Below are 144,179 nucleotides of genomic sequence, written 5' to 3'. Positions count from 1 at the left end.
AGAAAAAGGGGATGTGAGAGGGATTCTTTTTACACAGAGAGTGGTGAATGCCAGGAATGTGCTGCCAGGGTTGGTGGTGGAGGCAGATACCGGAGAGGAATTTAAGAAGTTCTTAGATAGGCACATGAATGTTCAAGGAATGGAAGGACATGGACATTATGTAGGAAGAAGGAATTAGTTTAGTTGGACATTTATTTACTATTTTAATTGGTTTGGCCTAACGCTGTGGGCCAAAGGACCATTTCCTTTGCTGTATTGTTCAATGTTCAATGTCTTATGAATGACGAGGCAAGATAGATGTTCCAAATAGCCTACTTCTCTTTCTTTTCAAATGTTTTTATTATTATTATCCAAAATTAACAAGAGTATATCGAAGTAGGTAACACTTACAACGTCTCAAGAAATAAAATGTTTTAAAGATTGAAAATATTTTGATGACAAAAAAACTTCTCATATGTTATTGTGGTTCTTTGTTGTAGTTTCATCATTGTTGTTACTGCCCTATGTTCTGTGATGTCAAGCAAGTCTTCCTTTCATTAAACAGCGTTGTAAGCATCGTGTTGCCTACCAGTACCGAGCGCTTCGAAGCAACAATGATCATGTACCGCGATGCGCGGTACAGCCAGGCCTACACCGAGACGCCCATTTTCCTCGATGTCGGGAGTCAGGTTTACATCGGGATTCACGTCCAGGACCTTGATGCTAACCAGTTCGTAGCGACACTGGAGAACTGCTGGGCCACTCCCATAAGCGACCCGTCATCACAGGTTAAATGGGGACTTATAACCAATCAGTAAGTACGTCTCGGAGGAAGGGAGTCTTGTACTGGTTGGGAGAATTGGGAAAGAATTGGCAGGTGGAATACAGTGGAGGGAAATGTGGTGTTTTGCACTATTCTTTCCTTCTTAAGCCCGTCACCACCACTGGGGCATAGTATGCCAACAACAGCTCGCCAGGTCCCTCTGCCCTGGGCCTGTAGAAGTTTGATCAGCCCTGTGGCTTCCACTTTCACCACGTGATTTCATACATCTTCTGGGCAAACATCCTTCTTCTCCCAGGGATGAGGTCTTTGGAGCATCTGTTGGCGTTTCTTTTGCCCTGGGTTTTTACAGGGTGGGATTACTAGCCCTGCGTCCAACCCTCCTCCTTTCGCAGCCGGGCTTGGGATCACCCATGGCAGTGTTGTGATGGACTTTGGTTCGAAGAATAAAGTGTGGACTATCTTCACTCCGAGGGTTGTGAAAATGTGGATTGAGCTACCAAACAGAAGTGGTGGATGGGGGTTCTAAGATAAGTTTGGATAGGTATGTGGTTGAGTGCGATATAGACTGGGCACGGGGACATGGGACAAGGCAGAAGATGGTCACTACGGACTAGATGGGTCAAAGGGCCTTTGTCTGTGCCGTAGTGCTCTATGGCTCCAGAGATCATTCAGAAATTAGAGTGCATAGGAGGTGGGGAGTTCGAGTTCAGCATTCATTTAAGTTTAACATTCAAGTTGAGTTGGTGGTTAATTGGAAAATTAGATTATTATGGTCACATGTGCTGAGCTACTGTGAAAAGCTTCGTTTTGCACGCCATCCGGACAGATCATTTCATCACATCAGTGCATCAGGGTAGAGGGGGAAAAAATAACAGAATGCAGAATAAAGTGTTACAGTTACAGAGAAAGTGCAGTGCAGTCAGACAACTAAGTGCAAGGGTGATGACAAGCTGGATTGTGAGGTCAAGAGTCCATCTTATCATAATAGGGACCATTCAGTAGTCTTGTAACAGCCCGATAGATTCTCTCCCTGTGCCTGGTGGTCCGTGGTTTCAGGCTTTTGCACCCTCTTCCTGATGGGAGTGGGAAGAAGAGAGAATGTCCCGGGTGGGTGGGGTCTTTGATTATGCTGGCTGCTTCACCGAGGCAGTGGGAAGTGCAGACACAATCCATAGAGGGGAGGTTGGTTTCCGTGAAGTGCTGAGCCGTATTCACAACACCCGGCAGCATCTTCTGGCCACGAGCCGAGCTGTTGCTGCACAAAGCCGCGATACAGACCACGCATTCCAGACCACCCTCTGTCACACCATAACGCCTCTCAGTAAAGCTAGGTTCTGCAAACCGTTTCGCTTTTTCACTACCTCGATGCACTTGCATATTAAGTTATCGGGGTGGATGACAGGCAGGCCAAAGCCTCTCACTGTATCTCGGTACACGATACAAAGATACACCTATACCAATTAATGCATACACTTTCAAAAGATACGTACATTCCGAAACAGTAACAAAGCAAAACAGATTGGAAGAACGCAGCAGGTCGGAAATAGGGAAACAGTTATAAACATAAGGGATTCTGCAGATGCTGGAAATGAAGAGTAACACACACACAACACGCTGGAGAAACTCAGCAGGTCAGGCAGCATCCATGCAAGGGGATGATTAGTTGAAGTTTCAGGCTGAGCCTCTTTATCAGGCCTGGAAAGGAGGGGGGCAGAAGCCAGAATAAGGTGTTTAGGGGAAGGGGAGGAGCATGTACCACCGTCTAGCTTGTCCTCCTACTCCTTCTGCTCCCTTGCCGCCTTCTTCTGGCTTCTTCCCTCTTCCTTCCCAGTACTGATGAGGGGTTTTGGGCTGAAACGTCGACTGTCTACTGCTTTCCATGGATGCTGAGTTCCTACACATTCTGTATGAGAAACAGTGTTAGCTTTGCCAACCCGAGCGGTTCCAGCACTCCAGTGTCTTATGTGTTTTCTTATTGATTTTTTACGCAGGTGCCCGAATTCTCTCAGTGAGGTGGTGATTGAAGAAAGTGGCGTCTCCCCCATTTGCCGATTCAAATTTTCAGCTTTTAAGTTTCAGGGCGAGGTGAATGATGTCTATGTGCATTGTCAAATTCAGCTGTGCAATTTCCAAACGACCCAGTGCTCACTGGTAAGCCCACATCCCATCTTTGTGGCTACGCTGATACATTAAGACCATAAGAGACAGGAGCAGAAATAGGCTGTTACGCCCATCAAATCTGCTTACTTACTTACTTCTCACTACGCTGCTGATGCTTAGGGGAGCAATAAAGGGCTTCCGTCTCTGTCTACCCTTGACCATTTTTTGGTCTTGGTCTTGGTGGTGTTCAGGTGGTGTTATGCCAGTAGCTACTTCTCGGTGTTCTCTGCTTTCAGTCATGCAAGTCCCTGGTAGAGACCCAGCAATACCATCACACTCAGATGTAGGATGCTTCTTTGCTGTTTCGGTAACAATTTTGTTTGACCAGTCAAGTTTGTTAGCCCTGATCTGATCTCCTGAACTTGGAGGACTGGTAGACCACACAGTCTGACCTCTACCCTTTGACCTGTTTGGCATGGGTGACCCTACGAACAGACAAAGCATAATAACCTGGCTCCAGCCAGCAGACCTCTCCAGATCAATGAGACACACAAGCCTCCAAACCCAGTGTCAAGGTTATTGACTGCAAATGCTGGAAATGCAGAGTAACACATACAAAACGCTGGGGAAACTCTTTGATGCCCTGACTGATTATGAGTCTATCAACCTCCAGCTTAAATATATCCAGTGAATTGGTCTCCCCAGCGGTCTGTGGCAATGAATTCCATAGATTCACCACCCTCTGGCTGAAGAAATTGGACTTTGTCTCTGTTCCAGATGCACATCAGTTTAGTCTGAATCTGTGCCCTCAGATCCTAGACTCTCCTATTGAGGGAAATATTCTCTCCATGTCCATTCTACCCAGGCCTTTCAGTATCCTTCAGTAACCTAATCCCACCTGCCCACGTTTCAGAATCAGAATCATGTTCATTAACACTGTCTTACAGAGAATATAGAACCAGTACAACACAGTACAGGCCCTTCAGCCAACAATGTTGTGCTGACCTTCTAACCTACTCCAAGATCAATCTAACCATTCCCTCCCACAGAGCCATCCATTTCTCTTCCATCCATATACTTCAGAGTCTCTTATGTATCATTAATACGTGGTGCCTCTACCACCACATCTGGCTGTGCGTGCCACACACATACCACTCCGACCCTTCACCCTAAAGAGAAAATCCCTAACTTGATTAATCGTTCCTCATAAAGCAGGATCTCTAGTCCAGGTAGCATCCGAGTAAATCTCCCCTGCAACCTCTCTAAAGCTTCCACATCCTTTCTATAATGAAGCTACCAAACTCCAACACAATACCTCAAGTGTGGTCTAACCAGAGTTTGAAGAGCTGCAACATTTCTTTATTGATCTTGAACTCAATCCCCTGCCTAATAAAGGAATCGCACCATAAGTCTCTTTAACCACTTTATCAAGTTGCTTGGTGACTGCGACAGATCTGTGGACATGGACCCACATTACTAAGAATCCCGCCTTTGTGTTTGATATGAAATTCGTTCTTTTGTGGCAGCAGTACAATACATGCCATAACATATGTCTATAAGTTGCAATTAAAAAAAAATAATGCAACTTGCCCAGTCATTAATCTGATGGTAGAGAGGATAAAGCTGCTGGTGAAATACGGAATGTGGGTCTTCTGGCTCCTGTACGACCTCTGTAATCCTGTAAACCTTCATAAGGTCACCCCTTAGCTTCTTTTGCTCCAGAGAAACCAGTCCCAGCCTGCCCAGCCTCTCATAACTCAAGCTCTCCTGTCCTGGTCACATCCTCCTGAAGCTTTGCTGCATCCTCTTCAGCTTAATGACACCCTTCCTACCGCTGGGTGACGAAGTACTCCGTGCAGTCTCACTGATGTCTTGTACACCAATAATACGATATCCTGCCATCTTCACCACCTTGTCCGTCTGTGTCACACTTTCAGGAAAGACTGAATCTGTTCCTCTAGATCCCCCTGTTCTGCATGATAACAACCAGTGATACCTCTTGTGTATATTTCAGAATTGTCCACTCCAGAGAATCGCTAGGAATGCTGGAGGCACTAAGCAAACAGGAACTTTCAGCATTGGCCCACTCAAAAGGAGAGGTACTGCAGGTACGTCAAAAACAGAACAAAACTACTGGGGCCTTTAAATCTGCTGTATTCGTTGTATGCGCAACTCTTGTTCTACCTTAAACACTCTGTTCAAAGGTACATCCATAGGTGTCTTGTTTGAAGTCCTAGGTGTGAACATCACCAATAGCTCCCCCTCCCACTCCCTTCCTCCCCCTCCCTCCCGTGTCTCTCTCTCTCTCTCTCACACACACACACACACTGATTCTCAGTGGGGATGGGTGTGTCACACACACACACACACACACACACACACACACGACCACCAGAGTTAAGGATTAAACCTGGGACCGTGGAGTCTGTGAGACAGTGTCTCTACCACTGCTCCCCATTCCATGAAATGTTTCCCTTCCCTATATGAAGACTAACACTGTGTCACTTTTCTTTGACAGGAATTATGCTCGATGGCAACCATGCAATCTCAAGCTCTCCGCTGACGCCTGGCTTCCTTTTCCTCACCTGCCTGTTCCTTCAACATATTCTACAAATTTGAGGGCCCATTTTCAGTTTTGTAATCTAATGTTAAGTCAATCTCGATCGATAAAACAATCATACCCTTTTGCATTCTCTCCCGTATTGATAGAATCTTCTGTGTGGTTTCGGTGTCATGACCTTTTCAGTCTCTGATGCTCCTTTCTGAATAAACTATACTCATCAAAGCAAATTATTTTGTTGAATGCTCGTATTCAGTACTTCGATATTTCAATATCAAAGACTCATACAGCATGGAAACAGGCCGGTGCAATTAGCTGGCGTATGGTGACTTTCACTCAGTGGCCACTTTAAGAGTAGAACCCAGTGTGATCTTCTCCTACTGTAGCACATCTACTTCAGGTTCAACAAGTTGTGCATTCAGAGATGCTCTTCTGCACACCACTGTTGTAATGTGTGATTCTTTACTGACACCCTGAACCATTCTGGACATTCTCCTCTGACCTCTCTCATTAACAAGGCATTTGCACCCACAGAAGTTCCGCTCACTGGATGTTTGATTTTACACCATTCTCCGTAAACTCTGGAGACTGTTGTGTGTGAAAATCCCGGGAGGCCAGCAGTTTCTGAGATTCTCAAACCAACTCATCTGGCACCAACAATTGTTCCATAGTCAAAGTCACTTAAATCACATCTCTTCCCCATTCTGAGGTTTGGTCTGAACAACAAATGAACCTCTTGGTCTTGTCTGCATGCTTTTATGCATTAAATTGCTGTCACGCCATTAGCTGATTAGATATTTGCATTAACCAGTAGGTGCATCTAATAAAGTGGTCACTGAGTGTAGATCCCCATCTAATTTAGTCCCATTTGCCATGCCTGACCTATATTCAGCTTCAGGTTCCCAATCCATGTCCCTGGCCAACTGTCCTTTAAACGTTGTTAATGTACCTGTCTCACCCTCTCCCTCTGGCAGCTCATCCCATAGACCCACCTCTTGGTGAAAATGTTGCCCCTCAGGTTCCTATTTAAGTCAACAGCAACAGAGACAATGAGGAAGATTTTACAGGGTTGTTTTCATGCGTGTGTAAGGGGTTTCTTCTTTTATATTATTGCTAAGGCTAATAAAATGATTTCCTTGTTATGTTAAAATTAGAATGGCTTCTCTGTGATGTTAACTGCTGAAACAATGGTTCTCTATAGCAGCTTGTTTGGGTTATAATTACTGATAACGAGAATTGCATTCATTTGCTAACCGATTGGGAGAGATGTTATTCTTTCTCGTATGTCTGTAAGCTATTGTTTGCGCGGGCTTTGGGCAGAAAGCAAATGGGGTTAGAGAGAGGGGACGTGATGCTGTAAACTGGGCGACGGAACGGACCCCGAGCGGAAGTCCGAGGCTCAGGGCCTTCGGCGAGGAGAGGAGACACGGACAGACTCGAGTAGAGCATTTGGTCATTCACCGAAGGTGGTCCCATTCGTGGGTCAGCAGAGTTCGGAGGACATCGACTGGAGGAAGGGGAACCCTGTTCAGTAAGAGCTCCAACGCTGTGTGCACGAACTGGTTCATAATAATGGTGCATTTTTCTTTTTTTAAAAACAGTTCTTATTTTGTTCCTTTACTATCTGCATAGTCAAAGTAAGAGTTATAAAATGTAATCATTTAATCGCATATGGTGTACTGTCTGTTATTTGGCGTGGTGGGGTACATCACACAGCATCTACACAAACTTGATTACTCAGTTTGGCGGGGCTGAAGGCTGCTCCCCCTAGACTAAAGCGAGCTGAGCGACCCTGAGGTTTACCAGGGGGCTACACGTGATTTCAGCTTCCTTAATACTGACTTGCACTCCTTAGTGCAAAAGATTTAGGTAGAACAGAATTTGTTAGGTGTGTCCAGGAATGATTCTTGAATCAATATGTGGACAGGCCAACTAGCAGGGAGAGACCAGACTGGATCTGGTGCTAGGCAATGTACCAGGTCACGAATCAGATTGCTCATTCGGTGAGCATTTTGGGGATGGTGATCACAACCTTTACCATACATAGCCTGAGACAAGGATAGGAGCAGACGGTATGTGACAGTACTTAATTGAAGGAGGGGAATTCTGAAGCTATTAGGCAGGAACTGGGGTGCATAAACTGGGAATAGATGTACTTAGGGAAATGTACGATCGAAGTGTGGACTTCAGGATAGGTTTGTTCCATTGAGGAAGGGAAGGGACAATACAGTGAAAGAACTATGATTGAAAAGAGATTAGGAACAACTTGTAAAAAGGAAGAAATAAACTTATTTACGCCCACAGAAGGAGCTGAAGAATGGACTTAAGAGAGCTAGTAGGGGGCGTGAGAAGGCCTTGGCCAGTAGGATTAAGGAAAACCCCAATATGTTCTACATGTATGTGAAGAACAGGTGGATAACTGGTGTGAAGGTAAGAGATATCAAGTACAGAAGAGGAAATGTGCTTGGAGTGAGAGGAGTTCGGGGAGGTCCTGAATAAATAGTTTCCTTCAGTTTTCACCAGTGACTGTGACCTTGACAAATGTGACAACAGCATATTCGTTCAGAGAGAGGATGTGCTGGAACTTTTGCAAAACCTTGGGATATATTGTCGATTTTCACAAATAAAACGGCATGAGGTGTTTCACATTTAAGAGAAACTGTAACAACTCAATTATTGCACCTCAAACACTGTATACAAAGCACGGCAACAGAAACTCATGCAATTACGTCATCACGTCAGACCAGCCTCTTAAAGTGAACTCCAACTTAATATCGGAGGCTGTCTATCACCCGTCACCTGTCTATCTAATAGGCTCTTTAACATCTCTATCATTTTAGCCTCCACCACCGCCCCGGTAGCACATTGAAGAATTCACAACTTTGTATGGACAAAACTCACCCCATACATCTCCTTTGACCTTATCACCCCAACCCCCCACCCCCGCAACAAATTTAAATGTAGAGCCTCTAATGTTAGATATTTCAACATGAGGGTAAAGAGATACTAACCGTATAGTCTATCCATGTCTTTCATAATGTTATAAACATATGTCTCTCCTCAGCCTCCACCGCTCCAGAGAAAAGAACCCAGGTCTGTCCAACCTCTCCTCATAGCTCACGTCCTCTAATCCAGACAGCATCCTGGAAACCCTCTTCTGTAACCTCTCCAAAGCCTCGACACCCTTATTTGTAATGGGGCAAATAGAACTGATTATAATAATCCTGATGCAGCCCAGCCACAGTTTTATAACTTCATGACCCTTGAACTCAGCACCTTGAGTAATCAACGCAAGCCCTCAGCATTGCTTCTGTACCACCCTGTCACTTTTGTGGCCACTTTCAGTGAGGTACCCTGAACTGCTGGATTCCGGCTCACTGGATAATCAGTTCCGTTGGAAGTAGTTTCTGCTCTCCCTTTACATAGATTCACCGGAAGATTAATTAAGCTACCCTTAATTGCTAAGAGAGGGAATTAAAAATTATGAGTACTTATAAATTACATAGAACACTATAGCACAGGAACAGGCCCTTCAGCCCACAATTTCTGTGAGAAACACAAAACCAATTAAACAACATTTCTTCTCTCTACACAGGGTCCACGTTACCCGCACATTCATGTGTCTATCCAAACACCTCTACTGTATCTGCCTCCACCACCAGCCTTCACGGCACATTGCAGGCACGAACAACTGTGTGGAAAAAACCCAACTTGTCCTGCATATCCCCTTTACGCTTTCCCCCTCTGCCCTTACAATTAGAACCAGGCTTATCAGAATCAGGCTTATTATCTCTGACATGTCGTGAAGTGTATTGTTTTGCAGCAGTAGTACATCGCAAGACAAATTACTGTAAGCTACAAAATATTAAATAGCGCAAAAGACGAATTGTAAGGCAGCGTTCATGGCTTCATGGACCATTCAGAAATCCAATATCCAAGGGGGAAAATGTGTTTCTGAATTGTTCAATGCTGGGCTTTAGGCTCCTGTACCTCCTCCCTGACGAAAGTGATGTGTAGATGGTGAGGGTCCTCTGCAGGACGATGCCTTTTTGATGCACTGCCTGTTGAAGATACCCTCGATGGTGGAGAGGGACATGAACATTATGGATCTGACTAAATCGATAACCCTCTGCAGCCTCATGCAATCCTGCACTTTGGAGCCCCCGTACCAGGCAGTGATGCAACCAGTCAGAATGCTCTTCATGGCACACCTGTAGAAACGTGAAAGAACCTTTGGTAACGTGCCAAATCTCCTCAAACTCCTAATGAAGTAGAGCCACTGATGCACCTTCTTTGTGATTGCATCAATGTGTTGGGACAGAATAGAGGCCTCAAGAAGACGACACCTGGCACCAAGGACCCTCAGCTCGTTAATACATGACCTCTTACAGGAAGAGATTCAGGAGCTTGAAGACCTATACTTGATTCAGGAACAGCATCTTCCCCTTCCATCAACACTGCCTCATAGAACATATGAGCTCCTGAATCTCTTCCCGTAAGAGGTCATGTATTTACGAGCTGAGCCTTCAACCCATAATGTTGCACCGATCTTTTAATCTACTCTGATCAATCTAACCATCCCCTCCCACATAATCCTCCATTCTTCTATCATCCATCTGCCTAACAGTTTCTTAGGTGTTCCTAATATATCTGCTTCTACCACCACACCTAGCAGGATGTTCCAAGCACCCAAAACTCTGTACAAAAAACTTAACTCTGACATCCCCCTTCCAATTTCCTTCAATTACATCCTCATAATTCATGTTTTGCAATATTCAGTAATTTATAGTTATTCCGTGTCTTTGTTATCGCAAAATATAGAATTTTACATCAACTAAGTAAATACAACCATGATTCTGATTTTGAAACTCATCAGTGCAAATTACAGCCATACCAAGCAAAGAAAAATTTATAACAACTGTTTTTTAAAAACTCGCATTTATTTACAAAATATATGACCGCACATATTTTCAGCATTACGAGGGACATGGTATTATTGAGGAAAAATGACTGGTAATAAATTTGTTGCAGAAAAATATAAATGGCAGTGCTGTTTTTAGCTTAAACTTTACTTCAATAAATCATTTCAATGTAAAAAACATCTATGGGTGGAACAGTGGCGCAGTCGGTAGAGAAGCCGCCGGGAAGCTCCAAATTCCGATCTCAGATGCTGAGCGTGTGCGTGCGTCCGTATGTGTATTTGTGCGTGGGTACGTACGTCAGTGAAAGAGGGAGCGGAAAGGAGATGATCTGAGACGCTGGGGTACGATACGTCGAAGAGACAAAGGGCTGGAGAAAATGGAATAAAGTGGAGTAGGTGGGAAACAGGAAAGAAGGAAGGTGTGGACAATGGGCAGGTGGTGAGGACGGGAGGAATGTAAAGAGGGGTAAAAGGATCACAGAGATAAGGATAAGGGACAAAGGGGAGTGATCGAAAGTTAGAGAATATTCTGACTTGCACAGCCTCTCCGTTAATTAGTTCGACTTCTAACTACTACATGAAATGTACAAAGATACAAAATGGCCGACCTGATAACGACAGCTAATTGCCTAACAACGCGCCAATCAGCAATCAACAGCAGCTGTGGATCCACAGGTAAGCAGTGAGATCTAGAAATTAGAAATAAAATAACAATCCAAATCAGGACAGACATAACATTCCCTGCCTGGTAACTGTAAAAGATGACACCAACTGAAATCATGGCTGTCACAAAAAGAAACAACAACATTAAACATATTAGAGTTAATGTTCCCGATCAATTGAATAGCACAGTCAAATACTAAAGAATAACATGACCTTCAACTGGATTCGAACTACAGAAGTAAAATTCAGTCTTTCAAGAGGGATCACCATCCAAACTTCCAAATAAGCCAATTAGATAGTATGAAAAATACAAGAGTCCAAAACAAATCTGGAATCTGTAAAAAAAAATTGTCTTCGTTTTAACAGATTTGTAACCCATGTTCATGCTTCAACCATTTTCCAGATTTCTAGTTTTGCAATTATACTGTTCGTTTTCTTCACCAGTAATTTTAGGACGTTTGTTGGGCATACGTGAAAGTGGCAGCTTGCTCACGCCTGTTTGGGAGGCGTTGTCGTGTGCTAGAGATGGGGAAATGTGCCACCTGTCCATATGAGCTGTCTTGATGGAACCAGTTATCCATCAATCTCAGGAAAGTAAGGTCATCCATGGAAGGTGCTGGATTGTTGTCATCCTCGATATGGGCAAAGCAGCTTCACCCATGTATTCCTTATCAAAAATCTGTTGTGAGGTCAAGGCGGGAGAGACGGGAGGCTGGCAGAACTGGTCGAAGCTGGATGGTGCAAAGGCAGGGAGCCATCAGACTGGGGCGCCGGTTTTCTGGAATGCTAGCTCTGAACAAGTACACAGATGAAGGGCTGTGTGCACCTCCTAGGCAGACGGCTCCTACTATGACCCACCCAAGTGCTAACCTTTGAGCAAAGGGAGCATTTGGAGGCCAATTACGTAGTTCCAGTACGTTGTGTATGATGTCTGTTCCCAGCAGGAGCAGGATCCCAGGTCGAGTGATGGTATTTTGGTGGCTAGGGACCTCGGCCAAGTGTGGTAAGTCGCTGCTTCTGGAGTGAGGATTTCCTTCGTGTTGTCCGGAAATTCCTCACACTCCAGGAGCGTGGGAAGAGCTAAAGGAGTCTTTTCCATCAACAGATTCGACAATGAAACTTCTTGCTCTTCGCCTAACCATCTGTGACACTCTTACATATGTCTCAAGTGTATAAGGTGAGGCTCCATCGGTTATGTTGAAGACGTTGAGGAAATGATTCAGCTGGAGACTTATTGCACTGATCGTTCAAGACAACATACATCCTCATCCTCTTCTCACAGTGGCCTTCTGGATAATCACTGACGAGGCAGATCCTTCAACACGACTTACTGGCAGAGTTTTCCCCACAGACCTCAGAACAGGAAGAGGTGGCAACCAGAGAGGAAGGGGATTCCCTCCCCGCCATGCTACAAGAAGGTATTTATGATGTTCTACACAGACCAGGGAGGCAGATCAAAAAGAAGAGCTGCAATGTGTTTGTCTCTGTCGCATTCAGAGCACGAGATAACAACATTACAGTCTCTCGCCCGGCGGCTGGTTGAGGAACAGCAGCGGACACATACGGAGTATTTTTTAAGGAAATCCCTTCGTTCCTCTGGCGGGTTCTCTCTGACACCTCTGCACTTCCGGAGAGGGTGTGGTTTCCGATGTAGAGGACGCTCTTTGTTAAGATCTTCTGAAATTTTAGAATTATCCTTTTTGGATAGCGTTGTCCATCTAAGTCCTGTGCACCTTGACAGGGCCTCAAACAGGTTTCTGATTTAACTGGCGCTGAGCTAGAGGTGGTCACAATGAAGATTAGATTATATTAGATTAGATTATGAGGACACGCAGTCCTCTTTAATTGTCATTTAGTAATGCATGCATTGAGAAATGATACAATGTTCCTCCAGTATGATATCACAGAAACTCAAGACAAACCAAGACTAAAAAAAACTGACAAAAAACACATAATTATAACATATAGTTACAACAGTGCAAATCAATACCGTAATTTGATAAAGAACAGACAAAGTGTCAAATTCTCTCGAAAGCCCCGTCATCTCACGCAGACGGTAGAAGGGAGAAACTCTCCCTACCATGAACCTCCAGCGCCGCAAACTTGCCGATGCAGCACCCTGGAAGCACCCGACCACAGTCGACTCTTGAGTCCGTCCGAAAACTTCGAGCCTCCGACCAGCCTTCCGACACCGAGCACCGAGCACCATCTCTGCCAAGCGCTTCGACCTCGGCCCCGGCAGCAGCGAAAAGGGAAAGTCGAGGACTTGTGGCCTTCCCCTCCGGAGATTCTCTATCGCACAGTAGCAGTGGCAGCGATGCAGGCATTTCAGAAGTTTCTCCAGATGTTCCTCCGTGCTGAAGTCAATCCTCGTTTTTGTTTCAGTCCGGAAGAAATAAGAAAAGAAGGAGAAAGTGAGAACGTGACTTTCTTGTCCAGTTAGCATCTCAGAAGTCCATTTCTCCTGCAGACTAAAGGGGAGTTTCTCCAAGATAGTATGAGTTCGTTGTGTAGAGTCGAGGCAGACGAGCCACGTAAGTATCTTTCAGCTTTGGCTGCTCCAACTCTAAAAGCAAGTCTCCTAGCTCCCGCAGGCGTTGGCTCCCTGCTAGAAGTCTCGGGCCAGGACGAGTTTGTTGGAGTGAGCAGTCTGCAATGCCTCGGCGGGATACCACTCTTTCAGTGTTTGCCAGACTAAAGTGAAAGTAGCACTGGGGTGTTTGATGTGAACTGCTTGCATGCTCAACATGGTCCAAGCCATATCACCAGCAGGTCGAATTCTTCCCTCGGCTCGAGCTTGAGTTTTTCAGTGACACTGGAGAACATGGACTTCCAAGTCCAGGCTTATCATGGAATTTTGCGAGTCCCGACTTTCAGCAGGTCACGACGGGCTCGGAATCTCGTAAGATCTGACAGATCATGATCAGGTTGAGGTTCATGGGGTGTGGTGTCTCTTACCAGGAGGCTGAACTGCCTACTATGCTATATCACCATAAGTAGGATCCTTCAGCACGTCAGGGAGGCCGTCTCCGTTCTGTCCCGTTGGAGTAAAAGGTGTGGTTGCGGGGTGTTATCCAGAGAAAGAGGAGCCCTGCCTTTCAGTGTTGGTTGGGAGGCCTAAGTCTTCAGTGCCAGTTGATGGGTGGGTATAAGCATAAGCCGACTGGTCTTGAATATATTTCGTAGTCCTCTCTGCTGAATGATATGCTGAGTTTAAACTAACGTCGTCATTGTCATCTCGCTGCTCCGGGCCCTCCTCAAAGACTATAGCCTCGGATAAAGCGGCCTCCGCCTCTTTTCATGCCGCACTGCTTCTGAAGTGGCTTCCAGGCGGGTTTCTCGACGTCTAATTCAGCCCGTCTCACTTTATCATCAAGTTCTTTGTGCAAACGACGCCTAGGCTAGCGCTGCTTCGGCCCTCGCTCGGGCTTCCAGCCCCGCTATGCTTGCCACAGATCTGCAGCTAGACTGTCTCGATAATCGATCTGAACGTACTGACCTGGTTTCAAGGCTTCTTTTCTCCGTGGTGGATATTCCAACTTCTGACGCGCAGGAGCTCGCAGATTCAATATCTATTCACCGCGGATGGATTCACTGTTAAGAGTTGTCGTTCTGCTGTTCTGCCCTCACTCGAGTTTTCCCCGTTTCTCAAGCTGATCAGGCCTATAACTCCAGTTCCGGCGTAGCTGTATTTGGAAGCGGTTTTGTTATTCACCAATGCGTTACAGTACTCAAGACAGTACTTCCCGGTGTTCTAATGAAAGGAAATTCAAACATTGATTGAAATTCCTTCGACTTCGAACTACCAATGAAACATACAAAGATATAAAATGGCCGACCTGATGACGAAACCTAATTGCTTAACACGTGATAATGAGCAATCACATCTGTGAGGTGAGATCTATTAATCAGAAATAAAATAACCATCCAAATCAGGTAAGACATAACAGGAACACACACAAAATGCTGGTGGAACGCAGCAGGCCAGGCAGCATCTGCAGGAAGAACTACAGTCGAAGTTTAGGGCCAAGGCCCTTCATCAGGACTAATTGAAAGAAGAGATAGTAAGACATTTGAAAGTGGGAGGGGGTGGGGGAGATCCGAAATGATAGGAGAAGACAGGAGGGGGAGGTATGAAGCTAAGAACTGGAAAGTTGATTGACAAAAGCGAAACAGGGTTGGAGAAGGGAGAGGATCATGGGACAGGAGGCCTAGGGAGAAAGAAAGCGGGAGGGGAGCCCAGAGGAAGATGGAGAGGAAGCAAGGAGTGATTGTGAGAGGGATGGAGAGAAAAAAAGGGGGGGGGAATCAACATAAGTAACGGATGGGTTAAGAAGGGGAGGAGGGGAATTAAACAAGTTAGAGAAATCAATGTTCATGCCATCAGTTTGGAGGCTACCCAGACGGAATATAAGGTGTTGTTCCTCCAACCTGAGTGTGGCTTCATCTTTACAGTAGAGGAGGCCATGGATTGACATATCATAATGGGAATGGGACGTGGAATTAAAATGTGTGGCCACTGGGAGATCCTGCTTTCTCTGGCGGACAGAGCATAGGTGTTCAGCGAAACGGTCTCCCAGTCTGCGTCGGGTCTCACCAATATATAGAAGGCCACACCGGGAGCACCGGATTCAGTATATCTCACCAGCCGACTCACAGGTGAAGCAACACACACAAAATGCTGGTGGAATGCAGCAGGTCAGGCAGCGTCTATAGGAAGAGGTATAGTCGACGTTTCGGGCCGAGACCCTTTGTCCTGACAAACGGTCTCGGCCGAAAACTTCGACTGTAGCGCTTCCTGTAGATGCTGCCTGACCTGCTGCGTTCCACCAGCATTTTGTGTGTGCTGCTTGAATTTCCAGCATCTGCAGATTTCCTCGTGTTTGCGTTTTTAAATTCACAGGTGAAGTGTCGCCTCACCTGGAAGGACTGTCTGGGGCCCTGAATGGTGGTGAGGGAGGAAGTGTAAGGGCAGGTATAGCACTTGTTCCGCTTACAAGGATAAGTGCCGGGAGGAAGATCGGTGGGAAGGGCTGGGGGGTGGGGGGAATGAATGGACAAGGGAGTCGCGTAGGGAGCGATCCCTGCGGAAAACAGAAAGGTGGGGGGAGGGCACAGACTCACAATAGAAGGACGCCTCTTTAGAACAGAGGTGAGGAGGAATTTCTTTAACCAGAGACCGATGAATCTGTGAAATTCATTGCCGGTTCTGGAGGCTAAGCCATTGAGTATATTTAAAACGGTGGTTGATTGGTGCCTAATTAGAAGGCGGAAGAATGGGGTTGAGAGGGGTAATAAAACAGCGATGATGGAACTGTGAAGCAGACTCGATGGGCCAAATGGCCTCATTCTAATCCGTTTTGTAGTCTAAATCATAATCTATATCCATAATCAGTTTTAATATCACTCTACATGACTAACTTTTCTCGCTGGCTGAGTGGTGTCATAACAACAACTTCTGACTCAATTTGCAAGACCAAGAACAAGGAAGTTATTATAGCCCAAGACAAGAAGCCCATGAGCCAGTCCTCAGCGGAGGATTTGAGGTAGAGAGTGTTAGCAGCTTAAAATTCCTGGCCCCAGCACGTAAATGCAAATGTGAAGAAAGCACGGCAGCGCCTTTACTTCTTTGGGAGTTTGCAGAAATTCAACACGACATCCAAAACTTGGACAAACACCCACATATGTGTAGTGGAGAATATATTTACTAGTACGGAAACACCAATGTCTTTGAACGGAAAATCCTGCAAACTGTAGTGGATTCGGCCCGGTACATAACGGGTAAAGCCCTCCCAACCATTTCGCACATGAAACGCTGACGTAGGAGAGCAGCTTTGATCATCAGAGATCCCCACCCCACAGATCATGCTCTCTTCTCGCAGCTGCCGTCAGGAAGAAGGTACAAGGGTCATGGGACTCTCACCACCAGGTCCAGGAACAGTTACTACCCCTCAACCATCAGGCTCTTGAACAAAAGAGGTAAATACACTCGTCTTCACTTGCCCCATCATTGAAATGTTCCCACAATCAATGATCTCACTTTCAAATACGCTTTATCTCATTATCTCATGTTCTCATTACTTATTGTTATTTGTTTATATTTGCAGTTGCACCTTTTCTTGTCTTCTGCACTCTGGTTGATCCTGTTATAGTTACTATTCTATAGATTTGCTGAGAATGCCCACAAGAAAATGAATCTCGGGGTTGTATATAATGACACATATGTACTTTGAACTTTTGAACTTTGTCTTCGTCCCTCTCCACTGATCTCTCTCCTTGCTCTTACCCCTGTAAGCGGGACAAGTGATACACCTGTCCCTTCACTTTCTCGCTCACCACCATTCAGGTGCCTAAACAGATCTTCCAGGTAAGATAACACTTCACTTGCAAGTCTCATGGGGCCATCTACTATACCCAGTATTCCTCGTGTGGCCTCCTCTACATCAGTGAGACCCGATGCAGATTTGGGGGCTGCTTTGACAGGACATCCAGGTGGCCGTCCATTCCAATTCCATTATGTTTGCCCATGGCCTCCTCAACTGCTATGAGGAGGCCAAACTCAGGTTGGAGAGCATCACCACATATACAGTCTGAGTGGCCTCCGACCTGATAGCATGAAGGTCGATTTCTCTAACCTTCAGTAAAATTCCACCTCCTCCTTACTTACTCCTTCCCCTCCCACACCTTCTTATTTGGCTGCAGCCCCTTTCTTTCTAGTCCTAATGAAGGATCTTGACCCAAAATGTCAACGGTTTATTGCCCCGCTTAGCTTCGACCTGACTTGCCGAGTTTCTCCAGCAATCTGTGTGGCCCCTGTATTCTATCTTGGTAGTTTCCAGCTTGTTGGCATGAACATTGATTTCTCTAACCTCTAGTATCCACTCCCCTCTGTTTCTATCTTCGACACTCATCCCCTTTTTTCTCTCATTCTGTTTGCCCTCTCACCCACTCTCCCCTCCCCACCATCATAACCAGCCCACGCTTTCTTCAGTCTGGTTCCCAGCCCCTCCCCTTCATTCTATATCCACCGTCCTTTCCTGTCAGACCCTCTCTTCTTCCACCTATCACCTCCTCGTTTCACACATCAATCACTTTGTCACCACTCCCCCACCCTCCTACCTTCCCCGTCTCAGCTCGATTGAACTATCACCTGCCAGATTTACTCCTTGCTGTCCCCCCACCCCAACCTTCTTCTTCTGGCTTGTGCCACTTTTCCTTCCAGTCCTGATGAAGAGCCTCAACCCAAAATGTTTATTCCCTTTCATTGATGCGTCTGGCACTGTTTTCCCTGGAGTGAAGGAGGCTGAGAGGTGACCTTTTAGATGTTTATAAAACTATGAGGGGCGTAGATAAAGCGGACGGACACAGTGCTTTACACTAAGGCAGAGCAGTCTAAAGCTCGAGGGCACAGGTTTAAGGTGTGAGGAGAAAGAATTACAGTTGACGTGAGGAGTAACTGCTTCACACAGAGTGCAGTCTATATATGGAACGAATTGCCAGAGGAAGTGGTTGATGCAGGTACAATAACAGCATTTATAAACACTTGGATAGGTACAGGAATAGGAACGGTTTTGAGGGCCAAGTGCAGGAAAATTGGACGAGCTTGGATGGACAGCATAAACGAGTTGGGCCGAAGGGCCTGTTTGAGTGCTGAGTGACTCTAAAATTAGACCTTCTACCAGTTCCAATTTTCAAGTGAATCCAATGTGTCACTCTCTGTCTTCAAACCTTATGTTAAGTAACACGAAAAAAATGGCTTTAATTCCTCAAGGTCCCGGCCCTGGCTTGACATTCAGATGAGCGTGGATTTCCTGGGGTGTCTTTCCCAGAAGGCCTTGGACGTCACAGGCAAATTGATAGACGTAGCGTTTGCCTGACGTCTTCTGAATGATGTCCCGGTGGTAATAGTACCTGAGACAACGACTCAGCTTCTCATAGTTCATCTTAGGTTTGTTCTTCCGATTGCCCCAACGTTTGGCCACCTGAGAGGGGAGGGGCGAGGAGGGGCCGATGGAGAGAGAGAGCGGGGAGGGGAGAGGGAGGGGGAAAGAGAGGGAGGGAGAGAGGGATGCTAGAGAGAGCTACGAGGAGAGTGGAGTGAGAAGAGCAGCGAGGAGAAGAGGAGAAAGAGAGAGAAGAATTCCTGTTAGTACTGGTGCTTGGTTCAGATCAAATCAGATACGGACCGCCAGGCTCAAGGACAGCTTCTATCTTGCAGTTAAAAATTTGATTCCACTTATACGATAAGATCGACTCTTGGCCTCACAAATTACCTCGTTATCGCCCTTTCACATTATTGTCTGGCTGCACTGCACTGCACTTTAACCTTCACACTTTTTTCTTCATTCTGTTTTTTTCCCTTGTACAATCTCGATGAACTGATGTAATTAAATGATAGGCGTGGATGACATGCAAAACAAAAGTTTTTCACTCTATCGCGGTACATGTCACAATAATAGTCCAAGACTATTTCATCTCTTTCCGTCTGCAAATCTGCGCATTTTCAAAGCCTGTCTGCTGACTTTTCATCACACTCCCTCTCAGGCAAGTGCATCCGTTGATAAGGGGAACAGAACTGTGAACAGTGATCAGATATGGAATCAGTGGCACAGAGGCTACTGACAATTAACCTACTCAATACGCTTCAGCTGAATCTGCACTGCGCTCCCTCTGTGATACATTCCTCTTTTCTTGAGTACGGAGGTTGGACATTCTCTCTTCTCCCCTGTCACATCGGGCAAAAGAAACATACAAACCTGAAAAGCACATACCACCAGGCTCAAAGTGAGTTTCTACCTCACTGTTATCAGGCTCTTGAAAATATGGACTCTTGACCTCACAATCTACCTCGTTATAACTTTGCGCAGTGCACCGCACTGCACTTTTCGTGTCTTTATTTACACTTTATTCCGAATTGTTTCTGTTTTAGCTTGTTCTACCTCAATTCACTTTGTACTTGTTATCTGTATAAACAAGATTGCATCTCGGTACCTGTGTCAACAATAAACCAATTCCAACCCCAATTCCAGTTCCATCTGGCTGACGGAAAGCATCTCACCTCATCAGGATCGGAGAGTTTAAACTCCCAGCCGTTTCCAGTCCAGCTGATGAAGGACTGACAGGATTTGTCCAGGAGCAACTCCAGCAGGAATTGCCAGAGTTGGATGGGTCCGTTTCCTGCGGGGGAGGGGGGTGTCGAGGGAGGAGTGCAGTGAGAGGAGGGGGGAGGGAGGAAGATGGAGGGACAGAGAGATCGAGAGTGAGATCTAGTAAGAGAGGGTAAGGGAGAGGAGTGATTGTCGAGAGGGAGAGTGGGCTGAGTCGCCTGACGGATGACAGGAGAGAGAGAAAATGAGAGAGGGTAGAAATTGAAGAGAGAGATTGGGGAGTGGAGAGAGGGACAGCGAAAGTGAAAGGAGAAATAGGAAACGAATGAAAAGGGGAAAGATAAAATATGAAGACTGAGAATGAAAGAACGAATGAAGAAGAGGAAGGTGAGCGAGAGATGAGAGGGAGGAGAGAGGAAGAAAAAAGAGGAGGAGAAAGGAGCAGAGAAGAAAGTGTGAAAGAAGAGAGGGAGGAGCAAGAGTGATAGGCGAATATGGAGAATAGGAGAGGGAAAGGGAAAGGAAAAGGTGAGAGAAAGAGGTAAGAAGAAAAAATAAAACAGAAAAAAGAAATAAATAAGAAAAGTGGAAAGAGAAGGTGCAATAGAAGGAAGAAGAACAGAGAGAGGGAGAGAGAGATAGAGAGATAGATCAAATGTCAGTCACTGTCGCTGGTAAACAGGACAGCACTCGGCTCTAATCTCCCTCAGCCCTGATCGACCCATTACAATGTACAAATATTCTTGTCCATACCGGACTTCGAGACGATTAATCTCTGTATTACTGCGACTTGCGCTCCCCATGTCCCCATCAAGCACCTCCCAGACTACCTCTCACCTGCAGATCGGGGGAGGGGGCAATATTTTATCAACAGAGGTCACCACTGAGAAAGGTATCACCTAAGTGAAAAGGGTCACAGAGATAGAAAGGGGAGCAGGGGCCAGAGGGGATCACAGATACAGAGAGGGGTAAAGGGGCTGGTGATGATCACAGGGTTGGGGAGGGTCTAGGGCCCAGAGCGGTGAGTTAAAGACATGGACTCAAGGTGGACACAGAGGCAGGGAAGGGTTTAGAGGCCAGATCGGGTCACAGAGAAGGGGACGTGGGTAGGTGTTGGAAGGTGTTACAGAGATTGGAGGAATGTAGGTGCCGGACGGGTCACAGATATGGGAAGGAGTGTAGGAGCTGGAGCAGATTACAGAGATGAAGAATAGTGTAGGAACCATAGCGATTCCAAAAGATGGGGAAGTGTGTAGTAACTAGACTGGCTCACAGAGGTGGTGTAGGGGCTGGAGGGGCTAACAGAGACACGAACAAGAAGATTGGTAAGGGTGTAGAGGCCGGTGGGAATTCAGGGACAGAGAGGGCTGTAGTGGGTCACAGAGAGAGGGAGGTGGTAGCTGGGAAGTGGGAGGGAGCAGCGAGAAGAAGGTATGGCTCAGACGGTGGGAATCTTTGCTTGTTGAGGCAGCGCCTCCTGTAGATTCTACCGAGAGTGGGGAGGGATGTGCAATGTACGTCTTTTCTTCTCGTTCCAAAACGCGGAACGGACCATCATAAGGGGGCCTAAGGGGATATTGGTGTGCATAATGGTGGACGAAAACAAGCGAGGCGAAATGTCTGTCAACAGGAACCCACATGTGCTGTACACCATGATGGGAAGCAGGAATAGGAGAAAAGGAATTGAATATACTGAGGTCGCTGGAATTCTATTGAGTGGTCAACTAGGTGGCGGTGGCATCAGGAATTAGAAGCCAGAGCAGCCTTTAAGGAGCGATGAAACCGCTCGCATAGGCCATTGGTCTACGGGTGATACGCCGTGGTGTGAGTAACCTAACGCCGAGGTTCTAGGCCATCGCAGCTCAGAGGTCTGATATGAATTGGGCTCAGAGGAAGTATCAGATGGGGTGCCAAATAGAACGACCCAGGTGCTGATGAATGGCCGAGCCACGTCTGCAGCTGTCGTTCATGCTGGAGGGATGACCCTCTACCATGGTAATGAGCTGCGTGAAACTGTGGGTGGGGGGTGGGAGGACCAACAAGGTTCACATTGACGTGGTCAAAACGTCACTCAGGGGCCTCAAAAAGTGTTAATGGCGCCTGGGTGTGATGGTTAATATTTGAACACTGGCACCCCACACAGGCTGCAGCCCAGTCATACATGTCCTTCCAGAGGCCATGCCACGCAAACTTTCTGAGGTCCCTGAGTGATGTTTTGACCGAGAAGTGCACGGTGATGGGAGAGGACAGAAGGCCATGGAGGAAAGAAAATGGGAGGAAGCACCAGAGGAGGAGTTGATGGGCAGGTAAGGTGATAAGGTGAGAGACGGAAACGTGAATGGGGAATAGTAAGGGGGGGGAGGGGCACTTTACCGGAAGTTCAAGAAGTGCCATGAGGTTGGGGCTATCCAGGTGGATTGTAAGGTGTTGTTCCTCCAACCTGATTGTGGCCTCATCACAACAGTAGAGGAGACCATGGACTGACATATCTGAATTGGAAAGGGAAGTGGAATTAAAATGGGTGGCCTCTGGGAGATCCCTCTTTTTTGGCGACAAACCTTAGGTGATTGGTGGTCTGCCAATGTACGTCATGTCTCACCGATATGCAGGAGGCCTCACTGGAAGCACCGGATACAATCGATGACCCCAACAGACTCACAGGTGAAGTGTCATCTCACTTGGAAGGACTGTTTGGGGCCCTGAATGGTAGTGAGGGACAAGGTGCAGGGGCAGTTGTCGCACTTGTTCTGCTTGCAAGGATGTGTCGGGGGTTGGGGGGATGAAACGACAAAGGAGTCACGTAGGAAGATATCCCTATAGAAAACAGATAGTGGTGCGGGGGGGGGGGGGTTGGAAATGAAAGATGTGCTTGGTGGTGGGATCCCAATGGAGGTGGCGGGAGTTAAGGGGAATTATGTGCTGGATGCAGAGGCAATTGGGTGGTGGCTGAGGACAAGAGATTCCTATACCTGGTGGGGTGGTGGGAGGATGGCATGAAGGCAGACGTGTGTGAAATGGAAGTGATGTGGTTACGGGCAGCATTGATGGTGGAAGAAGGGAAGCCCCATTCTTTGAAGAAGGAGGACAGTTCTGCAATGAAAAGTCTCATTGAGAGCAGATGCGGTGGAGATGGAGGAATTAAGAGAAGGGAATGGCATTTTTACAAGTAACGGGGTGGGAAGAGGTACAGTTCAGGTAGCTGTGACAGTCAGTGAGTTTATGATAGACATCAGTGGATAAGCTGTCTCCAGAGACAGAGACAGAGAGATCAAGAAAGGGGAAGGAGGTTTCAGCAATGAACCGGGTAAATCTGAGGGCATGGTGGAAAATGGAGGCAAATTTGATGAAGTCAATGAGCTCTGCATGGGTGTAGGAAGCAGCAAAGCAGCACCAATGCAGACATCAATGCAGCATAGGAAAAGTTGGGAAGTTATACCAGTGTAGGCTTGGAACATAGACTGTTCAACGTGGCCGACAAAAATGCAGGGATAGGTGTGACCCATGCAAGTCCTGCCTTTTTGTCGACTTTCACATGGGTCCCAGCTATGCCTGCCTTTTTCTCAGCCATGGCCTCATCTGCTGCTGCGATGAGGCCACAATTAGGTTGGAGGAGCAACGCCCTATATTCCACCTGGGTAGCCTCCAACCTGATGGCATGAACATCGACTGCTTGAACTTCTGGTAATGGGCCATCCCTTCCACCTTCACCATTCCCCATTCTAATTTCCCTCTCTCACCTTAACACCTTACCAATCCATCACCTCCCTCTGGTGCTCCTCCCCCTTCCTTTTCTTCCATGACATCCTGTCCTCCTGTCCTCTCCTATCAGATTCCCCCTTCTGCATCCCTTTGTCACCAATCGACTTCCCAGCTCTTTACTTCACCCCCTTTCAGTTTCACCTATCACCTACGATCTTGTATTCTTCCTTTCCCGCCCCCACAGCTTCTTACTCTGACTTCTCACCTCTTTTCTCCAGTGCTGTTGAAGTATCTCAGCCTGCAACCTCAACTGTTTACTCTTTTCTGTAGATGTGGACTAGCTTGCTGAGTTCCTCCAGCATTTTGTGTGTGTGGCTTGGATTTCTAGCATCTGTAAATGTTCCCCTGTTTGTGACTGACAACCTAAACAGGCAATGAACAGCATTAATAATCATCCCGCTGAGTCTGATTCAGAAGGGTAGGGTGGAGGAGAGGCACGCTGTGGTGACAGGATATTGATTAATTAGGGGAATGGGCAGGAAGTTCTTTGGGCGAGAACAGGATTCCCAGATGGTATGTTGCTTCCCGGGTGCCAGGATCCGTGATATCTTGAATCGAGTCCTCACCATTCTTAAGTGGGAAGGTGAATAGCCAGAAGTTGTGATCCACATAGGTACTAATGTCGTGTGTGGGATGAACAACAAAGTTCTGCATAGGAAGTTCAGGGAGTTAGGTGCTATGTTAAAGGGCAAGAACTTCAGGGCTGTGATCTCAGGATTGCTACCTGTGCCATGCGCTGATGATGCCTAACTAGAAGGATTATACAGTTTAACATGTGGCTAAGGAGTTGGTGTGGTGGGGGAGGGAAGACATACGATATTTAGATCATTGGCTCTCTTTTAGGGAAGGTAGTGCCTATACAGACGGTACGGTTTACACCTGACCATAACAGGAAGGTTTGTTAATGCTGCATGCTGGGGTTTAAACTAGAGTTGCAGGGGGATGGGAACCACAGTGCTAGAACAGTTAGTGGAGAGGTTGTGGAGGCGAAGGTTGGTAAGACCTCAGACAAAGTTAGGGATCAAAAGGTTGATCAAGGTGTGGTGTCCTGAGCTGCCTGTATTGCAACGCAAGAAGTATCGTAGGAAAGGTAGATGATAGTGCTGAAGATGAGGCAGCTGGTTTACAAACAGAGGCAATATGTAGCAAGGATAGGGAGAAATTGTAGTCAACAAGTTGAGTTGCATTGTAAAAGATGGGCAAAATCAAAAAGGGTGAATACAGGACTGAAGGTGTTCTATTTGAATACGCACAGTATGCGGTAAAAGGTAGATGAATTTGCAGCATAGTTTCAGTATGGCAGTTCTGATGCTGTAGGCAGCACTGACTCATGCCTGAAAGATTATAAGTGTGAGCTTAATGTCCAATGGACACACATTGTATCGAAAGGACAGGCAGGAAGTCAGAGGGAGCAGCGCTGCTCTGTTGGTATAAAATGAAATGAAATCATTTTGGTGATTTCACCAAAACCTATATTGGTGACCCCGGTTCCCTCGGACAATCCCAGAGTTATTGCACATGTCAGCATACTGAGACCCGACTCAGTATGGTTTCCTCAAGCAGAAATCTTGCCTGACAAACCTATTGGAATTCTTTGGAGAAATAACAAGCAGGATAGCCAAAGGAGAATCTGTTGATGTTGTGTACTTGGATTTTCAGAATGCGTTTGACAAGTTGTCACACACGAGGCTGCTTACCAAGCTATGAGCCCATGGTGTTACAGGAAAGATTCTGGCATGGATAAAGCAGTGGCCGATTGGCAGTAGGCAAAGGGTGGGAGTGAAAGGAGCATTATCTGAACGGATGCCCCTGATAAGTGGTGTTCCACAGGGGCCTGTGCGGGGACTGATTCTTCTTACATTATAATTCAGTGATTTGGATGATGCAATTGATGGTTTTGTTGCAAAGTCTGAAGATAAATTGAGTGGCAGGTAGTAGGGAGGCTGCAGAAGGACTTACTAGACAGATCAGGATAGTGGGCAAAGAAATGGCAGATGGAATACAGAGCCATAAAGTGTATGCACTTTGGTAGAAGAAATGAAAGGGTTGAATATTTTCTAAATGGAAAGAAATACAAACAAAAACTGAGGTGCAAAGAGACTTGGGAGTCCTTGTGCAGGATTCCCTTAAGGTTAATTTTCAGGTTGAGTCTGTGGTGAGGAAGGCAAATTCAATGTTGGCATTCATTTCAAAGAGGAATAGGTAAAAGCAAGGATGTAATGTCGAAGCGTTATAAAGCGCTGCTGAGGCCTCAAATGGAATATTGTGAGCATGTTTGGACCCCTTGTCTGAGAAAGGATGTGTTGAAACTGGAGAGGGTCCAAAGGAGGTTCACAAAAATTATTCTAGGATTGAATAACTTGTCGTATGAAGAGCGTTTGATGGCTATTGGCCTGTATTCACTAGAATTCATAAATATGAGTGGTCACCTAATTGAGATCTATCTAATGGTGAAAGGCCTTGATAGAGTGGATGTGGAAGAGTCCAGACCAGAGGGCATAGTTTCAGAATAGAGGGGCATCTTTTTAGAATGGAGATGAGGGGGAATTTCTTTAGGCAGAGAGTAGGGATTCTGTGGAATTCTTTGGTAGCTGTGGAGGCCAAGTCTTTATGTACATTTAAGGCAGAGGTTGAGAGATTCTTGATTGGTCAGGGCATGATGGATTACGGGGAGAAGGCAGGAGATTGGGTCTGAGAGGAAAATTGGATCAGCCATGATGAAAAAGTATAGCAGACTCAATGGGCCAAATGGCCTATTTCTGTGCCTATATCAATGGCCTATGTATATCATCCAGGTAAACAAAAAGAAAAGCTAAGAGTTTCTATAGATAGTCCATCATTCGTTGGAAAGTCTGTGCTGCATTTTTAGCCCCAACAGCATTTGCAGAAAAAGAGGGCAAAACGGGGTTATCACAGCCGTTTTTTGGAAGGTCCCCCAAGCACACAGACACCTGATGGCAGCTCCCAACTAGATCGACTTTGACAAAAATAAATTTCCGGCTGACCGTGCCGAAATTCTAGGATTTGAAACAGCTCGTAACAATCGGAGTGCTGGTCTTGTTAGGGCGTTGGTAATCGCCTCATAGGCAGCAACCACCATCGGATTTAAGAACTATAAGGAGGGGCGATTCGACCAACGTACGATGTTGGCAAACTCAGCCCCTTGCGACCGTTTCTGGGCCCATTCTACGCGTGCGGCACGGACTGGCGGGCCAGTTATGGGAATGTGGCGCTCAACACCCTGCTTAGACACTGTAGTGAAGCATGTGGCCTTAGTGAGGTTTGCGTTGGCCGACATGCGTAATAACTCTGGAATCGGGGTCACCAATATAGGTTTTGCCAAATAAAACGACATAAGTTATTTCATGTTTAATTTTAAAAAACCGTACAGCTCCATATTGCACTCCAAAATAACTGAACACAAAGCGCGGCAAAAGCTACGCCTTCAGGTGACCAGCCTCTTAAAGTGAAACACCAGCACTGATGTCGGTGGTTGCAAATGATGTACACTTACGCTAATTACATCACCCTACAATATAACCTCCCTTGGGTTAGATCCTAGCCTGTAACCCGCCCTTGGGGATTTGCTAATCTATAAATAAACCCCTGAACGACTGGATTAGATCCTAGCCCATAACTGAATCCTGGCTACCCTGCAGATAAACCTTTCAATCAATGGATTAGATCTCAGACTGTAACCTACTCCAAGGAATCTGTTATTTTATATATAACCCCCTTGAAATCCATAGAGTTGACCCTAGACTGTAACCCATTCAGGGGTCTGTCAAAGGGATTGTTTCGATCGTGGGTGCTTTGTTTTGGACGTGCAAATGTGGAAGGGACTATCTTAAAACCGGGTCAGAAATCAGCGCTTTTTTGTCGTTTCACAACACGTGCAGTATGATGTTCCCGCCTCTAGTTCTGCCCCAGGATGTCATCGAACCGTACGCTCTGTTTCCATTGTTGAGGTACAAGACCATTGTCCGTCTCTCGGAGATGTAACGTCGGCGATTTGGGGGAATGGGGGAGGGAACCAGATCTTTAGGACTTCTCTCTTTAGGGCTCTGGGCAGATGGAAAGACGGCTGAGTTGGGTCACACTAGTGGTGTCCCCAATTCTTCCAATCACGCTGCTTTTGACCAGCGCTCTCTCGGCGTCCGCTGGCTCATCGATCTCCTGCGACCCAAACCGGTCGTGCCTCATCCCGCTTCTGAGCCGCAACCCGGCCACTCTGATCTGTCCCAACGACCCGTCCCAGCCCGGAGAGGTGACCTGGGCGTACTCCAACAGCTCGGAGCCCGGCTCCGTGGCGGTGGTGCTGGTGGGAGCGGGGTCCGCCCCGATCAGGGGAGGACGCTTGGGCGATCTGCAGTCCCGTTGCCGGTTCTCCCTGCCGCACATCTCCATACGACCCGCCACTGTGCGGGACTCCGGCGTCTACCTGTGTCAGATGGACGGCAAGAACTTGGCTTACTACGAGGCGGACGTCCAGGACGTAGGGAAAACGCACCTCTCGGACAAGTCCGTCGGAGTCCCGGCGCTACGCAGCACCTTCCGAGAAGTAAAGGGGCAGCAGTGGAAATTTTACAGTGTCTGGAACGTCTGGCAAGATTGCGACTGGTGCAGCGTCCCGGGGAAATGAGGCTCGTCGGTTTCTGCTACGCCTGGCCCGTCGTTGGGCAGGAGCAAGACGTGCCCTGCGAAATCTCGGTTTCAGCCGGGCGTCCTGAACTGGCCAGTCGGGGTCCCGAGATAGCGCTGGAACCCTGCCAGGTTCCGTGCCTCACAGAATCGCCTTACGAAGCGCACGTCAAGCGCTTGGAGCTGCCGGGTCGGAGATTTGTCCCGCTCGACCTACCCCGCACCGTCCTTATCGAGACTTATCTGGTCTACGTCAACGGAAACGCGAGCCTCAGGTGTCCCGGCGCCTCCGCCTTCACTCCGGTCTCCTGGCGGAGGGACTCCGTCTACATCACGCGGGACAAGCTCTCTGGACGGCGAGGGAGCGCCCATTCCTTAGACGAGCTCACCGGGCGCAGCACCTACACCATTGCCGGAGCGCAGAAGGACGACGAGGGGGTGTACAGGTGCTACGTGTCCGGTGAACTGGCCGCTTCTTTCCACCGGAAAGTGCTAGATCCTTACGGGAGAGGAACGGCGGCAGAGGGCAACGCCATGATCGCTGTCTGGTATTTCTTGGCTGCCGTCTCGATTACCTTCGTGCTCCTCGGATTCCTGAGCTTTCTGTACATCTACTACAGCCAAGTGCGGCGGCACCAGGTCGTGCACTGGTAGCAGTGCACCCGTAACGAGTTGTCCGGTTGTAATTCAGAAGGGCATTCAGCCCGTTTTAGTTCCTGCCAGCCCTCAAAGCGGTAGCATCGATTCCCTCCCTCCCTGTAGCCTATTGTCTCTCTCATCTTGCCCCGCTCTCTACCATTCACGCAATACTCTCAAGTGTAATAAACACACTTTTTGTTGGAGCGTGAGAAGTGATCCCAGAGAGAGAATGAGTAAATTACCAACTCAGAGAGTAGTAATTGCATGGAACACACTGCTGGAAGTGGCGGTAGAAGCACCTTTGGGTTATCCTGCAATCTTCCATGCTTCATTGAATAAGAAACCTAGACTGCTCAACTTCTCAACTCAGTCCCCTACTCAGGTCAATATTCTCGTAAATCTCCGCACTCTTTCCAGCTTAATGACATTGTTCTTATCGCATACAGAGCCGGGCTGAGAATTGGCTGATGGAGTTCAGTTCAAAAAAATGAGAAGTGATGCACTTTAGAAGGTCAGATCTATCTAATTATCTATATATCTCTCTATCTGTCTATCTCGCTATCTATTTATTTATTTATTATTTGGGAGACAGTGTGAAGAAGGCCCTGCCGTCCCTTCGAGCCACACTGCTCAGCAATACCCCAATTTAATCCTAGCCTATCACGGGACAATTTACAATGACCAATTAACCTACCAACCGGTAGGTTTTAGACTGTGGGAGGAAATCCATGTGGTTATCAGGAGAACGTACAAACTCCTTACAGGCAATAGCGAGAACTGAACCCAGGTCAGCTGTACTGCTAAGCATTGTGCTAACCACGGCGTTACCGTACTGCCGAACGCAGATTACAAGTCTAATCACAGGATTCTTGGCTGTGTCAAGGAACGGAAGGATCTTGGGGTCAAAGTCCATAGATCCCTCAAAATTGCCATGCCAAGCTGATCGGGTGGTTAAGAAGGCATGTGGTGTGTTGGTCTTCACTAGTTGGAGGATTGAGTTCAAGAGCCACGTGGTGATGTTACAGCTCGATATAACTCTGGTTAGACCACACGTGGAGCATTGTGTTCAGTTCTGGTCACCTCATTATAGGAGTGATGTGGTGGCCTCAGAGAGGGTGCAGAGGGGTTTTACCCCGATGCTGCCTGGATTGCAAAATCCTGCCTTATAAGGAAAGACTGAGCAAGCTAAAGCTTTTCTTTTTGGAATGAAGAAAGATGAGAGCCAACTTGATAGAGGTGTGGTGATTGAGTTCAATCTGCACAGAGGAATGATGCAGCTCAGTAAAACTATGGTGAGACCACACTGAGTATTGTATTCATTTTTGGTCACATCATTATGGGAAGAATGTGAAAGCTTTGGAGTTTACCAGGATGCTGCTTCCATAAGAGAACATGTCTCATGGGGAAAGATTGAGCGAGTGAGTGTCATGGTCCGGTCCGTGAAGTCCGTGTTCCGGTTCACGGTTCCTTGTTCCGGGGTTTCTGGTTTTCCCCAGTTTCTGTTTGGCACATGTTTCTCGTTTTCGGGCTGAGACATAAATACCTCTGCAAACCAGGGATTTCCGGCTGGACTGTTCTGTTCCCTTCCTTGTCTTTCACCCCTTGCCTGACTCTTTGCCTGGATACCTCTCCTGACTCTCTGCCTGCTCACCTAGCCTGGATACCCCGCCTGTATCGCTGAAGTGTTCCCGCTGGAGTCAGACCGGAGCCTTGCTCGGTCAAGATAAGAAACTGTCTTTCGTTGTGTGGAATTGTCCCTCTGTGTCCTCGCCTTCGCTAGGTGGGTCCGGCCGTTTGCCGCCACCTGGAGTTAGGATCCGTCTCTTCATATTCAGTGTTCTGTGTATGTGCCCCGGCCCTACATCCTGTTCCTAAGGAGGGGTCCCGGCTTTGTGTTATGTGTGTGAGTCCCGGTCCCATGTCCCGTTCCCAAGGAGGGATCCCGGCTCTGTGGTAGGTGTGAGTCCCGGCGCTACGTCCTGTTCCCGAGGGGTCCCGACTCTGTGTTATGTGTGTGAGTCCCGGCCCTACGTCCTGTTCCCAAGGAAGGGTCCCGGCTCTGTGTTCCGTGCTCCTGTCTCTTCTCGTTCAAGGGTCCGTGCTCCTGAAGGCCCTCGTCCTGTCTGTGCCTAATCCAGTCCTATTCGAGTCCTGTCCATGTGCCTTTACTGTGTCTCGCCCTACGCAGGAGTTTGTCACCCAAGCCATGTCCAGTCCTGTAGCCTCGTCTTGTCCTCGCCTAGTTTTGGAGTCCGAGCCCGAGTCAAGTCCCAGGTTCTGGGTCCTTGCTCAGTCTCTGGCTCGGATTCCATACCGAAGCCTCTGCATTTCAAGACCGAAGACACCATCCTGCAGGCCTCAAGGCCAAGACCCCAGCCTCAAACTTCAAGAGCCAAGTCCCCAAGCTCAAGCCTCAAGACCCCAAGCCTGTCTCCAAGCTCAAGTCTCAAGAGCCCAAGCCTGTCTCCAAGCTCAAGCCTCAAGACCCCAGCCTCCAGTCCTGCAGTCATGTCATGTGCTTGCCTAGTTCTGGGGCCCGAGCCCGAGGCAAGACCCAGGTTCTGGATCCTTGTCCAGTCTCTGGCTCGGGGTCCAAGCCCAAGTCTGCGTTCTTGTCCCTGCTCCTTGTTTGTATCCGGTCACGTCCCTACTCTGGTCAAGTCTTGTTCCTTGTACTTCACTGTCTGTGTCTTGCATTTGGGTCCGCTACCATTGTGAGAGTGAGGGCTTTTCTCTTTGGAGTGAAGGAGGATGAGAGGTGACTTGATAGAGGTGTATATGATTATATGAGGTACAGATAGAGTGGTCAGCCAGAGCCTTTTTCCCCAAGCTGGCAGTGGGTAATACCAGAGGACAATGGGAAGAAGTGAGTGGAGAAAAGTTTAGGCGAGATGTCAGAGATAGATTGTTTTTACAGGGAGTGTTGAGTGCATGGCACACACTGCCGGACGTGGTGATAGAGGCATACAGATACATTCAGGACATTTAGGAGATTCGTAGATAGGCACATGGATGAAAGAAAAACAAGAGAGTTCATGGTTGAGTAAGAGAGAAGCTTTAGGTTGATTGTGGAGCTGCTTTATATAAGTTGAAAGGCCCGGTGTGCTGTACAGTTCTATCCTCTACATTCTGTAACAGGCTGAACAAAACTCCATATAGTGCTCCATTTGCAGCCTCGCCAATGTCTTGTTCAAATGCAACATAATCATATTTTTTTTTCCTGTAACGTTCCCGCTAATAGCATTTACATTCCCGCAGAAAACGGCCAGTCCGTGAGTGGGCCAGTGAAGGAGTGGAGCTTTGAGGCTTTGACTCGAGAGATTCTGGCAGTTTTGGCAGTTGGTCTGTGCAATCAAGTCAATCAAGATTTGAATAGATGAGCAGAAAGCCGTTGATTAGAGAATCAAGATTTGAATAGCTCAGACTGAACAGAAAGCAGCTGATTGGGCAGTCGAGGTCAGGTGACCAAACATTTTGAAAAGCTCAAACAGATAAATAGAGGGATAGCTGAAGCGAAGCGGCCAGTGCATGAGTGGGCGAGTGAAGGAGTGGAGGTTTGAGGCTTTGAATTGAGAGGCTTCGACAAGAAGAGGCGGAGGACAAGCTAGCTCGCAATTAGTTTTTACAATGTCTCCTGAGACGGTGATGTGCCTCTCAGGTGAAATGTGGCAGTCTTGGGGGAACACCCCTCTCCCGCAGAGTCACATCTGCCAGAAGTGCATACGGCTAGGTGATCTGGAAGACCGTGTAAGGAATCTGGAGCAGCAGCTGGATGACCTTCGACTCATAAGGGAGAATGAGGCAGTCATAGATGAGAGCTACAGGGAGGTAGTCACACCTAGGCTGTCGGAAGCAAGTCGTTGGGTAACAGTCAGAGGGGGGAAAGCGAAGGTGAGCAGACAGGTAGTGCAGAGCATCCCTGTAGCCATTCCCCTGAATAATAAGTTTACCGTCCTGGATACTGTTGTCGGGGATGACCGACCAGGTGTGAGCCACGGTGGCAGGGCCACCGGCACTGAGTCTGACCCTGTGGTGCAGAAGGGTGGGACGGAGAAGAGGAGAGCAGTCGTCATTGGAGACTCTATAGTCAGGGGAGCAGACAGGAGATTTTGTGGATGTGAGAAGGACACCCGCATGGTTTGTTGCCTCCTGGGTGCCAGGGTCCGGGATGTCTCTGACCGGGTGCACGACGTCCTGGTACGAGAGGGAAAGCAACCAGAAGTCGTGATACATGTTGGGATCAACGATATAGGCAGGAAGAGGGATGAGGTCCTGAAGTGTGAGTTTCGGGAATCAGGCAGAAGGCTGAAGAACAGGACCTCAAGGGTGACGTTCTCAGGATTGCTGCCAGTGCTACGTGACAGTGATGGTAAGAATTGGAGGAGATGGCAGTTGAATGCGTGGCTGAGGAGCTGGTGCAGCGAACAGGGTTTTAGATTTTTAGATCATTGGGATCTCTTCTGGGAAAGGTGGGACCTGTACAGATTGGATGGGTTGCACCTGAACTCGAGGGAGAGCAATATCTTTGCAGGTGGGTTTGCTAGCATGGTTTGGGAGGGCTTAAGCTAATTTGCGAGGGGGATGGGACCCAGAGCGATAGAGCAGTGAAAGAAGTGCATGGAGTAAAGCCAGATCTAACATACAGAGAAGCTTTGAGGAAAGAGAAGCAGAATAAACGGTGTGAAGACAGTAAGGTAGAAGGGCTGAAATGTGTGTACCTCATTGCAAGAAGCATCAGGAACAAAGGTGATGAACTGAGAGCTTGGATACATACATGGAATTATGATGTAGTGGCCATCACAGAGACTTAGTTGGCACCAGAGCAGGAATGGATTCTCAATATTCCTGGATTTCAGTGCTTTAAAAGGGATAGAGAGGGCGGAAAAAGGGGAAGAGGGGTGGCATTACTGGTCAGGGATACTACTACAGCTACAGAAAGGGTGGGTAATGTAGCAGGATCCTCTTTTGAGTCAATATGGTTGGAAGTCAGGAACAGGAAGGGAGCAGTTACTCTATTGGGGGTATTCTATAGGCCCCCCGGTAGCAGCAGAGATACAGAGGAGCAGATTGGGAGGCAGATTTTGGAAAGGTGCAAAAATAACAGGATTGTTATCATGGGTGACTTTAACTTCCCTAATATTGATTGGCACCTGATTAGTGTTACGTACCCCGTAACTGGGTTGCCAAACCAGCAGAAATGGATCACTCAGTTGGAGTCTGGATTACTAGAACTAAGAAAGTTTTATTAAAGAAACAAGCAACACAGTAATCGAAAGGATAATAAATGCAACAGTTCAGCGATGATAAACACACATGTGCACAGAATTAAGATAACAGCATCAATCAAGCTCTACCATTGTCGAGGGGTAAATGACCAAATTTCAAAGTGACTCAAAGTTCAGTCCAGTTTAGTAGTTCAGTTCGCAGTAATCGTTGCCATGGCGATGGACAACGTGGGGGGAGAGAGAGAGAGAACAGGAACAACTGATCATTCAGACACGGCTTCACTCACAGACTGGCGATATGGCTCACAAGCAGTTTTTGTGCAGGTCCTTGGTGATGTCACCTGAGGTCACCGACTGTGACCCTCCTCCAGATGCGGTCGATCCTCTGCAGTGAACCCGGCACCCAGGCAAGGGCGGACACACACCGGGTTCCCGCTGATCGTACCTTTCCACCCTGGCCGTTGTCTGGTACTTCCCACCGACTCGTGAGAGGCGTACCGCTTCCAGGGTCTCGTTACCTCGGGTGGCGTGTGTCCTGCCTTAGCGAACCGGTCCCTTTTTATCCCCCTGCTGGGGAATCGCCTGTCCATCACTTCAAACAGTTCAGGGTTCAAAGGGGGAGCCGCTCCAGACAGCTCTCTCTCCCACGTCCCTTCATTACACATCTCCAGACGCTGCTCCATTGTTCCTTATCTCTCCTTCCCCTGAGGCAGGAGGCAGACCACTTGCTGATGTCACTGATGCTAACCTAGGCCAGCAAACATCTTAATTTTATGTGTATTCTCGTCACATTAGTTCCAAAGGTTTAGATGGGGCAGAGTTTGTTAAATGTGTCCAGGATGGATTCCTGTCATAGTATGTGGACAGGCCGACCAGGCGGAATGCCATACTAGATCTAGTACTAGGTAATGAACCGGGTCAGGTCACAGATCTCTCAGTGGGTGAGCATCTGGGGGATAGTGACCACCGCTCCCTGGCCTTTATAATTATCATGGAAAAGGATAGAATCAAAGAGGACAGGAAAAATTTTAATTGGGGAGAGGCAATTTATGAGGCTATAAGGCTAGAACTTGCGGGTGTGAATTGGGATGATGTTTTTGCAGGGAAATGTACTATGGACATGTGGTCGATGTTTAGAGATCTCTTGCGGGATGTAAGGGATAAATTTGTCCCGGTGAGGAAGATAAAGAATGGTAGGGTGAAGGAACCATGGGTGACAAGTGAGGTGGAAAATCTAGTCAGGTGGAAGAAGGCAGCATACATGAGGTTTAGGAAGCGGGGTTAAGATGGGTCTATTGAGGAATATAGGGAAGCAAGAAAGGAGCTTAAGAAGGGGCTGAGAAGAGCAAGAAGGGGGGCATGAGAAACCCTTGGCAAGCAGGGTAAAGGAAAACCCCAAGGCATTCATCAATTATGTGTAGAAAAAAAGGATGACAGGAGTGAAGGTAGGACCGATTAGAGATAAAGGTGGGAAGATGTGCCTGGAGGCTGTGGAAGTGAGCGAGGGCCTCAGTGAACACTTCTCTTCGGTATTCACCAATGAGAGGGAACTTGATGATGGTGAAGACAATATGAGTGAGGTTGATGTTCTGGAGCATGTTGATATTAAGGGAGAGGAGGTGTTGGAGTTGTTAAAATACATTAGGACAGATAAGTCCCCGGAGCCTGACGGAATATTCTCCAGGCTGCTCCATGAGGCGAGAGAAGAGATTGCTGAGCCTCTAGCTAGGATCTTCATGTCCTCGTTGTCCACATTATTGGTACCGGAGGATTGGAGGGAGGCGAATGTTGTTCCCTTGTTCAAAAAAGGTAGTAGGGATAGTCCGGGTAATTATAGACCAGTGAGCCTTACGTCTGTGGTGGGAAAGCTGTTGGAAAAGATTCTTAGAGGTAAGATCTATAGGCATTCAGAGAATCATGGTCTGATCAGGGACAGTCAGCATGGCTTTGTGAAGGGCAGATCGTGTCTAACAAGCCTGATAGAGTTCTTTGAGGAGGTGACCAGGCATATAGATGAGGGTAGTGCAGTGGATGTGACCTATATGGATTTTGGTAAGGCATTTGACAAGGTTCCACATGGTAGGCTTATTCAGAAAGTTAGAAGGCATGGGATCCAGGGAAGTTTGGCCAGGTGGATTCAGAATTGGCTTGCCTGCAGAAGGCAGAGGGTGATGGTGCAGGGAGTACATTTAGATTGGAGGATTCTGACTAGTGGTGTCCCACAAGTATCTGTTCTGGGACCTCCACTTTTCGTGATTTTTATTAACGACCTGGATGTGGGGGTAGAAGGGTGGGTTGGCAAGTTTGCAGACGACACAAAGGTTGGTGGTGTTGTAGATAGTGTAGAGGATTGTCAAAGATTGCAGAGAGACATTGATAGGATGCAGAAGTGGGCTGAGAAGTGGCAGATGGAGTTCAACCCGGAGAAGTGTGAGGTGGTACACTTTGGAAGGACAAACTCCAAGGCAGAGTACAAAGTAAATGGCAGGATACTTGGTAGTGTGTAGGAGCAGAGGGATCTCGGGGTACCTGTCCACAGATCCCTAAAAGTTGCCTCACAGGTGGTTAGGGTAGTTAAGAAAGCTTATGGGGTGTTAGCTTTCATAAGTCGAGGGATAGAGTTTAAGAGTCGCGATGTAATGATGCAGCTATATAAAACTCTGGTTAGGCCACACTTGGAGTACTGTGTCTAGTTCCGGTCACCTCACTATAGGAAGGATGTGGAAGCATTGGAAAGGGTACAGAGGAGATTTACCAGGATGCGGCCTAGTTCAGAAAGTATGCATTATGATCAGAGATTAAGGGAGCTAGGGCTTTACTCTTTGGAGAGAAGGAGGATGAGAGGAGACATGATAGAGGTGTACAAGATAATAAGAGGAATAGATAGAGTGGATAGCCAGCGCCTCTTCCCCAGGGCACCACTGCTCAATACAAGAGGACATAGCTTTAAGGTAAGGGGTGGGAAGTTCAAGGGGGATATTAGAGGAAGGCGTTTTACTCAGAGAGTGGTTGGCACGTGGAATGCACTGCCTGAGTCAGTGGTGGAGGCAGAGACACTAGTGAAGTTTAAGAGACTACTAGGCAGGTATATGGAGGAATTTAAGGTGGGGGGTTATATGGGAGGCAGGGTTTGAGGGTCGGCACAACATTGTGGGCCGAAGAGCCTTTACTGGGCTGTACTATTCTATGTTCTATGTTCTATTCTGGGTGACCCAGTATGTAGAATAACAGTCTGGAATCTAATCCGAGGGTTCAGGGGGTTTATATATAGAGTAACAAATCCCTGGAAGTAGGGTACAGTCTGGAATATAATATAGGGTTTCGAGGATCGGGGGTTATATATAGTAAAACAGATTTCTGCAGTGGGTTACAGGCTGGGACCTAATTCAGGGCTGGGTCGGTGTGTTTTATATAGAATTACAGATCGCAGAAAGTGGGGTAAACAGCACGATCTAATCCAAGGCTTGGGTGGGGTTATTATATATAGAATAACATAGACCCCAGGAGATGGTTACAGGCTTAGATCTAATCCATGGGATCGAAGGGAGGTGTGGGATGGGAGTTTATATACAGAGTTACAGTTCCACGGCAGGGGGTTACAGGATGGGATCTTATCGAGCGGCTTGTGGGTTTATATTGAGAAATGGAGTAACAGACAGCCCAGTTCTGAGGGGTTTATGTATGGGGTTTTGGATGCTGGCACACACTCCTGGATTGGAATCTAATTCTAGGGAACCTGGGAGGTGTGAGGCTGCTACTGTCACACAGGAACACTCTTCCGGAATTTGGACAATGAACACACTGAGGTGTTCTGTTCAATCCAAATATAATGTTGTGGAAGCAAGAATGTTCCTACCATTGGTCTATTGATCGGTGGTATGTTGTCCTGCATTGAATCATATCCAAACCATCTACATCACCTACCATTGGTAATTGTGTCAGGCAACTGCTGATTGGTGGAGTGACATCTGTAATTTTCCAGTTTTCCGGAACCATTCGAGAATCTAGAGATTCTTGAAAGATAATTACTAACGCTTACTTCACCCAGCTCTTCCAGAACACTGATCCAGGTGACTTATCTTCCTTCAGACCTTTCAGCTTGAAGGTATCGTCAGACATGGAATGGCACAGCAGACTCCATTGGCCAAATGCCTAATTCTGTTTCTGTGTTATTAAACTGGAGAGAGTGCAGGAAAGACTCAGGGGGATGTTACTCGGACTGGGGGGGCTTGAGTTATAAGGAGAGACTGGACAGGCTGGGACAGTTTTCCCTGGAGTGAAGGAGGCTGAGGGGTGACCTTGGAGGTTTATAAAATCATGAGAGGTGTTGATAAGGTGAATGTTCACAGTCCTTTCTGCAGGGTAGTGGAGTCTAAAACATGAGGGCGGAGGTTAAAGGTGCGAGAGGTAAGAATTAAAGGGGAAGAATTTTCACACAGAGGGCGTTGGTGTATGAAATAAGCTGTCAGAGGAAGTGATAGATGTGGGTGGAATTACAATGTTTAAGATATACTTGATCCGATCAATGGATGGGAAAGATTTAGAGGGATATGGGCCAAACTGAGAAAATGGGAAAAGCTCAAGTAGACAACTTGGTCAGCATAGAGGATGTGGACTGAAGGGCCTCACCCTGCGCTGTATAATTCTCCAGCTCTACATTGGTCAGGGTTTCGTAAACTGAATGTTGACCTTACTGACACATCTCAGTCCCTAAAGAGATGGGATAGGGGAGATGAAGATCTGTTTTCCCCAGTGGGAGCATCTCAATCAAGTGGACAGTTACAAGATCAGGGAGTGGTCATTTGTAATTGGGACACATCAGATCTTTACAGCTATGTTGGGGATCTCGGCAATTTTCTGCCTTGGCATGTGGTGTAGGTCGGATGACTGGCAGAGGGAGCAGGATAAATGGAACAGAAGAGGAGTTGAAGCAACGGGAAGTTCAGCTGTAATCTCATAGATTGAGATCAAGAGAGTCGAGAAGTTACGTCACAGCTTTATAAAGCCCTGGTCAAACCACATCTAGAGTATTGCATTTAGTTCTGGTCATGCCATTACAGGAAGTTTTTGGAGAGAGTGCAGAAGAAGCAGAGCCCTCCTCACCATCGAGGAGATCTTCAAAATATGATGACTCAAGAAGGCAGCATCCATCACTATGGACTCTCACCATCTGGTACATGCCCTCTTTTCATTACAGTACTATCATCAGCAAGGAGGTACAGAAGCCTGTCGACCCAAACTCAACAATTCAGGAACAGCCTCTTGCCCTCTGCCATCAGACTTTTGAATGGACCATGAACCCATGAGCCCTGCTTCATTATTCATATTTTTCATAAGTGAATTATTTTGTAACTTGTACACTTTTTTGTCTTGAAGAGTACTGCTGCCACAAAACAACAAATCTCATGCAAGTGTCAGTGCTAATAAACCTGATTCTGATTGTGAAAAGCAAGGTTATATTAATACACCCAGGAAGTGGAAAATTGGAGAGAGGAGCCGCAATCTACACTGCCACCAGAGGGAAATGTCGATCCACCTCACTCCTCAGACACTGACAGAGTCACAAAGCAGAGAAAAAAGCCCTTTGGCTCAACTGGTCTATGCTGACTAAGATTCCGATCCTAACTAACCGCATCTATCTGCTTTTGTCCTATATTTGTCTTAATATTTCCTATCTATGTACCTCTCTAAGTCATTCTACCTGCTTCAACTAGTTTCTCTGGCGCTTTTTCCATACAAAGTTCACTCTTTGAGTCCCTTTCCACGGGACTGTGACCATCCACCTTATCTACATCCTTTATGATTTCATAAATCTCAATAAGGTCAACCCTCAGCTGCCTTCACTCCAGGAAAATAATCTCAGTCTATTCAGGGACTATTATAACTCAAGCCCTCCAGTCCTAGTAACATCCTCATGCATCTTTCCTGCACCCTCTCCAGCTTAATGACATCCTTCCTAAAGCTGGCGACCAGAACTGCACACAGTACACCAAGTGCTGTGGCACTAATGTCTTGTCCAACGCTTCACACAGAGGATGGTGGGTATATGGAACAAGCTTCCAGAGAGAAAACGTTCTGACACTTACACGGAAACACAGAAATCCTACAGCACCATACAGGCCTTTCAGCCCACAAAGCTGTGCTGAAAATGTCCTTACCTTAGAAATTACCCAGGGTTACCCATAGCCCTCCATTTTTCTAAGCTCCATGTACCTATCCAAGCCTCCACCACCGCCGCTGGCAGCTCATTCCATGCACTCACCACTCTCTGCGTAAAACTCTTATCCCTGACATCTCCCCTCTACCTTGTTCCAAGCACCGTAAAACTATGCCCTCTCGCGCTAGCCATTTCAGCCCTGAGAAAAAGCCTCTGACTACCTGCCTTTGACAAGGCCATGCTGGCTATTCCTAATCATATTATTCCTCTTCTAATGTTCATAAATGTTCTAGATCTTCATCATTACCTAGTTTTTTGAACCTTTTGTAAGCTCTTCTTTTCTTTTTGACTAGATTTACAACAGCCTCTGTATACCATGGTTCCTGTACCCTACCATCCTTTCCCTGTCTCATTGGAACGTACCTATGCAGAACCCCACGCAAATATCCCCTGAACATTTGCCACATTTCTTCCCGACGTTTCTCTGAGAATATCTGTTTCCAATTTATGCTTCCAAGTTCCTGCCTGATAGCCTTATATTTCCCCTTACTCCAATTAAACGTTTCCCTAATTTGTCTGTTCCTATCCCTCTCCAATGCTATGGTAAAGGAGACAGAATTATGATCAGTATCTCCAAAATGATTTCCCACTGAGAGACCTGACACCTGACCAGGTTCATTTCTCAATACCAGATCAAGTACAGCCTCTCCTCTTGTAGACGTATCCACATATTGTGTCAAGAAACCTTTCTGAACACACCTAACAAACTCCACCCTATCTAAACTCCTCACTCTATGGAGATGCCAATGAATATTTGGGAAATTAAAATCTCCCATCACAACAACCTTGTTATTATTACTCCTTTCCAGAATCTGTCTCTCTATCTGCTCCTCGATGTCCCTGTTACTATTGGGTAGTCTATAAAAACACCCACTAGAGCTATTGACCCCTTCCTATTCCTAACTTTCACCCACAGAGACTCCGTAGACAACCCCTCTATGACTTTCACCTTTTCTGCAGCCATGATACTGTCTCTGATCAACAGTGCCAAGCTCCCACCTCTTTTGTCTCCCTTCCTGTCCTTTCCGAAACATCTAAAGCCTAGCAGTGTCATAAGGGGGAGCTGGTGGCGGACCCAAATGCAAGACACAGACACTGAAGTACTAGGAACAGGACTGGGGGTGACAAGAAGGCAAGGGAAGTCGGGAGGAAACGATGCTGGACATGGACACAGGTCCTGGACGAGACAAGGACACAGGGCCTGGGCTAAGACTTGGACTGGGAGCGTAAGACCTGAACGAGGAACTTGAAACAAGGCGCCTGGACTCGGACTCCGAGCCATAGACTAGACAGGGACCCGGAAGATGGGTCTTGACTCGGGCTCGGAATCCGGATCCAGACTAGGAACAGACCAGACACAAAAATAGTACAGGGAATACGAAGCCTTGACATGGACTGGACGAGGTTCTAGGATGAGGCTTGGACAAGGAGAGGTTCTTGGGCGTGACGAGAGATTCCAGGACGGGACAAGGAATTCCCGGCACAGGACGAGGTACTCTAGCACTGGGCTGGGCGTGGAACTCCATATTCAGCTCGGCTCGGCTCTTGACTCTTGGACTGGACGAGGTACTCCTGGACGGGACGCTGCTCCAGGACGGGACGTGGCTCGGCTCTTGGGTACTAGGCTGGGCACGGCCATTGGACTGGGATTTTCTGTTCCCTCTCATTCACCAGTCAACTTCGCAGATCTTTATTTCAGCCACTGCCCCCTCCCAGTTTCACCTATCACTGCCACCTTGCATTTCTTCCTGCACTCCCCCCAACCTTCTTACTCTGATTTCTCTTCTCTTCTTGCTTTCCTGTCCTGATGAAGGTATCAGTCCAAAACAACGATAGTTTACTCTATTCCATAGATACTGTCTGACCTGCTGAGTTCCTCCAGCATTTTGGTGTGATGCTTAAGTTTCAATATAAATCCGACGGGCAACATTTTTACAAAGGGTGTTATTTTTGTTGAAAGAAGTGTTTGAGGCAGCAACAATAGCAACATTTAAAAGGCACTTTGATAGGTGAAAGGATGGGAAAGGTTTAAAAGGATATAGGTCAATTGTGGCCAAGTAGAGCTAGCTTCGATGGGAATTTTGGTTTGCAGTGCACCATGTGCCTCCTCTGTCTGGGAGTCTACAAGTGGCCTGAGAGGGCAACCTGTCCACAAACCCAGCAGGATCAGGAGGCAGGAGCCCCCACCCATGCAGGATACTGTTTTGGAATGCTCCAAATATTCATTGCCTGCTTATTCATGTTATTTTTTTTCTTTTCATATTTGCACAGTATTTTTGCCTTCTATAATTTAGTTGAACGTCCCCTTGGGCCGTCTTTCGTTGCTGCTGTTATAGTTACTATTCTATAGATTTGTTGAGAACATGAATTTCACGGTTAATATGGTGACACATATGTATTTGGATTCAAATTTACTTTGAACTTTGATCTTTGAATATGTTACTACTGGAGTAGATCACTGATGATAAGCCATCTATTGATCTCCATGCTATTGTATTGATCAGTCACTACAGGTCACAGTGCTCGCCTTTGTAGTGATACTACACCACCACGAGCAGGCTATCCCCAAACTCTATCAGCTCCACCGGAATCCCTTTCCTACACGGACTGTGGTGGTGTGAGGATCGAGGCAGCTGACTCCACCATCTCCAGTGGGTCAATGGATTCTTGCAAAACGCCAGAAGTGAATATATAAAAGAGATATTATGGAAGAGTAGTTTCAGATGTCTGTGATTTAAACAGGGTAGTTAGAACTTCGAACATCTCGAACATAAATGAACGTAGCACAAGAACAGGCTTTTCAGCCCACAACGTCTGTGCTGGACACAGTACTAAATGAAGCCATTTTTTAAATGCCTACATTTGATCCGTATCCCTCACATTCCCCACACATTCACGTGTCTGTCTGAATGCGTGTTAAACACCTCTCTCATGTCTGCCTCCACCACCACCCCTGGCAGCCCATTACAGGCACTGAACACATTCTGTGTTAAAAAAAAACCTAAACCCCACATTTTTAAGTTAACATTCTCACATTAAAATTATGCCCAGCCTGTCAGCTTGACATTTCCAGCCTTAGGAAAGAAGAGTTTCTGACGGTCTATGCCTCTCTGATAATAAAACTTACCTTGTACTTTGAACGTTGAATGTGTTGCTACTGGGGAGGAGCACTGGTGATAAACAAACTGTTGACCTCCATGCTATTGTATCAATCAGTTACTACAGTTCTTCCTGCTTGCCTTTATTGCAATAAGGTTTTAGTTGCTATTTAGATTGTACTTTACTTGTCATTTTAAGCTGGAATTGGAGTTGATGCGTTACTGTCACAAGTACCGAGGTACAGTGAAAAAATTGTCAGGATCGGAATCATGTCTACTATCACTGATAAATGTTGTGAAATTTGGTGTTCTGCAGCAGCTGTACAGTGCAAAACATTAAACAAAACTATAAACTACAAAAATAAATAGTGCAAAAGTGAATAGTGAGGCAGTATTCATGGTTTCATGTACCATTCAGAAATCTGATGGTGCAGGGGAAGAAGCTGTCAGCCTCCAACTGACCGAGAAATGAGTACGAATGCTGGGAGATCATGTTGTGGTTCTACAGAACGCTATGTGGGTCAACACTTGGAGTATGCTGTTTAGATTTTGGCAACCTGCTGAGGAATGATGTTGAAGGGAAGGGTTAGAATAATCTTAGATAGATTAAAATGTCAACACACAAAGGTGTATATACCGTAGTGTATTATTACTGTCATAAAGGGGGCGCTGGGAGCGGACCCAAATGCAAGACACAGACACTGAGGTACCAGGAACAGAATAGGACTAGAGACTAGAGTCAGGTGCGTGACTGGATGCAGACTAGAAGCTGGGACAAAAACACAGACTTGGGGTAGGACGTTGGCGAGGCAAGCGGGACCACAATTAGGAACTGGGAACTAGGAACCTGGGCTTGGACTCCGAGCCAGAGACTGGACAAGGACCCAGAACCTGGGTATTGACTCGGACTCGAACACCGGAACTAGGCGAGCACATGACGTGGCTACAGGACTGGACGAGGCACATGGACAGGATGGGAACACAACGCCTTGACTTCGACGGGACTTGGACTAGACGAGGTTCTTGGACGTGGCTTGGACTAGACGAGAGACTCCAGCACTGGATGAGGGAACTCCAGCACCGGGCTGGGCGAGGTACTCCTCAGCTGGGCGAGACACATGGACAGGACGAGAACATAAAGCCTTGATTTGTTCAAGGGAGAGACAGGAACGCAGAGCCTTGGTCGGTGGAGAGACAAGGACGCAGGGACATAGAACACAGAGCCGGGACCCCTCCTTGGGAACCGGACGAAGGGCAGGGACTCATACACAGAATGCTGAACACGTCGAGACAGTTTACAACACTGGGTAGCGGCAAACGGCCGGACCTACCTAGCGAGGGCGAGGACACAAAGACAGATCTCAACACTAGGTAGCGGCAAACGCCCAGACCTACCTAGTGAAGGCGTAGACACAGAGACAGTTCAAAACAACGATAGACAGTTCCTTATGTTACATGCCTCAAGGAGATCGGTGATTTTTTTTTGTGAGAATGAAGTAATGGTCTTTTGGAGGTCACCTGATGTAATTTTCCCTCCGATGTGACGTCACGTGATGACATGTGCACCACGGGTATATAAGGGAAGACCCCAGATGATGCAGTTAGTTTTTAGTTTTTCGATTTCCAGCTAGAATGTACTGTGTCTCAGTTTCTGTTGCGTATTTGTTTTTATGACGCAGTTTCATTTTTAAAACGGTTGTCACGTTCTGTTGCAAGGTACAATAGTGCTGGATTGGCAATTTTTGCTAGATGTGTTGATTTACCTTATTCCAGCAGTAGTACGGGAGATGGAAGACTTTATCAAAGTACGGGACCCGAAGGATTGAGAGGAGTCGGCATCGTTCAGCAGTTTAACAAAGTATCGACCTTATTGAGTCTCCGTTGAAGGAGCAGTGACCTGCATCAAAGATCACTCTTGCCAAAAGAGTAAGGAGTTCATGCGGGATTTGCTCTCTAGAAGAATTTAAGGTCAGTTGTTTTAAACTGTTTATTTCCGGCATCGTGAATCCTGTGGACAGAACCAGCAGGAAAGTCGCGTCTATGAAGAAATCCTTCTCCAGAGAAGTCCCTCCCAATTGAACGTATAAATCTGTTAGACTGTCGAATTTACCATTTTAAGAACTATATCTGACTTTACCGCTTTAAGAACTGCTTTCACATTTAACACTTTAAGAACCAGTGCCGAGTGACGATTTGTTGAACGGCTGCATAGCGGTTAACTTCCGGTTAAGGTTTTCGTTTGTTTTTTTTTATCGTTTATCCGTGTTTAATAAATGTTTGGTTGTTTTTATCTCACCTGTCTCGATTGATATTCATTGTTGCCGGTTACGTAACATAATCTGTGGGGGCTCATCCGGGATGTTCCGATTTTGAGTTTAAGTGCTGATAATTGCCATTTTGATTTGGAAAAGGGAAATACCCGATTTTTTTTAGGTTGATTGGTGTGTGAGTGGTATTCGGCAACAATGAATATTGATGGATTTATGGACACGCCTGACCCGGTGTCTTTAGTGAATGCGAGAAAACCTGAGGTATTGGACATTGCTAGGAGGTTAGATATTAAAGGAATTACGAAGAATACCACCAAGGCGTTGATACAAAGGCAAATCGCTGAGCATTATATTACTTTGAAACTGTCTGAAGATGAGGTGTTAGATAAGTTTCCAATGAGTAATCTGGAAATGCAGTTACATCATGAACAGTTAAGGTTTGAAAAATTTAAAGCGGAAATGGCCGAAAGAGAGGCTAATAAATAAAGGAATTTGAAGAAAGAGAGCAAAATAAAATAAGGGAATTTAAAGAAAGAGAAGCTGAAAACCAGAGGAAATTTGAGCTAGAGATGCAGAAATTAAAGTCCGGGAATCAGCCTTCTGGTTCTACGAAACAGTTTATTGCTAGTCGTGAGGTTATTTTGGTTCCTCCATTTATGAAGCTGAAGTGGACAAATATTTCCAGCATCTCGAAACTGTTGCTCTGACTTTAAAGTGGCCGAGAGAGCAATGGCTAGTAATGTTACAAAGTGTAATTAAAGGCAAGGCACAACAAGTTTATACAGCTTTAAATGTGAGCAAGCACTGAACTATGATATTGTTAAACAGCATATTTTAAAGGCATATGAGTTGGTTCCGGAAGCATATACAGAAAGATTCAGAAATTTGAAGAAATCGGTGGAAAAAACTTATGTGGAATTTGCCTATGAGAAATCTGTATGTTTTGAGAGATGGGTTTCCTCTAAAAATGTGAATGGGGAGTATGATAAATTAAAAGATCTGATTTTGCAGGAGGAATTTAAAAGAAGCATTCCTGTTGAACTGAGAACATACTTAAATGAACGGGACACTGCTACATTGCAGGACATTGCTAAATTAGCTGATGAGTATGTTTTAATTCACAAGAATAAATTTTCTCCAGGTAAAAATTTTAAAAGGAAAAATAGCACAGAGAGTCAAGGTAACCCAGAAAGTAAACCTGGAGTTAGTGAGAAAAGTAAGGATGAAGGGAGACATGTGAAGGAAAGACATTTTGGTAGTATTTGTAATTATTGTAAGAAACCTGGACATGTAGTAGCTAATTGCTTTCGATTGAAAAAGAAAGAGAAAGAAGTAGTTCCAGATGCTTGTTTGCAGCAAATTGAAACACCTGTAAATTCACAGGGTTTAGGAAATACTAAGGAAGATGTGTCAGAGTCTGACCAAGTTAAGAAGGGATATGAAAATTTTATAACAGAAGGATTTGTATCCTTGAAAGAAGGATCCAGTTCAGTACCAATAAGAATACTTGGAGATACTGGAGCTTCTCAATCACTAATATTAGACAGTGTGCTAAAGTTTAGTGTTGAGTCCGACATTGCTGAGGTAAATTATATAAGAGGAGTTGGGAGTGCCCTTATGCCAGTACATTTACATAGAGTAAATTTAAGGTCAGGATTAGTTACAGGGGTTGTTAAAGTAGGACCACAATCCAGTTTACCTGTGAAAGATAGTTCTCTTTTGTTAGGAAATGATTTAGCAGGTGGACAAGTTTTTCCTGAAGTGCCTTTGACAATAAATTCAAATTCTGAGGAACCACAGAGGGATTCTAACACTGATTCTTCCTGTGTTGTAACAAGAGCTATGGCTAAAAAGACTGATGTACAGGATAAGGTTGTTACCCATGATGGTTCAAATCAGGATTCGAATTTTGAGGATGTATCAGAAACTTTCTTACCTACATTATTTGATCAGGATTTTGGTGGTAAGTCTGACCAGAAAGATTTGTCTTTATCTCGGAATGAGATGATAACAGAGCAGGGTAGAGATCCTGAGATAGTTAAATTAAAAGAACAAGCTTGAAATTGAAAAAGTACTAGTAGGATATTATTTTGAAAAGGGGGTATTAATGAGAAAGTGGAGATCGCCTACTATTCCTGCTAGTGAGGAATGAGAAGTTAATAATCAGGTAGTAATTCCTAAAATTTACTGAAATGAGATTTTAACTATGGCTCATAGTATTCCTTTGGGTGGTCATTTATGTGTAAAGGAAACTATGAACACAGTTTCTAAACATTCTTCTTGGCCTAGTTTAAGACAAGATGTAGTGACATTTTGTAGAACGTGCCATATGTGTCAAATTGTAGGTAAACCTAATCAAGTTACTCCAGTGGTCCCACTGCAACCAGTTCCAGTATTCGGTGAGCTGTTCTTAAAATCATTCTAGACTGTGTAGGTTCTTTGCCAAAGACTAAAACTGGACATCAATATTTGTTAACTCTTATGTGCACAGCGTCTAGGTTTCTAGAGGCAGTACCTCTTAGGAATATAACAGCCAAGACTGTGACAAAGGCTCTTATAAAATTATTTACTTATTTTGGTTTGCCTAAGGAAATACAATCGGATCAAGGTAGTAATTTTACGTCGGGGTTGTTTCAGCAGATGGCTTATAAATTGGGAGAAAAACAGATTATTTCATCAGCCTATCATCCAGAATCACAAGGAGCCTTGGAGAGATTTCATTCTACATTAAAAACTATGATTAGGACATATTGTGTGGAAAATGAAAAGGACTGGGATGAAGGTATACATTTACTACTTTTTGCAGTAAGGGAAGCAGTACAGGAATCATTAGGTTTTAGTCCTTTTGAACTTGTGTTTGGGCATAGAGTTCGAGGACCTTTGGCCTTCTTGAAGGAACAGTGGATTAATAAAGAGGTACACACTAATTTGCTAGATTATGTTTTAAAATTTAAAGGAAGATTGTATAAAGCTTGTAGCTTGGCCAAGGATAATTTAAAATTATCTCAAGAGAAGATGAAGACTTGGTATGATAAGGAAGCTAGGATGAGATCATTTAAGCCTGGGGATAAGATGCTGGTTCTGTTCCCAGTGCAAACGAACCCATTACAAGCTAAATTTCATGGTCCTTATGAGATTAAATCTAAGGTAAATTAATGTAGATTACATGGTAAAAAACTCAGATCGGAGAAAGACAACACAGTTGTGTCATATAAATATGATGAAACCGTATTATGAGAGAGAAGTTGCTACTGTGACTGTTGTGATCAATAATGAGACTGATCTTGATAAAAACTTAATGGAGGATTCATCTGAAACTCATTTTAAACCCAACATTATTTCAGTGAGGTTACCAAATTCAAAAGTTCTAGAAAATACTGATGAAAAATTAGTTCATTTACAGCCAGATCAGAGAGAACAGATGAAGCAGTTAATTTTTAAATATAGAGATTTATTTCCAGATGTCCCTAGAAGAACCACCGTAGCTACACATGATGTAAATGTTGGAGATGCAAAACCCATAAAACAACAGCCATATCGAATGAACTGGGAAAAATGTGAACTTGCTGAACAAGAAATTAATTATATGTTAGAGAATGATAGTATTAGACATTCTAATTCGAATTGGAGTTCACCGTTTGTTATGGTGCCTAAGCCAGACAATAGTATTAGGTTTTGTACAGATTACAGGAAGGTGAATGCTGTGACAAAAACTGATGCATATCCAATTCCTAGGGTAGATGATTGTGTTGATAAAGTTGGACAAGCCAAATTCCTTACAAAAATTGATTTGTTAAAAGGTTATTGGTGTGTTCCATTGACGGATAGAGGTAGAGAGATTTCAGCATTTGTAACCCCAACTGGGTTATATGAATATAATGTTCTTCCATTTGGGATGAAGAATGCACCAGGTACTTTTCAAAGGATGATTAATAGCGTCATTCGGGGATTTAAAGATACAGATGCCTAAATTGATGATTTAGTTACAGGAAATAATACATGGAAAGCACATATCACTGCGGTGGAGGAACTATCTGAGAGCCTATCAAAAGCTAACTTAAGTATTAACTTAGCTAAAAGTGAATTTGATCATGCCACAGTGACTTACCTTGGCTATGTTGGGGATCAGGGAAAATAAGCACCTGTTCAAGCGAAAGTTTAGGCAATTGTAGAAGCACCCACTCCAACTGGTAGAAGATTCTTGGGTATGGTAGGATATTACAGAAAAATTTTTAAGGATTTTCTGAACATTGCTCTTCCATTAACTAATCTCTTGAAGAAAAATGATAAGTTTGTTTGGATAGAGTCTTGTCAGGAAGCATTTGATAAATCGAAAATTATAATATGTAGTCAACCTGTACTTAAATCTCCTGACTTTGAAAAACCATTTTCGTCAGCTGTAGATGCTAGTGATGAAGCTGCAGGAGCAGTGTTACTTCAAAGAGATGATGGTGATGAAGTTGATCATCCGGTAGCTTATTTTTCTAAGAAGTTTAATGCCCATCAAAGAAATTATTCAACAATAGAAAAAGAATTGTTATCTCTTGTTTTGGCTTTACAACATTTTGAAGTGTATGTTGGTACTACTCATAAACCACTTAAAGTTTATACTGATCACAATCCATTAGTGTTGGTGAGTAAGATGAAAAACAAAAATAGAAGACTATTAAATTGGAGTTTAATGTTACAGGAGTCCAATATTTTGATCACTCATATTAAGGTTAAAGATAATGTGATCGCTGATTGTCTATCTAGATGTTAAATGTACAATAAAAATTTGTTTTTATGGAATGGTATTTTAAGATTTGTAACACTCCTACTATATATTAGTTTGTAAAGTGCTGAAAGATAAGACTGCATATATTGTGTATGTTGTAAATTTTATACCTTTGTATTTTGTTTGTATAAATTGTTAATTGTTAAATTTTATTCTTTAAGAGACCAAAATTTATTTTGGAGGAAGGTGTTACATGCCTCAAGGAGAGCTGTGATTTTTTTTTGTGTGAAAATGATGTAAGAGCAAGAGAGCAAGGAGTTCATGTGGGATTTGCCCTCTAGCAGAATTTATGGTCAGTTGTTTTAAACAGTTTATTTCCAGCATCGTGAATCCTGTGGACAGAACCAACAGGAAAGTCGCTTCTATGAAGATGTCCTTCTCCAGAAAAATCTCTCCCAATTGAACGTATAAATCTGTTGGACTGTCGAATTTACCATTTTAAGAACTATATCTGACTTTACCGCTTTAAGAACTGTTTTCACATTTAACGCTTTAAGAACCAGTGCCGAGTGACGATTTGCTGAACGGCTGCACAGCGGTTAACTTGCGGTTAAGTTTTTCGTTTGTTTTTTTTTATCGTTTATCGTATTTAATAAATGTTTGGTTGTTTTTATATAACCTGTCTCGATTGATATTCATTGTTGCCGGCTACGTAACACTTATCTTGCTCCGGCGATTGAATTCGACAGCGGTGCAGGGGAAGGTTGCAGGCGAGGGTTACAGGCGCGGCAAGGCTTCAAGCGAGGCAAGGCGAGGCAAGGCTTCAAGCGAGGCAAGGCGAGGCAAGGCTTCAAGCGAGGCAAGGCGAGGCAAGGCGAGGCAAGGCGAGGCAAGGCGAGGCAAGGCTTCAAGCGAGGCAAGGCTTCAAGCGAGGCAAGGCGTCAAGCGAGGCAAGGCTTCAAGCGAGGCAAGGCTTCAGACGAGGTAGGCGAGGCAAATCGAGGCAAGGCTTCAGACGAGGTAGGCGAGGCAAATCGAGGCAAGGCTTCAGCGAGGCAAGGCGAGGCAAGGCTAGGCAAGGCTTCAGGCGAGGTAAGCGAGGCAAGGCTTCAGGCGAGGTAAGCGAGGCAAATCGAGGCGAGGCTTCAAGCGAGGCAAATCGAGGCGAGGCTTCAAGCGAGGCAAATCGAGGCGAGGCTTCAGGCGAGGCAAGGTGAAGCAAGGCTTCAGCGAGGCAAGGCGAGGCAAGGCTTCAGGCGGGGTAAGCGAGGCAAATCGAGGCGAGGCTTCAAGCGAGGCAAATCGAGGCGAGGCTTCAAGCGAGGCAAATCGAGGCAAGGCGAGGCAAGGGTTCAGCGAGGTAGGCGAGGCAAATTGAGGCAAGGCTTCAGGCGAGGGGAGGCGAGGCGAGTCTTCAGGCTGGGCTCCGGGAGCAAGGTGAAGGGAAGGGAACAGTCCGGCGAATAAAGCTGAACCCAGGAGTTGTTTATGTAGCAACCCAAAATCAGATCCAGGTGCTTCAATTAAGGCACACAACAGGACAAGGGAAAACTGGAAAACCTGGAATATGGATCGATGGACCAGACCGTGAACCCGAATGCGGATTTCACGGACCGGACCATAACAGTTACATTCCGGGATTCAACATTGATTACTGGCATTTCCAGGACACAGGTGTAAAGGAGAATGAAAGAATGTTGCTCCGGAACTGCAGCGTGAAAACAAAAATCAGATAACAAACACAATAATGAAAGAACAATAAATATGAATACATAAGATAGTTTATCTACATAGATACATAATGCTCGGCACTGGATTGTCTGTACATTGAGTGGCTCTTTCAGTAAATGACAAAGTAGTAGTGGTGGGGTGGGGGTGTTGATCAGCCTTACTGCTTGGGGAATTTAACTATGTTATTAAACTAGAAAGAATTGCAGAAATGGTTCACAGGGATGTCGCCAGGACAATAGGAGCCGAGTTATAGGGAAAGTGTGGAAAGGCCAGGACTTTATCCTTTAGCGCATAGGACATTGAGAGGTGATTGGATAGAGATGCAGAAAATTATGCAGGGCTGACACAGGGTGAATGTACACAGGCCTTTCCCAGTGTTGGGGAATCAAAAACCAGAGGGCACAGTTCAAGATGAGAAGGGAAAGATTTAGTAGGACCCACTAAGGAGCACCTGGCCGTGGTCTCCTCTACTATCACTGACCTGAATGACTTTGGGGATCTCCAATCTGTTGCCACCAACAGCATAGTTTCCTTAACCTGCAGCTCCCATTTCTACCTCCTACCCAAGATGCCTAAAACCTATTTGTTTCAGTAAACCCATTGTTTCTGCCTGCTCCTGCTCCATGGAACTTGTGTATGCATACGTGATACCACGACTCTGTTTCATCAACCCTGGTTCAGTCCCTTCCTACCTATATGCGAGACACTTCACACACTCTTGATCCTTACAATGACTTTAGGTCCCCTGGCCCTGATCATCTCATTTTCACTATTCATGTCCAGTACTTATACACCTCCATCACCCATCAGAGGTCCTAAATGTGCTCCGCTTATTTTTGGACAACAGACCAAAACCAGATCCCCTCATCCACCACTCTCCTCCCCCTGGTGGAATTAGTCCTCACCATACATAATTTCTCCTTTGGCTCACCTCACTTCTTCAGCGGTGTACGCATGGGCACTCACATGGGCCCTTGCATTACAGGCCTTTTCATCGGATACGTGGAAAAGCCCAAATTCCAGGCCTACACCAGCATCACTCCCCAACTCTTTCTGCGCTACATTGATAACTGCATTGGTGCTGTGTCATTTACCCACGCTGAACTTTGAGTCGAACATCCACCCTGTCCTCAGATTCACTTGGTCCATTTCAACACCTCCCTCCTTTATCTTGATCTCTCTAACTCTATCTCAGGAGACAGCTTATCTACTAATAAACTTTATAAACCCACTGACTCTTACAGCTACCTGGACTATACCTCTTCCCACACTGTCACATGTACAAATGCCAGTTCCTTCACTCAGTTCCTCCGTTTCTGACGGATCTGCCCTCAGAATGAGGCTTTTCAATTCAGAACTACTAAGATGTCTTACTTCTTTAAAGAAAGGGGCTTGGTTTTCTCCTCCATCAATGCTGCCCTCACCTTCACACGTCTTCCAGTTTTTGCACATCTTCCCAACCTCCTGCCGCTACAACAGGAAGAGGATTCCCCTTGTCCTCACCTGCCAACCCACTAGACTCTGCATCCAGCAGATAATTCACCTTAAATCCATTTATCTCCAACAGGATCCCACCACCAAACACAGCATTCCACGCACCTTCACTTTCTGCTCTCCGCACTTATTGCCCCCCTACACATCACCTTGGTCCACTTGTCCCTCCCAGTGATCTCCCTCCTGGAACATATGCTAGAAAGCAGAACAAGTGCCTTACCTGCCCTTACACCTCCTCCCTCACTATGATTTGGAGCCTAAACAATCCTTCCAGTGAGGCAACACTTCACCTGCACGTCTGTTGGGGTCACCTACAAAGTGCTCCTGGCGTGGCCTCCTGTATATCGTTGAGACCTGATGTAAGTTCGGAGGCCGCTTTTCTGAGGACCTTTGCTCCGACCACATCAAAAAGCAGAGTTTCCCTGTGGCCACCTCTTTCAATTCAACTTCCCATCCCCATACCAATACATCAGTCCATGGACTCTTCTACTGTAGTGATGAGGCCACACTCAGGTTGAATGAGCAACACCTTGTATTCCGTCTGGGTAGCTTCCAACCAGATGACATGAACATCGATATCTTCAACTTCTGGTAATTATCCCCCCTCCTTCCTCATTCCTTATCCCTATTTCCCTGTCTCACCTTATTGACATACCTGGCCATTACCTCTTTAAGGAGCCTCTCTCCCTTTCCTTTCTTCCATGATATGGTGTGCTCTCCTATCAGATTTCCACTTCTCTAGCCTTTTGTCTTATTCACCAATCAATTTCTCAGCTCCTTACTTCACTCACTTCTCCTCTCCCAATTTCACCTATCACCTCTCACCTTGTACTCCCCCCTTCCTTCTTATTCTGACCTCTCTCCTTCCTTTCCAGCCTTAGAGGTATTATGGAAGAGTAGTTTGAGATGTCTGTGATTTAAACAGGGTAGCTAGAACTTCGAACATCTCGAACATAAATAAACGTAGCACAAGAACAGGCTTTTCAGCCCACAACGTCTGTGCTGTACACAGTACTAAATGAAGCCATTTTTAAATGCCTACATTTGATCCTCACATTCCCCACACATTCACGCGTCTGTCTAAATGCGTGTTAAACACCTCTCTCATGTCTGCCTCCACCACCACCCCTGGCAGCCATTACATGCACTGAACACATTCTGTGTTAAAAAAAATGTAACCCCGACATTTTTAAGTTAACACTCTCACATTAAAGTTATGCCCAGCCTGTCAGCTTGACATTTCCAGCCTTGGGAAAGAAGAGTTTCTGACAGTCTATGCCTCTCTGATAAAAAAAACTTACCTTGTACTTTGAACGTTGAATGTGTTGCTACTGGGGAAGAGCACTGGTGATAAACAAACTGTTGACCTTCATGTTATTGTATCAATCAGTTACTACAGTTCTTCCTGCTTGCCTTTATTGAAATAAGGTTTTAGTTGCTATTTAAATTGTACTTTACTTGTCATTTTAAACTGGAATTGGAATTGGTGTGTTATTGTCACAAGTACCGAGGTACAGTGAAAAAATTGTCAGGATCGGAATCAGGTCTACTATCACTGATAAATGTTGTGAAATTGGTGTTCTGCAGCAGCAGTACAGTGCAAGACATTAAAAAAAAAACTATAAGCTACAAAAATAAATAGTGCAAAAGTGAATAGTGAGGCAGTGTTCATGGTTTCATGCACCATTCAGAAATCTGATGGTGTAGGGGAAGAAGCTGTCGCGGAATCGTCGAGTGTTGGTCTTCAGGCTCCTGTACCTCCTCCCTGATGTTACTGAGGTGAACTGGGCATGTCTCAGATGTTGAGGGTTCTTACTGAGGTACTGCCTCTTGGAGATGTTCTCAAATGTGGGAAGGGTTGTGCCTGGTTCAGACGTCAACTTCCACAGTCATTTGTGATCCTATAAACTGGAGCCTCCATACTATGTGGAGCTGCAACCCGTGAGAATTCTTTGTGCCATACTTCTGTAGAAATTGCTGCTCTTTGGAGACATTCCAAATCTCTGCAAGCTCCTAATGAAATAGACTGTGGGTGTGGCTGCATCAGTAAAATAATAGCAGAATAAATTTCAATAGCTACAGAGAAACAGGGAAAGTGAGGTTTCATCTTCTTTATGCTTGATTATCTGGCAATAGAACTACCTGACTGGCTGTCGTTATTCCGTAGATTTTAATATTTCTTTATCTGCAAGCTTGACATGTCAAGGCAGTATTCACCAAGACTATTGCTCACAGACTATTCCTATGAGAGAAGGCTCCCTTATCTAACCTGCTGAAACTAGTTTGCAATAGATTGGTACTGGTTTGTTATTGTCATATGTACCAAGTTTCAAGTAGACAGGGTGGTAAAGAGGCATATAGCAGACTTCTCTACATGTAGATAATTAGATAAAAGGCTTCTCATTGGTTGGGGCACAGTGTATAGAAGAGTCAGGAAGCCACATTGCAGCTGTAGAAAACCTTGGTTAAGGCCACACCTGGAGTACGTTGTGCAGATTTCGTCACCCCGTTACTGGAAGGGTGTGGCAGCTTTGGACAGGGTGCAGAAGATGTTCACCAGGATGCTGCTTGGATTAGAAGGTATGAGCTATAAGGAGAGGGTGGACAAAAATGGGTTGTTCTCTCTGGAGCAGAGGAGGCTGAGAGGAGACCTGGCCTGTCTATCAATTGGAATTGGAATTGGTTTATTACCAAAGGTACCTTTATGTACCAAAGCTACAATGAAAAGCTTGTCTAATCGTTGCACATTGCATCGAAGTAGAACAAGGTTAAACAATAAAAGGATGCAGAATAAAGTGTACCATTTACAGAGAAAGTGTAGTGTAAGTAAACAGTAATATGAAAGATCATAACAGGGTAAGTTGTGAGGTCAACAGTCTAATTTTATCATTCAAGAGGTTGATTCAAATGTCTGATAACAGCAGGATAGAATCTGTCATTGAACCTGGTAGTATGGACTTTCAAACTTTGGTGTCCTCTGCCTGATGGGAAAGGAAAGAAGAGAAAATCTCCAGGGTGGGTTGTGTATTTGATTATGCTGTCTGCTTCACTGAGGCAGTGGGAAGAGTAGATAGCTGATTTAGGTGAGTCTGATTTCCACGAAGTGCTGAGCTGTGCCCTCAACTCTCTGCAACTACTTGCGGTCACAGGCAGAGCAGTTACCGGACCAAGCCGTGATGCATCTGGACAGAATGGTGTATTGATAAAAGTGGTAGGCTTGAAAGAGGACCCGGCCAATTTCTTTAACCTCCTGAGGAAGTAAAGGTATTGGTGAACCTTCATGACACATAGTCTCCATCTGTGGGGGATGTGCCCTTTTAGCCTCCTGAGGAAGTAGAGGCGTTGATGAGCTTCCTGGCACAATCACCAGTTTCTTTGTTACTGGCCTTACTTTTCATTCCTGCTTGCCTGCTTTCCCTTTGCACTACTCACTGTTCAAAGTGGCACTGGTTAACCACTACTTCGATGAACATTGAATAAAATAGCCACAACAATGAGATTTGTGCTCTATTCTTGAATTTCAAAAATTTTCCTATACAACATTATCTCCAACATTACCAAGATTCAAAAAGAAGCTGGTGGATTGTTTTGCTGTCAAGAGATGGGATGGAGTTCTCACTGATATACAGTAAGACAGTGAGAGATTCGGATCCAGGTCCACAGCTCCCTGAAAGTGGCCGCACAATTAGAAATGTTGATAAAGAAGCTTGCTTTCATGGGTTGGAGCATTGGGTACAACACTCAGGAAGTCACATCGCAGCTGTATAAAACTCTGTTTGTGCCGCCCATGGAGTATTAGAACAGAGTACGGTATGGCAGAGTACAGGCCCTTTGGCCCATAATGTTGTGCCAATCATTAGATCAATCTAACGTTTCTCTCCCTCATAACCCTCCATTTTTTCTTTCTTTCTTGTCTATCTAAGAATTTCTTAAATGTTTCCAAAGTGTCTGCCTTTACCACCAGGCCCGGAGATGTGTTCCATGACTCACCACTCTCTGTGTAAAAAGAAAAGACACCTCTGACTTTCCCCCCTGTACTTTCCTCCCGTTACTTTAAACTAACATCATCTAGTATTAGCCATTTTTGCTTTGAGTTTAAGGTGAGGGGAAGGGGGTTGTTTGAGATGAGATACATGGGACAAGTTTTTTTTACAAAGAGAGTGCTGGCTGTCCACTCTATCCATGCCTCTTATCATCTTATCACATCATTCCCCCATCCTCCTTCACTCCAAAGAGAAAAGCCCTAGCTCACTCAATCATTCTTCATTAGGCAATGTCTCAAATTCAGGCAGCATCCTGGTAAATCTCCTCTGGAACCTCTCTGAAGCATTCTAATCCTTCCTAAAATATGGCAACTCGAAGTGAACACAATACTCCAAGTGTTCTCTAACAGCATAATAAAGCTGCAACATTACTTCATGGACGATGAATTCAATCCCCTAACTGATGAAGGCCAACACTTCATACATTATATTGTCTGCAGTTCTGGTCACCCCATTACAGGAAGTATATGGAGACTTTGGAGAAGGTCCGGGAGAGGTTCACCAGTATGATGTCTGGTTTAAAGGACATGCAGTTAAGAGAGGTTGGACAAACAGGGCTGTCATCCTTGAGTAGCAGAGGCTGAGGGGGGATGTGATAGAGCTTCAGAATCAGAATCAGGTTCATTATCACCGGCATCTGACGTGAAACTTGTTAACTTAGCAGCAGTTCAATGTAATACATAATATAGCAGAGAGAGAGAGAGAGAGAGAGAGAGAGAGAGAGACAGAGAGAGACAGAGAGAGAGAAATAATAAAATAAAACATAATAATAAATAAACAAGTAAATCAATTACAAATATTGAATAGATTATTAAAAATGTGCAAAAACAGAAATACTGTATACTAAAAAAGTGAGGTAGTGTCCAAAGCTTCAAAGCTGTGTAAGATAATGAGAAGTAGAGATAGAGTAGTCAGTCGTATCTGTTTTCCCGAGGTCAGAATGTTTAATACTAGAGAGCATGCATCCAAGGTGATGGGGGTAAATTCAAAAGGTATGTGTGGGGCATGTTTTTGCAAAGAGAGTGGTGGGTGCCTGGAATGCTTTGGCAGAGATGATGGTAGAAGAAATTTAACAAATAATAAACCAATTTACCAATTCAACTAAATCAGAGGCATTTAGGAGGCTGTTCGGCAGACACAGGAATGTGTAGGGAATGGAAGGAAGTGGATCACATGTGGGCAGAAGGAATTTAATTCAATTCAGCCTCATGATCAGCACAGACATTGGGCTGAAGGGCATTTTCCTGTTCTGTACTGTTCTGTGTTCTACCAAGTAATATAATTTAGGTATGATTATATATAAGCATCTGTAATTTAGCAATGGATTACACCATGTAATCCCAAAATACCATTGTTATAATTGGATCTCAGTCTTGCCCCAGTTTAAGATCGGGCTAACAGTCTCTTTTATGAATTGTTCTCTTCTACTATTCCTTCTTTTTTCCCAGGAAATCACCATGGCAATATTATAGCTATGTAGCATTTAGTAAGGTCCCATCTGGGGCATAGTACTATTACTCTTATTTAACAAATGATATGATGTTGACTGCAGTCTAGGAAAGCATTGCGGAACTAATTTCTTGATTAAAAGGGTAGTCCTAGCTCCAGGGGCAGATGAAATTCAATCTACTTGTTTTGGAGTTTAGAAGTTCAGGGAGTGACCATACTGAAACATTGCAGATCTTCAAGGGACAGGGCAGGGTGTATCACACAGCACAGAAACAGGCCCTTCAGCCCTACTGATAGAGTGAAGTGGGCAGTATCAGCTCCCGAGCCCTGTGTCAATCCCCAAACTAATCCCAGTGGCCAGCTCCTCCCACAACCCTGTATCAGAGCCAAACCAACCCCACTCAATGTCATGACAAAAGCTCATCCCATGGAATATCTCATTGGCCTTCACTTGTGACGTTTAAACAATGTTACTATTTCCTCCTTAGGTTAAAGACCTGCACTCTATTGATTTCTGTAGAAGATTTATGCATTGTTGTGGAGTTTTAGTGATAGTAATAGATCTATGATCTATTTCCTTCTTTAGCTTTACCATGGTAATCCAACCAGGAAGCCTGTTTCTAATATGTTACCGTGAGTATTTGGAACAAGACGATTTGACAAATATGATATCACTGTGCAGGCAACTGTTACTTAACAGAAAGTGAACGCGGATAACTTTTCTATTAGCTCCAACATCTGGAGACGCGGTTTGGATCCCAACCTTCACGTGTGTGCGTGTGTGTGTGTGTGTGTGTGTGTGTGTGTGTGTGAGAGAGAGAGAGAGGATGGAAGAGGGGGAAGAAGGAGAAGGAGGGAGGGGAGGGCGAGAGGGAGAGGGAGGGAGTGAGAGAGGAAGAGGGGAAATGGGGCGAGGAGAGCGTTCGCCTCGGGGGCTGCTGTTTCCGCACACATAATCTAAAAGAGACGAATAGGTTTAATCTGCTACTGTGAATTGCCCGCATCCACCACCCCCTTCAACGTGTCGGTGGGAATTCGAGGTGAATGAAATGGGATTGACTTCAATGTGAGTCTGATGGATGTCGATAGTCTGAGGGATTTGTTATCGTTCTATGCAACTCTATGACTTACAAACTACTTAGAAACAATTCCATTGGATCTGAGGTAAAGTTCCAGCAACTGTCTAATGCGCGTTTCCATCTCCACCACAGTTTTCATGTCGGAGGTAGCTTTAACAGTGTGCTCTTTGGGTAAGTCGTTGCAAATTATTATCGTGTCTTCCTTTGCGAGGTTTGTTGTGCGCCTACGCTCTGAGCGCAGCGGTTATCCGGAGCTCTCCGTTACACCCCTTTTCAACTCCGTGCCCCGATCCTACATCGACCTGTCCATCCTCCGACATCTTCACCAGCTGCGTCAGGCCCACCCGCGTATTGTGTATAGGTTGGAGGGATGAATGTTGGCATTTTAAAGCATCACGGAACTGTTCCCACAACCTATGGACTCACTTTCAAGGACTCTTCACAGCATATACTCGATATTTATTGCTTATTTATTTATTATTAATATCATTTGTTTTTATTTCCTTTTGTATTTGCGCATTTTGATATCTTTTGCGTATTGATTGTCCGCTCTGTTGGGTGCGATCCTTCATTGATTCAGTTATGGTTATTAGATTTATTGAATCTCAGGGTTATACAGTATATCGTAAAGCAAATGCACTTTGATGGTAAAATTTTTTTGAACTTTTAAAGTTGAATTGGAGTTGATTGTCAGATGAACAAGTCCACGTGTGCGCAGGTGCAATTTATTAATATGATGGATATTAATAAAACATAGCAGCAGAAGTAGCCCATTCAGCCCATTGAATTTGCTTCAATATATGATCGCTGATTCATCTTGTTGCTTTCTTAATGCAGTAACGGTTGGATATAACTGATGGTGCAGTGGGATGTGCGGCTGATATACTGAGCTGAGTCCTCCTTTCTCCGCAGGTACATGAGCTTGAAGCCCATGCACCGCCAGGTCCAGGAACAGCTACTTCCCGTCAACCTTTTGCTTCTTGAACCAACCAGAACAACCCTAATCACTACCTCAGTACAGCAACAGGAGTAACATTTTGTACTACAATTAAACTATTATTTTCGTTTTCTGTTCTTCTTTTTTGTAAAATTATGTTTATGTATAAATTCATGTTTTCCTTGTGAATGTTGTCCATCTGATGCTCTGCGCGTGTGACGCTGTTGCAAGCAAGTTTTATTTTGCAGCAGTGCACACGTGTACTTGTGCACCTGACAATAAACTTGACCGTGACCTTGACCCCGGCACTGCTGAGGGTTTGAATTGCCATGCTAGGCCATTTCCCTTTCATGCTTGGCTGCAGGTGACAGAAACTAATTTCCCCACATCGAACCCAAGAAGAATTGATTCTAGTTAACTCCCTGATCTCACCTTTGTGAATCCCATCTCAAAACACGCTATCCAGACAAACCGGCAACAACAATTATAACCATATTTGCAGTGAACATGCTAATCGTGTTTGCCCATATTATACTTTGTATTCCTCTACAAGATGTTACAAACAGTTGTACAGGTGTCCATGAGTCAATAATATTATTTATTTATTTATTTACTTAGCGATAAAGTGTGGCAGAGGCCCTTCAGCCCTACAAGCCAAACATCAAACCTAGTCTAAAAATCGGACTCTTTACTGGTTAGTAGGTTAATGACTAATTAACCTATTAACCAGTACTCATTTTTGGACTGTGGTAGAAAACTGGAGCGCCTGGAGGAATCCCACACTTAGACAGGGAGAACGTACAAACTGCTTATAAAGGATGCCGTAGAATTCTGAACTACGACACCCTGAGCTGTAATAGCATCGGGATAACCATGGACTACCATGGCAAGAGTTAAAAGCACACAAAATCACTCCACATAATAACTGTACATAAAGCATAAAACATTACAGCCCTTCAGCCCACAATGTTCTGCCAAACTAACTAAAGTAACTAACTTTCTCTGTCCGCCAGAGAAAGCAGGATCTCCCACTGGCCACGCATTTTATTTCCACGTCCCATTCCGATTCTGATACGCCAATCCATGGCCTCCTCTACTATTAAGATGAAGTCACACTGAGGTTGGAGGAACAACACCTTATATTCCATCTGAGTAGCCTCCAAGCTGATAGCTGGAATATCGATTTCTCTAACTTCCGTTAATGCCCCACCTCCCCTTATTACCCCATTCTTTCTTTCTTTGTTTATGTATTTATCTATTTATTTATTTATTTATCCACCTATTTATTTATTTGTTTGTTTATTTATTGTGTGTTTATTAATTTATTTGTTTTTTGTTTGCTTATTTGTTTGTTTATTATTTTTTTCCTTTTTATCTCTCTCTCTTTTGTCTCTTTCTGTACCTCTCACAATAACTCCTTGCCTGCTCTCCATCTTCCTCTGGGCTCCCCTCCCCCTTTCTTTCTCCCCAGCCCTCTCATCCCATGATCCTCTTCCTTCTCCAGCCTTGTATTCCTTTTGCCAATCAACTTTCCAGCACTTAGCTTCATCGCTACCCCTCATGTCTTCTCCTATCATTTCGGCCGGAAACGTCGACTGTACTTCTTCCTACAGATGTTGTCTGGCCTGCTGCGTTTCACCAGCATTTTGTGTGTGTTGCTTGAATTTGCAGCATCTGCAGATTTCCTCATGTAAACTAATCCCTTCTGTCTACACAATGTCGATATCCCTCCATTCCCTGCACATTCATGTGCTTAGCTAAGAGTCTCTTAAACACCTCTATCATATCTGCCTCCACCATCACCTCAGGCAGCACATTACAGGTATCCACCACTCTCTGTGTAAGAAAACTTGCCCTGCACATCTCCGTTGAACTCCCCAACCGCACATCCTCTGGTATTAGATACCATCTCTCTAATCTATGCTTCTCATAATCTTATAAACCTCTTTCAGATCTCCCCTCAGCCTTTGCCACTCCAGAGGAAACCACACAAGTTTGTCCAACCTCTCTAAACCAGGCAGCATCCTGGTGAACCTCTTCTGCACTCTCTCCAAAACCTCTACATCCTTCCAGTTTATGGGTGACCATAACTAAATGCAATACCCCAAATGCGACCTAACTAGAGTTTTATAAGGCTGTAACATAACTTCCTGAATCTTGAACTGAATGCATTGACTGAAATGGTCAGCACAGATTCGATGGGCCAAAGAGCCTCTCCCTATGCAGGAAAAGAATGCCAACACTTCTAGGCAGACATGTATTTAACTCATGATAGAATCAAAGAAAGAGAAACAGATGAAGATTCCCTAAAAGTAGTGACACAGGTGGACAGAGCGGTGAAAAGGGCGTTTGGTATTCCGGTCCGAGCGATAAGAACAAGAGCTGAGACGTTATTTTGCAGATGTACAAGACATCAGCAAGACTGCACGAAGTATTGTGTTAGGTTCTGGTCGCCCAGCTACAGGGAGGATGTTAGCGGTACTGGAGGGCTTGAGTTATAAGGAGAGGATAGATAGGCTGGGACTGTTCTCCCTGGAGGAAAGGAAGATGAAGAGTGCCAATCTCACTGCCTCAGTGAAGAGACATTGAACAAGATGGGTGGAACCGTCCAGGTTCCGAGCCTACACTAGTATCACTCCCGAACTCTTCCTACACTACATCGACAACTGCATTGATGTTGCTTCCTTCATCCATGCTCAGCCCGTCGACTTCATCAACTTCCATCCTGCCCTCAAATCTACCTGGTCCATTTTCGACATCTCCCTCCCCTTTCTCGATCTGTCTATCTCTATCTCTGGAGACTGTCTATCTATTGCTATCTTTTATACACCCCTAACTCTCACAGCTACCTGGCCTATGCCTCTTCCCACCCTGTCACTTGTCTTCCTCTGTCTCCGCCGTATCTGCTCTCAGGAAGAGATTTTTCATTTCAGAAGTAATGAGATGTCCTCCTTCTTTAAATAAAGAGTCTTTCTTTCCTCCACCACCAAGGCTGCCCTCACCCACATCTCTTCCATTTCGCGCACGTCTGCCCTCACCCCATTCTCCCACCGCCACACCAGTGAAAGGGATCTTGTCCTCACCTACCACCCCACCAGCCTCCGCATGCGGCACATAATTCTCTGTAACTTCCACCATCTCCAACGGGGTCCCACCACCAGCACACCTTTCCCTTCCCTGCACTTTCTGCTTTCCTACATGACTCCATTGTCCACTTGTCCCTCCCCATCGATCTCCCTCCTGGAGCTTACCCTTGAAAACTTACAAGTGCCACACCTAGCCCAGCACCACCTCCCTCACTAACATTCAGAGCCCCAAACAGTCCTTTCAGGTGAGGCGAGACTTCACCCGTGAGTGTGCTGGGGTGATCCGCAGTATCCGGTGCTCCCAGCGTGGCCTCTTGAGTATTGATGAGACCTGACACAGATTGGTAGATCACTTCACTGAGTACCTACACTTCATCCATCAGAATAAGCAGGATCACCCGGTAGCCACACATTTCAATTCTACTTCCCAATCCCATTCCAACATGTCAGTCCATGGCCTCCTCTTGTATAGCAGTGAGGCCACAGTCGGATTGGAGGAGCAAGACTTTATATTTCATCATGGTAGCCTCCAACTTGATGGCACGAACATCGATTTCTCGAACTTACCCCCCATCCTTCACCATTTCCCCTTCTTGTCTCCCTCATTCATCCTATCTGCTTACCTGCCCATCGCCTCCCTCTGGAGCTTCCCCCCGTTCCCCTTCTGGCATGGTCTTTTACCCTCTCTTATCAGATTCCACCGCCTCCAGTCCTTTATCTCTTTCACCAGACAACTTCTCAGCTCTTAACTTCAGCCCCTCTCCATCTCCTGGTTTCACCTATCACCTACCACCTCGTATTTTCCATTCCCACCTCCCTCCCCGCCCCTTCCCAGCCTTCTTATTCTGACTTCCCGCCTCTTTTTCCAGTCCTGTTGAAGGGTCTCGGCCCAAAACGTCGACTGGTTACTGTTTTCCACAGATGTTGCCTGACCTGTTGAGTTCCTCCACATTTTGTATGCATTGCATTGAAGAAAATAGCACTTTATGGAGTGACAATGGTCAAGGGGCAACTTGAAAGATGTGTATAAAATTATGAGAGGCAAAAATCGAACGTAGAGCCAATGTGTTTTCCCCCAGGTCAGCAGTGACCAATACCTAAGTGGGGATGTACGGGGTAAGGTTTCTTATACATGTTCAAGGACAGTGTTGGAAAGTTTGGCGGGATATCGGTGGTAGGTATTTTACACAAAGTAGTGGGTGTGTGGAATGCAGTACCTGGGGTGGTGGTAGAGGTAGGTACATTGGGGACATTTAAGAAAATCTTAGATAGGCACATTAATGATAGAAAACTGCCGGGTTTTGGACTGTATAGGAGGGAAAGGATCGATTGAATGTGGAGTGGGTTTATACAGGTCACACAACATCATGGGATGAAGGGCCTTTGCTGTGATGTACTGTTCTGTGTTCTACAATCAAAGATACCAGCGATCCTCGACATTCTTTCTTCTCCCCTCTCCCATTAGGCCAAAGGCGCAAAAGCCTGAAAGCATGTATCACCAGGCTCAAGGACAGCTTCTACCCCATGGTGATAAGTCTATCAAATGGTTCCCTAGTGCAATAAGATGGACTCTGAACCTCACAGTCTCCCACATTATGATATTGTCTAACAGTACTGCAGTTTCTTCGTAAATGTAACACTTTATTCTTTCTTCATGCACCAGTGCAATGAAATGATCTGTGTGGATGGCATGCAAAACAAAGTTTTTCATTTTATCAGGGCACACGTGACATTAATTAACCAATACGCATTACAGGGTTTATAGATAGGACTCACAGTTGTTTACCTCTGGGCAGAGGAATACAAAACTAGAGGGCAGAGGTTGAGATTTAAAGGGGATGTTTTTCACAGAGAGGGTGCGAGTATATGGAATTAGCTGCCAAATGAACTGGAATTGGAATATTATTGTCACATGTATCGAGATGTATCTTGCGTAAAGTCCACACAGTCCACACAGATCAGATCATGAAATAGTGCCTTGAGGTAGAACGAAGGAAAGTGGTCACTCAATGCAGAACCAACTGCAACAGCCACAGAGAAGCACAGTGCAGACAATAAGGTGCGAGGGCCATGAGGAGAAGAGATTGTGAGGCTAAGAGTCCCATTTATTGTGCTAAGGAACCATTTAATGGTTTCATAACAGTGGAGTAGAAGCTGTCGTTGAGCTAGGTCGTACATGTTTTCAGGTACTCGTGTCTTCTTCCCAATGGGAGTGGGGAGAAGAGAGAACATCTTGGGTGGCTGGGGTCTTTGATTACACTGGCTGCTTCTTATGTTATATTCAAGAATAATTTTAATGCTGCCTATTTCTGTAATGGTGAACTCAGCGTTGCTGTGGTTTTACAGGCGATTTGTTCTACCCATTTGGTAAAAGTAGTGGCGATATTACGACTCCAGTCAGCGATGATGGAAGCTCCCCAAACATATCCATCTCAACATCGTTCCCATTCTTTGAAAGATCCTACAACTCCTTGTATGTAAGTGCATTGGTGGGTTTTGGGATGAGGAGGTTTCTCCCTGGTGAGGCGTATATGGAGTCGACCAGCCAGCGTCTATACCCCAGCGTAGAGGGCCTGTTTCTCAAGTGACAAGGGATAGTTTCATGGGAGATGTGGGGGTAATTGTTTAACACACAGAGTAGTGGGTGGATGGAATGTGTTGCCAGGAATGGTGGTGGAGGCAAATATGTAGAGGCATTTAAGTGGCTCCTCGATAGGTCGATAATTGTGCAGGGAATGGAAAGATATGGGTATTGTCTTGGCAGGTAGGTTTAGTTCAGTTAGGCATTAAGTTACCAATTTAATTAGTTCAGCACAGCCACAGGGTTGGTGTAGCGATTGCTTCTTTTCATATCTGTCAATGATTAAGATAATGGAATTGACGGCTTTTTAGCCAAAACTGAGGATGATACAAGGATAGGTGGAGGAGTCGGTGGTGTTGAGAAAGCATGGAGTCTGCAGAAGGATTTAAATAATATCTGAGAATGGGCAAAGAAAAGACAGTTGCTATATCGTATTGGGAAGTGCATGGTCATGCATTTTGGTAGACGGAATAAAAACATAGACCATTTTCTAAATTGGGAGAAAAATCAGAAATCAGAACTGCGAAGACACCTGGGAGTCCTTGTGCAGCATTCCCTAAAAGTTAACTTGTAAATTGAGTCAGTTGCGAGGAAGGCAAATGCAATATTAGCATTCATTTCGAGAGGACTAGAATATAATAAGAGCAAGTGTTTAATACTGAGGCTTTATAAGACATTTTTCAGACTGCACTTGGAGCATTGTGAGCAGTTTTTGACCCCTTATCTAAGAAAAGATACGCTGGTATTGGAGAGGGCCCGAGGAAGTTCACGGGAATGATGCTGGGTGTGAAAGAGTTGACGTATGAGGAACGTTTGATGGCTCTGGGCCTGTACTCGCTGGAGTTTAGAAAAATGAGAGGGGTCTCATTGAAACCTATCGAATAGTGGAAGGCCTAAATAGAGTGGAATGTAGAGAGGCTGTTTCCTGTAATGGGGGAGTCTAACAACAGAGGACACAGCATCAGAATTGAAGCACGTCCATTTAAAACACAGATTAAGGTTTTTTAAGCCAGAGGGCTGTGAATCGGTGGAAAGCGCGCCACAGACAGCTGAGGAGGCTAAGTCATTTGGGTATTTTTAAAGAGGAAGCTGATAGGTTCTTGATCAGTCAGTGGGGTTGACAGGGATAATAAATCAGCCACGATGGAACGGCAGAGGAGGCTTGATGGTGCGAATAGCTCAATTCTGTTATAAAGTGACTCTGAAAGGAGACAAGAGAGAGAATATGGGGGTAGAATCTGGAGCAACAAACAATCCGGAGGACCTCAGCGGGTGGAGGAATGTCAGTGTTTGCGGGGAATTGAATGAACTGTCGGCCCTGGAGCCTTTCTTACCCTCTGTGGTAAGGCGTGGGATCTGCTGCACCGATTAACGCTACTAATGCTAAACCCCACAGGTCAACAACAACGGTGTCATCTCCTTTGTCGTGCCCGTGAGCCAGTACACACCTACCACATTCCCACTACCGGATGGGCGCGCCTTTATTGCCCCGTTCTGGGTAGATGTAGACAATACCCTGCGAGGTAACATCTACTATCGCGAGAGTACCGAAGAAGCGTTACTGCAACGGGCCACGGCGGACGTCCGCAAGTACTCACCCGGACTCGAATTTCAAGCCCGCTGGGTGTTTGTGGCTACTTGGGATAACGTTACTTATTATGGCTCCCGATCCTCCAAGGTATTCATTCAGTGCATTCGAATACACAGTATGGCTTCTGAGATCCATTTCCGGTCCCGTGCCATTTGAGAACTCAATTATTCGTCAATCAGTTTATTACTTGATGTTCCTCGCCCCCCTAAACCAGCTGAGACCTCGTTTCTCGCTCCCTTTGAACACACGGAGACTCCGATTCCTGCTCCCTTGAAACCCACCCGACCCCGTTTCCCGCCCTCACTGATTTAACCTCGGTGTTATACTACCGCATTAGATTAAAAAGCTGTGAATTAAAACTGTTACTGAGTGCAATATGTCTATGTAATATCGAAGGAACTCAGCAGGCCAGACAGCATCGATGGAAAAGGTTTTCGGGACGTTTCGTACCGAAACCCTTTATCAGGACATCAGTAAACGTCGACTGGTTACTCTTTTCCATAGATCGTGCCTGGCCTGCTGAATTCCACCAGCATTTTGAGTGTAAACAAGAGGAATTCTGCAGATGCTGAAAATTCAAGTAACACACATCAAAGTTGCTGGTGAACGCAGCAGACCAGGCAACATCTCTAGGAAGTGGTACAGTCGACGTTTCGGGCCGAGACCCTTCGTCAGGACTAACTGAAGGAAGAGCTAGTAAGGGATTTGAAAGTGGGAGGGGGAGGGGAGATCCAAAATGACAGGAGAAGACGGGGGGGGGGGGGAGGGATGGAGCCAAGAGCTGGACAGGTGATTGGCAAAAGGGATATGAAAGGGTCATGGGACAGGAGGCCCAGGGAGAAGGAAAGGTTGGGGGGAACCCAGAGAATCGGCAGGGGGTATAGTCAGAGGGACAGAGGGAGAAAAAGGAGAGAGAGAAAGAGAAAGAATGTGTGTATATAAATAAATAACGGATGGGGTACGAGGGAGGGGGGGGGCCCAACCTGATGGCATGAACATTGACTTCTCTAACTTCCGCTAATGCCCCACCTCCCCCTCGTACCCCATCCGTTATTTATTTATATACACCCATTCTTTCTCTCTCTCTCCTTTTTCTCCCTCTGTCCCTCTGACTATACCCCTTGCCCATCCTCTGGGTTTTCCCCGCTCCCCCTTTTCCTTCTCCTTGGGCCTCCTGTTCCATGATCCTCTCATATCCCTTTTGCCAATCACCTGCCCAGGTCTTGGCTCCGTCCCTCCCCCTCCTGTCTTCTCCTATCATTTTGGATCTCCCCCTCCCCCTCCCACTTTCAAATCTCTTATTAGCTCTTCCTTCAGTTAGTCCTGACGAAGGGTCTCGGCCCAAAACGTCGACTGTACCTCTTCCTAGAGATGCTGCCTGGCCTGCTGCGTTCACCAGCAACTTTGGTGTGTGTTGTTAGCATTTTGAGTGTGTTGCTTAGATTTCCAGCGTCTGCAGATATTCTCTCGTATGTAATACCGAATCTTCGCCGCCCTTTCACACTTGGCGTCACAGTGTGACTATTTTTTTACGTTGTAAGTGAACAGTTTCCAGGCGGTCCTGATTACCGATGGGTTACAATCATTTATCATCTTTAACTACGGGAATATTGAATGGACTACCGGGACAGCGAGTGGTGGCAACCCGTTGACCGGACTTGGCGGGACCCCAGCACAGGTATATGTGATCAGAATAGGAAAGCGGGACAGTAAGACATTGGAGCAGAATTGGGCCATGAGGCTCATGGAGTAAGCTCCGCCATTCCATCGTCGCTGCTCTATTGTCCCTCACAACTCATTCTCCTCTGTTCTGCCCTTTACCATTGACACTCTTACTACTCAAGAACCTATCAACTTCGCTTTAAATACTGTTTACCCAATGACTTAGCCTCCACAGCCGCCCGTGCCAATGAATTCCACAGATTCACCGTCCAATAGCTAAAGAAATTCCTCCTTACAACTGTTCTGAAGAGACGACCTTCTATTTTGAGGCTGTGCCCGCTAGTGCTAGACTCCCGCACTATAAGAAACAAATTATCCCGTCCACTCCATCGCGTCAAACGGGTTCCCGTTGGGTTAAATGCGAGCAGGAAATGGGGTCCCGGTGAGTTTAAAGCGAGCGGGAAGTGGGGTTCCGGCAGGTTTCAAGATAAAAGGAATCGTGATCCTGCCGAGTTAGGTGCCGGATCCACGATAACGGATTGTCGGAGTTAATGTCTACCACCAACCCCCCACCCCCCGCACCCCACCCCATCCCCAAACAGGCTGGCTTCAACAGTGGGGACTCCACGAGATTCTTCACGATTCCTGGGTCCCAGACGTCAGAGATCATCGGTATCGAGACAACCAGCAACGTGGACGAACCTGGTCGGTGGGTCTTCAGGACGGATACATTCGAAGCACTCGGGGGTTGTATATATAATGGTGAGGAATATTCAATTAAATTAGTGTGAATTGAACCAGTGCTTTTAAATAGAATAGCTCTCTTCCTCTTCCACAATTTTCCACTTTCTCCTATCTCTCTCTTCCCCTCCACCACCCTCCACCGCCCGATTTCTAGTTTGCGGAGAACATAATCTGCAATTAAGTCCCATTTCTTGCTCTTGTGATCATGGTTAGACTCTGAACTGATTCTATCAATTTAAATATGCTTTATTGGGCTTTGAAGTTGATATTAATCTGATAGCGATTGAGCCTAAGGGGCTAATACTAATTTTAAACTCGCGACGAGCATAGATCGTATGAACACTTACTAAACTGGAAAGAGCGCAGAAAAGATTTACACGGATGTTGTCAGCACCCGGGGAACTGAGATATAGGAACAGGTTTGACAACCTCGGACTTTATTCCTTGGAGTGTAGGACACTGGGAAGTGATTTTATGAAGGCCTACAAAACCATGAGGTTATAGATATGGTGAATAAACAGTCTTTTCCCCAGAGCTGGGGAAACAAGAACAGAGAGCACAGATTTACCGTGAGAGGGGAGAAAAAATAACAGGAATTTGAGGGCATTTTTCACTTAGGGGGTGGTCCATATGTGGAACTAGCTGCCAGAGGAAGTTGCTGAGGCAGGTACATTGACAACAGTTCAAAAGACACTCGGACAGGTACACGGATAGGAAAGGTGTTGAGGAATGTGGGCCAAACGCTGGCATGTGGGGCTAGCTTGAATGGGGGTCTTGGTCTGCAAGAAAATTGAAATAAGCGTGATAGAATGTAGAGAAAATTTACAAGGATATTGCCGGGACTTGAGGATTGGAGTTACACAGACAGCTGAGCAGGTTAGGACTTTATTCGCTGGAGTGCGGGAGAATGGCGGGGTGAGGGGGTAGAGCTTGAATAGACGTGTATAAAGTTTGAGGGGTATAGATAGGGTGAGTGCGTGCAGAACTAGATGTTATCCGTTAAAGTAAAATACTTAAGATTAAGGGGAATCTAAAGGAGAACTTCTTCACTAAGAGGGAGGTGTGAGTGTGTAATAAGCTGCCAGTGGAAGTCGTAGGTGCGTGTTCAATTACAACATTTAAGAGAAGCTTAGACAGCTTAGATCGTTGAAAGTGGCATCACAGACAGATAGGATCGTTAAGAGGCAAATTTGCTTTCATAAATCAATGTAGTGCATACAGGAGATGTGATGTTATGGTGAATTTGCATGAGACAATTGTGAGGCCTAATTTGGAGTATTGTGTGTATTTTTGGCCACCTACCTACAGAAATGGTGTTAATAAGGCTGAAAGAGTACAGAGAACATTTACAAGGGTGTTACTGGGTCTGGTGGACCTGAATTGCAAGGAAAGGTTGTATAGGTTTGGACTTTATACCTTGGAACGTATAAGATTGAGGGGAGATTTGATAGAGGGGTGAATTATAAGGGGTGAAAATACGGTGAATGCAAGCAGGCTTTTTTCACTGAGGTTGTGGCACTGCAACCAGAGGTCGTGGGTTAAGGGAGAAAGGTGAAAAGTTTAAGGGGAACATGGGAGGAAACTTCTTCACCCAGAAGGTAACGAGTTGCCAGCGCAAACGGTGCATGTCAATTTGAGAAGTCTGGATGTAGGGGTATGGAGGGCTCTGGTGTCGGTCCAGGTTGATGCGAGTGGACAGATTAAATGGTTCGGCATGGTTAAGATAAGTCGATGGGCCTGTTTCTGTGCTGTGTTTTTCTATGGTCCTATAACTCTAGGTACATGAATGAAGGGAAGGTGTAGAATTGGACCTAAAATCAATCAGTGGTAGGGATCAAAAGGCTGCAGGCTGGAGGGTAAAGTACGGAACGCAAAACAGCAGTAGAAGCGTTTCGCTGTTCTGATGTTCAATATTGCCCTCAATCCTGAAAGGGAGGAGATTGTAAAGTACCCCTCCTGCAAAAAATTAGAATCAAAATCTTTTTTTTTTAAATCACTGACATACGTTGTGAAAGTTCCTGTTCTTTGCAGCCGTACAGTGCAGTAAACAACTAAATTAGAGAATGAATAAATAAATATGGACAAATACATACTGTACACCAAATAAATAAATTAGATATATAGAGGGATGGATAGATAGTTGGATAGATAAAGAGATCGACAGAAAAGTTGGATAGTGCAAAAGAGAAATATCTCGGCAGTGTTCATGGGTGCACGAAACATTCATAAATCAAAGCAACAAATTTCGTGTCATATGTCAATGACAATAAACCGGATTCTGATTCCTGTTAACCTGAGGGGTTGCTCCGGAGTAAGTGTGCAACGCATTAAATATTTCCACAGGAAGGTACATTCGGGAAAATCAGACCGTGTGGGTCAATGAAAGCTGCCAAACCAAATGTAAATGTTCCTCGGAGGGGTCGCTAACGTGTGTTTCTGAACCGTGCGGCGCAGTCGAAATCTGCGTCCCTGCTCCACCATTCCACGCCTGCCGCCCAGTCTCGATGAAGACCTGCAACGTTTACGGAGACCCCCACTACTACACCTTCGACCAGAGGGTCATCCACTTCCAGGGGACGTGCACCTATATCCTGTCCGAGCTGTGTGATGGTCTGTCCAACCTGACCTACTACAGGGTGGAGGGAGAGAACGAGAACCGCGGGAGCGAGGCCGTATCGTGGGTGAGACTCGTCCGTCTCCTGGTCTACGGAACTGAAGTTATCATGCTCAAGGGGACTGCCGACTACGTCCTGGTAAATCGGTGGGAGAATAATTGTTTCATTGAATTAACTTTGGCTCGAAATAGGTGGAATTCGTCCTGATGCCGGACGCTCTCTGGGCGGAGAGCGATTCTGATTAGATTGGGATTGAATGTTTGGGGTTTGAAATGGGACAGTGGGATCAGGTTCAGGCCTGACTGTGGGGAGAGCGTGGGCAATCGGCATGGTTTAGGAACTGGCAGTTCTGTGTGAGAGAAGGAAACAGTGGGATGAGTTGGGGGACTGATGCGGAGCTGTGGGATTTGTCTTCGGACTGATACAGCCCTGACGATTCTCTTGCAGGTGAACGGGACCCGCAGTTCCGTCCCGGTCTTCCTCGAGGACGGCCGACTCCAAGTCCGGACCGCCGGATTCACTATGAGGGCGACCGCGGACTCGGACTGACCGTGACCGACGATGGCTCCCACCGCGCATCGATCACCCTGCCCGGATCCTATCACGGAGCAGTCTGTGGGATGTGCGGGAACATGAACGGGGACCCCTCCGACGACATGCGCACCCGCAGCGGGAACCTTACGACCTCGCTGGGGATATTCGGGGCCAGTTGGAGGGCGGACGGCGGTAGCGGAGGGGACGTATGCCGGGACTCCTGCACCGGCAGGTGCGGAGTCTGCCCCGAGGCGGAGCGCTACTCCTTGCCGTCCTCCTGCGGTCTCCTCCGAGACCAGGCCGGCCCCTTCCGACTCTGCCATGCCGCTATCAACCCTCAGGATTTCGAGCAGAGCTGCGTCTATGACCTATGCGCCACCGGCGGCCTGGAGGCCTCCCTCTGCCAGGCTCTCTCCAGCTATGCCGAGGCTTGCCGCTCAGTCGGGATGAGGCCAGAGCCCTGGAGGACCGAGACATTCTGCGGTAGGGTCCGCCTGTCGGAAATACCACGGTCTCAAGCGCGAAGCCCTCTAGTTCTTGATTCCCCAGCCCTGGGTGTGGGGAACTTTATGCGTGTACCCTATCAATGCCCCGTTTATAAGAATATTCCTCAGTTTCTACGATCCAATGAATAAAGTCCTCACCTGCCCAACCTCTCCCCATATCTCAGGTCTTCTAGTCCCGCAACATCCTCTTAAATCTTATCTGCTCCCTTTTCATATTAATGACAACTTTACTACAGTAGGGTGATTACAACATTTCTAATATGGCTGCAGCAAAATGTACAGAGTCTTGTAGAGAACGTTTGAGAGCATTGCGCAGAGCGTTGGCGAGGATTATTCTGTCGTTCTCTCTTCCAGGCATCCGGTGTCCGGCCAACAGTCACTATGAGGCGTGTGGGAATGAGTGCGGCCGGGATTGTGTCTTCAGTTCCCTCGCTTTGCACTGCAACGAGTCGTGCTCGGTAGGGTGTTTCTGTGATCCGGGCTACTTCCGCGACGGGAGCGAATGCGTCCTCCCGGATCACTGCGGCTGTTTACATCACGGTGTCTACATGAAGGCAAGAGAGGGAGTGAAGCAGAACTCGGTCTCGTCGCGGTCTTACCCACAACTGGGCCCGTGATCCACTGTGGCCCGATGCTGCGAGCTTTTCCGCACATATTTACATATTCATTCGTGCTCTCTCGCTTACAGTGGCTCTGTGTCTCGCTCTCTCCCTCTCTCGCTCGCTCTGGCTTTGAGCCCCGATCTCTCTCTCGGCCTCGCGCGCTCGCTCTCGCTCCCTGTCTCTCTATACGTCTCGCGCGCTCTCTATCTCTTTCTCTCTCTACGTCTCGCGCGCTCTCTCTCTCTCATTCGCTCCGTGTCGCATCCCCTCCGCCTCTCGCTGTCTCCGTGTCGCGACCCCTCCCCCTTTCGCTCGCGCGTTGTCTCTCGCTCTCCTGTCCCGCTCTGGCTCCGTGTCGCGCGCTCTCGCGCTGAATCTGCTCTGTCGCGATCTGTCCGTGTCTCTCATGCACTGTATCTAACGTACACACACATGACCTATTTCACTTACAAATACACGTATAAAAACCCGAGAAAATCTGCCGATGCTGGCAATCCAAAACGATACACAAAATGCTGGAGGAAATCAGCAGGCCAAGCAACACCTATGGAAAACAGTGAACAGTTGACGACGGTCTCGGCCCGAAACACCAACTCTTTTACTCTCTTCCATAGATGCTGCCTGGCCTGCGGAGTTTCTCCTGTATTTTGCGTGAGTTGCTATACACGTATGCAGTTTCCTCTTTCTCACGTACATCCACACATTGTGTTTCGCACACACTGTCTCTAACATGCACAAACACGTGCATTATCTCTATGCGTCTTTCTTAGTGACTCTCTCTCCCTCTCTCTCTCTCTCTCACACACACACACACATCTGCACTGTCTCTAATGCACACACATTTTCTACTTCGCACACAAATACTCTGCCACGCATACAGCGCTGGAGGTTGGAATCGAACCCGTATTCCGCAGATTCGAGCCAGGGTCTTTACACACTGTTACAGTGGCTGTCCCTCAGCCAGGAACTAATGTCTCTCTGTTATTTGCAGTTGGGAGAGCGAAGCGTGTCTCCAGAGTGTGCGGAGGTGTGCCAGTGCTCGCAGGGAAGAAGGGTCCAGTGCGTCCCCTTGGGCTGCGGGGCCGGGGAGGTGTGCACCATCCGCGGGGGCAGGAGGGGCTGCTTCACCGCCCAGGCCCTCTGCACTGTCACAGGCGGAGGGGCTCACCTCCTCACCTTCGACGGCCGACCGGACCGCCTCCGGGGTTACTGCACATACACGCTGGCCGAGGTCTGCTGCAATTCCTCCGCCCCCTGGTTTCGAGTGACGGCGGAGAAGTGGCAGGAGGGCGAGATGGCAGAGGGTGTCACCCGTGTCAGGTTCCAGCTGGTGGGCGCCGACTTTGTACTTGAGAGGGGAAGGCCGCCGACGGTGAGTGGCGATGGATGAACCACGAAGAGCCAAGCAGCGCGGCGAGTAGCGTAGTCAGTTCAGTGAGTAGCGTACAGTAGGAGGTGGAGAGGAGGGGAGTCAGCAGCATAGACCAGAATAGTGACTGTCATAGACTGTAGTAGTGATTGCATAGAGTATTGTGCAGCGGAATGCAGCCCGCAAGTGTTGCAAACTTCTGGTGTCAACATAGGATGGCCACAAATTACCAACCCTTTGGTTACTGTGGGAGGAACCGGAGCACCACGTGAAAACCCATGTGGTCATGGGGAAAAGTGAAAACTCCTCACAGACAGCGGCGTGAATTGGACCACGATCTGTGAGGCTGGAACTGTAAAGTGCTGCGCTGACCTTTACACCACGGTGGTTGTGAATGTTGTGTCTCCGACGCTCAGTGCCTGTGATGCTGCGGCAAGCAAGTTTTTCTTTCCACCTGTGCACACATGGGCTTGAGCATCAGACAATAAACTCAGAATTGATGCGACGGTGTGGAGGGAGCTTCACTCTGTATCTGATGCCAGGAGTGTGCGATGGGACAATGTGGAGGGAGCTTCACTCTGTGTCTGACCCCAGGATTGTGTGTTGGGGGACGGTGTGGAGGAAGTTTCACTCTGTGTCTGTCCTCGGGAATGACTGATGGGACAGTATAGAGAGAGCTTCACTCTGTGTCTCACTCCAGGAGTGTATGAAGGGATGGTGTAGATAGAGCTTCACTCTGTGTCTGACCTCGAGCGTGAGTGAAGGATGGTGTGGAGTGAGTTTTACTCTATGTCTGACCTCAGGCGTGAGTGATGGGACAGTGTGGAGGAAGATTTATTCTGTGTCTGACCTCGGGTCTGAGTGATGGGACGGTATGGAGGAAACAGAATAGTATCAAGTGGACAACCAAACTAACTTATCACCTTGCTTTTCCTCTCAGATGAACGGGGCACTCATCTCTCTCCCCTTCACCAGCCCCTCTGTCGCCAACGTATCCTTTGTGGCTCGTGATGTCATATCAGTCACAGCGTCCCAGCTGGAAGTGCGTTTCGACGGGGAGGGGACCATCTTTGTGAAGGTGGGGCCGTCCTACGCCGGCCTCCTGCGTGGGATGTGTGGCAATTGGAATGACGATCCTTCTGACGACGATCTGGAGCCTTCCAGAAATGGCAGCGAACCCAGCTATCTCTGGGGAATCACCAACAGCTCTCAGAGGTGGAACGGCTTGCAGAACACTTCCCCATACAGTCCCATTCGCTGAGGGAAAGCATCTTAGAACATGGAGCAGAACAGCCAGGATAGGCCATTCAGCCCACAGTGTTGCGTCAACCTACTAACCTACTCCACGATCAATCTAACCCTACCCTTCCACGTAGCCCTCAATTTTTCTTTCATTCATGTGAGTCTGTGAAATGTACCTAACACCACCCCTGACAACACGCTCCAGGCAGCTGCCCCTCCGCCCCCTTCACTCCAGGAAAAACAGTCCCAGCCTGTCCAGCCTCTCCATCACTGGTAACATCCCTGTGAGTCGTTCCTGCACCCTCTCAAGTTTCATAGCATTCTTCCCATAGCTGGGTGGCAAGAACTGCACACTGTACAGTACTCCAAGTGCGGTGTCACCAACATCTTGTATAGGTTGTAGCAAGATGTCCCATCTCCTGTACTCAGTGCCTGGAGTGATGAAGGACTAGTGCCAAACACTCTCTTCCCCACCCTATTGTCTTCTCTAAAGCGGCAGAGGCCTGATGGTAGTCTATAAGATGATGAGAGGCATAGAAAGAGTAGACTGGCGATTTCTTTCTCCCCAGTGTTGGAGTATCTAAGACTAGACGGTATACATTTAAGGTGAGCAGGGACAAGTTCAAAGGAGATGTGTGGGGCAATGCTTAGTGGTGGGAGTCTAGAATGCGCTGCTAGGGGAAGAGGGTTAGTGAAGCCTGATACGATAGGTGCATTTAGGAGGCTCTTAGAGAGAGACTCGTGAATATACAGGGATATGGACATTGTGTAAGGAGAAGGGCTGAGTGTAGTTTAATTTGCCCCGCACACCTCCTTTGAACGTTTGTCCTCTCACCTTAACTGCATGCCCTCTGATATTAGATATTTCTAGATTGCAAGAAACCATTCTACTTGTCTACTCTTTCGACCTCTCTGGTAATCTCATAAACTTCCATCCGCTCTCCCCCAGCCTCGGACACGACAGAGAAAACAACCGAGGTTAGTCCAAATTATCCTTATAGTTCATGCCCCCTGATACAAATAGCATCCTGGGGAACCTCTTCTGCACCCTCTTCGAATCCTCAACATCCTTCCTGTACTATGGTAACCAGAACTGAATGCGATACTCTAGGCCAGAGTTTTATACCTACATTCGCTGACTCATAAAGACAAGCATGTTCTCTACATTCTTTACCATCCCCGCAACTTGTGTAACTGCTTCCAGGGAGAAGGCGGTTCTGCCACACAACCCAGAGATCCGTGCTCAGTGGGTCAACCAATCACTGTGAATTTCCACCTGGAGTCTGGGCGAGGGGAGACTCTTGGAGGTGCGGGGGTGGGGGTGGGGGGGGTGTTGGTGGTGAGAGCGGATGAGAATGTGAATGAGAAGGAAATGTGATTAGCATCACTGAGCGTCGGATGCATCAAGTTGTACAGGTCCTTTGACCTGCCACTGGAGGGGATCTCTCTCTCTCTCTCTCTCTCTCTCTCTCTGTCTGTCTCTGTCTCTCTGTGTGTCTCTGTCTCTCTCTCTGTCTGTCTCTGTCTCTCTGTGTGTCTCTGTCTCTCTCTCTCTGTCTCTCTCTCTCACTCACTCTCTCTCTCTCTCTCTCTGCCTCTCCCCCTCTCTGCCTCTCTGTGTCTCTCTCGCTCTCTCGCTCTCTCTTTATTTCTGTCTCTATGTCTCCTTCTGTCAATCGCTCACACACACACGGGGTACCCCTCCTTCACACACACCCCTCACGGGGGAACGGGTCACACTCAGACAAAATGGCCTCCTACCATAACTGGCCTGCCATGCACTGAATTCTGTTCTCCTGTAGATGTGAAGATAACTCCAACGTGACCGAACTTGAGTGTCCCCAGTCTCCCTCTTTTGAGTCCCTGTGCTCCATCATCCTCGACATCGCCGGACCCTTCGCTGCCTGTCACCGTCGTCTGGACCCTGAGAACTTTTACAAGTCCTGTGTGCACGACCTGTGCCTCCATGGCACGAATGGTACACGGCTTTGCAGAGCCATCACCACTTACGAGAAAGGATGCATCCTCGAGGGGGTGCATATTCCCGCCTGGCGCAATCCCAGAATTTGCCGTAAGAACTATTTTTGTTCATTCCTATGGTCCAGAAAGTCTCCCGCCACATGAAGGCGGTGTGTGGTACGAGGGGGCGTAACTTCAGGTGCAAGGGGTCTGAGGAGGAATTATTTTCAATTTTATTTTGGTCAGGGTGACTTTAGTTCCAGAGCAAGTTCGTGGGAAACTGAAAGATTAGAAAGACTTCAAAAAGGAAGGAAGAACCACAAAGAAATCAATAAAGAAATGGAACAATGATTATGTAAGTAAACTGACACAAAATGTGGACAGTATAGGTTTTGGCAATTATATAAAACGGAAAAGGTGGCTTACGTGGACGTAGGAACTTGTAAGATGAGAAGGGGTAGTTAATAATAGGTTATGTGAATATTGCTGAGGCCTTGAGTGACCATTTTCTGTTGGTTTTCACAAAGACACGTCTAACATGACAAAGGGAGACGTTAGGGATGCAATGGGAAGTGAGGACTTCGATACAGTCATTGACATTGAAGAGTGTAGTGATCAACAAACTGGTACACATGTCCGCTGGTCCTGGTGGGATACATTTAAGGACACTGAAAGAATTGGCAGTAGTTATAATAGATACATTTGTGATAAGTTACCAAAATACCCTAGACTTTGAGCAGGTCCTTCTTACCAATGTATGTATATACCACCATGAGATTCAATTTCTTGCAAGCATTTACATAAAAAGAAATACAATGGAATTTATGAAAAGTTGGACATAAATAAAGACTGGCAAAGTATCAATGTGCAAAAGATGACAAATGGTGTAAATACAAATACAAATCAAATGATAATACAAAGGATTCTAGTTATTTGGGCCACATCAGGATCAGTACATTTTAGTTCAATTAAGCATCTGTCCTTATTAGTTGAAGTTTCATGGAAATAACTAAAATGGTATAAAAAGACAAACTACCATTTAGCTGAGTAACATATTATATATTTAAATGAAATATGGCGCAAATTAGAACACTACCAATACTACTGCAGCACTATAAAATGGTGTACTAGTTCTTAATAGTTATCGATGGAGGAATTTATCCAGAGTATGTGTGCTTTTGATTGATTAGTAAATGAACAAAATCAGTGTACTTTTCTGATCCTGGGCATTGGTGTTTCTGTACCAGGCTGTGATGCAGCCAGTCAGGATACTCTCCACTGTGTATCTATTGAAGTCTGTGAAACTTTTCGGTAACAAGCTGAATCTACGTAAACTTCTAAGACAATAGAGATGTTGTCGTGCCTTCTTTTTGATGGCATTTATGTGGTGGTTCCAGGACAGATGTCTGAAATGATAATGCCAAACAACTTAAAGTTACTAACTTTACCCACCTCTGATCCCATAATGAGGACTGCCTCATGGGCCTCCGACTTCCTCCTCATGTTCTCAATAATCAGCTCTTTGGTTTTGCTGACATTGAGTGAGAGATTGTTGTCATGGCACCATTCAGTCAGATTTTCTCATGTTCTCATGTAGGTCAGAGGATGGTGAAGAGTTTACTCTGAACAGTGAATGACGGGGTCCTGGGAAGCATGGGTGCTCAGGCAGGGTTTCCCAGATCCCAAACACCCTCTGGGGAGGGAGGGATTATAAAAACCGGCCTATACTCACCTTAAACCTTTAGCCATCTCTGCTCTGGAGAGAAGGTTACTACATCTGATAAGCTTTTGGTGACCTAGTATGCCTCCATCAAGTCCCCCCTTCAGCCTTCAGGAAGGACAGACCCAGACTCTGTTGGCTGAGCAAGCTCCGCTCATTCAGTTTCTCATCGAGTTAGAGGAAACAGGCCCTTCAGCCCCACCAATCTATGCCAACCACGGTGTCCAGTCCAAGCTAGTTTCATTTTCCTGCATTTGGTCTATATCCCTTCAAACCTTTCCTATCCGTTTACCTTTCCAAAAGTATTTTAAAAATTGTTATTGTAACTGCCCTAATCACTTTCACTGGCAGCTCACTGCACATCTTAGCCACGCTTTGAGTGAAATTGTCCGATTAAATCTTTCCCAACTCACCCCGCACCTCTGCCCTCTAGGTCTTGATTTTCCCGAATGAGGGGAAAAGACGATGTCCTCACATTGCCTATTCCCCTCACGGTATTCTCCACCCCCTTAAAGACATCCTTTATTCCCCGACACACCTAGGAATAAACAGCTCTGTACAGACCCTTTGGCCCATGATGCGTGCTGGACTTTTAACCTAGCCGAAGATCAATCTAACACTTCCCTCCTATATAGCCCGCCATTTTCTATAATTCATTTGCCTTTCTAAGAGTCTCTTCAATATCTCCGGAGTATTTTCATATACTACCGCTATGCTGGCAGTATGTTCCCCACACACACTACTTTTCTGCATTAAAAAAAAACTTACGTTTGAATTGCCTCTGACATCCTCTCCACACTCCCCCCGCCCACCACGAATATGTTCCTCCAGACACCTTAAAATTATGCCCCCTCGTATTGGAAAAAAGCCTCTGGCTCTCCACTCTATCAATCCCTCTTATCATCTTGTACACCTCCATAAAGTTGCCTCTTATCCTCTTTCACTTCAAAAAGAAAAGCCCTAGCTCGCTCAATCTATCCTCAGAAGACAATGTTGTGCCGACTTTTTAACCTACTGCACAGTCTGTCTAAACACGTAGTGCTCCATTTTTCTTTTCATTCATATCCCTACCTAAGAGGCCCTTAAATGTCCTTAATGTACCTGCCTCTACTACACTCCAGCAGTGTGTTTCATGCATTTACCACTCTCGGTGTAAAAGCCCACCCTTCGGCCATCTCCCCTAAATTTTCCTCACTTGACTTAAAAGGAATGTCCTCTAGTAGTAGCCGGTACCACTCTGGAAAATGTCCCTGGCTGTCTATTCATCTGTGCTCCTATTAACTTAGACACCGCTACTGCGTCACCTCACATCCTCCTTTATTTCAAAGAGAAAAGACTAGTTTGCTTTACCTTTCCTCCTAAGACATGTTCTCTAATCCTGGCAGCGTCCTGGTAAAACTCCTCTACCCCGTCTCTAAAACTTCTGCATCCTTCCTATAATGAGGTGGCCAGAACTGAACACAATTCTCCAAGTGTGGTCTAACCTTCAATAGTTGTGATGCTGCTCTCGCGGTAAAATACCCCGGGGTCCCTCTGACCCTGTGCAACACTGTTCAAAGTTCTAGGTAACCTTGTGAACGACTCCCCGACCCACGGCGGGCAGAATATTTAGCCAGGTTTGTGTCAACGTTGAATGTCTGTGTGGTGTAGATCCATCGAGGTTTGAATCTCGCGGTGAACTAACGCCCCGGTGTTTTCCTCAGCGATAACCAATCCATGCAGAGATCAGGAATGCACGGCTGAAGAGTGGTGTGGAGAGCGAGGAGGCAAATACGGCTGCTTCTGTAATACGACAACCAATATCGCCAATCACCGCATTTACGGTAATAGAGCAAGCTCTTCTTCCTGAATTAGTGTTGCTCGCTATCGAACAGCTGATAAGTTTGCAATTATGTTTATTTATTACAGCAAGTACTGCAAGGCTGATGGAGGCCGATGGGTACATGTTACTCTGGAAGTAGCGAGAATCTGAATCGCGTTAATTATCTCTGACATTCCTATGCTGTGAAATTTGTTGTTTTGCGGCAACAGTACAATGCAAGGCACAAAAATGCTGCAAGTAGCAAAAAATGAATAGTATGAAAGAGGAATAGCAAGATACCGTAGCATTCATGGACTGTTCAGGAATCTAATGGTGGAAGGGAAGGAGCTGTACCTGAATCATTGTGAGTGCGTCTTCCTCCCTGATGTCTTCCTTCCTTCCTTCCTCCCTTATTATGGTGATAATAGGAGAGCAGGTTTCGGAGGGCGAGGGTACTCGACCATGGGTGCCGCCTTCTTGAGACACAGCCTCTTGAAGATGTCCTCAATAATGATGGAGGTGGCTGAACCTGTAACTCTCTGCGATACCAGGCTGTCAAAGTCAAAGTCTACTGTATTGTCAGGCCCGTGTGCAGTGAAATACTTGTAACATCATCGTTGAGAATTAGCATCATATAACCACAGAGCTAAACTAAAATTAAACACATTGGAAGCGGCGTTCAGAGAAAAATACAAACTAAGCGTAAATTAAACAATATTTTAGGAGAAAGAACATAATTAGAGCAAGAAATAAAGCCCATTTTCGTGTAAAGAGCAAAGTGCATGCTTGCACAGGTGAAACGTGAAGTTTAGGAGAAGAATTAAACCATTTAGCCCATTAAGTCTGCCATTGAAACATTTTTTTCAACTCCACTCTCCCTCCTTCCCTCCATAACCCTCAAGACCCCCTACCGATTAAGAATCTAAAAATGTTCACCTTAAATACACGCAAATTTGGAACAAATTGCACCGATTCACCACCTGCTGGCTGAAGAAATTCCACCTCATCTTATTTCTAGAGACTCTGATGCTGTACCGTTATACAAATGGAAAAATCACCTCAACGTCCACTCTATCCAGGACTTGCACTATCAGGCAGTCTCAATAAGATAGACCCCCTTCCCCATCCTTTTGATCTCCATCAAGTACATGCCAAAGACATCAAACGCTCCTCAAAATTAAGCTTTTCATTCGGTGATCCTTCTTGTGGACCTCTCCTGGGCACCCGCCAATATCAGTACATTCTTCTTTAGATGCAGGGCCCAAAACGGCTCACAACATTCCAGGCATGGTCTAACCTGTGCCTTATAAATTCTCAGCAGTACATCTTTGATTTTATATTCTAATCATACCCTGGTTTCAAAGTTCACAGTAAAATTATTATCGAAGTACATATATGTCAACATTTATAACTTTGAGATTCATTTTCTTGCGGGCATACTCAATAAATCGTTAATAGAATATTAGACATAATAGAATAAATGAAAGATCTCACCAACTTGGGCATTCAATCATTGTGCAAAAGACAACATTTATCAATCAATCAGTAAATAGATAGATTAATTGACGGATGAATGAGTGAGTGAATAAACAAACAAACAGACAGATTAATAGATAGATAGATAAATAAATACATCTATACCAAGAACATAAGACGCAGAGTCCTGGTAACAGGGTCCATTGGTTTTTGGTACAATTCAGTGATAAGGCAAGTGAAGATGAGTGAATTATCCCCTTTGGCTCCAGAACCTGATGATTGAGCCGTTCAAAGGCATTGGTGTTTCCATACCAGGCTGTGATGCAGCCAGTCGATATACTGTCCACGACATATCTATAGTTTAGACCTCCACACAAGAAATCCAGCATGTTCTCATTGGCCTTCAGTGATTCTTATGGATGAAGAATTGGGAAACATCCCATCTGGATGCATCACGGCTTGAAAGTAACCGCCCTGCCTGAGACGGCAAGAAACTGCAGAGAGTTATGGACACAGCTCAGTGCATTACTGAAACTGGTCTCCCCTCCATGGACTCTGTCTGTCCTTCTCACCAGTTCAGTAAATCAGCCAACATAATTAAAGACTTCATCTACCATGGACACTCTCTCTTTACCCCCCACCCGATCGGCAGGCTCAAGGACAGCTTTTACCCTGCTGTTAGAAGAGTATTGAATAGTCTTCCAGTATGACAAGATGGACTCTTGACCTTACAGTCCACTTCGTCATGACCTTACACCTTACTGTCTGCCTGCACTATACTTTCTCTGTAATTACCGCAGTTTATTATGCTTTTTTTATGGTTTTCCCTTGTACTCCTCAACGCAGCAGTGCAATGAAATAATGAACACGAGAAAGTCTGAAGGCACTGGAAATCCAAAGCAACTCACACAAACTGCTGGAGGAACTCAGCAGGTCAGGCAGCATGTGGAAATGTATCAACAGTGGATGTTTTGGGCCGAGGCTGTTCTTCAGAAATAAAAAGGAAAGGGGAAGACCCAAGGTCGGGGTAGTGGAAGGAGGATAGCTAAAAGCTGATAGGTGAAGCCAGGTGGGTAGGAAAGATAAAGAGCTGGAGAGGAAGGAATCTGATAGGCAAGGAGAACGGACCAGTGGAGAAAGAGAAGGAGGATGGGACCCAGGGAGAGGTGATAGAGATACGAAGAGGTAAAAGGCCAGAGAGGGGAATAGAAGAAGAGGAGAAATCGATATTCATGCCATCAGGTTGAAGACTATAGTTCCTCCACCCTGAGGATGGCCTCATCTTGACACAAGAAGAGGCCGTGGAGCCCATTTCTGAATGAGTATGGGAATCAGAATTATAATGTTCGGCCACTGACAAGTTCCGCTTTTAGTGGATGAAGCGTTGGTGTTCGACGAAGTCGTCCCCCAATTTACAACGGGTGTCAGCAATGTAGAACCACATCAGAACACTGGGTACAGTAGACGACCCCAGCAGACTCACAGGTGAAGTATCTCCTCACCTGGTAGGACTGTTTGAGGCCACTGAATGGAGCTGAGGGAGGAGGTGAATGAGAAGGTGTAGCACTTGGGCGGCTTGCAGAGATAGGTGCCGGGAGGGAGATCTGTGGACAGGGATGGATGGACAGGGGAATCGCAGAAGGAGTAATCTCTGTGGAAAGTGGGAGAGGTGGGGAGGTGGTTAGTGGTAGGATTCCTTTGGAGATGGGGGATATTGCACTGGCTGATGTGTTGGATACAGGGGCTCTAATGAAATGTTCTGTATGAATGGCATGTAAAACAAAGTATTTCTCTGGAGGTGGGTTGCTTAGTTTACATACAGATGACATAACAATTGCCGTGTTGTGAACAGCGAAGAGAGTTTTCGAAAGATGTAACGGGATATAAATCGGTCACAGATCTAGGTTGAGCTTAATCCAGGCAAGTGTGAGGTGCTGCACTTGTAAGGGAAATGCAGACAGTTACGGGCAGGGCCCCTAACAGCACATATATACAGAGCGATATTGGGGTTCAAGTCCATCGTAAGTGGCAACGTAAGAAGACAAGTTGGGGAAGAGAGCAAATGGCATACCTGCCTTCATCGGTTGGGGATAAATACAGGAGAGAGAACGTGGCACATTGCAGCTGTATAAAACCTAGGTTCAGCCACACTTGGAGTGTCGTGTCCACTTCTGCTCGCCCCATTAGAGGAAGAATATGGAAACTCTGGAGGGGATGCAGGAAGAAGTTCACCGGCATGCTTGCTGGATTAGAGGGTATGCGCTGCAGAGCAAGGTTGAACAAACTTGGGTTGTTTTCTCTGGAGCAGTGGAGGATGAGGAGAGACCTGTTAGAAGTTTATAAAATTATGAGAGGCATAGATAAGGTAGTCAGCTGGCATCTTATTCCCAGGGTTGACATGTCCAACACCAGAAGGCATACATTTAAGTTCAGAGGAGATCTGCGGGGAAAGCTTTTCACACACAGCATGGTGGGAGCCTGGAATGTGCTGCAGGCAGAACGGATTCATGTTGGATACAGACCTGAGGCTTAAAGGTCCTGTTTTTCTGTGCTGTATTGTTCCAAGTTTAATGTTCAATATTCTAGTTCTATGCTCTGTGTCTTATGGTCTTTATTATACATTCTAGCAATAGATATGATCCATTACCCCAACTGGACCAGTCTTCTTTCCACACTCAGCTAAACACCAACCTTGTTCTCATCAATTTCATGCCCAAGAGATAGGCACACCATCAGGAAGTTGAAATGAAAATGGTTTATGTACTGAGATACAGAGGACAACCTGCATTGCATACTATTGATACAGATCAATTCATTACACAGTGCAAAGGTCAAACAATAAAAATGCAGAATAAATTGTAACAGCTACAGAAAAAGTGCAGTTCAGGTAAACAATAACGTGCAAGGTCACAATAAGGTAGATTGCAAGATCAAGAGTGCAACTCATTAAACTAGTGAACCATTTAATTGTCTAGTAACAGCGGGGCAGAAGGTGTCCTTGAGCTAGTGGTTTGTGTTTTCAGGGTTTTGTGTCTTCTGCCTGATGGGAGGGGGAAGAAGAGAGAGTTTCCAGGGTGGGTGGGTCTTTGATCATGCTGGTTGTTTTACCGAGGCAGTGAAAAATGTAGACAGAGTCCATGGAGGGGAGGCTGGTTTCCGTGATGTGCTGAGCTGTGTCCACAGCTCTCTGCAGTCTCTTGTGGTTATGGGAAGAGCAATTGCAGTACAAGACATGACACATCCATTCATGGTACAGTGATAACATCCAGAACATCTTTAAGAGGTGATGCCTCAGCAAGGTGGTATCCATTAACAAGGACCCTCATCGATAAACATTTGAGAGATTTAATGGGGCATGTCAAATATCTTTACCCCCTTGAAGGAGTGGAAGTCTTGGTGAACTTTATTGTCCATGGTGTATACCTGTTTGTACCAGGGTAGGCTATTGGTCTTGTTTACTCCCCAGGAAAATGACCCTGTCAATCCTCAGTTACTGACACAAATGGCCTTCCTTTTGCAGACTACAAGCTAACCTGCAGTGGCTCCAACAGCAGCATTTCATTCGCATGCTGCCTTTTATTCAGCGATGGGTGGGTGGCTCAATCTCTTCACCTGAATGATCCCAACTGCAAGGCCAGTCTCAGAGACGGGAGGATTATGTTCACTTTCAACAGCCATCAAAGATCCTGCGGCTCGAAGTTCCAGGTAATTACATACCAATTATATATTGATTAGCGCCCCACACAGACTTCCGATCTGCCCCTTGTAAGGCATGAAAAGGCCCGACGCAGGCCTCTCATGTTCTGAGTCGACGTTCCCCCTATATATTGATCCGGGTAGCCATAATTTCAATTTACTTGCCATTGTCACACTAACATGGCTGTCCATATCCTCCTCTACTGCCACCATGATGTCAGACCCAGGCTGGAGAAATCTGGTATGTCCCCGTCAACCCTTACCAATTTTTATCAACGCAGTCTCACCGGTGCCTTATAAAGTCTAAGCTGTACATTCTGGCTTCTATATGCTAGTCCTTCCGCGGTTTGACTTCACAAAAAGAAATCTGCCGTGTCCCTGATAACTTATACCAGCATTTATCAATGTCCCATGCAAGCATCCTATCTGAATGCATGGCGGCTTGCGATGGCAACTGCTCTGACCATGATCGCAAGAAACTTCCAAAGAATCATGGACACAACTCAGCACATCACAGGAATAAGCTTCACTCTGTCTAAGCTTCCCACTGCCTTGGTAAAGCATCCAGCAAAATCACCCTCCCCCAAACCCGATCACGGACAGTCCCTCTTCTTCCCTCTCCCACTGGGCAGAAGATGCAAAAGTCTGAGAGTACATACCACGAGCCTCAAATGCAGCTTCCATCCTGCTGTTATGGGATACTGTAGTTCCATAGTTCCAATGAAACGAATTGGACTCTTAGCCTCACAATCAACCTTGCACTTTATCGCTTACCGGCATTGCACTTTCTCTGTAATCGTTACACTTTGTTCTGCAGTCTCTTATTGCTTTACCTTGTTCTACCCCAATGTACTGAGTAATGATCTTATCTGTATGAACAGTATGCAAGACAAGCTTTCACTGTATCTTGGTACGCGTGATGATAATAAACCAATCCCAATAGCAAATTCCAATTCCCCCGTTGATTTTTCTCATTCTTCTGGCCCCCTCCCCCTTCTCTTCCCCCTCCTATGTCCCTCTGGTTACCCACCTCCTGCCCTTTATCCCATAGCGTACTGTCCGATTCCTTTTACTTCAACACATTCATGCGCTTGATTTTCTAAAGAACACCTCCATCACTCCTGGTAGTACAATCCAGGCACGCACCAATCTCGTCATAAAAAAATCTTGCTCCTCACATCTCAATTAAATTTACCGCGTCTCACCTTAAATGCGTGCCCTCTAGCATTTGACCTTTCGACCCTGTAAGTAGTGCCAAAGAGGAACAGTGATCTAAGTGTTTAGGGAGCAACTGGAAATTTGATGGTAACAGGGAAGAAATTGTTCCTAAACCATTGAGTGTGGGTCTTTCTCTAGTAATGAGAAGAGGGCATGTCTTACACTGAGTGATGGATGCTGTCTTCTTGAAACACCTCCTCTAGAAGATGTCCCCGATGGATCGTGGGGCGGGGGCAGTGCCCTGATGGAGATAGCTGGGTCTCCAGCGTAGTGCAGCCTCTTGCGATCCTGTGCTCGGGAGCTTCTGTACCAGGTGGTGATGCAAACCATCAGAATGCTCTCCATGGTACATCTGGAGAAGTTTTCCAGCTCCTTTGGTGATATACAAAATTTCGCCAAACTCCTAATGCGGTGGAAGTGCGGGCGTGCCTTCTTCGTGATTGTGGAATGAGCTGCCAGAGGAGCCGGTGGAGGCAGGGAGAGTACCCCGTACTTGCGTGTCATCTGGGCACGTACTTGCATGAGCCGGACATGGAGAAGTATGAGATTAACGCACGATTAGTATAGAGGGGAATTACGGTTGACATAGACGCAGTGGGCTGAATCTGTGCTGCACAGTTCAATGACTACAATTTCAGAGTATGCTGGAGTGTGCAGTTCCAGAGATGCTCGGGGACTGCTTGTCCCACTCCCATCAGGGAGGAGGCTCCGCAGGACAGCCAGACTGAAAAAACTGACCTTCTCCAGAAGTCAGGCTGATCAACACCGATTAATCCACCCCACCATTGCATCCACATCAGCCACTTTATGCACACACAATCAGTCTATGTACAGTATATAAGACCACTGATCATAAGATATAGGAGAGTGCTTAAGACACTCGAACCATCGAGTCTGCTCCGCCATTCCTTCATGGCTGATTTATTATCCCTCTCAACCCCATTCTCCTGCTTTCTCACCATAACCTTTGACGCCCTTTCTAATCATGAACCTATCAACGTTCACATAAAATACACCCAATAACTTAGCCCCCACAGCTGTCTGTGGCAATAAATTTCACGGATTCACCACCCTCTGGCAAAATGAATTCCTCCTCATCCATGTTCTAAAGGGACATCCCTTATCTTATTCACGCTTAAACAGATGAGTACATTGTGTTTTCAGAGAGTGGTTTACACTTATATTTTTGTGTTTTTTAACTTTATGATGTATGTGTATACTTTACTTTACTTTATACTTTATTGTTTCCAAACAATTGATACTAGAACATACAATCATCACAGCGATATTTGATTCTGCGCTTCCCGCTCACTGGTTTACAAATCGATAGTAAATATTAAAAATTTATATTATAAGTCATGAATAGAAAATAGAAAAATGGAAAGTAAGGTAGTGCAAAAAAAAACGAGGGGCAGGTCCGGATATTTGGAGGGTATGGCCCAGATCCGGGTCAGGATCCATTCAGCAGTCTCATCACAGTTGGAAAGAAGCTGTTCCCAAATAATGCCGTACGAGTCTTCAAGCTCCCGAGCCTTCTCCCGGAGGGAAGAGGGATGAAAAGTGTGTTGGCTGGGTGGGTCGTGTCCTTGATTATCCTGGCAGCACTGCTCCGACAACGTGCGGTGTAAAGTGAGTCCAAGGACGGAAGATTGGTTTGTGTGATGTGATGCGCCGTGTTCACGATCTTTTGCAGCTTCTTCTGGTCTTGGACAGGACAACTTCCATACCAGGTTGTGATGCACCCTAGAAGAATGCATTCTACGGTGCATCTATAAAAATTAGTGAGGGTTTTAAGGGACAGGCCAAATTTCTTTAGTTTTCTCAGGAAGTAAAGGCACTGGTGGGCCTTCTTGGCAGTGGACTCTGCTTGGTTGGACCAAGTCAGGTTATTTGTGATATTGACCCCGAGGAACTTAAAGCTTTTGACCTGTTCCGCTTGCGCACCACCTATGTAAATTGGGTCGTGCGGTCCGCTACTCCTTCTGAAGTCAACAATCAATTCCTTCGTCTTACCGACGTTGAGGGATATTCTCTTCGCAGCATGCCACCAGGTTCTTAATATCCTCTCTGAGATATGGCCTACAATTGTTGTCTCATCTGCAAACTTATATATTGAGTTCGATGGAAACTTGGCTACACAATCATGGGTGTACAGTGAGTACAGCAGGGGGCTGAGTACACAGCCTTGTGGGGCACCGGTGAGCAGAGTGATTGTAGAGGAGAGCTTGTCCCCTATTTTTACAGCCTGGGTCCTGTCTGGGAGGAAGTTGAAGATCCAGCTGCAGATCTGAGTGCTAAGGCCCAGGTCCGGAGCTTTGGAATCAATTTATTTGAAATGATGGTATTAAAGGCAGAGCTGTAGTCAATGAAAAGGAGCCTTACGTATGCGTCCTTATTCTCCTGGTGTTCTAAGGAGGAATGTAGGGCCAGAGAGATGACATCTGCCGTTGACCTGTTGCTCCGGTAGGCGAATTGCAAAGCGACGAGGTTGACCGGTAAGCTGTGGTTGATGTGTGCCATAACCAATCGCTCGAACCACTTCATAGTAATTGATGTCAGAGCCACAGGTCGATAGTCATTCAGGCATGTCACTTTGCTCTTCTTCGGCACTCGGATTATCGTTGCCTTCTTAAAACACGAGGGGATCTTAGACTGAAGCAAGGAGCAGTTGAAGAAGTCAGCAAACACTCCAGCTAGCTCGCTTGCACAGGCCCGGAAAACCCGTCCAGGGACACCATCTGGGTCTGTCGCCTTCCTTGGATTTATCTTCAGGAAGGCCCTTCTAACGTCCTCCTCGGTGACGAATCTCGATGCCACCAGGTCCGGTTCATCCGGAGGGAGCAGGACACTCCTCTTCTGTTCGAATCTTGCGTAGAATACGTTAAAATACGTTCGTAAGGAAGAGAAGCGCCACAGTTATTGATATTCGCAGCCTTTTCTTTGTGCCCAGTGATCTCACTTAGACACTGCCATAGTCTACTGGCATCTCTCTGGTTAGCCTGGGCTTCCAACTTGGCTCGATATTGCCTCGATATACCCGGTTCGTCTTGCGAGGAACACAGTCCTCCGTGCCTTTCCAAATAAGTCCGTGACAGCTGGGGCATACTCATCGAGGTTAGCTGCCGAGTCCTTGAATACCAACCAGTCCACCAGTTCAAAGCAGTCACGGAGGACCTCTTCCGTTTCCTCCGTCCAACGCGACACTACTTTTGACACCGTGACCTCCCACTTCAGTTTCTGTTTGTAAACCGGGAGGAGGAGTACGGCCTGATGGTCCGATTTTCCGAAGTGAGGTCGTGGGACGGAACGGTAGGCACCCTTGACTACTGTGTAGCAGTGGCCAAGTATATTCTTGCCTCTAGTGGGGCAGGAGACATGTCGGTATAACTTCGGCAGCACCTTTCTGAGGTTGGCCTGGTTAAAGTCCCCGGCTGTGATGAGCAAAGCCTCCAGATACCTGGTCTCAACTTCACTGATGTTGGCATACAGTATGTTTAGAGCACACTCCACGTCTGCCTGGGAGGGGTGTGGGGGCAGGGGGCGGAATGTAGACCGTTGTCAGTATGACCGAGGCTAATTCCCGTGGCAGATATTAGGGACGACAATTCACCGACAGGTGTTCCAGGTCCGGGCTGCAGGAGCTTGTCACTGCCACTGTGTCCGAGCACCACGCAGTGTTGATCAGTAGGTAGACGCCACCTCTCCTCGTCTTGCCCGAAGACGCCGTGTGGTCCATACGATGGATCGAAAATCTCTCCGGTCGGGTGGCACAGTCAGGGGTGGCAGAGGAGAGCCAGGTCTCGGTGAAACAGAATACACAGCAGTTCTGCATCTCCCTGCAGTAGGTGAGTCTCCCTTTAAGATCATCCACCTTGTTCTCTATAGCTTGCACATCAGCTAGTAGGATGGTGAGCATAGGAACCTTTCGCCTCTCAGCTTCAGTCTGACCAACTGCCCAGCTCTTTTCCCATTCTTCCTCGGTAAATAGTGCATCTTTCCAGGTTTCCATCGATGCAGTGTGTTTTTTTCAGCTCTTTGAGGTTGGTGGAGGCGTCCTGCGGGGATCGATCAGCGAGTCGCGACGTCGAGCGCTCCGGGTCAGGCCGAGTGACGGGGGAGGCTCCGCTGCCACTTCAAGCTGCCGGGTGCCCGGGCTGTCGATTGGGTCGGGCCCCGAAGCCGACACTTAATCCCATATGTGTGTTATGCTGCACTGGATCGAGAGTAACAATCATTTCGTTCTCCTTTACGCTCGTTTACTAAAGAATGACAATAAACAATTTTGAATCCTGTGAGGAAAGAGGGACAAAGTTAATATGGACAGTCAAGTATTGATGAGTTGGGCCGAAGGGCCCACTTCCATGCTCTATGACTCAATAATATGATGTTTTCTAACAACTAGGTAAATAGAACACACTTTATACATTCCAACACTGTCCACGGATATAATGGTGCAGAAAATAGAATTGTTGTAAGGAACCGGACACTGTCCATTGAATTCTCCTGCACATTCCCGCTGACAATTACTCTGTCCCTGCTTTTGGGGAGCATCGTGAAGAGGTAAGGACTTTATGTCACCTGATGTATCATTATCAACAGCTTTATTTTTTTAAATAATATTCAATAGATGTTGGGTTTCATTGACAGAGTCATAAATTTTTACATAATCCCTGACCATCTCCCTTGACAAAATGTGAGCGAGCCACCCTTTTGGCGCAGTCTGTATGGGGAACATAATCCACTGGTTGTGTTTCTGGGAGGGAGGGAACCGGACGTTCAGATCCAACAGCACTGAATGAATGGCTGATAGATTTCTGTGTCAGAAACGAAGGCGGGTGTGTGTGTGCCAGCACACCCCACCCCCACTGCCTCCTTCACTGAGCAGAGAGAGCTGGGAGGAGATTTCAGAAAGGGCTGTTGGAGTAGCCCAGGGTGAGTGACCATGGTGCATTCTGTCGAATATGTCCAGTGTGTGCCGGAGTGGAGGGAGGGATTCTTTAGGGGGCTGCTGACTGGGGTGCCGATGGAACGGGCGCCGATCTTAATTAACATCAGAAAACATCTCCTGACCTCGGTACCTCCCACATCCCAACAATGTACTCAAGTGAGGTAATTTACCAACTCCGGAAAAATAAGGCATGTCATTAAAACTGAGGTGTTGTATTTCTCCAGAATCAGAACCCGGTTTATTATCACTGACTCAGTGAAGTCTATCGTTTTGTGGAAGCAGTGCAGTGAAAAGAAAAAAAACATAAATTATACGAAGAAACAAATGGTGTAAACATAGACAAATAATGAGGTAGTGACCATGGGTTCGTTGACTGTTCAGAAATCTGATGGCAGAGGGGAAGAAGGTGTTCCTGAATCATTGAGAGTAGGTCTTCAGGCTCCTGTACCTCCTCCCCAATGGCAGTAATGAGAAGAGGCCATGATCCTGATTGTCAGGGACCTTAATGATGGATGCCCCGTGCCTGAGGGGCCACCTTTTGAAACTTTCCTCGATGGTGGGGAGAGGAGGGTTATGCCCATGATGGAGCTGGTTGAGTCTACAACTGTCTGATAAAATTCCTTAAGATGATGAAAGTTACTGAGAATCTTTCTCTCCAGGGTCAAAATGTGTAATTCCAGAGAAAGGAGATGTGAGAGGGAATCTTTTTACACAGAGAGTGGTGGATGCCTGGATTGTGCTGCCAGGGTTGGTGATGGAGGCAGATACAGTATAGGCATTTAAAAAGTTCTTAGTTAGGCACATGAATATTCAAGCAATGGAAGGATATGGACATTATTTAGGAAGAAGGGATTATTTTAGTTGGACATTTATTGGTTTGCTCTCACATTGTGGGCCAAAGGACCATTTCCTGTGCTGTGTTGTTCTATGTTCAATGTCCTATGAATGGTGTGGCAAGATAGATGTTCCAAATAGCTTACTTCTTGTATGTTCTCAGGTTGGAGGAACAACAGATTATATTCCGTCTGGGGAGCCTCCAATCTGACGGCATGAACATTGACTTCTCTAACTTCCGTTAATGCCCCACCTCCCCAACGGACCCCAACTGTTATTTATTTATTTATTTAAGTATGTATGTATGTATGTATGTATTTATTATTTAAAATATTTCTCTCTTTCTTTTCTCCCTCTGTCCCTCTCACTATACTCCTTGCCCATCCTCTGGGCTTCCCTCCCCCTCCCCCTTTCTTTCTCCCTCCCGTCCCATGATACTCCCCCTTCTCCAGACTCCTATCCTTTTTGCCAATCAACTTTCCAGCTCTTAGCTCCATCCCTCCCCCTCCTGTCTTCTCCTATCATTTCGGTTCTCCCCCTTCCCGTCCCACTTTGAAATCTCTTACTATTTCTTCTTTCAGTTAGTGCTGCCGAAGGGTCTTGTCCAGAAACGTCGACTGTACCTCTTCCTATAGATACTGCCTGGCCTGCTGCGTTCGCCAGCATTTTTCTGTTCGTGTTTCTCTCATGTCACTATGGTTCGTTGTTGTAGTTTCATCATTGTTGTCACTGCCCTATGCCCTGTGATTTCAAGTAAGTCTTCCTTTCATTAAACAGCGTTGTAAGCATCGTGTTGCCTGCTGGTACCGAGCGCTTCGAAGCGACAATGATCACGTACCGCGATGAAAGAATTGGCAGATGGAATACAGTGGAGGGAAATGTGGTGTTTTGCACTATTTTTTTCCTTATTTAAGCCCGTCATCACCACTGGGGCATAGTATGCCAACAACAGTTCGCCAGGTTCCTCTGCCCTGGGCCTGTAGAAGTTTGATCAGCCCTGCGGCTTCCACTTTCACCACGTGATTTTATACATCATCTGGGCAAAGATCCTTCTTCTCCCAGGGATGAGGTCTTTGGAACTTCTGTTGGCGTTTCTGTCGCTCTGGGTTTTTATAGGGTGGGTTTACTAGCCCCATGTCCAACTCTCCTCCTTTTCGCAGCCGGGCTTGGGGCCACCCATGGCGGTGTTGTGATGCACTTTGGTTCGAAGAATAAAGTGTGGACTATCTTCACTCTGATGGTGGTGAAAATGTGGATTGAGCTACCAAACGGAAGTGGTGGATGTGGGTTCTCAGATAAGTTTGCATAGTTACGTAGCTGAGAGCGAGATAGTCTGGGTACGGGGGCATAGGACAAGGCAGAAGATGGTCGCCACGGACTAGATGGGTCAAAAGGCCTTTGTCTGTGCCGTAGTGCTCTATGGTTCCAGAAGTTATTCAGAAATTAGAGTGCATAGGAGGTTGGGAGTTCGAGCTCAGCATTCCTTTAAGTTTAACTTTCAAGTTGAGTTTGTGGTCAATTAGAAAATTAGTTTATTATTGTCACATGTGCTGAGCTACTGTGAAAAGCTTCGTTTTGCACGCCATCCATACAGATCATTTCATCACATCAGTGCATCAGAGTAGAGGGGGAAGAATAACAGAATGTAAAATAAAGTGTTACAGTTACAGAGAAAGTGCAGTGCAGTCAGACAACTAAGTGCAAGGGTGATAACAAGGTGGATTGTGAGGTCAAGAGTCCATCTTATCGAAATAGGGACCATTCAGTAGTCTTGTAACAGCCCGATAGATTCTCCCCTTGTGTCTGGTGGTCCGTAGTTTCAGGCTTTTGTACCCTCTTCCTGATGGGAGTGGGAAGAAGAGAGAATGTCTCGGGTAGGTGGGGTCTTTAATTATGCTGGCTGCTTCACCGAGGCAGTGGGAAGTGCAGACACAATCCATAGAGGGGAGGTTGGTTTCCGTGAAGTGCTGAGCCGTATTCACAACACCCGGCAGCATCTTGTAGCCACGAGCCGAGCTGTTGCTGCACAAAGCCGCGATACAGACCACGCATTCCAGACCACCCTCTGTCACACCATAACGCTTCTCAGTAAAGCTAGGTTTTGCAAACCGTTTCGCTTTTTCACCACCTCGATGCACTTGCATATTAAGTTATCGGGGTGGATGACAGGCAGGCCAAAGCCTCTCACTGTATCTCGGTACACGATACAAAGATACACCTATACCAATTAATGCATACACTTTCAAAAGATACGTACATTCCGAGCCAGTAATGAAGCAAAACAGATTGGAAGAACGCAGCAGGTCGGAAATAGGGAAACAGTTAAAAACATAAGAGATTCTGCAGATGCTGGAAATGCAGAGTAACACACACACAACACGCTGGAGAAACTGAACAGGTCAGGCAGCATCCAAGCAAGGGGATGATTAGTTGAAGTATCAGGCTGAGCCTCTTCATCAGGCCTGGAAAGGACGTGGGGGGGCGCAAAGCCAGAATAAGGTGTTTAGGGGACGGGGAGGAGCACGTACCACCTTCTAGCTAGTCCTCCTACTCCTTCCATTCCCTTGCCGCCTTCGTCTGGCTTCTTCCCTCTTCCTTCCCAGTACTGATGAGGGGTCTTGGCCTGAAACGCCGACTGTCTACTGCTTTCCATGGATGCTGAGGTCCTACACCGTCTGTATGAGAAACGGAGTTAACTTTGCCAACCTGAGCGCTTCCAGCACTCCAGTGTCTAATGTGTTTTCTTATTTTTTTTTACGCAGGTGCCCGAATTCTCTCAGTGAGGTGGTGATTGAAGAAAGCGGCGTCTCCCCCATTTGCCGATTCGAATTCTCAGCTTTTAAGTTTCAGGGCGAGGTGAATGATGTCTATGTGCATTGTCAAATTCAGCTGTGCAATTTCCGAACGACCCAGTGCTCACTGGTAAGCCCACATCCCATCTTTGTGGCTACGCTGATACATTAATAAGACCATAAGATACAGGAGCAGAAATAGGCTGTTATGCCCATCAAATCTGCTTACTTACTTACTTCTCACTACGCTGCTGATGCTTAGGGGAGCAATAAAGGGCTTCCGTCTCTGTCTACCCTTGACCATTTTTTGGTCTTGGTCTTGGTGGTGTTCAGGGCTTCCTCTATTATGCCAGTAGCTACTTCGAGGAGTTCTCTGCTTTCAGACATGCTAGTCCCCGGTGGAGACTCAGGAATACTATCACGCTTAGATGTAGGATGCTTCTTGGCTGTTTCGGTAACAATTTTGTTTGACCAGTCAAGTTTGTTAGCCCTGATCTGATCTCCTGAACTTGGAGGACTGGTAGACCACACAGTCTGACCTCTACCCTTTGACCTGTTTGGCATGGGTGACCCTACGAACAGCCAAAGCATAATAACCTGGCTCCAGCCAGCAGACCTCTCCAGATCAGTGAGACACACAAGCCTCCAAACCCAGTGTCAAGGTTATTGACTGCAAATGCTGGAAATGCAGAGTAACACATACAAAACGCTGGAGAAACTCAGCAGATCAGGCAGCATCCACGCAAAGGACCTTCTTTGGAGTCATCAGATTGTCTCCCATCGTTCAATCATGGCTAGATTTTCTCAATACCATTCTCCTGCCTTCTCCCTTTGATGCCCTGACTGATTATGAGTCTATCAACCTCCAGCTTAAATATATCCAATGAATTGGTCTCCCCAGCGGTCTGTGGCAATGAATTCCATAGATTCACCACCCCCTGGCTGAAGAAGTTGGACTTTGTCTCTGCTCTAAATGCACATCAGTTTAATCTGAATCTGTGCTCTCAGATCCTAGACTCTCCTATTGAGGGAAACATTCTCTCCATGCCCATTCTACCCAGACCATTCAGTATCCTTCAGTAACCTAATCCCACTTGCCCACGTTTCAGAATCAGACTCATGTTTATTAACACTGTCTTGCATAGAACATAGAACCAGTACAACACAGTACAGGCCCTTCAGCCAACAATGTTGTGCCGACCTTCTAACATACTCCAAGATCAATCTAACCATTCCCTCCCACAGAGCCACCCATTTCTCTTCCATCCATGTACTTCAGAGTCTCTTATGTATCATTAATAAGTGGTGCCTCTACCACCACATCTGGCTGTGCGTGCCACACACATACCACTCCGACCCTTCACCCTAAAGAGAAAATCCGTAACTTGATTAATCGTTCCTCATAAAGCAGGATCTCTAGTCCAGGTAGAATCCGGGTAAATCTCCTCTGCAACCTCTCTAAAGCTTCCACATCCTTTCTATAATGAAGCTATCAAACTCCAATACAATACCTCAAGTGTGGTCTAACCAGAGTTTGAAGAGCTGCAACATTTCTTTATTGAACTCGAACTCAATCCCCTGCCTAATAAAGGAAAATGCACCATAAGTCTCTTTAACCACCTTATCAAGTTGCTTGGTGACTGTGAGAGATCTGTGGACATGGACCCACATTACTAAGGATCCCACCTTTGTGTTTGATATGAAATTCGTTCTTTTGTGGCAGCAGTACAATACATGGCATAACATATGTCTATAAGTTGCAATTAAAAAAAATGCAACTGGGCTAGTCATTAATCTGATGGCAGAGAGGATAAAGCTGCTGGTGAAATACTGAATGTGGGTCTTCTGGCTCCTGTATGTCCTCTGTAATCCTGTAAACCTTCATTAGGTCACCCCTTAGCTTCTTTCGCTCCAGAGAAATCAGTCCCGGCCTGCCCAGCCTCTCATAACTCAGGCTCTCCTGTCCTGGTCACATCCTCCTGAATCTTTGCTACATCCTCTTCAGCTTAATGACACCCTTCCTATAGCTGGGTGACGAAGTACTCCGTGCAGTCTCACTGATGTCTTGTACACCAATAATACGATATCCTGCCATCTTCACCACCTTGTCCGTCTGTGTCACACTTTCAGGAAGGACTGCATCTGTTCCTCTAGATCCCTCTGTTCTGCATGATAACAACCAGTGATACCTCTTGTGTATATTTCAGAATTGTCCACTCCAAAGAATCGCTAGGAATGCTGGAGGCACCAACCAGACAAGAACTTTCAGCATTGGCCCACACAAAAGGGGAGGTACTGCAGGTAAGTCAAAAACTGAACAAAACTACTGGGGCCTTTAAATCTGGGGTATTCATTGTGTGCGCAACTCTTGTTCTACCATAAACACTTTGTTCAAAAGTACATCCATAGGTGTCTTGTTTGAAGTCCTAGGTGTGAACATCACCAATAGCTCCCCCTCCCACTCCCTTCCTCCCCCTCCCTTTCGTGTCTCTCTCTCTCACACACACACTGATTCTCAGTGGGGATGGGTGTGTCTCCCTCACACACATACGTACGTACACGAACACACACACACACACACACAATACTACCAGAGGTAAGGATTAAACCTGGGACCCTGGAGTCTCTGAGACAGTGTCTGTACCACTGCTGCCCATTCCATGAAATGTTTCCCTTCCCTATATGAAGACTAACACTGTGTCACTCTTCTTTGACAGGATTCATGCTCGATGGCAACCATGCAATCTCAAGCTCTCCGCTGACGTCTGGCTGCCTTTTCCTCACCTGCCTGTTCCTTCAAGATATTCTACAAATTTGAGGGCCCATTTTCAGTTTTGTCATCCACTGTTAAGTCAGTCTCGATCGATAAAACAATCGGACCCTTTTGCATTCTCTCCCCTATTGATAGGATCTTGTGTGTGGTTTCGGTGTCGTGACCTTTTCAGTCTCTGATGCTCCTTTCTGAATAAATTTTCCTCATCAAAGCAAATTATTTTGTTGAATGTTAGTATTCAGTATTTGGATACTTCAATATCAAAGACTCATACAGCATGGCAACAGGCCGGTGCGATTAGCTGGCCTATGGTGACTTTAACTCGGTGGCCACTTTAAGAGTAGAACCCAGTGTGATCTTCTCCTACTGCATCACATCCACTTCAGGTTCCACAAGTTGTGCATTCAGAGATGCTTTTCTGCACACCATTGTTGTAATGTGTGATTATTTACTGACACCCTGAACCATTCTGGACATTCTCCTCTGACCTCTCTCATTAACAAGGCATTTACACCCACAGAAGATCCGCTGACTGGATGTTCTGTTTTACACCATTCTCCGTAAACTCTGGAGACTGTTGTGCGTCCTTTGGTGCATGATGTTGTGCAGAAATAAATAAACCAAAATGCTAACCAAACTACTCCTTTCAGCCTGCACATGATCCATATACCCCCATTCCTGTATAGTTTCACCTGTCTATCTAGTAGCCTCTTAAATTCCTCAATCATTTTAGCCTCCACCACAACCCCGGTAGCACATCCAGGAATTCACAACTCTGTGTGAACAAAACTCACCCCATACATATCCTTTGATCATATCACCCCCTCCCCCCCCGCCCCGCAATTTAAATGTAGACCCTCTAATGTTAGATATTTCAACACTGGGGTAAAAAGATATGAACTGTCTATTCTATCCATGGCTTTCATAATGTTATAAACATATGTCTCTCCTCAGCCTCCACCGCTCCAGAGAAAATAACCCAGGTCTGTCCAACCTCTTCTTATTGCTCACGTCCTCTAATCCAGACAGCATCCTGGAGACCATCTTCTGTAACCTCTCCAAAGCCTCGATACCCTTATTTGCGATGGGGCAACCAGAACTGATTGCAATAATCCTGATGCAGCGCAGCCACAGTTTTATAACTTCATGACCCTTGAACTCAGCACCTTGAGTAATCAACGCAAGCATTCAACATTGCTTCTGTACCACCCTGTCACTTTTGTGGTCACTTTCAGTGAGGTACCCTGAACTGCTGGATTCTGGCTCACTGGACAATCAGTTCTGTTGGAAGTAGTTTCTGCTCTCCCTTTACATAGATTCACTGGAGGATTAATTAAGCTACCCTTAATTACTAAGAAAGTGAATTAAAAATTATGAGTACTTATAAATTACATAGAACAATATAGCACAGGAACAGGCCCTTCAGCCCACAATTTCTGTGAGAAAAACAAAGCCAATTAAACAACATTTCTTCTCTCTGCACAGGGCCCACATTACCCGCACATTCATGTGTCTATCCAAACACCTCTACTGTATCCGCCTCCACCACCAGCCTTCACAGCACATTACAGGCACGAACCACTGTGTGGGGAAAAAACCCAACTTGTCCTGCATATCCCCTTTACACTTTCCCCTTCTGCCCTTACAATTAGAACCAGGCTTATCAGAATCAGGCTTATTATCACTGACATATGTCGTGAAATGAATTGTTTTGCAGCAGTAGTACATCGCAAGACAAATTACTGTAAGCTACAAAATATTAAATAGCGCAAAAGAAGAATTGCAAGGTGTCATTCATGGCTTCATGGACCATTCAGAAATCCAATATCCGAGAGGGAAATTTTGTTCCTGAATTGTTCAATGTTGGGCTTTAGGCTCCTGTACCTCCTCCTTGACGAAAGTGATCTGTAGATGGTGAGGGTCCTCTGCAGGACGATGACTTTGTGAGGCACTGCCTCTTGAAGATGCCCTCGATGGTGGAGAGGGACTTGAACATTCTGGATCTGACTAAATCGATAACCCTCTGCAGCCTCATGCAATCCCGCACTTTGGAGGCCCCGTACCAGGCAGTGACGCAACCAGTCAGAATGCTCTTCATGGCACATCTGTAGAAACGTGAAAGAATCTTTGGTAACGTGCCACATCTCCTCAAACTCCTCATGAAGTAGAGCCACTGATGCACCTTCTTTGTGATTGCATCAATGTGTTGGGACAGAATAGAGGCCTCAAGAAGACGACACCTGGCACCAAGGACCCTCAGCTCGTTAATACATGACCTCTTCCAGGAAGAGATTCAGGAGCTTGAAGACCTATACTTGATTCAGGAACAGCATCTTCCCCTTCCATCAACACTGCCTCATAGAACATATGACAATATTATAACATTGTACCTTCAACCCATAATGTTGCACCGATCTTTTAATCTACTCTGATCAATTTAACCATCCCCTTCCGCATATTCCTCCATTCTTCTATCATCTATGTGCCTAAGAGTTTCTTAGATGTCCCTAATATATTTGCCTCCACCACCAGACCTGGCAGGATGTTCCAAGCACCAAAAACTCTGTATAAGGAACTTAACTCTGACATCCCCTTCCAATTTCCTTCACTGACACCCTCGTAATTTTTGTTTTGCAATATTCAGTAATTTATAGCTATTTCGTGTCTTTGTTATCGCAAAATAAAGAATTTTACGTCAACTAAGTTAGTAAATATAACCCTGATTCTGATTTTGAACCTAATCACTGCAAATTACAGCCATACCAAGCCAAGAGAAAGTTACAACAACTGTTATTTTAAAAATCGCATTTTGTTACAAAATACATGACCATACATATTTTCAACTTTAGTAGGGACATGGTATAGTTGTGGAAAAATGGCTGGTAATAAATTTGTTGTAGAAAAATATAAATGGAAGTGCTGGTTTTTGCTTAAACTTTACTTCAATAAATCATTTCAATGTAAAAAACATTTATGGGTGGAACAGTGGCGCAGTCGGTAGAGAAGCCGCCTGGAAGGTCCAAATTCCGATCTCAGATGCTGAGCGTGTGCGTGCGTCCGTATGTGTATTTGTGCGTGGGTACGTACGTCAGTGAAGGAGGGAGCGGAAAGGAGATGATCTGAGACGCTGGGGTACGATTCGTCGAAGAGACAAAGGGCTGGAGAAAATGGAATAAAGTGGAGTAGCTGGGAAACAGGAAGGAAGGTGTAGACAATGGGCAGGTGGTGAGGGCGGGAGGGATGTAATGAGGGGTAAAAGGATCACAGAGATAAGGATAAGGGACAAAGGGGAGTGATCGAAAGTTAGAGAACGTCCTGACTTGCGCAGCCTCTCCCTGTTAATTCGTTCGACTTCTAACTACTAAATGAAATGTACGAAGATATAAAATAGCCGACCTGATAACGACAGCTAATTGCCTAACAACGCGCCAATCAGCAATCAACAACTGCTGTGGATCCACAAGTAAGCAGTGAGATCCAGCAATTAGAAATAAAATAACAATCCAAATCAGGACAGACATAACACTCCCCGCCTGGTACCTGTAAAAGATGACACCAACTGAACTCATGGCTTTCACAAAAAAAAGAACATTAAACATATTAGAGTTAATGTTCCCGATCAATTGAATAGCACAGTCAAATACGAAAGACTAACAAGACCTTCAACTGGATTCGAAGCACAGAAGTAAATTTCTGTCTTTCAAAAGGGTTCACCACCCAAACTTCCAAATAAGCCAATTAGACCGTATGAAAAATACCGGAGAATGCAAAACAAATCTAGAATCTGTAAAAAAAAATTAAATATGGTCTTCTTTTTAACAGATTTGTAACCCGTTTTCATGTTTCAATCATTTTCCAACTTTCTAGTTTTGCAGGTATACTGTTCGTTTCCGTCCCCAGTAATTTTAGGACGTTTGTTGAGCATACGGGAAAGCGGCTGCTTGCTCACGCCTGTTCGGGAGGCGTTGTCGTGTGCTAGAGATGGGGAAATGTGCCACTCGTCCCTTTGAGCTGTCTTGATGGAACCAGTTATCCATCAATCTCAGGAAAGTAAGGTCATCCATGGAAGGTGCTGGTTTGTTGTCCTCGATATGGGCAAAGCAGCTTCACCCATGTATTCCTTATCAAAAATCTGTTGTGAGGTCAAGGCGGGAGAGACGGGAGGCTGGCAGAACTGGTCGAAGCTGGATGGTGCAAAGGCAGGGAGTCATCAGACTGGGGCGCCGGTTTTCTGGAATGCTAGCTCTGAACAAGTACACAGATGAAGGGCTGTGTGCACCTCCTAGGCAGACGGCTCCTACTATGACCCACCCAACTGCTAACCTCTGCGCAAAGGGAGCATTTGGAGGCCAATTCCGTAGCTCGAGCAGGTTGTGTATGATGTCTGTTCCCAGCAGGAGCAGGATCCCAGGTCGAGTGATGGTTTTTTGGTGGCTAGGGACCTCGGCCGAGTGTGGTAAGTCGCTGCTTCTGGAGTGAGGATTTCCTTCGTGTTGTCCGGAAGTTCCTCACACTCCAGGAGCGTGGGAAGAGCTAAAGGAGACTTTTCCATCAACAGATTCGACAATGAAACTTCTTGCTCGTCGCCCAACCATCTGTGACACTCTTACATATGTCTCAAGTGTATAAGGTGAGGCTCCATCGGTTAAGTTGAAGACGTTGAGAAAATGATTTAGCTGGAGACTTATTGCACTGATCGTTCAAGACAACATACATCCTCATCCTCTTCTCACAGTGGCCTTCTGGGTAATCACTGACGAGGCAGATCCTTCAACACGACTTACTGGCAGAGTTTTCCCCACAGACCTCAGAACAGGAAGAGGTGGCAACCAGAGAGGAAGGGGATTCCCTCCCCGCCATGCTACAAGAAGGTACTGATGATGTTCTACACAGACCAGGGAGGCAGATCAAAAGAAGAACTGCAATGTGTTTGTCTTTGTCGCATTCAGAGCACAAGATGACAACATTACAGTCCGACGCCCGGCGGCTGGTTGAGGAACAGCAGCGGAAACATATGGAGTGCTTTTTAAGGGAATCCCTTCGTTCCTCTGGAGGGTTGTCTATGACGCCTCTACACTTCCGGAGAGGGTGTGGTTTCCGATGTAGAGGACGCTGTTTGTTAAGATCTTCTGCAATTTTAGAATTATCCTTTTTGGATAGCTCTGTCCATCTAAGTCTTGTGCACCCTGACAGGGCCTCAAACAGGTTTCTGATTTAACTGGCGCTGAGCTAGAGGTGGTCACAATGAAGATTAGATTAGATTAGATTAGATTATGAGGACACGCAGTCCTCTTTAATTGTCATTTAGTAATGCATGCATTAAGAAATGATACAATGTTCCTCCAGTATGATATCACAGAAACTCAAGACAAACCAAGACTAAAAAAAACTGACAAAAAACACATAATTATAACATATAGTTACAACAGTGCAAATCAATACCGTAATTTGATAAAGAACAGACAAAGTGTCAAATTCTCTCGAAAGCCCCGTCATCTCACGCAGACGGTAGAAGGGAGAAACTCTCCCTACCATGAACCTCCAGCGCCGCAAACTTGCCGATGCAGCACCCTGGAAGCACCCGACCACAGTCCACTCTTGAGTCCGTCCGAAAACTTCGAGCCTCCGACCAGCCTTCCGACACTGAGCACCGAGCACCATCTCTGCCAAGCGCTTCGACCTCGGCCCCGGCAGCAGCGAAAAGGGAAAGTCGAGGACTTGTGGCCTTCCCCTCCGGAGATTCTCTATCGCACAGTAGCAGCGGCAGCGATGCAGGCATTTCAGAAGTTTCTCCAGATGTTCCTCCGTGCTGAAGTCGATCCTCGTTTTTGTTTCAGTCCGGAAGAAATAAGAAAAGAAGGAGAAAGTGAGAACGTTACTTTCTTGTCCAGTTAGCATCTCAGAAGTCCATTTCTCCTGCAGACTAAAGGGGAGTTTCTCCAAGATAGTATGAGTTCGTTGTGTAGAGTCGAGGCAGACGAGCCACGTAAGTATCTTTCAGCTTTGGCTGCTCCAACTCTAAAAGCAAGTCTCCTAGCTCCCGCAGGCATTGGCTCCCTGCTAGAAGTCTAGGGCCAGGACGAGTTTGTTGGAGTGAGCAGTCTGCAATGCCTCGGCGGGATACCACTCTTTCAGTGTTTGCCAGACTAAAGTGAAAGTAGCACTGGGGTGTTTGATGTGAACTGCTTGCATGCTCAACATGGTCCAAGCCATATCACCAGCAGGTCGAATTCTTCCCTTGGCTCGAGCTTGAGTTTTTCAGCGACACTGGAGAACATGGATTTCCAAGTCCAGGCTTATCATGGAATTTTGTGATTCCGACTTTCAGCAGGTCACGCCGGGCTCGGAATCTCGTAAGATCTGACACATCATGATCAGGTTGGGGTTCATGGGGTGTGCTGCCACTTACCAGGAGGCTATGCTATGCTATGTCACGATCAGTAGGAGCCTTGAGCACGTCAAGGAGGCCGTCTCCGTTCTGTCCCGTTGGAGTAAAAGGTGTGGTTGCGGGGTGTTATCCAGAGAAAGAGGAGCCCTGCCTTTCAGTGTTGATTGGGTAGCCTAAGTCTTCAGTGCCAGTTGATGGGTGGGTATAAGCATAAGCCGACTGGTCTTGAATATATTTCGTAGTCCTCTCTGCCGAATGATATGCTGAGTTTAAACTAACGTCGTCATTGTCATCTCGCTGCTCCGGGCCCACCCCAAAGACTATAGCCTCGGATGAAGCAGCCTCCGCCTCTTTTCATGCCGCACTGCTTCTGAAGTGGCTTCCAGGCGGGTTTCTCGACATCTAATTCAGCCCGTCTCACTTTATCATCAACTTCTTTGTGCAAACGACGCCTAGGCTAGCGCTGCTTCGGCCCTCGCTCGGGCTTCCAGCCCCGCTATGCTTGCCACAGATCTGCAGCTAGACTGTCTCGATAATCGATCTGAACGTACTGACCTGGTTTCAAGGCTTCTTTTCTCCGTGGTGGATATTCCAACTTCTGACGCGCAGGAGCTCGCAGATTCAATATCTATTCACCGCGGATGGATTCACTGTTAAGAGTTGTCGTTCTGCTTTTCTGCCCTCACTCGAGTTTTCCCCGTTTCTCAAGCTGATCAGGCCTATAACTCCAGATCCGGCGTAGCTGTAGTTGGAAGCGGTTTCGTTATTCACCAACGCGTTACAGTACTCAAGACAGTACTTCCCGGTGTTCTAATAAAAGGAAATTCAAATACTGATTGAAATTCCTTCGACTTCTAACTACCAATGAAACATACAAAGATATAAAATGGCCGACCTGATGACGAAACCTAATTGCTTAACACGTGATAATGAGCAATCACATCTGTGAGGTGAGATCTATTAATTAGAAATAAAATAACCATCCAAATCAGGTAAGACAGAACAGGAACACACACAATATGCTGGTGGAACGCAGCAGGCCAGGCAGCATCTATAGGAAGAGATACAGTCGACGTTTCGGTCCGAGACCCTTTGTCAGGACTAACTGAAAGAAGAGATAGTAAGAGGTTTGAAAGTGGAAGGGGAAGGGGGAGATCCCGAAATGATAGCAGAATACAGGAGGGAGAGGGAAATAAGCTAAGAGCTGGAAAGTTGATTGGCAAAAGGGATACAGAGTTAGAGAAGGGAAAGGATCATGGAACAGGAGGCTTAGGGAGAAAGAAAGGGGGAAGGTTGCCCAGTGAAAGATGGAGAGCAAGAAAATAGTGATTCTTGGAGGTATTTAACAGCATTAATAATCACCCCGCTGAGTCTCATTCAGAAGGGTAGGGTGGAGAAGAGGGACACTGTGGTGACAGGATGATTAGTTAGTGGAATGGGCAGGAAGTTCTTTGGGCGAGAACAGGATTCCCGGATGGGATGTTGCCTCCTGGTGCCAGGATCCAGGAATCGAGTCCTCACCATTCTTATGTGGGAGGGTGAATAGCCAGAAGTCGTGATCCATGTAGGTACTAATGTCTTTATGGGATGAAAAACAAAGTTCTGCATAGCAAGTTCAGGGAGTTAGGTGCTATGTTAAAGGACAGGAACTCCAGGGTTGTGATATCAGGATTACTACCTGTGCCATGTGCTAATGATGCCTCACTAGAAAGATTATCGAGTTCAATATGTGGCTAAAGAGTTGGTGTGGGAGGGAAGACATAAGATTTTTAGATCATTGGCTCTCTTTCAGGGAAGGTGGGGCCTATACAGGGGGTTAAATATCCTAACAGGAAGGTTTGTTAATGCTGGAAGGTGGGGCTTAAACTGGAGTTGTAGGCGGATGGGAGCCAGAGTGCCAGTGTTAGAGTAAAGGTTGTGGAGGCAGAGGTTGGTAAGACCTCAGACAGAGTTAGGAATCAAAAATTTGAGCATGGTGCGGTGTCCGAGCTGCCTGTATTGCAACGCAAGAAGTATCGTAGGAAAGGTGGATGATAGTGCTGAAGATGAGGCAGCTGGTTTACAAACGGAGGCGATGTGTAGCAAGGATAGGGAGAAATTGTAGTCAACAAGATGAGTTGCATTGTAAAAGATGGACAAAATCAAAAAGGGTGAAAACAGGACTGAAGGTGTTCTATTTGAATTTGCACAGTACACGGTAAAAGGTAGATGAATTTGCAGCATGGTTTCAGTTTGGCAGGTCTGATGTTGTAGGCAGCACTGAATCATGGCTGAAAGATTACAGGTGGGAGCTTAATTTCCAAGGATACACATTGTATCGAAAGGACAGGCAGGAAGGCAAAGGGAGCAGCGCTGCTCTGTTGGTAAAAAAGGAAATGAAATCATTAGAAACAAATGACATTGGGTTGGATGTTGTTGATTAATTGTGGATAGAGCTGAGGAACTGCAAGGGTAAAAATACCTTGATGGGAGTTGTATACACACCCCCAAACAGAATTAAGGTTGTGGGCTACAAATTACAATGGGAGATAGAAAATGAATGCCTAAAGAGCAATGTTACAATAGTCATGGGGAACTTCAATATGCAGGTAGTTTGGGAAAATCAGGTTGGTGCTGGTTTCCAGGAGAGGGAATTTCGAGAGTGCTTATGTGATGGCTTTTCAGAGCATATCGTTTTATTTGTGAAAACCTATATTGGCGACCCCGGTTCCCTCGGACAATTCCAGAGTTATTGCGCATGTCAGCATACTGAGACCCGACTCAGTATGGTTTCCTCAAGGAGAAATCTTGCCTGACAAATCTGTTGGAATTCTTTGGAGAATTAACAAGCAGGATAGACAAAGGAGAATCTGTTGATGTTGTGTACTTGGATTTTCAGAATGCTTTGGCAAGTTGTCACACACGAGGCTGCTTACCAAGCTATGAGCCCATGGTGTTACAGGAAAGATTCTGGCATGGATAAAGCAGTGGCCGATTGGCAGTAGGCAAAGGGTGGGAGTGAAAGGAGCATTATCTGAACGGATGCCGCTGATAAGTGGTGTTCCACAGGGGCCTGTGAGGGGACTGATTCTTCTTACATTATATGTCAATGATTTGGATGATGCAATTCATGGCTTTGTTGCAAAGTCTGAAGATAAATTGAGTGGCAGGTCGTCGGGAGGCTACAGAAGGACTTAGACAGATCAGGAGAGGGGGCAAAGAAATGTCAGATGGAGTACCGTATCAGGAGGTGTATGCACTTTGGTAGAAGAAATGAAAGGGTTGAATATTTTCTAAATGGAGAGAAAATACAAAAAAAAATCTGAGTTGCAAAGGGCCTTGGGAGTCCTTGTGCAGGATTCCCTTAAGGTTAATTTTCAGGTTGAGTTTGTGGTGAGGAAGGCAAATTCAATGTTGGCATTCATTTCAAGCGTAATAGGTAAAAGCAAGGATGTAATGTTGAAGCGTTATAAAGCGCTGCTGAGGCCTCAAATGGAGTATTGTGAGCGTGTTTGGGACCGTTATCTGAGAAAGAATGTGCTGAAACTGGAGAGGGTTCAAAGGAGGTTCATCAAAATGATTCTAGGATTGAATAGCTTGTCGTACGAAGAGTGTTTGATGGCTCCAGACCTGTATTCACTAGAATTCAGAAATATGAGTGGTCACCTAATTCAAATCTATCTAATGGTGAAAGACCTTGATAGAGTGGATGTGGAAGAGTCGAGACCAGAGGGCACAGCTTCAGGATAGAGGGGCATCCTCTTAGAATGGAGATGAGGGGGAATTTCTTCAGGCAGAGAGTAGTGAATCTGTGCAATTCTTTGGTAGCTGTGGAAGCCAAATCTTTATGTACATTTAAGGCCGAGGTTGAGAGATTCTTCATTGGTCAGGGCATGAAGGATTATGGGGAGAAGGCAGGAGACTGGGCCTGAGAGGGAAATTGGATCAGCAATGATGAATTAGTGTAGCAGACTCGATGGGCCAAATGGCCTATTTCTACGCATATATCTGTGGCCTGAGTATGTCATCCAGGTTAAAAAAAGAAAAGCTAAGAGTTTCAACTTATTCTACGCGTGCGGCACGGACTGGCGGGCCAGTTATGGGAATGTGGCGCTCAGCACCCTGCTTTGACACTGTAGTGAAGCATGTGGGCTTAGTGAGGTTTGCGTTGGCCGACATGCGCAATAACTCTGGAATTGTCCTAGGGAATCGGGGTCACCAATATAGGTTTTCACAAATAAAACGACATGAGTTGTTTTGTGTTTAATTTCTAAAAACCGTACAGCTTTTGTTCGGTTTGTACGGATGGTGGTGGAGGCTGAAACCCTGGGGGTATTTAAGAGCCTCTTGGACAGGAACATGGTTGAAAGAAAAATCTACGGGGTACTGTGGGTTTAGTATATTTTTTTAAGGAATATATGGGTCGGCACAACATCGAGGGCCTAAGGGCCTGTACTGTGCTGTGGTGTTCTAATGTTCTAGCTGATTTATTGAACTCCAAAAAACTGAACACAAAGCGCGGCAGAAGTCCTTTACATATGTACGTCATCACGTAAACGCCGACTCTAATGTCGGTGGTTGAAAATTATGTACACTTACACTAATTACATCACCCGACAATATAACCTCCCCTGGATTAGATCCCAGTCTGCAACCCGCCCGAGGGGATTTGTTAATCTAAATATAAACCCCCGAACGACTGGATTATATCCTAGCCTGTAACGAACTCCTAGGTATCCTGCAGATAAACCTTTCAATCAGTGGATTAGATCTCAGACTGTAACCCGCTCCAAGAGATCTATTATTTTTATATATAAACCGCCGGAAATCCCGAGAGTAGAGCCCAGAATGCAACCCATTCAGGGGTCTGTCAAATGGATTGTTTCGGTTGTGGGTACTTCGTTTTGGACGTGCAAGTTTGGAAGGGGCTATCTTAAAACCGGGTCAGAAATCAGCGCTTTTTTCCTTTTCAGGACACGTGAGGTATAATGTTCCCGCCTCTGGTTCTGCCCCAGGACGTCATCAAACAGTACGCTCTGTTCCCATTGTTGAGGTTGAAGAGAACGTACAAACTCCTTACAGGCAATAGTGGGAATTGAACTTTTGTCACCTATACTGCAAAGCACGGCGTTGCCGTACTGCCGAACGCAGATTACAAGTCTAATGAAAACAGACAGATCTTGGAGTTGCCTCAAAATTGCCATGCCAAGCTGATTGGGTGGTTAAGAAGGCATGTGGTGTGTTGGTCTTCACTAGTTGGAGGATTGAGTTGAAGAGCCACGTGGTGATGTTACAACTCGATATAACTCTGGTTAGACCACACGTGGAGCATTGTGTTCAGTTCTGGTCACCTCATTATAGGAGTGATGTGGAAGCTTCAGAGAAGGTGCAGAAGGGTATTACCCCGATGCTGCCTGAATTGCAAAATCCTGCCTTCTAAGGAAGGATTGAGCAAGCTAAGGCTTTCCTTTTTGGTGTGAAGAAGGATGAGAGCCAACTTGATAGAGGTGTGGTGATTAAGTTCAAGCTGCACCGAGGAATGCTGCAACTCTGTAAAACTATGGTGTTAATTTTTGGTCACTTCATTATAGGAAGGATGTGAAATCTTTGGAGTTTGCCAGAATGCTACCTGCATAAGAGAACGTGTCGCATGGGGAAAGATTGAGAGACTGAGGGATTTTCTCTCTGGAGTGAGGAGGATGACAGGTGACTTGATAGAGGTGTATATGACTATATGAGGTACAGATGGAGTGGTCAGCCAGAGCCTTTTTTCAAGCTGGCAGTGGGTAATACCAGAGGACATCGGGAAGAAGTGAGTGGAGAAAAGTTTAGGTGAGATGTCAGAGATAGATTGTTTTTACAGGGAGTGGTAAGTGCATGGCACACACTGCCGGGGGTGGTGATAGAGGCATATAGATACGTTGAGGACATTTTGGAGATTCTTAGATAGGCACATGGATGAAAGAAAAACAACAGTGTTCATGGTTGTGTAAGAGGGAAGCGTTAAGTTGATTGTGGAGCCGCTTTATATAAGTTGAAGGGCCCGGTGTGCTGTACAGTTCTATACTCTACATTCTGTAACAGGCTGAACAAAACAATATATGTCATGTTCCGGTCCTTGAAGTTCGTAATTCGGGTTTTCCTGTCTACCCTGTTTCTGGCTTGTTGAGCTCTAATTAAGTCAGCTGATGCTCGTTGGGGCTGGCTGCATAAATACCTCCAGAGACCGGGGTGTTGCTGCTGGATTGTTCTTGTCCTTACTCCTTGTATCCCTTCCTCTGCCTTCTGTTTCCTCGCCCGAAACCCTGCCTTGTCTTGCCGGTAAGTCTCGCCTCGCCTGAAGTTCTCGTCTCGCCTTGCTTTGCCAGAATCCTTGCCTTGTCTTGCTGGTAACTCTCGCCTCGTCTCGCCTGCAGTCTTGTCCTGGAGCCACCCTGTACCTAGCTCCAATCCTGTCCCTTGCCTCCGCCCAGGTAAGCCAGACCGACTTGCCGTTACCTGTGGTTGGTACTGTCCCTGCCTGACCCTTGCCTCTGTCGGGTGGTGATCCGCGCGCTTCCCGGAGATCCGCGCGCTTCCCAGGATATATGCGGCCCGCCCAGGAGTACCGCGCCCCGCCCAGGTGAACCGCACCCCGCCCAGAAGGAGCCTGCCTAGCCTCAAGCCTGAAGACTCCGGCCTCCCGCCTCGCCTCAAGCCTGAAGACTCCGGCCTCCCGCCTCGCGCCAAGCCTCGCCTCAAGTCTCCGGCCTCCCGCCTCGCGCCAAGCCTCGCCTCAAGTCTCCGGCCTCCCGCCTCGCGCCAAGCCTCGCCTCAAGTCTCCGGCCTCCCGCCTCGCGCCAAGCCTCGCCTCAAGTCTCCGGCCTCCCGCCTCCTGTCAAGCCTCGCCTCAAGTCTCCGGCCTCCCGCCTCCTGCCAAGCCTCGCCTCAAGTCTCCGGCCTCCCGCCTCCTGCCAAGCCTCGCCTCAAGTCTCCGGCCTCCCGCCTCCTGCCAAGCCTCGCCTCAAGTCTCCGGCCTCCCGCCTCCTGCCAAGCCTCGCCTCAAGTCTCCGGCCTCCCGCCTCCTGCCAAGCCTCGCCTCAAGTCTCCGGCCTCCCGCCTCCTGCCAAGCCTCGCCTCAAGTCTCCGGCCTCCCGCCTCCTGCCAAGCCTCGCCTCAAGTCTCCGGCCTCCCGCCTCCTGCCAAGCCTCGCCTCAAGTCTCCGGCCTCCCGCCTCCTGCCAAGCCTCGCCTCAAGTCTCCGGCCTCCCGCCTCCTGCCAAGCCTCGCCTCAAGTCTCCGGCCTCCCGCCTCCTGCCAAGCCTCGCCTCAAGTCTCCGGCCTCCCGCCTCCTGCCAAGCCTCGCCTCAAGTCTCCGGCCTCCCGCCTCCTGCCAAGCCTCGCCTCAAGTCTCCGGCCTCCCGCCTCCTGCCAAGCCTCGCCTCAAGTCTCCGGCCTCCCGCCTCCTGCCAAGCCTCACCTCAAGTCTCCGGCCTCCCGCCTCCTGCCAAGCCTCGCCTCAAGTCTCCGGCCTCCCGCCTCCTGCCAAGCCTCGCCTCAAGTCTCCGGCCTTCCGCCTCCTGCCAAGCCTCGCCTCAAGTCTCCGGCCTCCTGCCTCCTGCCAAGCCTCGCCTCAAGTCTCCGGCCTCCTGCCTCCTGCCAAGCCTCGCCTCAAGTCTCTAAGACTCCAGCCTCGTCCTGCCTGCCAGCCAAGCATCGTCATTGCCTAGTTCTGGGGTCCGAGCCAGAGGCAAGACCCAGATACTGGGTCCTTGTCCAGTCTCTGGCTCGGAGTCCAAGCCCGGGCTCATAGCTCTTTTGTCCAGTCCTGTTCCAGGTTCCTGGTTTTCCTGTCCACGTCCTTGCCATCGCCCTGTATCCTAGTCCTGTCCCTAGTACTTCAGTGTCTGTGTCTTGCACTTGGGTCCGTTCCCAGCCACCTCCGTATGACAGTATATAGCACTCCAGTTGTAGCCTCGCCAATGTCTCGTTCAAATCCAACACAATCCTGTTTTTTTTTTCCCCTGTAATATTCCTCCAATTAGCATCTACATTCAGGGTAACCCAGTGTGTAGATTAACATTCTGGGATCTAATCCAAGGGATCAGGGGGTTTATATATACAGAGTAACAGATCCCTGGGGGCAAGGTACAGTCTGGAATCTAACATAGGGTTTTCGTGGGGTTTATAAATAGTATATGAGTTTCCAGGAGTGGGTTACAGGCTGGGACCTAATTCAGGTCTGCGGGGCGGGGGGTGTTATATATTGAATATCATATGCCAGGAAGTGGGGTACAAACCGGGAATAATCCAGGGGTTCAGGGGTTTATATATAGAGCAACCTCCCCCAGGAGTTGGATACAGGAAGAGATCTAATCCAAGGCTTGGTTGGGGTTGTTCTATATAGAATAACATAGCCCCCAGGAGTTGGTTACAATCTCAGATCTAATCCATGGGTTCGGGGGGAGGTGTGGGGTGGGAGTTTATATGGAGAGTAACAGATCCACGGCAGTGGATTACAGGCTGGGATCTTATCGAGGGGATTGTGGGTTTATATTGAGAAATGGAATAGTAGACAGTCCAGTTTCGAGGGGTTTATGTACGAAGTGTTGGATGCTGGCACACTTTCCCAGATTGGAATCTAATTCTAGGGAGTCTTGGAGGTGTGAGGCTGCTACTGTTACACACGAACACTCTTCTGGAATTTGGACAATGAACATTATGGTGTTTTTTTCAGTCCAAATGCAATGTTGTGGAACCAAGGACGTTCCTACCATTGGTCTATTGATCGGTGGTATGTTGTCCTGCATTGAATCATATCCAAACCATCTACATCACCTACCACTGCTAATTATGTCAAACATCTGTTGATTGGTGGAGTGACATTTGCAATTTTCCAGTTTTCTGGAACAATTCCAGAATCTAGTGATTCTTGAAAGGTCATTACTAATGCCTACTTCAGCCAGCTCTTTCAGAACCCTGGTCCAGGTGACTTATCTGCCTTCAGACGTTTCAGCTTGAAGGTATCGTCAGACATGGAATGGCACAACAGACTGCATTGGCCAAATGCCTAATTCTGTTTCTGTGTTATAAAACTGGAGAGAGTGCAGGAAAGACTCAGGAGGATGTTACTGGGACTGGGGGGCTTGAGTTATAAGAAAAGACTGGATAAGCTGGGACTGTTTTCCCTGGAGTGAAGGAGGCTGAGGGGTGGCCTTATAGAGGTTTATAAAACCATGAGTGGTGATAAGGTGGATGTTTACAGTCTTTTCCCCGGGATAGTGGAGTCTAAAACATGAGGGCACAGGTTTAAGTTGGGAGAGGTAAGAATTAAAGGGGCAGAATTTTCACCCAGAGCTCGTTGGGTGTATGGAATAAGCTGTCAGAGGAAGTGGTAGATGTGGGTAGAATTACAATGTTTAAGATATATTTGATCCGATCCATGGATAGGAAAGGTTTAGAGGGATAAGGGCAAAACCGAGAAAATTGGAAAAGCTCAAGTAGACAACTTGGTCAGCATGGAGGATGTGGGCTGAAGGGCCTGTTCCTGTGCTGTATAATTCTCTAACTGTACATTGGTCGGGGTTGCGTAAACTGAACAGTGACCTTACTGAAACAACAGGAATTCTGCAGATGCTGGAAATTCAAGCAACACACATAAAAGTTGCTGGTGAACGCAGCAGGCCAGGCAGCATCTGTAGGAAGAGGTGCAGTCGACGTTTCAGGCCGAGACCTGAAACGTCGACTGCACCTCTTCCTACAGATGCTGCCTGGCCTGCTGCGTTCACCAGCAACTTTTATGTGTGTTGCTTACTGAAACATCTCAGTCCCAAAATGGACAGGATAGGGGAGATGAGGAGCTGTTTTCCCCAGTGGGAGAGTCTCAATGAAGTGGACAGTTACAAGATCAGGGAGTGGTCATCTATAATTGGGACACATCAGAACTTTACACAGATGTTGGAGAATCTCGGCAATTCTCTGCCCCGGCATGTGATGTAGGCCGGATAACCAGCAGAGGGAGCAGGAGAAATGGAACAGAAGAGGAGTTGAAGCAACGGGCAGTTCAGCTGTAATCTCACGGAATGAGATCAAGAGTGTCGAGAAGTTATGTCACAGCTTTATAAGACGCTGATCAAGCCACATCTGTTTTCAAATGTTCTTATTGTGAAGTAACATCAGCTTAACCACAACTGACAATGCCCTAAAGTACAATGCTTCTTTTTTCTTGCTTTCTTTCTTATAACAATATAATGGAAATCATATGAATATATGTATAGTAAACAAGCAAAAAGCAAAGGAAACCCTATCACCCCTGCTCCTTTCCCCTTCCCAGCCCTCCCCTCCCCTCGCCCCTCCAGTATGTGATGTTTAGGTCCTACCACCCACGACACTTGGTTCAGCTGTCGGTCTCTTCTAAGTACAACAGTAATGGTTGCCAGATTTTTTTCAAATTCCTTGAGTCTGTCCTTCATAACGTATCTTATCCTCTCTAGATGCAGACAGCCATTGTCTGAGTGATGGAGTTTCCTCCTTTTTCCGGGACATCAGTATGAGTTTCTTTCCATTAATTATGCCATAGGTCAGGAGTTGTTGCTGGGTAGCCTGGAATTTATTTCACCTCGCAGAAGTTCCAAAAACTATTAAGATGGGGTCTGGTATTATCTGAACCTTTAGTACCTTTGTTAGGACCTCAGATATTTGCTTCCAATACTCTTGTATACTGGGACATAAAGCATAACTATGTAAAAAATTTGCCTCAGAGGACTTTCATTTCTCACACATTGGGGACTTCTCTGGGAATATTTTATGAATCCTTACTTTTGAGTAATGTAGTCTAGGTAGGATTTTAAATTGTATTAAACAATGCCTGGCATTGATGGAACAGAAGTTAACATACTGCAAAGCCTCATTCCATATAACCTCCTGTATCACTGTACCCAATTCATTTTCCTGCTCTTTTTTACTATTATCCATTGCTGTATGACACTTGCTTTGTATGGCATCATACAGCTAGGCGATGATGTGTTCTGTCCATAAACATGATCTTAAATGATGATCTATTTTTACCAGGTTCTGCCGTCTCAAAGCCCGAAAGATGCGATCTTATACAGTGTCTTGGCTGGAGATACTTGAAAAAACGATTCTTTTGCAGACCGAATTTGTCCTGCAGCTGCTGAAATGGCGCAAAAAAAATCCCTTGTATGTATAAGTCTCCAACGCTATGTATCCCTAATTCTCGCCATGGATCAAAGACCCCATCTTTACATGAGGGGATAAAAGAGGGGTTCACTGATATAGGTACAAGAAAAGATAATGTTCTGAGTTTCTTTAAAAACGCAAACACGAGGAAATCTGCAGATGCTGGAATTTAAGCAAACACATAAAAGTTGCTGGTGAACGCTTCAGGCTCGGCAGCATCTCTAGGAAGAGGTACAGTCGACGTTTCGGGCTGAGATCCTTCGTCAGGACGAAGGGTTTCGGCCCGAAACGTCGACTGTACAGTGTTCTGAATTTCAAATACTTCCCCATTTGTCTCCACATCTGTAGGGTGCTAGGGATAATGGGATTGCCTCTATAACAGGCTTTATTTAACCGAATAGGGGACATAATGATAGCCCCTATGGAGTATGGTAGGCAATCCTCACGCTCCATCTCCAACCATCCAGGAAGTACAACTGTATCATCTATCCAGTACGCTATATGGCTAACATTAGCAGCCCAGTAATAAAAAATAAAGTTGGGTAGTGCCAGCCCCCCACTAGTCTTATTCTTGCAGAGATGTTCTTTCCTAATTCGATGGGCTTTATAATTCCATATAAGAGGTAGAATTATCGAATCTAATCCTTTAAAAAGGTTTTGGTAAGATAGAGGGGCAGGTTCTGAAATAGATAGAGCAGTGGAGGAGGAAAGATCATCTTGACTGTATTTACTCTACTACTAAAGAAATTGGGAGTTTCTTCCAAAATTCTATTTTCTCTTTAATCTTTTCAATTAGAGGGATAAAATTTGCTTCAAATAGAGATCTATGCTTTTTGGTTATTACAATTCCAAGGGTTATTTTGAATGGAAATTGTTTGAGCCCCTCCTGTTCTTCTACTCGGACCGGGAATAATTCGCTTTTCCCCTAGTTAATCTTATACCCTGAGAAAGTGCCAAATAAATGGACTATTTCCAGCAAAACTGGAATATATGCTTTTGTTACAAACAACATAACATCGTCCGCATAAAGGGAAATTTTGTTGATAATATATTCTGTATTGTACCCATGAATTTTGGGGTGAGAACATATAGTCTCCGCCAGTGGTTGCAGGGTCAACGCAAACAAAAAGGGACTTAATGCACGGCCCTGTCTTGTGCCCCTGTGCAAATTGAATTGTTCCCAGAGGGTCTGATTAGTTAGCATTTTAGCACTAGGGTTACTGTACAGTAGTTTAATCCAAGTTATAAATTTGTCTCCCATTCCAATTTCTTTCAAAACCTCGCAGAGGTATTGCCATTCCACTTGGTCGAATGCTTTCTCAACATCTAAACTTAATATTATGAAGAGTTCCTTAGGATGTCTTGGGGAATGCAATATCTTCAGAAGGCGCCTGATGTATGGAAAGATTTCCTTTTAGGGATAAACCCTGTTTGATCTGACTGTACCAATTCATTTATCTGCTGACTGAGTTTCCTTGCCTGGGTTTTAGCCAAAAATTTCTGATCCGAATTTAGCAGTGAAGTCGGTCTATAAGATCCTACGTCCTCTGGGTCTTTGTCCTTCCTCGGATTAAGCGTGATAATGGCCCCGTTCAGGGTTTGGGGTAACCTGCCGGTTTCAAACGACATCCTTACCATATAAGTTACTAATAAGTTACTAAACGTCTTATAAAACTCATTACCTATTCCATCCGAACCTGGACTCTTGTCATTTTTGAGGGATCTTATTGTTCTTACCATTTCGTCATTCATAATTTCTGCTTCCAAAGCTTGACACTCCGTCAGATTGAGTGAAGGTAGCGTACAAGTGTCCAGAAATGTATGCACGCTCCCCGTCGATACATTAGATTGAGATGCATATACTTTTTCGTAATACTGATGGAATCTTTGATTAATGTCTTTGTGTGACATCAACGGAGCACCCAAGTCTGATTTGATTTTATGAATGGCCCGATCACTTTCCAATCTGCGTAGCTGTCTTGCCAGCAATCTATGCGGTCTATCACCAAATTCAAAGAAATTCTGTTTTGTAAACATAAAGGTTCTGAACATCCTTTCTGAGAGTATTTGCTTAAGTTTGTATTTTAATGCTGAAATTCTGTTGTATTTTTCTGCGGATGGTTGTCGTGCATTCTCCGTGTCTAGTTTACGTATTTGTTCTTCTAGTTCTATTTGTTCTGCTCTACTGCGTTTCTTTACGGAAGACTGAAAAGAAATTATACATCTTCTAACATAAGCTTTAAATGTTTCCCATGGTAGTCCTGGGGGTGTTTCACTATTATCATTTGTCACAAAAAACAATAAAATTTGCGATTCTAAATGCTCACAAAATTTTGGGTTTGTAAGAAGCTGAGGATTACACCTCCAATTTCTATGTATTTGTGTCGATTCACCCAGCTCCAGTGAACAAGTAACAGGGCTGTGGTCTGAGATGACAGTATTATGATATCTTACGTTATCGACTTGTGGTGGTATTTTGCCATCAAGGAGGAAATAGTCAATCCTAGTATATACATTATGAACTCTAGAGTGGAATGAATACTCTCTCTCTGTTGGGTTTGTGACGGGAATAAAGGGATCCTATTCTGGTTGGCTGCCGGTTACCAGTGGTGTTCCGCATGGGTCTGTTTTTGGGCTGCTTCTTTTTACATTGTACATCAACGATTTGGATTATGGAATAGATGGCTTTCTGGCTAAGTTTGCTGACGATGCGAAGATAGGTGAAGGGGCCGGTAGTGCTGAGAAACGGAGAGTCTGCAGAGAGACTTGGATAGATTGGAAGAATGGGCAAAGAAGCGGCAAATGAAATACAATGTTGGAAAGGGTATGTTTATGCACTTTGGCAGAAGAAATAAACAGGCAGACTATTATTTAAATGGGGAGAGAATTCAAAGATCTGAGATGCAACAGGACTTGGCCGTCCTCGTACAGGATACCATTCAGGTTAACCTCCAGGTTGAGTCGGTGGTGAAGAAGGCGAATGCAATGTTGGCATTCATTTCTAGAGGAATAGAGTATAGGAGCAGGGATGTGATGTTGAGGCTCTATGAGGCGCTGGTGAGACCTCACTTGGAGTACTGTGGGCAGTTTTGGTCTCCTTATTTAAGAAAGGATGTGTTGACTTTGGAGAGGGTACAGAGAAGATTCACTAGAGTGATTCCGGGAATGAGAGGGTTAACATATGAGGAACGTTTGTCCACTCTTGGACTGTATTCCTTGGAGATTAGAAGAATGAGTGGAGGCCTCATAGAAACATTTTGAATATTGAAAGGCATGGACAGAATGGATGTGGCAAAGTTGTTTCCCATGATGGGGGAATCTAGTACGAGAGGGCACGACTTAAGGATTGAAGGGCACCCATTCAGAACAGAAATGCGAAGAAACTTTTTTAGCCAGAGGCTGGTGAATCTATGGAATTTGTTGCCAAGGGCGACAGTGGAGGCTGAGTCATTGGGTGTATTTAAGGCAGAGATTGATAGGTATCTGAGTAGCCAGGGCGACAAAGGTTATGGTGAGAAGACGGGGTGTAGGACTACGTGGGAGAATGGATCAGCTCATGATAAAATGGCGGAGCAAACTCGATGGGCCGAATGGCCGACTTCTACTCAGTTGTCTTATGGTCTTATGGGTCCTGAATTACCCCTATCAACTGTGCTCGATTACCCCTATGAACTGTGTTTTTGAAAAGAGAGAGAGAGAGTTATTTAACACAAACATCTTGTTTTAAGAGAGACAGAGACAAAGTCTGCTCACAGGTTGTTGATACTTTCTCCAAGGACATTGCCTGCTTGTACATTCTTACACAGACAGAGAAGGGAGGAGTTATTTGAGAGACAGTTGGTACTCAGTACGGTGAGATAAATAGAAGGTCAGAGGATAGACCTGCAACACATGATTTTGGACACTGAAGGTGCTTTGATGGGCCCACAGAAAAAGTGGGTATTTGGAGGATCTATCAGGCGGATCAATCAGTGGCTCTCTCAGTGTGGACAGGGTGTGACCGGTGGGGAGTTATTTGTGTGCCCAACCCTCACCTGGGTTGATAGCTCTACCACAAAAGAACAGTCCCCTTTGTTGCAGTCACAGTCGGTGACGTTTAAAGGATTTCGGAGGACAACGGGAAGATCGACGGCGTCAGCTCACCTGAAGACTCAAATTCCACCCCCCTCTCTCCCTCCCTCTCTCTCCCCCCTCCCCCCTCTCTCCCCCCCTCTCTCCCCCTCTCTCCCCCCCTCTCTCGCCCCTCTCTCCCCCCCTCTCTCCCCCTCCATCACTACTCAACACCACGAACTGTACTGAACTTTACGCATCATCGTAAGACTGTACGTATTTACCCCTAGACTTGAAGAAGCTTAGTTTTCTTATATATTCCACACGTACTTATGTATAATCACTGCTAACCCGTTTGATTTATTTGCATTTAAATTACTGTATTGCGTAGTTACTAATAAATAATGTTAGCTAATAGCAATACTGAATTCCAAAATGTTTACCATCTCTGCTGGTTCGTTAACCCATCACGGGGTACGTGACAGGTTGAATAGTCTCCATATCTCACACAGATTCATATTGTCTATATATGTTTTCAGCAGGTTACTTGCCTTTGATGGTAATGCACTCTGATTGGAAGATCTGTCTAAATACGTATCCAGAACAAAATTAAATTCCCCTCCAATAATCAGGTTAGTGCTGGAGACCTCTGGTATCAATCCTCGAACTCATCTAATTAAATTCCGGGCCATCCCTGTTTGGTCCGTAGATATTCAGTAAGGTAACTGGCAGAGATCGTATTTCCCCAGTAACTAGAACATATCTCCCATCCTTGTCCGCTATTCTTGTTAGGTGACGAAATGGAATGTTTCTGCAAATAGTTATTGCCACACCCCTAGATTTCATTGGAAGATTTGAGGAATATATTTGGCCTATCCACTTGCCCTTAATTTTGCAGTGAGCTTCATTCTTCAAATGTGTTTCCTGCAAGAAGATCACATCGGCCTGTAGCGAGTTTAGGTGAGACAGCACATTACCCCTTCTCACCGGCTCATTAATCCCATTTAAATTCCAGGAACAAAAAGTAAAACGATTTATTGCCCACTGACCTCCAATCATCTCAGCATTTAACATCTGTATGATAATGTCTTTGATCTGTTCTGGACCTTGTAAATCTATCGGTCATTAGAAATGAATGGACCCGAAACAGCACTCCCTCCCCCCACAACACCCATCACCCTTAAAAGCTCGAAATAACCAACAAAAAATCCATATCTGCATACACAAATACACCTAGTCATAACTCAAGGAATAACTTCTTGATCTCTAACACTTCTCTGAACCAATTTCGTAGCTCCGCAGCTATATAGCTGGTCACAAAGCCAAATCCGGCATCGGAATGAAAAAACCGAGAAAAACTAGCGAACAGAGATTATCGAGATGTTAAAGTGAGTGTGATTCTCCAAGTTATAACTTACTCTCGCACCATTAACAACATACTCCTCATACAACACCAGTTTAGACCAACTCTTACTGCAATCTGTGCACTCATAGGGCCTTGATCCGAAATAGTACAATCCAAATATAACTCAAAGAGTCCTGTTTTCTACAGAGATTAGAGGCAGGGCCTCATTAATGTTCGAAACGTTCACAATTTCCTACCGCAGAATTTTACTCGGAGTATCTTCATTTTGTAAGGGGTTTCTTCTCACTGTGCATAGTCAATTGTCAGCATTTCCCAAATGACGCTCCGCATATCGGCGAGCTTCTTCTGGATCTGTAATCGGTTCCATTAATCGTCGCTCGTAGCTTCGCGGGATAGAGGAGGCAAAACTTGATTCCGGGTCTATTCCGCAGCAACCTCCTGACCGGTGTGAAAGCCGCACGTCGTTTCGCCACCGCGGATGGAAGGTCTCTGAAGATCTGAATCCTTTCTCCTTGATATTGTAGATTCTTGGTACCTATCGCTTTCTGCATTATATCTTCAAATACATGGCAATAATGGATCCTCGTGATCAGGTGTCGAGGCGGCTCGTCGCCCCCGGGCGCTTCCGAAGTGCTCTATGTGCTCGATCTATCACCGGAGCTTCTTCCAGGTTCAAAGCTTCTTTTAGCATCTCTACCGCGAAATCTCTTGTCTTCTGCCCATTTTCCGCCCCTTCTCGTAGGCCCGCAATTCTCAGATTCTGTCGTTTCGAACGTCCCTCTAAATCCAGGCATTTTTCAGAAAGTTCTCAACTTGCCCACAAAGTCGTTTCACCTTGCTTTCCAGCTCCACAACTATGTCCGAAGCTCCGGTAGCCGACTCTACTATTTCGTTCAGAGTTTGATCTCGTGTATTCTATTGGGCTTTCAATGCGGTAATCGCAGCGTCATTTTCCGCTTTCAACGAAGCAATTGCACTTCTCAAAGACACCGCTACCTCTGCAACTATTTCTTCAAATTTCTTACAGATGTCTGACTTCATCGTAGTTAGCTCTGCATGTAGTGACTCTATGGCCACCAATACCGCACTGTTGTCCATACTCTGCGCACTTGGCTCCACGTGGCCCTCACTCATGAGCTCCGAGGCGTCAATTGGGCCTGTTTCGTCGTTCGTCTCTGCCTTACCCATTCCTCTTCTCGGCATTTTGTAGCGCACTCCTTCACTCTTTCTCCTTCTGGTACGTATTGAAGAGCACCTCCCCTTCGTCTGCCACCCTAAACCTCAAATTAACTTTGTGTAAATGAAGTTTTAATATCAAATCTGCCGGAGCTACAGGAGGGTGCATTGTACTTGCTCGTGGCTCAACAGCGCCCCCAACTCGGTCAAGCCACATCTGGAGTATTGCATTTAGTTCTGGTCACGCCATTACAGGAAGGCTTTGGACAGAGTGCAGAAGAAGCAGAGCCCTCCTCATCACTGAGGATATCTTCAAGATATGGTGACGCAAGAAGGCAGCATCCATCACTGTGGACTCTCACTATCTGGCTCATGCCCTCTTTTCATTACTATCATCAGCAAGGACGTACAGAAGCCTGGAGACCCACACTCAACAATTCAGAAGCAACCTCTTCCCCTCTGCCATCAGACTTTTGAATCGGCCATAAACCCATGAGCCCTGCTTCATTATTCATATTTTGTATGTTAATTATTTTTGTAACTTGTACACTTTTATGTCTTGAAGAGTACAGCTGCCACAAAACAACAAATCTCATACAAGTGTCGGTGCTAATAAACCTGATTCTGATTCTGAAAAGCAAGGTTGTATTAATATACCTAGGGATTTCTTTTATTGATTGCAATGGTGAGCAATAGCCAGATCAGAAATGCTGATCAAGTCAACTAGTTCCCAAAGAGAACACTGATAGGCCAATCAGATGCTGCTCAGAGAACAGGCACAAGGGTCGCTAGCCCCTGTACACTTGATTAGTGTGGTGGAGGTATGTGCTATGCATGACCTGATCTGAAAGCATCATGTTAACTCATAACAGATCGTGTTCACGGTGGGACAGCTTGATCAAGGATGGGGTGATTAGCACTGATGGACAAATTATACCTCCACTACCCCCGAAATGGTGAATAGGAACCAGGAGCCACAATCCACACTGCCACCAGAGGGCAATACCGAGCCACCTCACTCCCCAGACACTGACAGAGTCAGAAAGCACAGAGAAAGGCCCTTTGGCTCAACTGGTCTATGCCAACCAAGATTCCGATCCAAACTAATGCCATTTACTTGTGTTTGTCCTATATCGCTCTAAATATATATTTTTAGATTATGAGAACACTCAGTCCTCGTTTATTGTCATTTAGAAATGCATACATGCATTAAGAAATGAGACAATGTTCCTCCAGGGTGATATCACTGAAAAACAGGACAGACAAAAGACTAACACTGACAGAACCACACAATTATAACATATAGTTACAGCAGTGCAAAACAATACGATAATTTGATAAAGAACAACAATGGGCACGATAAAAAAAAAGTCTCAAGTCCAGATCGACTCTCGAGACCCCGATAGCAGGCGGCAAAGGGAGAAACTCCCTGCCATAAACCTCCAGGCACCGACAACTGCCGATGCATTGGAAGCAGCCGACCACAGCCGAAACTGAGTCCGTCCGTCCGAAAACTTCGAGCCTCCGACCAGCCCCTCCGATACAGCTTCCCAAGCACCATCCTCTGCGGAGCGCCTTCGACCTCGCCCCGGTCGCTGAAGAAAGCAAAGCCGAGGATTCGGAGCCTTCTGCTCCGGAGATTCTGGACCACACAGTAGCAGAGGCAGCGAAGCGGGCATTTCAGAAGTTTCTCCAAATGTTCCTCCGTACTCTCACGTCTGTCTCCATCAAATCAGAATTGTGCACAGTCCCCTACTTGACATATTACAGACATCACGCACCGGAGAGGCCGGTTTCCTTTTTATGTACCTGTCCAAGTCATTCTACCTGCTTCAACTACTTTCTCTGGCAGCTCTTTGGGTGTAAAATTCACCCCTCCTATTTCTCTGATCTCAACTTAAAATTATGCCCTTTGGTTTTTGATTCCCTTTCCATGGGACTGTGACTATCTACCGTAACCACATTCCTGATCATTTTATAAACTTCTATAAAGTCACCCCTCAGCTGCCTTCACTCCAGGGAAAATAGTCCCAGCCTATTCAGGGACTATTATAACTCAAGCCCTCCAGTCCTGGTAGCATCCTCGTGAATCTTTCCTGCACCCTCTCCAGCTTAATGACATCCTTCCTAAAGCTGGGCAACCAGAACTGCACACAGTACACCAAGTGTTGTCACACTAATATCTTGTACAGCCCTTCACACAGAGGATGGTGGGTATATGGAACAAGCCACCAGACACAAAACGTTCTGGCACTTACATAGAAACATAGAAAACCTACAGCACAATACAGGCCTTTCAGCCCACAAAGCTGTGCTGAACATGTCCTTATCTTAGATATTACCTAGGGTTACCCATAGCCCTCTATTTTTCTAAGTTCCATGTACCTATCAGGGCTTCCACCACCGCCGCTGGCAGCCCATTCCGCGCACTCACCACTCTGTGTAAAAAACTTAACCCTGACATCTTCTCTGTACGTTCTTCCAAGCACCGTAAAACTATTCCCTCTCGTGCTAGCCACTTCAGCCCTGAGAAGCAGCCTCTGACTAGTCACACAATCAATGCCTCTCATTATCTTGTACGCCTCTACCATGTCACCTCTCGTTCTCTGTCGGTCCAAGGAGAAAAGACAGAGTTCACTCAACCTATTCTCATAATCTAGGCAACATCCTTGTAAATCTGCCCTGCACCCTTTCTATGGTTTCCACATCCTTCCTACAGAGAGGCGACCAGAAATGAGCACTGTACTCCAAGTGGGGTCTGACCAGGGTCCTGTACAGCTGCAACATTACCACTCAGCTCTTAAGCACATTCCCACAATTGATAAAGGCCAATGCCTTCTTAACCACAGTGTCAACCTGCGTGGCAGCTGGGAGTGTCCTATGGACTCGGACCCCAAGATCCTTCTGATTTTCCCCACTGCCAAGAGTCTTACCATTAATGTTATATTCTGCCATCGTAATTGACCTACCAAAATAAACCACCTCACACTTATCTGGTTTGAACTCCATCCACCACTTTTCAGCCTAGTTTTGCATCCCATCAATATCCCGCTGTAACCTCTGACAGCCCTCCACACTAACCACAATACCCCCAACCTTTGTGTCATCAGCAAATTTACTAACCCATCCCTCCACTTCCTCATCCAAGTCATTTGTAAAAATCAGGAAGGGTTCTCAGAACAGATCCCTGAGGCACACCACTCCTCACCGACCTCCATGCAGAATATGACCCATCTACAACCTCTCTTGGCCTTCTGTGGGCAAGCCAGTTCTGGATCCACAAAGCAATGTCCCCTTGGATCCCACACCTCCTTACTTCCTCAATAAGCCTTACATGGGGCACCTTATCAAGTGCCTTGATAAAATCTATATACACTACATCTACGGCTGTACCTTCTGTCTAGTGACATGCTCAAAAAATGACTTTGTCAAAGGCAGGTCATGCCGACTATTCCTAATCATATTATGCCTCTCCAAATGTTCATAAATGTTCTAGATCTCTATCATTACCTAGTTTTTGAACCTTTCGTAAGCTCTTCTTTTCTTCTTGACCAGATTTATAACAGCCTCTGTACACCACTGCTCCTGTACCCTACCATCCTTTCCCTGTCTCATTGGAACGTACCTACGCAGAACCCCACGCAAAAATCCACTAAACATTTGCCACATTTCTTCCCTACGTTTCTCTGAGAACATTTGTTTCCAATTTGTGCTTCCAAGTTCCTGCCTGATAGCCTCACATTTCCCCTTCCTCCAATTAAACGCTGCCCTAACTTGTCTATTCCTATCCCTCTTCAATGTGTGGTAAAGGAGATAGAGTTGTGATCAGTATCTCCAAAATGCTTTCCCACAGAGAGACCTGACACCTGACCGGGTTCATTTCCCAATACGAGATCAAGTACAGCCTCTCCTCTTGTAGACGTATCTACATATTGTGTCAAGAAACCTTTCTGAACACACCTAACAAACTCCACTGGATCTAAACCCCTCACTCTAGGGAGATGCCAATCAATATATGGGAAATTAAAATCTCACATCACTACAACCCTGTTATTATTATTCCTTTCCGGAATCTGTCTCCCTACCTGCTCCTCAAAGTCCCCGTTACTATTGGGTGGTCTACTAAAAACACCCAGTAGATTTATTGACCCCTTCCTATTCCTAACTTCCACCCACAGAGACTCCGTAGACAACTCCTCCATTACTTCCTCCTTTTCTGCAGCCGTGACGCTATCTCTGATCAACAGTGCCATGCCCCACCTCTTTTGCCTCCCTCCTGTCCTTTCTGAAACATCATAAGCCTAGCACTCGAAGGAACCATTCCTGTCCCTGAGCCATCCAAGTCTCTGTAACGATCACAACATCATAGCTCCATGTGCTGATCCGCGCTCTGGGCTCATCCACTTTATTTATAATACTCCTTGCATTAAAATAGACACATCTCAAACCATCGGGCTGAGTGCGTCCCTTCTCAATCACCTGCCTATCTTCCTTTTCGCACTGTTTCCAAGCTTTCTCTATTTGTGAGCCAACCTCCCTTTCCTCCGTCACTTCAGTTCAGTTCCCAACCCCCAGAAATTCTAGTTTAAACTCTCCACAATAGCCTTAGTAAACCTCATTGCCAGGATATTGGGTCCCCTCAGATACAACGATGACCTTTAAAAGACACTTGATCAGGTGAGAAGCAGGTGTACAGGACTGAGGTAGATCGGCTGGTTGAGTGGTGTTGCAACAACAATCTTGTTCTTAATGTCAGTAAGACAAAGGCATCTATTGTTCATAACAGTGCAGGCATTTCTCAGATTACACAAGGATATTACGAGGGAAGGGTGGTCTGGAAGAGCAGGATTTCTATTTATTCAATAATACTAGAAAGAAATACATGGGAGATGTATATGCAATACTGTCATTCTGACACATTCCCCCCTCAACAGCTTGCTCACCATATTGTATTGCCTTAGCTTGCATATCAGTAGAGAGATAGGACGCAACATGCATGGTCAACCCGACCAATGGAAGACCTGAGAGTGCATTTTCCTAACACATAGTGTTGGGTTCAGGGGAGCACCACCACCCACAGATTCCCATCAAATCACACACTAGATCAACTTGGAAACCTATCAAACACCGCACCCCCCCCCACACACACACACACACACACACACACACACAGACACACACACACACACACACACACACACACACACACACACACATCTGCAAGGCACGAATCAGTTATGTGATGGGACACGTGCCTGGGTGAAGTTAAGTACATGTATTCTGCATCCGCCACATTACGTCCAACTGTTTTCCAACACCGCCCCCACCCCCAACATCTGACTAGGCACAAGTCAGGACTGTGATGGGAAACTCTCCATTCGCCATGCCAGTGTTCAGCCGCACACTCCACATCCACCACATTAACATTTATCTGTCTCCCACAAGGGAAAAGCCAGCAGTGTGATAGGACACTCCCCACTTGCCTGGGTGGAGTTAGTCCATGCACTCCTCATCCACTGCATTACCTCTCCCACGTCTGCAAGGCATGGGTTAGGAGTGCGAAGGGCCACTTCCCATTTCTCTGGGGGAGCGCAGCCTCAATGACTGTCAAGAAGCTTGACACCATCTAGGACCGAGTAGTCTGTTCAATCAGCACCCCGTCTATTCTCCGAAATTACTCCCTTCACCACTGGTGCATGATGTTTGCAGTGTACACCATCCTTTAAATTTTGTTAATGTACCTGTTGTCTTTTAACTGCTATTAGTGTACCTGTTCAACCACTTCCTCTGGAAGCTTATTCCAATTTCATAACACCCTTTGAAAAAAAGCTTTCCCCTAGATTCCTATTAGCTCTCTCCCCCACCTTAAACCTAGATATTGATTTCCCAAACCCTGAGAAAAAGACTCTGAGCATTTACCCTGTCTCTGTCTCTTGTGCTTTTATACGCCTCTATAAGATCACACCTCAGTCTCAGTAGAATATTCTCGAAGTGTGACTTCAAGAACATCTTGCACAACTACACCACGACATCTCAATATCTAGACTCAGTGCCGTGACTGATGAGGCTAGCATGCCAACACCTTCTTCACCATCTGATGTAATGGTGACTCCACTTTCAGAGAACCAACTGTTCACTGTTTAAGTCCCATCTGGATTTGCCTTCCTAAAATCCAACAGCTTGCACGTATCTGACTTAAACTCAATTTGCCATTCCTCTGTAAACTTATCCAGGTGATCAAGACTTGTGGGTTTCTGTAAAAATGGAACCTATGCATAACATAACTCACTCCATCAATCCTCGCCAACTTTAACGATGCATTATAGAAAGAATCTTATCGGGAGGCTTCACAGCTTGGTACTGCAATTATTCTGCATGTGACTGCCAGAAACTCCAGAGAATTGTTGACACAACTCAGCACAGCACAGATTCCCCTCCATAGACTCCTTCTGACAGTCTCAATAGTGAATCAACAGAATCAAATACCCCACCTACCTTGGACATCCTCTCTTCTCCCCTCTTCCATCAGGCAGAAACTACAAACGCCTGAAAGCTCTACCATCAGGCTCAGGGACAGCTTTTGCCCCACAGTGAAAGACTGTAGGTTTTCACAAATAAAAATGACGAAGACATTTTGTATTTAAGAAAAACTGTAACTGCTCATGTGTTGTACCCAAACACTGAACACAAAGTGTGGTAAAGGTACTTTACATAATTATGGCATCACATCAGGCCAGCCTCTTAACGGGCAGCCCAACTCAACGTCAGTGGCTGTAAATTATGTACATTTCCACCCATTGCGTTACCCTGCACAACTCCTCCCCCACCCCCCCAACAGAATTTACAAAAAGCAGCATTGTGATCCTGTCTGATGTGTAGGCCAGTTGGCGTTGCTGCCATGCAGGCCAAGGGTCTGATATTTTGGCCAATGCATGCATGACGGGGTTGTGGTCCATGAACACTGTGAAATGGCGACCCTCTGAAGAAAACAAAATGGAAGCCAGCCAGATAGAGACTGAGAAGCCTACGGTCGTAAGTGTTGTACTTCCTTTTGGGGGGTACGAAGCTGCTGGCTGAAGAAGTCGAGCGGCTGCCACACGCCTCCGACTAACTGTTCGTGCTGAGCACCCACAGCACAGTCTGAAGCATCAGTTGTAATGACTATGGGTGCATTGAGGAGTGGGTGGGCCAGTAGGCTCGCGATGGAAAGGACTCGTTTGGAATCATCAAATCCCCTGGTCATGTCCGCTGACCAGTCAAGCATGTGAGTAGGGGTACGCCATGCGCACTATACAGGGGAGCACAATTTCAGCAGCTCGCAGAATGCTCTGCGAGCTCCATAGTATCCAAGACATCTTCGAGGAGCAGTGCCTCAGATAAGCAACTTCCATCAGCAAGAACCGCACCACCCAGGGCATGCCCACTTCCCACTGTTATCATCAGGAAGAAGATTCAGAAGCCGGAAGACGCACATTCGGTGATTCAGTAACAGCTTCTTCCCCTCTGCCATCGTATTTCTAAATGGACATTGAAGACATGAACATTACCTCATTACTTTTTATTTCTTTTTTTTTTGCACTGCTTATCCTAACTTAAATATATAATATACATATCTATGCTCCCTGTGATTCAATTTTTTAGTTTATTTATCTCGTATTGCATTGTACTGCTGCTGTATAGTTAACAAATTTCATGACATATGCCAGTGAGATTAGACCTGATTCGGATAAATACACAATGCCTCAAAACGTCTGTAATTTTTTTAGTAATAATAGTGGCTACTTTTGATGGGAGAGGTTTCGTAGCTTCTGCAAGATGTCATGGCCGAGAAAGTCAATTGCTGACAGCCCAAAATGTCATTTAGCAAGGTTAATAGTCATCCCGTGTTGGCTTAAGCACTTGAAAAGTGTGCGGAGATGAGGTACATGCTAGGTTTTGGATGCAATGGTGACAAGCAAGAAAAATTAAATCTTTTTAAAACAGAGTCTATCAGCCGTTGGAATATCTATGCTTCAGATCAAATGGCATCACAGCCGTTTTGGGAATAACTTCTGAGAACACAGACATCGGATGGTAGCCCCCAACTAAATTGACTTTGGAAACATTAATATCTAGGCTAAATGTGCCAGAAAGTTTTGGATTTGAGGACCAGGTAACAATAACGGGGTGGGGGGGGGTTGTGCGAGGAGGTGGAGGCCTCACTAAGGCGTTGATTACCGCCACTTGGGCGACAACCACCATCGGACTTAGGGACCATATGGAAGGATGAAGCCCAGGGGCTATTCAACCAGCATACAATGGTGAGTCTTTCCATGTTGGCCTTCATGTTTGCCAGCTCTTCTGGGTGCAGTCTATGCGTGCGGGTATGGATTGGCAGGCCAGTTTTAGAAATCTGGGGCTCTGCCCTATGTTTTGTGGCTGTAGTGGAGAATGTGGGCTTGGTGAGGTTTGGGAATTCGTCCAGTAGTCGAGTAAAATCACATGCAGTGGTGCATACACTTGACAGAGTAGTTGTGAAGAACTTACTCGGGGAGCAGGGTAACGACTCAAAGTCCTTGACATCCAGAAACCGGTAGTTCGTAAGGTCGACTAACAGTCCTTGGCAGACAGGAAATCTGCTCCGAGCAGAGGTGTAGCCACTTTAGCCACTGAAGCAGAGGGTCACCCGTAAGTCTGGATCCTGCGGCCTCCAGCGAGGTTTCGTCGTTCTTTGCCGTCTCATCAACAGGCGATGCTGCATCTCACTCCCTTGTGCACCCGTCTCACACAAGAAACGTCGCCCCGAAAGGGCGCTCGTAATGAACAGTACACGACCCTGGCAGCCGGTGCTCAGAGCTCTGATGCCCAGACGTGCTGGCACTGTTGAAACCACAAGGTGGTAGCGCTCGTACCAAAGCGACCGTGGCATATACACAGGCCCGGCCTCGTCAGCTCGCAGTCACAGACGTTCTTATGTTGGTGGCCTTGCTGACTGGGTTTATTGAGGTAGAGGAAGGAGGCACCACTGCCTGGCTGAGTGTAAAGCAAGGATGGTGCTTTCCCAGGAGAGACAGCATGTTGTCAGTTAGCTCCGAGGCTGACCAAGGAGAGCAACTGTTTGGCGCACTCGGACTCCGATAGTCCAAATGTCCGCACAAGGAGAGTTTTCAGAGATCGGTATTTATCGTGTTCAGGCGGGTGTTCTGGTAGACTCGCCTCTCTAGCAGCAGTGGATTTGCTGAGCGATGCTACCACATTGAAATTTTTGGCACTGTCGGTGGAGCTTTCTTGCAGCGCGAACTAGGCCTCGGTTTGTGCAGACCAAGCAACGGCATTTTGTTGCCAAACTCCAGCAGTTTGAAAGCGATTGCATTAGCCGACATGTTCAATAACCCTGGAATCGTTCTCGAGCATCGGGGTCACCAATGTAGGTTTTCGCAAATAAAAACGACGAAAGCATTTTATGTTTATGAAATACAGTAACCACTCATTCACTCCAAACACTGAACACAAAGCGCGGTAAAAGCACGTTACATAATTATGTCAGTTTACAGACAAAGGTGTGAAAAACAAAAAAAAACAACAAAACATCGAGTCCACAGCAGTTCTTTGGTGAAAATGCTTTGTTAACGCGAGAGGTCAGAGGAGAATGGCTGGACTGGTTCGGGCTGACAGGACGTCCACGGTAACTCAAATAAACATGCATCACTGCAAATGGTGTGCAGAAATGCAGCACTGAATGTACATGTCAAGTCTTGGAGTGGATGGGCTACCACAGCAGAAGACCATCAACATACACTCAGTGGCCGCTTGTATTAGGTACAGGAGATACTTAATAAAGTGGTCACAGAGTGCTGTGTTTTGTTCTGAATCACTGCCTTTCGGATTAAAACACTTTGTCTTTTGTGTCGGTAGCTGAATATTGGGTCATTTTACATCCAGACCTACATCTGTCATTCACAGAGTGGGAAGACAATTGAGGCCCATAAATGGATTTATGAGATCAAAACACAAGAATAACTAGAAACCAGAGTGCAATGGGAGGTTGCAAAGCAGAGGATGTTCCACTGGTTTGACTGCTCACCTCACCCACTTCACTGTTCACGCTGTTTAACACTTAAGTAAACTTGTAATTTAATGCCTAATCATTTTCTGTCTAGACAGTCTACATTCCTCCATTCTCTGCACATTCATGTGCCTGTCTAATTGACTCTTACCTCCACCACCCTGTCAAACAATACAGGCACCCACCACTCTCTGTGTAAAATACTTCTCCTTTAAACTTTCTCATCTCATATTAACCCTGAAAGAAAGCTACAAACTATATTTATACTCTCATAAACGTACAGACTTCTATCAGGTCTCCTCTCAGCCTCCACCGGTCCAGCTTGTCCAGCCACTCCTTATAGATCATGCCCTCTAATCCGGGCAGCATCCTGGGGAACCTGTTCTGCACCCTCCCTGAAGCAGCAGGAGATTAGGGAAAAATTTATAATATTTTGAGTGGCATAGAGAGGGTAATTGGTTTGAATTTAAATGACTGATCCCAGAGGGCCTGAATTTACAGAGGGAGGAAGAAGGTTCGAAAAAGATATGCAGGGTTGGTGATGGAGCTGGATACGATAGAGGTGTTCAAGAGTTTATTAAATAGGCAAAGAAGTGTGCGGGGAATGGACAGTTTGTAAGAAAAAGAGATGTAGTTCAATTTGGAATTGTATTTGACACAGCTATCATGGGCTAAAGCGCCAAGTTCCTGTGCTGGACTTTTCTACCTTCAATGTCTAATGTTATATGTTGTATTACAGTGCTTACATCCACATCCGTTTGTAAATTGTGACTGTAATTTGTGATCATATTGGGATTAGGATTATTTTATTATTGTCACAGTGAAAAACACAGTTTTAAATGCTATTCATACAGATAAATTCACCTCATGGTTAACGGCTAATCGGGATAACCCTGGGAATTATAGACTAGTTAGTCTTACATCAGTCATGGAAAATTATTGGTGAGTATGCTCAGACAGAGAATTTATGAGTATAGTCTGATTAGAGATAATCAACGTGGCTTTGTGAAATGGCAGGTTGTGCCTCACGAACTAGTCTGGCTTTTTCGAGGAATTGAGAAAATATTTTGACGAAGGCAGAGCAGTGGATGCGAATGGATTTTAGTAAGCGGTTCGACATCGTTCCCCATTGGAAACTAATTCAGAAAGTCAGGAGGTGTGAGACAGGGGAACTTCGATGTGTGGAATCAGAAATTGCTTGCCCACTGAAGGTAGATGTGATAGTAGATGGAGCGTTTTCTGGCTTGAGTTCGGTGACCAGTGGAGTCCCGGAAAACTCTGTTCTTCACTGTGAGGGTCATGCTTTTTGACTTCTGCAGTGCGTTCAACACCATCTGCCCTGCTCTGCTGGGAGAGAAGCTGACAGTGATGCAGGTGGATGCTTCGCTGGTATCATGGATTCTTGATTACCTGACTGGCAGACCACAGTGCGTGTGCTTGCAACACTGTGTCCGACAGAGTGAACAGCAGCACTGGGGCTCCACAGGGGACTGTCTTGTCTCCCTTTCTCTTCACCACTTACACCTCGGACTTCAACTACTGCACAGAGTCTTGTCATCTTCAGAAGATTTCGGATGACTCTGCCATAGTTGGATGCATCAGCAAGGGAGATGAGGCTGAGTACAGGGCTATGGTAGGAAAATTTGTCACATGGGGTGAGCAGAATTATCTGCAGCTTAATGTGAAAAAGACCAAGGAGCTGGTGGTAGACCTGAGGAGAACTAAGGTACCGGTGACCCCTGTTTCCATCCAGGGGGTCAGTGTGGACATGGTGGAGGATTACAAATACCTGGGGATACGAATTGACAATAAACTGGACTGGTCAAAGAACACTGAGGCTGTCTACAAGAAGGGTCAGAGCCGTCTCTATTTCCTGAGGAGACTGAGGTCCTTTAACATCTGCCGGACGATGCTGAGGATGTTCTATAAGTCTGTGGTGGCCAGTGCTATCATGTTTGCTGTTGTGTGCTGGGGCAGCAGGCTGAGGGTAGCAGACACCAACAGAATCAACAAACTCATTCGGAAGGCCAGTGATGTTGTGGGGATGGAACTGGACTCTCTGACGGTGGTGTCTGAAAAGAGGATGCTGTCCAAGTTGCATGCCATCTTGGTCAATGTCTCCCATCCACTACATAATGTACTGGTTGGGCACAGGAGTACATTCAGCCAGAGACTCATTCCACCGAGATGCAACACAGAGCATCATAGGAATTCATTCCTGCCTGTGGCCATCAAACTTTACAACTCCTCCCTTGGAGGGTCAGACACCCTGAGCCAATAGGCTGGTCCTGGACTTATTTCATAATTTACTGGAATAATTTACATATTACTATTTAACTATTTATGGTTCTATTACTATTTATTATTTATGGTGCAACTGTAACGAAAACCAATTTCCCCCGGGATCAATAAAGTATGACTATGACTATGACTATTGTTATAAATGACTTGGATAAGGAAATGGGAGGCTAGGTTAATAGACTTCCAGATGACACAAAGGTTGGTAGTTTCATCAGAGTGTAGAAGGCTGCTGTAGGTTACAACAGGACATTGATAGGATGCAGAGCTGGGCTGAGAAGTGGCAGATGGAGTTTAATCTGGTGAAGTGCGAAGTGATTTACTATGGAATGTCAAACTTGAAGATAGACAAAAAGATTAATGGTGAAATTCTTCTCAATGTGGAGGAGCAGATGGAATTTGGGGTCCAAGTCCATAGATCCCTCAAAGTTGTCTTGCAGGCTGATAAGGTGGTTAAGAGAGCACATGGTGTATTGGTCAAGGTATGTCAAAGTATATATATGTCACCATATACAACCCTGAGATTCATTTTCTTGCAGGCATATTCAGCAAATCTATAGAGGATCAGTGAAAAAAAACTAGATTGCAGGAGACATCAAACAGTGCAAATGCAAATATAAATAAATAGCAATGAACAATGAGTACATGAAAATAGAAGATAAAGAGTCCTTAAAGTGAGATCATTGGTTGTGGGAACATCTCAATGGATTGATAAGTGAGTGTGGTTAATCCCTTTGTTTAAGAACCTGATGGTTTTGGGGTAGTACCTGTTCTTGAACCTGGTGATATGAGTCTGGAGGCTCTTGTACCCTTTACCTGATGGCAGCAGTGAAAAACGAGCATGGGTGCTGAGAATTTCTGCTGATGGATGCTGCTTTCCTACGACAGCATATCATGTAAATTTGCACAATAGTTGGGAGGGTTTTAGCCATGATGTATTCTGCTGGATCCAGTACCTTTTGTACAATTTTCCATTCAACACTTCGCTGTTTCCATACGAGGCCATGATGCATCCAGTCAATACACTCTCTCCTACACATCTAAGGAAGTTTGTCAAATTGTTAGATGTCATCCTAAGTCTCTGCACGCTCTTAAGGAAGTAGATGTGCTGCCGTGCTTTCTTCATAATTCCACTTACATGCTGGGTGCAGGACAGGTTCTCTGAAAGAGTCACACCCAGGAATTTAAAGTTGCTAACCTTCTCTACCTCTGATCCTTTAATCAGGACTGGCTCCTGGGCCTCTGTTTCCATCTCCTGAAGTCTACAATCAGTTCTTTTGTCTTGCTGACATTGAGTAAGAGGTTGTTACGACACCACTCAGCCAAATTTTCAACATCCCTCCTGTATGCTGTGTTACGTACCCCGTAACTGGGTTGCCAAACCAGCAGAAATGGATCACTCAGTTGGAGTCTGGAGTACTAGAACTAAGAAAGTTTTATTAAAGAAACAAGCAACACATTAATCGAAAGGATAATAAATGCAACAGTTCAGCGATGATAAACGCACATGTGCACAGAATTAAGATAACAGCATCAATCAAGCTCTATCGTTGTCTAGGGGTAAATGACCAATTTCAAAATGACTCAAAGTTCAGTCCAGTTAGTAGTTCAGTTCGCAGTAATCGTTGCCATGGCGATGGACAAGGTGGGGGAAGAGAGACAGAGAGAACAGGAACAACTCATCATTCAGCACAGCTTCACTCACAGACCAGCGAGATTGCTCACGAGCAACTTTTGGGCGGGTCCTTGGTGATGTCACCTGAGGTCACCGACTGTGACCCCTCCTCCAGATGCGGTCGATCCTCTGCAGTGAACCCGGCACCCAGGCAAGGGCGGACACACACCGGGTTCCCGCTGATCGTACCTTTCCACCCTGGTCGTTGTCTGGTACTTCTCACCCACTCGTGAGAAGCGTACCGCTTCCAGGGTCTCGTTACCTCGGGTGGCGTGTGTGTCTGTCTTAGCGAACCTGTCCCTTTTTATCCCCCTGCTGGGGTATCGCCTGTCCATCACTTCAAACAGTTCAGGGTTCAAAGGGGGGAGCCGCTCCAGACAGCTCTCTCTCCCACATCCCTTCATTACACATCTCCAGACGCTGCTCCATTGTTCCTTATCTCTCCTTCCCCTGAGGGCAGGTGGCAGACCAACTGCTGATGCCACTGATGCTAGCCCAGGCCAGCAAACATCTTAATTTTATGTGTATTCTCGTAACACTTCCCCCCTTTAAGGATTTTTACCGGGAGGTAAAAATTACAAACATGACTACATTATCTGATACATACACAATATACATCTTTAACAGTTATTTAGCTAATGCAGAGAATTTGAAGCTGTCAACACCTTGACAGACAGTCATCACATTTTCTGTTCCTTTTACACGTGTTATTAATAATCCCTTAGACCAGGCTCCAACTCAGCAAACTTCATAGTGGCCAAAAACACTGATGAATTGCGACCAATGTAACCTCTCATTTGGTTTTGTCCCGGACCACAACAACAAGGGTCGTCCCATTCCGACTCAATTTTCTCTCGCAAGGGCTTAGTAGGAGGGGGACGGGTATTGACCGCAGAGTTATTGCAAAACTTCCTGCAGTACCCCACCATCTCCAAAAGCCTTCTGAGGGCCCTCTTGTCTGTCGGGGTTGGGAGGTCAGCGATAGCCTGCACTGTAGCTTGCATCACTGCCAGCTGCCCCTGTGTCACCACAATTCCCAGGTAAGTGACCCTCGTGTGGCCGAATTCATTTTTTTCAAGGTTCACTATCAAACTGGCTTCAGACAGCCGTATTAAATTGCCAATACACACCTCTGTGTTCATCAGCCCTTTAGTCACTGAATTACTCAAAAAATATGGGTGTTGTTTACTTGGCTGCCCTATTGTAACCGCAATCACCCAACGTCCCAGTTCTTTGCATTTCCTCGGGACAATCAAACACATGGGTGCGAGTCGTTTAATTACTCCTTCGGGGATTAAGGGAGAGACCTTATCAGTAGACCTGGCCAAAACAATAGCCTTCTCCCATCTGACCGATCCCATCCTAATCTTTTCAAAATGGTTTTTTCCTCTTAGCAGGGGGCCCCGAGCTTCATTGATTTCCACGCTAACACCGATTAGGTTTGTTAGCATATCAAAAGCCGGTGACCGTCTCAGTTCGCGTCGGTCATGATCAATAACATTCTTCCCCCTGGGCAGCCGGTAAATCTCTTTCATGATTCCACCAACTGTTTCCTCCAGCACCGCAAAATGTCCACCGGGGGGTACCTCGTGGGCCATGTTAAAAACCTCATCCCCATAACTCTTTTGCACCACCCCCCACTCCTCATCTGCGGATACTGTCCTTGATTTCCCTTTCTTCCTTAGCACTTCCTCATCCGCACAATAGCCTACTAGTTCCCTTGTCAAGGCTGTGTCAGAGAGAGCTGTCTCTGCAAAACCCATCAGCCCCTCGCCTCGCTCCTGCGTCTGCACAAATTCTTTCCTGGCTACTGCTACGTCCGTCCCAGCTCCCTCACTACCTCTTATCTCACTACACCCTGTCTCATACAAGGTTGGCAGAAATGTTTCAGCCAAATTCACCATCGCGGGCGGGGCCTCCATGCTGGCAGGCTGACCCGTCGATCTCACGACTGGGAACACGATTCCTCCGGCGATGTCATTACCGAGCAAGACTTCCACGTCTTTCATCGGTAATTCGGACCTCACCCCGATCGTGACTAGTCCAGAGACCAGGTTGCTCTGTAAATGTATCTGGTGCAAAGGGACTGACTCTGTCCCTTCCCCAACACCTTTGACCTCGACCTCCCCAGTCTGGGTCTCTGAGCTAAACTCTAATACACTCTTCAGTATTAGTGACTGACACGCTCCCGTGTCTCTCCAGATCCGCACTGGAACTGGTTTTAACCCCTCCTTCACTGACACCAGTCCGGCCGAGATAAACCTCTCGCGCCCTTCCTGGAATTTTTCAGACCTGTCCTTCCCTAGCGGTTCGCTTAACAGCTCAATACAGCCATTCAAAATTTCCGCTTTTCCTTTCCCCGTCTCCTTCCTTGGGGCAAAGCACCTGGACGCAAAGTGTCCGACTTTCCCACAATTATAACAGACGACCCCAGGAGACTTCCGACCAGACTGCTCCCGGTCTACCTTATCCTTTTCACTAGTCCCCGGCTTACTTTCTGACTTTTCCGGCGGACTCTCCCCGCCGTCCTGACTACCCTTCTGGTAGCCTTTACTCGGGGCAACCTTCATTTTATGCGTCAACGCATACTCATCCGCTAACTTAGCAGTTGCGGCTAACGTGGCTGCCTCTTTCTCATCGAGGTAGGGTCTCATACCCTCAGGGACACAACCTTTAAACTGCTCAATCAGAATCAGTTGCAGCAGTCTGTCATAATCCCCCTCTACCCCTTTCGAGGCGCACCAACGCTCACAATATGTTTGCATCTCACGAGCAAACTCCAAATACGTGCGGTCCCACCGCTTCCTCGCATTCCGGAACCTCTGCCGGTATGCCTCCGGGACCAACTCATAAATCCTGAGGATGGCCTCCTTCACCACCTCATACTTCTGGGCATCTTCCGCGGATAAAGCGGAGTAAGCTTGTTGGGCTTTCCCTTTCAGTACACTCTGAAGTAAAACAATCCACTTATCCCTCGGCCATTCCTGACTTATAGCCACCTTTTCGAAGTGGAGAAAGTACTGATCCACGTCGGTATCGTCAAAAGGGGGAACCAGCCTTACCTCCTGGGTCGCCCGGAACCCTCCACCTTGGTTCGGCACGAGCCCCTGCTCGGCCCTTATCTTTAACTTCTCCAGCTCAAATTCCCTTTCCCTCTGTTTCTCCTCTCTCTCCAACTGTCTTTCTCTCTCTTGCCTTTCTACCTCTTTCTCTCTCTCCCGCCTTTCTAACTCTTTCTCTCTCTCCCGCCTTTCTAACTCTCTCTCTCTCCCGCCTTTCTAACTCTCTCTCTCTCTCCCGCCTTTCTAACTCTTTCTCTCTCTCCCGCCTTTCTAACTCTCTCTCTTTCTCCTGCCTTTCTAACTCTCTCTCTTTCTCCTGCCTTTCTAACTGCTTCTCTTCGTGTTCTAACTGCCGTACCCGGAACTCGTGCTCGAGTCTCAGTTTTTCAAGCTGTACCTGTACCGCGTCTCCAGCAGGTTTTTCAATAGACACCACCCCCAGCTCACCTTGGGGAAACACACCTTTAGATACATAGTGCTCTACAATAGCTCTGTGTATCTCCTCTCTCCTCATTGTCGACTTCACCTTAGCAAGATTCACCCGTTTGGCCACAGCTATCAATTCCGATTTCCTGGCATCCTCTAATGCCTCCAAGGTCGGCGCCTTTATAAATTCGTCAACCTCCATTTCTGCTGTTTGTCTTTTCTTTCTTTCGGGAATTTTAACCCAATCAATTTACTCCGTCCCAAATTTAGCGTTCAAAATCGCGGACGAGAACCCCACTTATGTTACGTACCCCGTAACTGGGTTGCCAAACCAGCAGAAATGGATCACTCAGTTGGAGTCTGGAGTACTAGAACTAAGAAAGTTTTATTAAAGAAACAAGCAACACATTAATCGAAAGGATAATAAATGCAACAGTTCAGCGATGATAAACGCACATGTGCACAGAATTAAGATAACAGCATCAATCAAGCTCTATCGTTGTCTAGGGGTAAATGACCAATTTCAAAATGACTCAAAGTTCAGTCCAGTTAGTAGTTCAGTTCGCAGTAATCGTTGCCATGGCGATGGACAAGGTGGGGGAAGAGAGACAGAGAGAACAGGAACAACTCATCATTCAGCACAGCTTCACTCACAGATCAGCGAGATTGCTCACGAGCAACTTTTGGGCGGGTCCTTGGTGATGTCACCTGAGGTCACCGACTGTGACCCCTCCTCCAGATGCGGTCGATCCTCTGCAGTGAACCCGGCACCCAGGCAAGGGCGGACACACACCGGGTTCCCGCTGATCGTACCTTTCCACCCTGGTCGTTGTCTGGTACTTCTCACCCACTCGTGAGAAGCGTACCGCTTCCAGGGTCTCGTTACCTCGGGTGGCGTGTGTGTCTGTCTTAGCGAACCTGTCCCTTTTTATCCCCCTGCTGGGGTATCGCCTGTCCATCACTTCAAACAGTTCAGGGTTCAAAGGGGGGAGCCGCTCCAGACAGCTCTCTCTCCCACATCCCTTCATTACACATCTCCAGACGCTGCTCCATTGTTCCTTATCTCTCCTTCCCCTGAGGGCAGGTGGCAGACCAACTGCTGATGCCACTGATGCTAGCCCAGGCCAGCAAACATCTTAATTTTATGTGTATTCTCGTAACACTTCCCCCCTTTAAGGATTTTTACCGGGAGGTAAAAATTACAAACATGACTACATTATCTGATACATACACAATATACATCTTTAACAGTTATTTAGCTAATGCAGAGAATTTGAAGCTGTCAACACCTTGACAGACAGTCATCACATTTTCTGTTCCTTTTACACGTGTTATTAATAATCCCTTAGACCAGGCTCCAACTCAGCAAACTTCA

At 46.0% G+C, this 144,179-nt stretch overlaps 4 protein-coding genes across 4 annotated transcripts; 3 read left to right on the top strand and 1 right to left on the bottom strand.

Annotated features, from left to right (window-relative positions):
• Positions 1–18,773: 18,773 nt before the first annotated feature.
• Positions 18,774–27,171, bottom strand: LOC134351198 (protein C-ets-2-like). The gene is made up of 3 exons (XM_063057308.1): positions 27,012–27,171; positions 20,066–20,184; positions 18,774–18,989 (listed from the first exon to the last, which is right to left on the bottom strand). Exons 1-3 carry the CDS (start codon positions 27,169–27,171, stop codon positions 18,774–18,776), a joined length of 495 nt encoding a protein of 164 aa, XP_062913378.1.
• Positions 27,172–38,757: 11,586 nt separating this feature from the next.
• LOC134351197 (sushi, nidogen and EGF-like domain-containing protein 1) lies at positions 38,758–68,827 on the top strand. The gene is made up of 4 exons (XM_063057307.1): positions 38,758–38,785; positions 60,609–60,824; positions 66,846–66,976; positions 68,477–68,827. The coding sequence occupies exons 1-4, from the start codon at positions 38,758–38,760 to the stop codon at positions 68,825–68,827; spliced, it is 726 nt and encodes a 241-aa protein (XP_062913377.1).
• A 265-nt stretch (positions 68,828–69,092) lies between these two features.
• Positions 69,093–71,124, top strand: LOC134351196 (alpha-tectorin-like). The gene is made up of 3 exons (XM_063057306.1): positions 69,093–69,144; positions 70,213–70,349; positions 70,936–71,124. The coding sequence occupies exons 1-3, from the start codon at positions 69,093–69,095 to the stop codon at positions 71,122–71,124; spliced, it is 378 nt and encodes a 125-aa protein (XP_062913376.1).
• A 2,633-nt stretch (positions 71,125–73,757) lies between these two features.
• LOC134350897 (alpha-tectorin-like) lies at positions 73,758–101,368 on the top strand. The gene is made up of 12 exons (XM_063056704.1): positions 73,758–73,830; positions 74,140–74,709; positions 75,087–75,286; positions 76,326–76,706; positions 77,644–77,918; positions 79,748–80,016; positions 83,328–83,447; positions 88,422–88,606; positions 94,218–94,375; positions 98,360–98,519; positions 100,597–100,690; positions 101,107–101,368. Exons 2-12 carry the CDS (start codon positions 74,313–74,315, stop codon positions 101,205–101,207), a joined length of 2,340 nt encoding a protein of 779 aa, XP_062912774.1. The 5' UTR covers positions 73,758–73,830; positions 74,140–74,312; the 3' UTR covers positions 101,208–101,368.
• The last annotated feature ends 42,811 nt before the right edge of the window (positions 101,369–144,179 follow it).

This window comes from Mobula hypostoma, chromosome 8, assembly GCF_963921235.1.
Source record: "Mobula hypostoma chromosome 8, sMobHyp1.1, whole genome shotgun sequence".
Taxonomy (NCBI): Eukaryota; Metazoa; Chordata; class Chondrichthyes; order Myliobatiformes; family Myliobatidae; genus Mobula; species Mobula hypostoma.
The sequence above is the reverse complement of the archived record's forward strand: the minus strand, read 5'-3'. Positions and strand labels throughout refer to the sequence as shown.

Coding starts and splice junctions, on each gene's coding strand:
- LOC134351198 (XM_063057308.1), bottom strand. CDS start 27,171: ATGTCGGCCAACGCAAACCTCACTAAGGCCACATGCTTCACTACAGTG. Junction 20,185..27,011: donor TGAGTTTGCCAACATCGTAC/GTTGGTCGAATC, acceptor CCTCCCCCGCAG/GAAACGGACCCATCCAACTC. Junction 18,990..20,065: donor AACTCTCCGATCCTGATGAG/GTGAGATGCTTT, acceptor CTCCCCTCTCAG/GTGGCCAAACGTTGGGGCAA.
- LOC134351197 (XM_063057307.1), top strand. CDS start 38,758: ATGAGGGCGGAGGTTAAAGGTGCGAGAG. Junction 38,786..60,608: donor GGAGGTTAAAGGTGCGAGAG/GTAAGAATTAAA, acceptor TCTCCACCACAG/TTTTCATGTCGGAGGTAGCT. Junction 60,825..66,845: donor GCTGCGTCAGGCCCACCCGC/GTATTGTGTATA, acceptor GTGGTTTTACAG/GCGATTTGTTCTACCCATTT.
- LOC134351196 (XM_063057306.1), top strand. CDS start 69,093: ATGGAAAAGGTTTTCGGGACGTTTCGTACCGAAACCCTTTATCAGGAC. Junction 69,145..70,212: donor AACCCTTTATCAGGACATCA/GTAAACGTCGAC, acceptor TTACGTTGTAAG/TGAACAGTTTCCAGGCGGTC. Junction 70,350..70,935: donor TTGGCGGGACCCCAGCACAG/GTATATGTGATC, acceptor ATCCCCAAACAG/GCTGGCTTCAACAGTGGGGA.
- LOC134350897 (XM_063056704.1), top strand. CDS start 74,313: ATGTGCGGGAACATGAACGGGGACCCCTCCGACGACATGCGCACCCGC. Junction 75,287..76,325: donor ATCACGGTGTCTACATGAAG/GCAAGAGAGGGA, acceptor TGTTATTTGCAG/TTGGGAGAGCGAAGCGTGTC. Junction 80,017..83,327: donor GCGCAATCCCAGAATTTGCC/GTAAGAACTATT, acceptor TGTTTTCCTCAG/CGATAACCAATCCATGCAGA.